Source organism: Cyrtonyx montezumae, unplaced genomic scaffold, assembly GCF_038088225.1.
Source record: "Cyrtonyx montezumae isolate F1298 unplaced genomic scaffold, pur_monq_1.0 scaffold_4, whole genome shotgun sequence".
Taxonomy (NCBI): domain Eukaryota; kingdom Metazoa; phylum Chordata; class Aves; order Galliformes; family Odontophoridae; genus Cyrtonyx; species Cyrtonyx montezumae.
The window spans coordinates 29718961-29863139 of NW_027072045.1; the positions used below are offsets into that span (position 1 = coordinate 29718961).

Genomic DNA, 144179 nt, shown 5'->3' on the forward strand with positions numbered 1-144179 from the left:
CTACCTGTGTTCACAGGTCGCTTCATTCTTCAGAAAATGACTTGAGGAAACAACTCTGCTATGAAGTAACAGAAAAAGGCAGCATCATAGGAACAGAAACAAGGATGAACCACACCATGCTGCTAACCAGTACTTCTCAGAAGTGAGCACACCACCAGTAACAAATCAAGAACTTTGAAGTTTCATGTATGCCTAATGCTGGCACTTCCTAGGACCACTGAATTTTACCTCAGTGCAGCCTCACTATTTTGCATTTCTTGGCAATTTTCTATTTATTTTTTTTTTTTTTACTTTTAAAACTTACACAAAGGAACCTTTTAAAAAAAGGGTGTTAGCAGATAAAATTTTATATGTATGGAAATATTAACCAACAACCATCCACTTTCACAGGAAGGAGAAGAAAATACCTGCAGTAAATGATTCAGTTTACACAATAGCTTCATCTCTGGTTCCCAACGTCTCCAGTTGACAAAACATGGGTAAGCACGGAGGTGAAATGAACCTGGTCCAGTGTACTCCAGCTTTCAGCAGAAAATGGAAGCCACTCAGAGAGGCTGCACACCCTCCAGTCTTTTACCTAGGTACTAGGACTTGTCAAAGTTCCTCAATGGTGGTAAACTTTCATTGCAAACACAGAATTGCAGAATCGGTTGGGTTGGAAGGGATCCTTCAAGGCCATCTAGGTTCATAGGTTCATAAGGTTGGAAAGGACCTACAAGATCATCTAGTCCAACCATCCTCCTATCACTATCCCTACCCAACTACTAAATCAAATCCCTTAGCACCTCATCTAAACTAATGGAACCTCAACTAAATCTAGTCCAACTCCCCTGCAATAAACAGGGACATCTACAGCTCAATTGGGTTGCTTAAAACCCGGTAGAGCCTGACCTTGAACGGCTGCAAGGACATGGCATCCATCACCTCTCTGGACAATCTGTTCCAGTGCCTCACCGCTATTATCATAAAATAAAATTCCTAAATCTCTCCTCTTTTAGTTTGAAGCCACTTCCCATTGTCCTATCACAAACAGACTCTGCTAAAGACCTTCACAGATGTCACAGCTTGTCTTCTAGTGGGAGAAGCACAACCCCTAGCAAATCAGCTGATGACATTTCCATATCTTGGCCTAGCAGCAGGAGTTACATAATATTTAAAAGCCCTCAAATAAGGACTTTCCAGGAATGCTTGTGATCTAACCAGTTATCAACACCAGATTCCTAATTGCTCCCCTTTTATACATTCATATATCATCTTCTGCATGGACTGTACTAGAATTCAACGTGCAGAGTTTTTACACTTAACTACAGTACATCACTGTAATTCAACTGCTGTATTTTTGTACAGTTGATTGAATGACTACTATAACCAGATTATATGATAACTGAAGGAAAATAACTCAGTTAAATCATCACTCAGTCATTAGGTGATTACTAATAATGAGTAATAACTATCAGTTGTCACAGTCTGATCTCGGTAAAAATGATAATTCTTATTCTGAGAAATGCACGCTCTTTTTCTACCATTTCCATTGCTTCACTAGGACTGCTTCTAGAGATTACTAACATTTATGCACCACTTCACCTAGTTGGCATGTCTCTCCCAAAACTGACACGAACTTCCACTCTATTTTTATACTCGTTATTTTTGCATTCTGCCTTCCACTTTTCTTCCTTCTATGCTCCACAAACAGAAAAACAACCCTATTCCCATGCTAGGTCAATTACACATACCATCATTTCTCCTAAAAGCAAAAGCAAATACTCCAATCTTGCAGGCTTAGAAGACAGACTCTATGGATTAAGAAACATCTTCAAGCATTTGATGAATTCAGAGGCTTTATATTAGGCCTGTTCCGAAAGAAATACCTCCTAATTATGTTGGCCTGTGATGTCAGAGATGGATACTGGTGGTATGACAGTAGAGGTTGAACCTTCCCAACAATCTTCTGTTGTATTTTGCTGACAGATGGCAGCAGTGGGCAGTCTGACTTAACAGTGCCTGATATGAAAGTACAGGATAAGCAAAGGTGTGGAACGGAATTCCTCCACGTGGAAAAAATGGCACCCATTGACATAAATTTACCCTTTCTGAATGTTTCTGTAGCCCAAGCAGTGGATGTCAGCACAGTGAGGAGGTAGGTGGTGGAATGGTGATGCCAAAATGAAAGACAAAGGCCATGCACAGCTGTCACACCACAAAATGCAAAGCATTTCAATCAGCTCATCTGCACACAATGGCTAATGCTGGTGAAGCCACCCTTCACATGGTTTGCTGTTTTCAGTTTTGAGTACACCAGATCACCTGTTTCATATTATCTTCAGCCTTAGACATTAGTAAATTGCATTTCTCAGCATTGCCTTCAAGCATTATTAATCGAGCTTTGCTTTGGAGCCCCGCAGCAGCTGCAGAATGCAAGGTGATACCCAATGAGCTGCCAGAACTCCATGCTTAGAGAAGCTCTTGGAGCTATTATTTAAACATTCACTATAGAGAACAAATGTAGACTGTAACCATCAATTATTTCTTGAGCAAGATGGGCAAAAGATAAGCAAGTCTTTAACAAATCATGAAAAAAAAGCATCAGGACTGTTTTCTCTCTCCTCTACTTTTCTTCCTCATTTACCAATTTTGACAGGCTACCTTCATTCTCACAGCTGTATTTTAACTCCAACATTGAAAAAAACCAAACAAACCTTTCTTAATAAAAAATAAAGAATTGCAATTCACATCTCTGTTTTCCAAAACCAGTATGGAATACGATCTAGCCACACTTGACAGAATGCTTTTCAAGTTTTCACTTCATTAGCTACAGGAAACCTTAACTTTCACAAGCACTAGCATACCGAAGTAGCGGGGCTGGTTGGTTTTATTTTGTTCTTTCAGATTGTCCTGTGAGATTTGGATCTTTATTCAAATAACAGTCAAGATAAGTTGGCTCTGCAATTACATCAATGTTGTAACCACATTTAAGTGACCCATAAAGTATTTGTGCATTAAAGCATTAATATATTTGTTCTAATTCGAACTCTTTTCATTTTTCTGCTCTTAGGGAATAGAAAATCCTACGCAAATTTTTATTTCATTATTTCTTCCCACTCAGCTTTTTGATCACAGATTTTTCCAGGTCTAAATGCATAATTTTAGCTAATCCTTTCAAAAGGATGCCTGTTCCAATGGCTCTTTGAGCCACTGTTTCTCTTCCTTTGAGAAGGGCACTGCATAGATCCCAAACTGCCATCACTTCAGAAGTACAACAGTAGTACATTAAACCCTCACTGATGCCTCCTCCCAGCTACCAGAAACTTCTATTTAGGAAAACTCAGTAATTGTCAGCTGTCTTAACTAAGCAGATGGGGGAGAGAGAGAGGGTCAGGTCACACATAAATCAATTATGCACAAATTATAATGCATCAATAAACAAACACAAGGTTTACATTATAATCTCTGCCTCTTTTCATTGTCATACTAAAGGCAATGATAACAGATGTAATTTACTGAATTACTGAATACTTAAGGCATACAAAAGAGTAAAGCCACCATTTCAATATCTGCATTTGACCATATTTACAGAAGAAAACTAGGTGGTCACTCATACCAATGCAAACCTCACACAATTAAAACTGCAGAAGAATCTTCAAAAAGTACTCATAAAAATGCCAAGCTCTTTGATTACAGTTTCACATGACAAAGTGAAGTACTTACCCACAGGAAAGCTTTACTGTCTTGCTCTACATTCAGCCCCTACCTGTGTTATACTTGCATCTTTAAAAAGAAATAGGTAGACTTCTATACAGACAAATTGTTAAATGGCAATCTCGCAGAGATCATAAAGAAAATCTTAATTTATTCCAAATTCTTTAACTGTTAAAAGAGAGAGACAGCAAAATACATACGGCTTTCATTGCAGGTACCAAATGCATTACATTCCAGATCCTAACCCTGCCAAAATCTAGACAGAATACCCCAGTACTACATAAAAAAAATACAAAAACATCTGAGAATGAACAGCAACACTGAATTTTCTATTGGGTCTTCTCTGCACAGTACATAAATTAAAGAAAAAAAAAGAACCTAATAACAACAGAACCCTCAATTTAAAACAACAGTTTTTACATTCTGGTTAAGTAGCACTACACTTTTCTTTTGGTTGCCACGTAAAGACAAACTGCAGCACAAACTCATTTTTAAATGCTGGGTTATTTGGCCACCTCCTCTTATTTTATGAGTATACACCTTCAGTTTCTCTCTCTACTTTACTCTTCTTGATTGATGTTATGTGTACACGTCATATCCAAGTACTGCTGACAAGAACCAAGACTATTTCCCTCCACAGCACTAAAGTAAGTTTAAACATGCTACACTGAAATAATCTACAGTGTCTACTCACTCTGAAAACTAGACTAATAGGCTAAAGATTAAAACACTTTCATCAAATTATTTCATGTCCATGCATGGAAACAGCTTCCTTTCTTTTTCTGCTTTATGCATCTAAATGGAATTAAGTCGTTCAGATGACCCTGCTTGCTTATGAAACTCCCAAAAGATGGCTGTAAGTTACAGATTCCAGCAGTGTAACAAGTGCTATATTATGAAAATGTATAGTTCTTCACGTTCTAATAATCACCTTCTCATAAATTAGTAACTGTTTTACAATCTGCCACTTCTTGTAACTATGTCCTAAAGGATAATCCTGGGGAAGAAAACCATTTCCTGGATAATAACTTTGGACAAATGAAAAATATTGAAAAAAAGCAAACTAAGAACAAATATTTCAGATGCTTTAGATAGCCCTCCTGAAGTTAACACAGGAGGGATGAAATCAGGAACCTGGTTCTATTTTTCTTCAAGTTCCACTTCTTAGGAGATAAGGACCTCAGCTGCTTCTGTTAGAATGTCATTTCCAAACGTACAGCGTGCAAGCTTACAGAATACTTCAGAAGGAATTTTGTCAAGTCTGAATATACCTGTCTAATATAGAATTAAGAACTTTCACACATTTACAGCAATGAAAATACCTAAAAACTAAGCAAGCTATCAGGCTGCATAAATTTCACCAAACACAAATTACAGAAATATATTGTTTTATGACTCATGTTTACTCTTCACTCCTATCTGTAGCCAGTATTACAGTTTCATAAAGTATACTACTTTCATAGCCATCAGTTGCTCAGTTTCCTTCAGCCTCTGGAATAGCCTAGTTCTCAGGAAATAATGAGCAAGTTGTGGAGTTATTTGTAGAGTTACTTTCCCAAAACATTTGTAGCTTTACTATGAGGTTTTAGCAATACTATTCACTTACAAGAAGTTTGCACTGCCTACAGAACCACAAAGCATGGCAACAGTAGCTTTGACACTTGAGATCCACCCACATAGAGCACATACTTCCAAATGCAGCACTTCCTTTCCTACAACACCATGTTTCGACATGCTTTTCAATGTTTGTTCAGCCCTGCCACAAGAGTACCCAAAGCAGAATTATTTCTCATCAGTTTCAGTAATCTAGATATAAATCACTTCTAAAAAAATCTGAACAACAACAAAAAAAACCCTCTCTCTGATGTTGTAACATGTATGTTATACTCTGAAGACTTTTTTTACTTCATAGGCAGCAGGAATTGCATGCCAAAAATTCAGAACTTTGCTTGCAATGGTGAAGAAACAAACTCAGTTCCTATATGAACTAGCATCAACTAGCCTGGGAGGCAATTCCCAGAAGGTAACAACAACTTCAAGTCATTCCAAAGCATGTTTCTATTTTTATTATTTGTACCACAGAAAATTCTTGCACACAAAGAGAACCATCAGCTGAAATACACTTTATGTTTATTCCTACTCTCTGGTACAGAGAAATCTCTCCTTTAAGAAGTCTGTACAAGCAACAGATGGTAAATAATTAGGCAATTCTTTCGCTACTATTTCACTTTTCAATTCAGTTATTGAGGCACACAGAACGGATAATACACATTCCTTATGCCATTTCTTGTTTTTCTACCTTGTATTATGCCCAAATGTTATGTTACAAGGGGGATATGAAACTCATTATTATCAAATATCAGAGGCCTCCTAGGAGGGGTTGATTCTTTGTCTGCTTTGTGTAAAAGCTTAAAAAGTCCTGTTCCAATATTCATTGGGATTCCCATGATGATGCACTCAGAAACACCTAGAGGGGAAAAAAAAATAACACACTGAACACCTGAAGAATAAAGATATAGATAGAATGGACAAGTTTAAGCAATTACATTTTGAACATATCACCTACCAAATCTCCTTGAACCTTACATATAAAAAAACATTTCTCTTTACTACATTAAGTTAAATGTTATAGTTATCAGAATGTTAGATCACTAGCTCATTCAACAGGTGTTACTTAAGTTCTAGATAGGTAAAAATTCAGCCTAACTTAAACACTATCTCTACCAATGACATCACCAGAAGCTTTGTTTTTGAGAAGATGCATTCCACTTGGTGCCAGCACCAGTAGTTGCACAGCAAAGTAACTTTACACTCATTTTCTCAGTCAGAGCAAATAATTCAGTCAAACGTGGCCGAGTTCTCTTCAAACATCTACAATTCCACAGATGCTGCAAAAGGAGATGGGGAGAAAGGGCTCCTGGTTGTTTAAATTCAGGTATTGCTAGGTGAGAATGATTCCCAAAATGTAAATGCTGTTTCCATGGTTTAGGAGTTGGATTTGCTTGAAAGGTTATTATGCAAAACCAGGAAAGCTTTATTTCATTAGGTTTTAGAAAGGTATTTCCTTTATACATTCTAACATGTATGCTGTAAGGGCTGTTCAAAGAAGCAGGCCTAAATGTACAGTAAGTAACACCTAAGATTTCTGTTATGCATCAGATTTAAGTGCATAATGCTGGAAACTACATAGTAAAAATTATGTGTGTCCATCTTAATATATAGCATATATGCTCTACCCACTCAAAGGGCATCAGTTACACCCAGAAAAAAAGTGCTTGTCTTTTTTTCATGTAAAGCATCAAATCAGCTGTTCCTCATTTTCTCGGTTGAAAAAAGGCAAGAGTTCCAGGAGCCACATGGCCCAAAAGTATGTTCACGCATCCTGTAGAGCACTGATTTGAAATGCCATTCAGTTCAGCAGCTATAGTTGATACTGGGCACATACTCATTTTTCTTCTCAGTTTAATTTTTCCTGCTCTGGAGATGTTAAAACGTGAGTGTTTTCAAAGCAATTCAAAGAGGTAACTAGTGATAACTAAGTCAGGCAGTTGTACAGCAGTTTTTCTTACAAGCAATCCAGCCAGATCACTTCAGTTTGGGGAAACAGGCAACAATTTTCTGTTTTGTCCATTCCATTTACATATTGGAACCAAAATATTTATGTAAAAGGCAACATGAAAAGGTCTTCAGTTTCCACATCATTGAAAACAAGATTTTACTATTTCACAGGGAATTCTGAGAAAATACTTCCTTTTCACTGCTGTCCAGTGTGGAATCAGCATAAAGGTTTCTAATAGATATCTTTGACTCTGAAAAGATTCTGTCTACAAATCACTGAGTAAAACTGACTACGCCTTTTAAGACCATCTCAAAATACACACAAAGCAGTAAATCCTGATGTACCATGCTTGTCTTATTATACTTCATGAGCACTCTAATGAGGTACAGCTCCTGGATGCTATATAGGCCTTAAAGACATGATGAAGAGGGTAAAACCTGAGGCCCCTCCTTTTCTCATTTTAATAGAAAATCCACATAAGTAAATGTCCTTCTTGAGAAAAGTTAGGCAAATATTCCACTGACTGCAATAAGAAGTCCAGAAACATCTACCATGCTTCTAGAATCACAAAGCTTGGATCGTGTCAGACCTGAAGCTTCTGACACCTAAGCTGAGCTTAAAAACACCAAAAAAAATCTAATATACTTTTAAGAGGTTTACAGCTGTGGGATGAGGACCACAAACTACAACAGGATTTGCAATACCTACCGCAAACAGAATCCTTCTGTCCAAAGTAGGCAGCATCAAAGAGATGGTCTGCAGTCTTTTCAAAAGAAGCCAGCATCAACACACTTTCCTTCATTTTTGCCAGTCCAAACCTAGTAATGCCCAGTACTTCACCCTTGAAGGATGGAGAAACCCAAAGAAAGCAGCTCAACATCAGTTAGACACAGTAAAGAAGAAAATCAAGTAAACAACAAAAAAATAATTCTTTTATGGAACAAGTACATGAAGACAAGTAGTACATAAAGTATTATCTACTACATAGCATTTTCATAACACACTGCTTCACAGCTAAGCATCTTAAAGTTCAGCAGTTTTATAGTAACAAGTACTTAAACCAAAAGATATTAATCATGCACTACAGAAACAGACAAACTCTTAAGATACTTCGTGACACAAGAATATTGAAACAAGAACAAAAGAAACAGACATGAGAAAAAAATACACAAATAAGCTTATTGCAGAGCTACAAACTTTTGTGGTGTCTCAGAGTGCTATAAAAGCACTATACTGAAACTACTGCCTATTGTCTAGAGATAAATCTGACTTCAGCTGCCAGAAAGCAACAGAGCATGTTAAATATTGAAAAAATGAATCTCCAGTTTAAAAAGTCAAGTGTTTTCTTTCCTGTCTTGGTGTATTTCTGCCTCTGTTTCTAGCAAACAACCCAATTATAACAGACTGTGTGGTTCTGTGGTAAAAGAATACACTTTTTGGGCTCCAAGCATGCAACGTGCTGCACTTCTATGCCCTTTTTCCCCATTGTGCGTCAGCTCTGCAAAGCCAGCCCTGGGGATTGCCTTAGCTCACTACAACAAAGCCCTACAGTTTGGGGGAGAAGCCTGAACTCCTTCATCCATTTTCCCCAGATCAAACCCCTAGCACTCTGGCAGGCAACAGTGGAAAAAATCTGACTTCATTAAGTGGACCCAAATACATCTGAAAAAACTTTTTGGATGTGAAGGCAAAAAAAAAGTTAAACCAATAATGAACAGAGATAATTTTTTTTTAATAAAAGTTATGGAAGCTTCTTTATACTCTAAATGTAATCTGATTCTATTTGTAATGTTTATTCTTTTACTCCTATACATAGTGCAGCTGCTATGAACCACACCCTAAGTAGTTTACTGCACAGCAACCTTTAAGTTGCATGCATGATTACCCAAACAGTTGGTTTTTGTTCTGCTATTTTTAAGCTTTTGATTTCCAGTAGGAAATTATGATTCTCTATTCACAGTATCAATGCCTTCAATCAAAACAGAACTTTCACCCACTCCCAATGATGCAGCCATTTTTGTTTGACACACAGTCAGTCAATAATATTTAGTCTGTACAAGTAACAATTCTTTAAACTTAAAACTGATTTCTATCTCCCTAGAGCTGACTCGCAGTTACCAACGATGGTAAAATTTGTATAAGCAGCCCAATGTTAAGACAAAAAAATTAAAAAGCATTGTACAAACCTTGTAAGTCATAAGATCAGACAGCAACATAACATGCCTCCTGTCAATGCTCATACCATGGTTCACCATTGTATACTGAATCTCATTGATAATGGTGGTTCGAGCAGCTTCAATTCCTAGTGTTTTCTCTACCTACAAGAAAGAGAATGTAGAATTAATGAATAACCTTAAGATATCTTTTTGGAAAAAATACCAACCAATGTCAGGTAATACTGACATTAACAACATTTTGTACACCTCTATTTTAAAAATACTAGAAAAAGCTTTAAAGTGAACTGTGATGCCAATCAAATTATCCTTGTGTTAATATAACCTGATAACTATTAGTGAAATCAGGCTTGATTATAAATAAATTGCAGCATCTGAAGATAAAAAAACCACAAACAATATAGATGCTACTATAAAAACAAAACCAAAGCACTACCATACCCACTTGCACATTACCTCATAAGTGTTGTTAGAGGATGTTTTTGTTCCTTTCACTCCATGAGTAGCCATAACAGCTCGCAGGTTATCACCTTCAACTAGAAGTTTGTATTTTTCCTTGCCACTTTGTTCATCAATATGGATGACAGCTCGGGAAACCTCTGGTATACCCTGCACTACAACCTGCACAAAACAAAAACATGAATGATTTAGAATGTCTGCAGAAACGCAGTATAAAAGAGAAACCCTAATTAGAACTTAAACCTATTTCCAAACTTCAGCCTTTGCAGCAGACAATAAATTTAAACATATACAAAATGAGATTTTGTGCTCTTGTATACATCAGTGCTATATGACATTCACACTGAACCAGTAACCTTACTCACTATCTGTATGTTCTATTTTATCATCATTACATATTCTCACATTCAGACCTGTCTCTCTGAATGGTAGATCTATATAACTGAAAGAGCATCCTGCCAATATAAAACTTTTCTTATCAGTATTTTTAACAGTCAAAATAGCCAGTCTCCTTACAAAGCTGCAAACATCAGTGGTAATGAAAATATCAAGGCTACAATTTTCTTTATAAAGATAACTAACAGAATCCTAGTTTTAGCAGTATGGCAGTAGCATCAAAATCAAAAGTTCCGTACTCAGATTACCTTCAACTGTGTCAATATCAAAAAGAACTATTTCACATTCCCCCCCAAATATCCATATTATTATTATGGAATATCTCCCACAAAAACACAAAACAGAGCCTTAGTTTTAACCTTTGGCAGTTCTTCTTTCAGGGACTGCAATACGTAATACATTGAACTCTTGCTATTTTCACGAGGTGTCACACATACAACTGCTTCTCCATGGACTGCAACATCACCAGGCTTCACTCTGAGTTTAGATATGCAAATGGAGTAGCGCACAGTCTCTGCATTCACCTGTGACAAGAGTCAGCCAGCAAACATCTGAGTATCTCAACATACGTAAATCTGCTCAGACATGCAGCAGCCAAGATCCCTGTTCGACCAACAGAAATCAAAAAGTGAAATGCAAAAAAAGCAAAACAAAAAAGCCCCTAAGATTACTCTTTCCAGTTACATGATACACCAACCTATGCTGAAGATACACACAGGTCTAATGCTCCTAATGATGGAAAAAAAAAATAATATTCATGCACTGAGAATGACATCAAGAAAGGAATTTACATTCCCGTTTCCAAACAACAAAAAATATCCACTTCACTAGTAAAAATGGCAAAAGATATAGATACTCTGTGGCTGTATTACATCTTTTGTTCACTTGGTATTTCCCCTTGCATAGACTTTTCATTCTTCCTTTCATTTTTATTTCTGTGAAAGAATTAGAAAGGTTCCAGAGAGTGTCCTATGTTCCTTCATGTTTTGAATTAAGAACTGAAAAACCCACCTCTAACCTCAGTAGTCTAATGCGCTCCAAAGACAGTTTCACTAGGATGAAACAATCATCTGGAAGAAACACTTCTTCAATGTATTCTGATATCTGGAAGAGATGAAGGTGAAACAGTTAGCAAATAAGAATGGTTGAAATACTTTAAATATAAATGTTAGCCAATTACTATAAGACACTACCAATAATACAATTTTTCCTACCTCTCCTAACAAAGTTTTCTCAATTCTTCCTTTAACCAGACGGGCAAAATCAGGATCATCATCTTTGTCCAACTGTGCTGTTATAATAGGTGTGCTACAAAGAATAAACACAGAAGAAAACAGAGACAAATTTGCTAAACTAGCTTAGAGATGGCAATGTAAATTATAGCTCAGAAACCCTACTTAACATTTAAGAACATACGTAATGTTTAAGAACATAGAAAGACCTTGATTTTCCTCAGACACATTTAAGAATATTTACATAATTTATGTTGGTAAAAATTAAGCAAGCACAAAAGAGACTATAATAACATAACAGTTACTATTTTGATGGCCTACACTAGTAGTGCTTAAGAATAATGTCAAAGATATACAGGTAGCTTTAGCTATCACTACACACTAGAAAGTTTCACAATATGATAGATGCCAACAGAATATTAAACTTGAGGAAAAAGTATGTCTCATTTAATTTTCAAAACAAAATCATAAAACTATTTTCTGCCTTTAAATCATCACTTAGTTGCACAGATATTAGATTCTTCATGTTTGGATATTCTATTCAGTATTGCCTAGTATATTACTGACAACAGGGAAATGCTAATACTACATATTTTTCCATCAGATTTCATTTAGAGAGGGGATTAAAAATAAATGTTAGCACCTAATTGCTTTTGAAGCATTAATAATTTCCTTGATTCTTGGCACACCCAATGTAATGTTCATTGAAGCAACTCCAGCAAAATGGAAAGTCTTCAGAGTCATCTGCGTGCCAGGCTCACCAATACTTTGTGCACAAAGAGCTCCTACTGCAGAGCCAGGCTCCATCTGTGCCCTGAGAAAGAAAAAAAAGCTGTCTCAAACACAGGGAGAAACACAGATTCAGTGAAGCAGTGAGGCTATCCTATGCAAGTAAACTGTTCTGATAGATTTAATAGGAGCTTATTACTTAGGGAATTTTTTTTTTGGTTGCTTGTTTTGTTTTAACAAAAAAAAAAAAAAAGCAAAAAGAGAGGTTAAAAGGTAACCAATGCACAAAGACAGTAGATCTAATCCAAGGTAAGAAGATGCATTACCACACGTACATTTCACATTCCTAATGCTAACATCCCTAACAGAAAACAACATGCTCTTCCTCTCATCCCCAAAACTATCCAGCAGTACATTCTAGATTCCCCATTTGAGGAACACCCCTACCAATATTTTCAAAAATCCCCTTAATATTTTTGAGCAGAAGAGATCTTTAATAAGTATTTAAGTTACTAGGCATACTACTTCTAATCAGAGCAAAATCCAGCCATTAATGCCTCTTTGTTTTCAACTTTATAAAACTCATACTGATGACTTGCTTCCCCATCAAGTACTGCATTTAATGAGAGTATTTCATATTTGTCCCCTTCTAAAACATACGTACTTGAAGTAATGGTTGTCATAACATGACAGAAAACGAAGCTGACTGCAGCACACCATGCAATCTCAAAATTGTAGGGGAGAATTAACAGTTTTATTTCGATTCTGCAGTTAATATTCTTAAGTTCATGAAGCATGATGTTACTAAATCTTCATGTTTAAGAACACAAGACATATCTTAAGATTGTGAGTAAACAAATTACAACAACAAAAAAATCAAACAAAATGGATGCCACCAACTACTGCATTACAGTGAGCAAATCTCAGGAGACTGGAGATCTTTAAGCAAATGAGATAATTCGTAATGGATAGTGTGGACATTTGCATCTCTTACTACTACTTTATTGTAACAAAGAACAACAGCAACAAAAATCTTCCAAACAGTCCGTAACAGATTCAAGAATATGTTAGTACAAAAAGTGACACAGCTCTCCATGGACATCTTAGATCAATATAAACCATCAACACCATTATCATCTGAAAGTGACTTATTCATCTATTATTTCTCACAGACCCTTTGGAGGCAACCATCTCTTGCAATGAGGAAGAAGGGAACATGTCTATCAGCAGATGTAAAATTGTTAGTGTTTAAATAATATCCTCTCCCACTCAGAACAAATTGGTGAGAATCTGCTATCAAAGCAGGATCTGCGGACACATCTGGTAATTAGCAACAGAAGAAAACTGTGCCTTCAGATATCCCAGAATTGTAGTGATTGGAAGGGATCTCTGGAAAGCTGAAGTCCAAATCCCCTGTTAAAGCTCAGAAAGTTGCACAGGAAAGCATCCCAGCAGTTTTGATTATGCCCAGAGAAGAAGGATCCCACAACCTCTCTGGGCAGGCTGTTCCAGTGCTCTATCACCCTCAAAATAAGTTTTATTCTCATATTCAGATGAAACTTCCTATGTTCCTGTTTGTGGCTCAGTGTTCCTTGTCGTGTCACTGGGCAACACTGAAAAAATGCTAACCCCATGCAGTTGACACCCATCATTTAGATATTTAAAACTGTTGACAAGATCCCGTCTCTATCTTTCTTCTCCAGGCTGAACAGCCCCAGGTCTCTAAGTCTTTCCTCATAAGGGAGATGCTTCAGGCCCCCAGTCATCTTTGCAGCCTTCCTGCTACAGTAGAATGACTCCTCTTATTTCAGAAGAAATTTGCATGAATACAAGCAGCTAGATTTAATTCTCACATCAGGAGATTTGACCACATAAAGAATATAAAATATGAAGTATTTTTCTGCAGTGTAAGAGGAAACCAAATGAGTCTTGTAACAAAAGAATCTGATTAGGCTTCAAGACAAAGATGAAAACTGTCTCTGTCAAATCTCAGGAACTATCACAAAAGGCTCAACTCTGTCATTCTTCAACAACAAACCCACTTGTAGGTACTAATACTTTTATTTACACCCTGCCTTCTTCTTGCAATTTTTATTGAGGTCAGAGAGGCCAATTACTTATTTGTGTTGCAGTCACAATAGAATCCATAGAGTAAAATAGCAAAATGTTGCACTTGGCATTTGAGTTACTCCTAGATGTCAAAAGATGAAAATAATACTACATTGGTTAAATAAATGAGAGAAAATAACAAGCCAAACATTTACCTCATGTATTTGTCCCTACAGGTCTCTAGAAACTTCTCTAGTTGTGTTGGAGTAATCCTATCCAACTGATATAAAACCCGTGGCTGAAAAGAGAATAAGACAGTTGAAAAGGAAATAGCTTATAAAGACTTAAAATAACAACATAATTAACCCACTGAAACTATTTACCTCTGTTGTGCCATTGTCATTGATACCGTACTTGTCCCTAGTTTTTTTTATCTTCTCAGAAAGACCTTTGATGAATTTTTTGATTTCCTGAAATTACATGGAAACTACAATGAGCAAAGACACATTCCTCATATTGAAACCTTCAGCCATTTGTTTAGGGATCCAAATGAAATGTTTACAACAATAAATTAACTACACAGTATGAAGAGAGAAACATTAAAACTAAACACAATAAAACTTAACAAATCAAATTCACTTTTGTGAATTAGTGGCAGCACATGGAGGAATATGGTCCACACTGAATAAAAGCATCCTTCCTGAGCACACACTGGAAACAAGATACCTGACAGTGGTTGATTCTTCCTTCCTACTCACCACTCACTGAAACCCTTCTTCTCCAGTCAACATGGCACATGAAAAAAAGAAACCCCCTCAAAAACATTATTTTCTTACTATACTGACAAAAAAACCATTCTCACTCATTTCTCTGTATTCAAAATAAATAAAAAGCAAAAGACTTCAGCAAGAGAGGTATGAAAAGGATTCTGATAAAAATTGTTCAGAGTTTCAAAGGCATACTTTATCTGGGGTGGGGGGGTGAATCAGAAAAAAAAAAATCAAATACAAAAAAAAAAAACAAGCCCTCAAAACTGATAGAAATATGTCAGTCTGTTGCACAGTTCATATTGTTTCTTTATGCTGTGGAGAGGTCTTGCAAACAAGAGCATAATATGCAAGAGCAAAATACATTAAAACATAAGTCACTTTCTGATTACGTTTACCCAGAGGTAGTTGTAATAGTCTTCACTGGAACATCAACTGAATTAATACTGTTAGAAAAAAATCCAGTACGTCTATGGAACATCATCCAGGTATTATGCTTTGGATGTATGTAGGAAACATGAGGTCCACAATTGAACTTCTCCATCAAAGTGGACTTGGGACAACTCATTACTGTAACAGCTCATCAAAACCAAAATGTATACAAAAAATAAAAATAAAAACCAAGAGGGAATCCTTTCTGTTCACTTTAACAATGATTTAAGCAAGCCTCTACACAACAGCAAAAAAATGATTTTTACAATCCATTTAAACCCCTTTGCCCTAACTATCCTGCCTGCCAACCAGAATGATTATGTAGCATCACTACTGGACTCCTTCCAATAACGACACAGTACTGAAAATTACCTGCAAAGTATAGTAAATATTTTAATAACTGCCCCTTTTTTTTTTAATGACTCAATTCATAGATCACTATCAAAACACTTCTATTACATCCTAACAGAATCCTCAGATTCTCAAATTAGTAACATTCTCACTGACATTCCAAGTGCTTGCAGACAGTTAGGTTCTGTGACTATTAGAACAAAGATCAAGCGAAGCAACTGACAATAGAAGTGTGCTGCTGAAACGGATGCTTTATATTGTTTTCCATTTGGATGACACAGGTTGCATTCATTTCTGCCTCTTTTGCCCTGCAATAAATCATCATAATTCACAAATGAAATACTGTGCCATTTCGAATAATTTTGATCACTAAATCTTCAGATAAAATTGATAAATTGAATTTTCTAAATAAGTTTAAAGTAATAATGCAGTATTGGAAAGATTAATCTTTTTATTGAGTGGATTAAAAAGAAACAATACTGTAGGACTTGGAAAAGATGACTCAAAACATCAGATTTGGAGAAAAAACACTAAAGAGCTACTTTAAAAGTAACTCAACTTTGAAATACGCTTCATTTGTGGAAGGGTGAAAAGGGAATAAGAAAATATATCAACTTCTGCCCCTACAACACCACAGGATAAGCTCTTTTTTTATTTACTCCCCTATAACCAGGAGATAGGAATAGTAACAACCACAAGAACTCAAGAGAGGCTGTCATACTGACTGAAGAATCAGTCACATGGCCATATGGAGAAAGTCTGCAATAACACCAAAGCAGCACAGGGCAGCAAATAGCATTGTGGCCAATTTCATTGCCAACTTTTACTCTTTGACAGTCTCGAAGTAGTAAAATACATATATATTTAGTTACTTTTAATCATCTAACATTATAAACCATTGTTACATATACAGTTCTGCGTTTTAAATAACATAGCATTTGAGTACCTTTTACCTTCCACATACTAGCACAAAAAAAGAATGATGAGAAATTTAAGATAAACCTCTGAAGAGTTTTTTTGTCATTATCAAAATTTTTTTCCATGCAGAATTAGAGAAAAGTGTTATTTTATTACTCTCCTATTACTCTCAGCTTTCCATGATCTTTTAGCAGTTTATCTAAACTACAAATTAGTTCAGGCTACAAATAGAATGAAAAGGTAGTGACTCTTCCCAAGTTTGTCCCTGTTTATAGAATTATCATCTTGAATGTGATACTCCATAAGCACACACATGCAGCTCCCGAGAGCATGCTCAAGAAGTCATTTTTTTTATGCAGTCCAAACCTATTAAGTCTTTTAGTCAGGACACATTTAACAGAAACACACTAAAACAATTCAGTAAATTTCTATAATAGCCAACACTTTGTTAAAATAGTCTACAAAGCCTGGTCACTCAGGTATTTAAATCATTTTTCTCAACACTTACGTGAGGAGAAGTATTTATGTATGTTAAGCATAGCTAATATAGGAATTCTCACAGTTGGGAAGCCCACTAAAATACGAAGTGATTCAGCAGGAAACCACTCAAAGACAGTCACACCCATTAGGTAAGCTCTGCATGTTCCAATGACTGTCTAAGCCTTTTCTGTAATTGTACCACACCTCCTAGTGTTTATCTTTCATCATCTTCACAAAAAAATAAAATTTTCTTGACGAAAAAAGAAAGATTTGGAAGATATCCCGCTTTCTAGACTAGAGTAGATAAGCTCATTATGATAACCACCTTGTAAAATAACAGAAGTAAGAAAAAGAGAGGAAGAGATAAGAAATGATCAAAAAACCCTTGTTACTATTAACACCAATGGAAAGAACAAATTCTAGAAAGTTATGTACCAAAAGAAAACCACAGACTACTAAAAAAATCATACTGCAGTGATGAACTCATATGTCATGGTTTTCATCATTAAAAAATACTTGGTTAAATTATTGCAGTGGACATCTAGATTAGACTTGAACAAGCAGTAATGTGTATATGCTACTCTGTTCCTTTAGCACTTTATACACATCTTCAGCTAAAAGCACTAACATTAATGCCCACACAGTGCACACACATGCTACAATTACCTCGTTATATTTTTCATAACCTGTTTCAGTTAATGTCTTCAAGGATGAACAGAAAAGGAAAAGAAATAAGAAAAAGGAACAGTATTTGAAACTCAAAATCAAAAGTGAAGCTCATCATTGTCAAGGTTATGCAAATATAACATTTCAAATGGACAAATACAGTTAACTTTTACCAATATGATTAAAAATGAATCACACCTCAAAAGAACAGCTTCATCTATGAATATTGGCATACTTCATGTTCTCCTCTTACAGGTGCAGTTGAGATTTAGTGTATTTCAACCACAGATACAAATGATTTTTCTGCTCTGCTCTAGCAATGCACACCATGTTGCTTACCAGTTTTGTTACCTCTTAGAGCTCTATCAGAAAGAAAAACCCTTCAAAACTAGGTTAATGAATTCATATTTAGTGTCATCACTGCCAGATATCAGAAGGTTCATCAAGGTTTTACATACACACAGTCAGCTTATTTCTACAGTTTTTATCGCTGTTTCCTAAAGGAGTCTCAAGTAGGACGCTCTCAAGTTTTCAAATACTCAATGCTCTTTAAAACAAATAGCTTACATTTACTCATCCTTGAAAGATATGCAAGTATTTCCCAGATAAAGTCATATTGAGCAAAGTGCTTCATACTGCTGAAGTTTTCTAGCTGGGTTAGTATTTAAGGAGAGCAAAATGAAAAGGCATAAGGATACAATTTATTGAAAGAAAACAAGCAGATACCTAAAAGCAGTTCTTCAGAAGGTCAATAATATAAAAATGAATGCATGAAACAGATTAAATAGTTCTTTCTAATATGGAATAGGTGAGAATTATTTGATTTCTTACATCCCAGAGATAGCACATTACTGTACCATTGTGCTATAAGCAGAAATTCCAGCGACGTACCTCAAATCAGATAAATTATAACTTATACTCAATAATCACTAACTAATGTTACTGTAACATGAACATCTACCACATTAAGAACTATTTGTCCTACCTCCCCACCTCTAAAATTCATGTATTACTGAGCAAACTACTATCCCTATTTCTAATGCATAAAATTCAGCCGTTGCTCCTATAGACTGATACAAGTATTTTATTTAGTTTCTTTGAATTATAAGGTAAAGGTCAATAAGGTAAAGGTCAGTAACAGTGCAATAAGAAACCAACATAATGATGTTACCTGTAGAAAACTGTCTTGGCAGCAAAGAAATTCATTCTTCTTCATGATAGATTCAGATGTTAACACCAATTCATTTTTACTAAGTGCTGGTTCACTTCTGCATGGATATACAGCCTTAAGAGAAAAAACAACAAAAAAATCTTCACACAAAAGTAAAAGAAATTTCATTGTAGAGTCATAGCTTGTCTCTACATATGCCTGCACATACAACAGATTAACAGTATCCTTTAGTATTCTTTAAATTCAGTAATGTTGGACTATTGTGAAAAGGCAGTCCATACATATTTGTGCTGAAGTAAATCTGAAAGTGTACACATCCAGATTCCTAATTCTGTCATTTTATTACACTCAGATTACAGAAACCTGGACAATTATTTCAGCAAAAGGTTTTATGTATGTTGTGGAAAAAAAACAAAACCAAAGATAAACAATACTGTTCTCAAACATCACAATTCCAAAGTTACTCAACAAAATCTTAGGATGATCTAAGAAGTAATCCAACACAACAAAGAGTCTTGATTTAATTAAGAATTACTAGGTGTAATTCAAATCCAACATAGTACCTGACTGAATTAGTAGTAACTTCACTACCATTTGGTATTATAAATACACCCATGTACATATGAATACTGCTTTTCACTGCTCAAACACTTTAGTTCCAGTTGCCCTGTTCTAATGTGAAACATGTATAGCTCTTAGCATACATACTGAAAAATGCTGATTAAGGCTACCAAAAAGGAGATTTAAATTCTTTAATTGAAACAATGCTCTGAGTAATTTCTTTCTTCCCACAGCTTAATACCCTTTCCACTTGGAACAAAATGTCAGTAATCCTTACTCTGATATTGTCTAGAACTCGCTTGAATTCCAGTGGTTCATCCTTCCCTTCCATTGCTGCAGGATCCAAGCCATCTCCTCCATAAATAAACTGAATAATGTCACCAGTAGAACTTCTGACTGTCAAATCATACTGTGAACAAAGATCTTCAAGGGATTTTACCAGCCGTCTCTGAGGAAAATAGATGCATTGAAGATAAAATTGGATTGTACTATTGGTGGGGACTATAAAAATCACAGAAAATGGAGTCAGGAAGAACATTTAAAATTGGTTCTCATGCCTGCTCTATTAAGCCACACATTCACCGAGACCTTCCCCATAGCATGAGATGGCAGTAACAAAATTCAAAGCCACAACACAATTTTGTCATTGTTTCCTATATTACAGACTTCTTAAATGCCAGGCTGCAATAACCTATTAAAGACTGAAGACTAAGGTTATTGTGATTGTGAAAGATTAAAAAAAATTCAAAGTCTTATATTCTTCTAGTCAGGTTTCTTTCTCAAGCAATATTAATTGTGCATACAGCAATGAAAACAGTCAACAGTTACTTCCTCTAATTAAAACAAAAACAATTAGCTCATCCAACCATCAAAGCCAGTAGTTGCCATCCTTCCATCACTGTTAGCTAGCTATTGTCTCTTACACAGATTCATTTTCTGGGAAGTTCAAGTCTCTACAGCCTGCCACCTAAAGAGGACAGATACTAAAAGAAAGGTTTAGACACATTTTATATCACCCAGACATTTTATAGATGCATTTTCTGTTTCTCATTATAAAAAAAAATAAAATCTGAAAAAACATCCAATAACAAAAAACATAAAACCATGACAAGCTCAAAGTTACATTAAGATATCTGGGCAAAACTTATAGCACCTGGAAAGCAGTCCTCAATAAATTACCTAGAATAAGGGCTTTTATCACCTATATTCAAAAGAAAACAGTTTAACACAAGCACATTACTATGGGATTGCTTGAGGTCTCTCACACACTTCACACCTACCAGAGAGCAGAGCAAAATCTAATTCCCAATATAAACTATTATTACATTAAACACATAAAACAATAAATACAACTACATAAAATGTGCACTGCCCCCTGCCCCAATAGTTATTAAAGAACTAGTTCCCTCTGGAAAAATTGAGGAGGTTCCCACTCCACTGACAGTTACCTGCATATATCCAGTTTCGGCTGTTTTTACAGCAGTATCAACCAGACCTTCTCGACCAGCCATAGTGTGAAAAAAAAATTCAGTGGGAGTCAACCCAGAATAGAAGCTGTTTGCAACAAAGCCTTTTGCTGCTGGAAGCTACAGGAAAGAACAGAAAGAAGTTGAAATACAATAATCTTCACATATGTAACAGAAAACGATAGTTGATATATAAGCATAGAACAATCTGTCTCAGTTATACTTAGCTCTGAAATTTAACCCCCACTTAGTTTTTCCAAACTACTAAGCCAGATTTTGGTTCTCTTTTTAAGTCCTGCCATGCCTCTAGCCACTCTTGTTAGAAGTTGTAGTAGTGTTCACAAGTCAACTTCACTTAAAGTAAAATTGAAAGGATGATATGAACATTCATGCTAAAGACCAAAGAATACAGAAAAAAAATATGGAGATAATACATAATGAATTCCTTTGAATGTTTTACTAAGATTACCAAAAAGATCTAGACAATGAACTTCATGCAGGGCAGGCATCACAAAGTCGAATAACACCAAGCTGTCTCCATGACATAGAACCACATATAAGCTACAAAAAAGATCCTGTTTGAATACTATCATATGCCACTACGTAATAGTAAGTGCTTTCTAAAAGATTAAAAAGCTGGAATTAAAATTTGAATTTTTCATCCTTATATAACCCAGTAAGTTTTTTTTACTCCTTGAATTTATTCAGGAAATAGAAGATGTTATGTTGCAGAATTCAGAAATTGAAATTTGGACTTGAACGACAAATTTAAGTGTTATGTTTATCATCTGACTCTTGAGTTAAATCCATTAACAAGACTCATGATTGGTATAAGGAACTTTCTCTATTGATCATTAAATTTCAGATAAGCAGTTATGGAAAAATAAACCAACAAACCATGAATCTCATTATTTGCATTAACAAGTGCACGATCCCTCACTGCCCCGTGTACAAAGCATCCAATGATATACAACTACAAAAAGATATACTATTACAGAAAAAAAAACAAAAAAAAACCCAAGACTCCAGAATGTTTTTTCTGGTATGTTTCACTGATTGATAATGCACCCAAAAGCTGTACTGAAAACTCCAAGTCAGTGAAACAGATAGCAAGACAAATAAGACAAAATCATTTTCAAACTCTAAGAACTAAAAAAAATGCATCAGACAGCTTAAGTTACTAAATTAGAGGTTTATCGTGGAAAACAGCAAGGCCTACCTGTAAATATTCAGGGTAATTAGATGTCCCACAGCAATTCACAATACTAAGTCCCATATTACATTCAAAAAAACTCTTTTTATTTCTTTACTATGCACCTTTCTTAAGAAGTTTTAAGTTAACTACTTTTTCTTTTCTTAACAGTGCATTGCAAACATTCAGAATTTACCTTAGAATGCTTCTCAAAATGAGGCAAAGATCTGTTTTCAAATCCATCAGGAACTCGAGACCCACTAATAGCCTGCTGACCTACACATGCAATCATCTGGGATATATTAATGAAGGAACCTGAAAAGGAAAAAAAAAATCTCACCTGCAAATGAGTAATAGCAACACTCTGACAGAGCTACCTTCATTTCTATGAAGACAGCTAACAATTCTGTATTTTCTTTGAGTCATGAACATTCATGATACCTTATACTATATCCTGTTTTGTATTATAGATTCTGATTTATAAAATCCACGATTCTAGCCTAAGTATTTTGATTCCCAATTTCTCCAAAAAGCATATTTCAGTATATATTTTAAATGAAGGGTTAAGACTTTACCATGGTTTCAACAAATTAAAACTCAGAACGAATAAACTTTATTCGCCGTGAAAGTGACTTTCTATCATTTCTGATTTTCAAGAAATCATTTCTGGCTGATTTTTCCATGTGATAGAGATACTTGAAGTGGAAGGTACAACAAAAATCTTTGTATGAATGAATTCTAGTCTTAAGAACAAGTTCCAGTAGGATGCTTTTCAACTAAAAAAAAAAAAAAAAAAGATACAGTAAATAGTTCACAAGATCACTTTCAGTTAACAAGAGCTGACAAGCAATTACTGAGAGGAGTCACTCCAAATTTGTAAGATGTGAATTTAGTACTTGCATAACTGTTTGGATAAAATATGCCATTATGATGAAACAAATAATTTTGAGAACAGATGGAATTAGCAAACTAATTCTGGAAGTCAGCTATCCCTACCTTTAGAACCACAGAGAGCCATGATAAGGGGACTGTTGCTCTTGTCCAGCTCTCTGAGACAGGCACTGCCAGCATGATCTCGGATAACAGAGAGTTCTTTAAGAATTAAGGCCTAAAATCCAAGAAAATAGAGATTCAGTATTAGTAAAAAAAAAAAAAAAAAAAAAAAGCCATACACAAACAATATACTGCCACTTAGCAGCAATACCTTCAGCAGTAAACAGGGAACTGAAAACCAGAATTAAGAGAAATAAGCTTGGAAATTGTTTTTGGTAAAGATTAAGTTGCAACTTTTAACTTGCATAATTTTCAAAGTCACTGCAAAATAGTTCTTTACTGGGTTAAAATAAGGGTAGCTGGGGACATTACAACCTCTTTTGTTAGCAGCACCAGCTTAAACTAGTTAAACCAAACACTGAACTAACCTGTTCACTGTACTATGGGAATAGTATTATTATATATTATAGTATTATTATATATTACCCCCAAAACAGTAATTTTGGAACGCTCTCACACTGTACATTGTTAATATCTCTGATTTTTATGAACTACACATTAACAAAAACCAAGGTCTTTCTTTTAAAAGAAAAAAAGTATGGCAAGACTTCTTTCAGACAAAGTGTAACTAGACAAATGTAGAAGTACTTCACAAGGTGGGTTTTTCTGTTTTTGTTTTTTCTCTTACACTTCCTCCCTTACACTACTTTCTACTTTGAAAAAGGTAAAAACAAACACAACAATAAAATGATCACTAAGAAAACAGATGTATAAAACCATTAAAGGTGATAACAGAGTATTCTTCAGCCCATGTTATTAAGATTCTGTTTCTTAGTATTTGGACAATGTTAACTGATCTTGATTTTTAAACAAAAAAAAAGTAAAAAGAAAATAGCGTAACTAAAGTCCAGTAACAGCTGATCTAATAAGGGACAAGATAAAATACTGCTTGTAGACAGAATTCTAATTAAAAACATTTTATTTCTTAGAATAAGACTACACAGATAATAAGAACAGGATTAATTGCAATTTGCCAATATTGACTGAATTAATAAACAGGCTAGATTAGTTGTTGTTACTATGTTACCTCAATACTGCAACTGGGGTGGGAGGATCCTGGTTATTAAGTATTCAGCTAACATTTTAACATTTAGGTGCTTGTATGCATCTAACAGATTACATGTTCTGACTTCTGAAGATGCACAGACCCTACTTGCTTATATTTTTAAGCTTCGGGAGACAACATTTAGCTTCACAAATTATATATTGAATAGAAATTTCATGCTTATATTCACATATACTGGTTTAATTTAACATGCTTACCTCTAGCGTCTCTTCTGCAGTACAACCAGGCTGCTGCTGTAGCTTGCCAGTGTTCAGTGCTTCTATGTATTCATCACATTTCTTATAGCCAGCATGCAGGAGCTCATACTTAGCTTTTAACAGGCCTTGACCAGGGGTAACATCACCAATACCAATTGAAAAGCCACGATTCGCTGTCATTAAATGAGAAGATTACAATGCTAGCTCAACCTCATTAAAAAAGTAAAAATCCAGAAATTTTGTCACTTGGAACTTGGTTAATTCCTCCCACCACATCACAAGCACCTTGTAAACATGCCAGTTGTTTCAGAACTGCCTTTTTTTTTTCTTTGTCTTTAAGAGACTACATTTGAAGCAAAAATTGTGCTTGATCACTCTGCAATTTTGCTTTTGGATACTATTTTAAAAGGAAACTTACAAAGATAGACAGGAGCAAGTCTGGCTAGCCTTGACATGGCATCTGCAGCTTCCACCTGGCCCCAGTCTCTCAGCAAAATGTAGAAGATATTATTCTTCGATCCAGAACCCAGGGTTCCTTTGTCCATACTGCCACTCATTAACTCACTGTTCTGAATTGTGACATCTAGAAATAGAAAAAAAAAAAATCATGATTTCTCTAAAGCATGACTCAAACTCTTAAGTAGTTACAGAGTGGTTTTTCAAATAAAAGCTCTGTTCAAGGAAAGAACAAATTAGGGTAGAACGTTTACTGAATCCAAGTGTATGAATGAGTATTTAAAAGGGAACGGTCTACAAAGTGCCCTTACCTACAGACATGAACATTTATGCATTTTCCTTCCACCTCAGAATAGCAAGTGTATCTATTTTACTCACAATGTTTCTCAAAAGTCTTAATTATTTTCTGTTTAAAAATTTGAAATAAAAGCACTAAATACTTAGTTATTTAAGCAAAATAAAGCTTTTCATCTTATCTGTCCAGAAATAAAGTCCTCAATCATGGACAGCAAACAGTCAGTTTATTCTAATTACAGCAAAAAAAAATCTCAGAAACCACGCTACAGTTCTCTTTATTCAAACATTCTCACACTCAGTCCATCTCTGAAACACTTTCAGAAGCAGTTTGAACTTAACATCTACTATGCTACTGAAGGCATCCAAAACACAGCTTTAGAAGTATCACTCACAAGAATCATTGTAACACAGATCTTCCCCTTTGCCACAGTACTGCTTGCCCTTGGTTCGCAGATTGGCTTTTACAGGACAGTCATCACTGGGTTTGAGAATGAGGCTGAAAACCTGCTTTCCTGTCCAGAGTGTTACAGGCTTTGGAAAACAAAATAACAGGATTAGGGTTACAGAGTTTATGATACAGCTACTAGAAGCAACAAGTAAGAGTTTAACTGTAAAATTCCATTTTTAATATGCAATCTTTTCCATGCTGTGAATAGAAAGGTACTTAACAGCATTCCTTTGAATAGAGAAATAATATGCACTTCTGCATATATAAAAACACTGATTCCCAATTGGTTGGTTACTCTTTACATAAGGGTACGTACATGCACTCCAATGCTCCCTCTTACTATCAACATTTACCTGATCAGAGAAGGAAAAAATATAATGCTACATAATTTTCATTCCCCAAGCTAGGCATCACATCTATATTTACTTCTGTATGTAATGCCTCCTATATAAAGTTACAGGAGCTTAAAAACTTATGTAATTATGTACATCACTCGATTGCAGTTAAACATAAATGTCACTGCAAAAACGCTATGTTTTCTCATTTTGAATGGCAAAAGCAGTCAAAGAAATGCTGTACCTTGTTATAAAGGTTGATATAAATTCACAAAATTCACATTAGAAACTGCCCATTAATGCTCCAACATTGCTTTACACTGTAGTTGTTCGTGCCTTTTTGGTTACTCTTTGTGAATAATTATGGAAGTTTCCCTAAATACTACGTGTGTAACAAATTTAACACTGAGTAAAAGGTTGAAAAGGCAAACACAAATACTTTGTGTACTTAGTAAGATAGAGTCTGGTGCATTTTCTCTCTATGCAAATACTTGCCTCAAAATACAAAGTAAGCAAATACAGGTTCACATGAATGAAAGCTTAAAGACACTAACCTAATCTAATCAATCATTTTATAGCTCTCTTCCAAGTTTCTGACTCCTATGCAAACACTCTGCCGTTAGCAGTCATTTTCTTATTGTATATACTGCATAACAAAGAATCACAAAGCACAGATGGTCTTTAATATTTAACACACTGACAGGTTAACAGCCAAAACGTAATATTACCAGGTTTGTACTTTGTATTTTCGTAGGGATACTGAAATCTAGAACTCATGATTATTTCAACACATTATTACTAAAGAACAGCAGCTTCTCTGCTTAGCTCCGTGCTAGACCCACAACTGTAACACTAACATTGCTCAAAATGATATGCATTTTCCACTGACCATCAGTAGCTAAAGTGGTTTGTCTGATAACAGTGAAACTGCTTAAATCCCTAAGGAATCCGACATCTGGATTTGCACACATCTGTAAATTTTTTCTATGAAAGAATGGTTAGGCACTGGAATGCCAAGGAGATGGCAGAGTTACTATCCCTGGAGGTGTTGTTAAGGGAACATTTCAATGTTGTGCTAAGGAATGTGGTTTAGTGGGGAAATACTGGTAGTAGGTGGACAGTTGGACTCAATGACCTTGTCAGTCTTCCCCAACTTTGGTGGTTCTATGGTTCTATAGACTGCATAATCCAAGATTTACTCTGCTCTGTTGCAGGAACCATCAAAGAACATGGTATCTGATCCTTGCATTTTATGTTTTGTGTTAGATACCATATAGCAAACAGCAGAAAACATAAGAATAGTCTCTTTGATGAGAACATAACCATAGGTCAAGAATATATAGAGAAAGTGTTTATAATATTAAATAACAGTGTGACATACCTTCAGAATTGCTGGGGGAGGAAGACGAATTTTAATTCTTTCATCCTTGCCAACTAGAATAGAAGCAATGATTTGACAGGCTTTTGCTCGATCAAAAAAGGTATCTTTTAGGGTAAGAAGATAGGCACCTGAAACATAACAAGTGATTAAATTTAAGAGCTAATACTTATTCAACATTAGTGATCTCATTGTGATACTAAGTAACTATGTACTGTGCAAAATAACAATAGTTTACACAGCTTACCAGATGCATTTAATTCTATCACATTCAGATTCCAAGAAATAGAAGCCAGTGCATTGCTATAAACTATTCTTTTCATACGCTGCCCCTTAAGTAAAAGGAAATAAAGCTTTGGCACTGACTTTGTACACTTTCTCCCTTATATTCATTAATTCCCTTTAAGAAAGAAGGCAATTTGTAGATACTTACTGTAGGTTAAAACTCATTTTAGGCTAATAAGTTCAACTCCACCATAATCATGGTTAGTATACATTACATAACCCATATGAAGATGCCAAATGCTTACTTTTGACACCAAGAAGACCACAAAACATACGAAAAGCTAGTAAAAATGACACCAACAAATGTTGACATTATCAGACAGTATCTGAAGAACATCATATTTCAGACTATAAAAATGGGCTTACTCTCATACTGTCACTTTTACTTGTAAAAGAGAAAACTTGAAATTGATATAGAAAAATTCTGGAAGAATTCTTATATCACACAGGTCTAAAATAAGATTATGTACACACCGGTTAGGAAATCTTGAATAGCAGCAATGAGAGGTTCTCCGTTCCTTGGTGTTACCAAGTTTGCTTTAGTCTATATGATATACAAACAAAAGTTACAGTGCAAAACGCTGATATCCCACTTCTTATTCAGCAGAAAATCTATCATTTAAGACTGATTTGTTAGCAGTAATGCTAGCTACAGTAAGAATAAGTTTTAAAGCCCAGCTACAGGAGATCTTGCATCTATTTGATTTCTCTGGAGGCTTAACTAGCAATCAAGACAAAAAGGTCACAGTTCAGAGTCTCTTGCATAATACTGCCAGGTTTTGTCAGGATCAGCAATTAGACCTGACTCAGAAGTCAAACAGATTTATGTACCCACTTCACTCTTGAATACTTTTAAAATATATCCTTTCTACACATTAAACATTCAAAACAGTACAAATTCAACATGTATCACATACATAAACTGAAAAACTGCTTTTCCTCAGACAACATTCTACAGCAAAGAAAGAGAGCTTTGGGTAAGGAGCTCCTCATGCTACTTACTACTCCAGTTACTCAGCCATACCCCCATCCATACAGTATCTGGCTGTCTCTGTTTTGCCTGAACAATTCACAGGACAACAGAAACCTAGATCACTGACAATTTTTTTCTGTTTTTACTTTTTTAATTTGGGAAGCTTCCTTTTTAAGCTCTCAAATCACCTCAGTAAATTAGTACGTGCTGCAAACAACAGCTACGTTCACACAACAGAAGGAGTAGCTGCCCTGAAGGGCCAATGCACTGCAAAATCCTCGGATTACTGCTACTGACTCTACTTTCATGCTACAGTAAATGACTGCAACCACCATCCTTTTTCCATATTTTCCCCCTCCTAAATAAAAATCTACTCATCTGTCTTCTCTAGTAATTATTAGTTCAGCATAAACACTATCCTGATAGAAACTGATAATGGAAGTCTAGTAGAAACATACTGATGACGTGCACTTATTTACAAATCTAGAATTTGCCAGGAAAGCTAAATGCATGTGTATTAGACTACATCCCAGTCTACTGTCAGACTAACAGCCCTGGTTTACTCTCAATTCCCTTTTGCATTTTGCTTTTATAGAGTTTCACAGCTGCATTACTATCCATACCCACAGAACCTGATGACTTCAGATTCCACATGCAAGATAAGTATTACACAGCATGGCAGAACTGTCATTATGAAAGCCCAAGTACCAACATTATCTGCATACATACCCCCATTAAAACAAGTGCTTCTGCTTTTGCTTCTTCTGTCTGAGGAAGATGAAGGTTCATCTCATCTCCATCGAAGTCTGCATTGTATGGTGTACAGACACACTCATTAAACCTGAATGTCCTATGGGGTTTCACTCTAGCCTGCAAACAGAGAAAATAAAAGTGATGTGCATGCAGTGAAGCATGTTGAGAGATTAAAAACTAAGCTTAAGTGCTTCTCTGTAGGCATAGGTTCATAGGTACATTAGGTTGGAAAGGACCTACAAGATCATCTAGTCCAACCATCCTCCTGTCATCATCCCTACCCACTGAACTACTAAATCAAATCTCTTAACACCTCATCTAAATGCTTCTTGAACAGCGCTAGGGATGGTGCCTCAACCACCTCCCTAGGCAGGCCATTCCAGTGCCTGACCACTCTTGCAGAGAAAAAATGTTTCCTCAAATCTAATCTAACTCTTCCCTGGCACAACTTGTGGCCATTCCCTCTTCTCCTGTCATTATTTATCAGGGAGAAGAGGCCCACCCCCTCCTCACCACAACCCCCCTTCAGGAAGTGGTAGAGTGCAATAAGGTCTCCTCTGAGCCTCCTCTTCTCCAGACTAAACAATCCCAGCTCCCTCAGCCGCTCCTCAGAAGACTTGTGCTCCAGACCCCTCACCAGTTTTGTTGCCCTTCTCTGAACACGCTCCAGGGCCTCAATGTCCTTCTTGTAGTGAGGGGCCCAAAACTGAACACAGCACTCGAGGAATTATACATTCTGTACATTAAGATGTGATCAAAATGTCTGACTGTAGGATTCAGCTTAGCCACGAAACAACAGAAACTGAACATATTATAGGTTACATTACACATGTCTAACTTCCATTATGAAGTATTTACTCAAAGCACAGTACACAGAATGTTTGTAGAGGCCACAATACTGCTACACATGAAATGCTTACTCAAGAACAGATTCTGAAGTCAAATGAGGCTAATGAAAGAACAGTCTGGCAGCATACTGTCCAGTTACACATCAATTCCCATACAGAAAACACCACTGCACAGATAGAAGCTATTTATTTCTGTACATGTAAGAGAGAGAGCTGCAAATGAAGGCCTCTGAACAATCATGTGATGTACAGGTAGTAACCTGACTGCTAGACTATGCACTTACAATGTGAGCCATAATGCTCAGCTTATGAAGAGAGGGCTGTCGGTTGAACAGGACTATATCACCATCTATAAGATGCCGTTCCACAATATCACCAAACTTGAGCTCCTGGGCCATCTTGTCTCGGTTCCCGTATTTCAAAAATCTTATAACAGCACAGGACAATGAGCCATAAAAAAAAAAAGAAAGTCAAAGAAATAAAGAAAACATTTAATAAAATCTGTGTTGTCAATGCAAGTTTCCGCATTCCATGTTGGAGTGTTTGTACTGCAGTGACTAGAAGACAAAACACCAGGACTTTATCATTCAACATTAAATCTGTTGCTATTTCAAGTAAAAGAAAAAAATCACAGTTATTACTACAAAAACTAAGAAAGCTTACCAACAAAGACAAAATAATTAATTTAGTCATATCAGGAAGAATAGGGAGTTTCACTGTCATACAATTACTTTCTAGTATCTGTAAACCGATAGCCCTTGCATGAAAACAGCACAAAGTGACCAATATCATCTCCTTCCATTCAACACCTCTCAGTAAGACCCAAAACATTAATCTCATTCAAGTTTCAACCTTGATACTACCCTGGCTACCTATAATATCTTAGCCTTGATCCCAAATAAAGACTCTGTCCTAAAGCACCTATTAATGATAGTGAACGGCTATTAGATTGCATTTCAAATATACATTCACCATACAACCTCTTCAGGTTTAGTATGTAAGTCCTTTTCACATAATTATTTCTTTTTTGTTACTCTCCTTTATGAAAGATGCTAGAAATAAAAAATAATGCCAACCCCCTTAGACATAATTGATTTTACACAGCAGTAAGAACAACAGGCTGATAAGGAGAGAAAAAGTGAGTAATGATAGATAAATACAGTACCTTTTCATCTGTGTGTGCCTTTGCTGAATGAAATTGGCTCCAGGATGAATATCAGGACCGTTTCGGACAAGTTTCCTCATAAAATTAATATTTGCTTTGTTCACCTATTGCAAAGATTTCAAACAGGAACAAACAGGTCTAAAATTAGAAAATGTTTCAACTGATAATTCCCCTCAGAGCCTACATGTGCTGAAGGAATCAGGTAAGAAGAAGAAAATTTAGAGCATGGTAATGATGAAAATACATGAAAAACCTGGGCAAGAAATTCAGAAATAAAACACCCAATCACTCCTTAAGAAGATAAATCAATGAAAATATGAAGCTATATTTGAGTCTGAAAACATCAAGCTCAACTGGTCTATCCTAGTCTGTCCACCAATCCTTACCCATAACATGTTTCCACACTACTTATATAAATCTGAGAGTGCCAGCTTTGTTCACTAGCAGCAACAGAACTGCTGAAGGATCACCAAATCAAACGCTGAACATACAAACAACACAATTCATTTACTTTTTGAACAAGACAGTAACTAATGACTGCATTCATATATGGTTAAAAAATAAAAAAGCCAACAATGAAACAACCCCTCCCCTCCCCAGAAAAGGCAAAGAACAGGTTTTGGTTCTGTACTACCTACCTTTTCAGGAAAAGTTAGTATTTTAGCAACATGAATAGGCACTGCTACTTCATCTATTCTTAAGTTAGGATCAGGGGAAATGACCGTTCTGCCAGAGAAATCCACTCGCTTTCCAGACAGATTGCCTCTAAACCGACCTAACAACAAACAAGAACTCGTCTCAGAGAAAGTCAGCTTCAAAATGCTTCCTTTTAAGGTAACACATTAGAACATCTTTCAAGGTACATCACAGTAGCACAACAAAACAGTAACAAAGAAATGCTTTGAAACAGAAAATAGTTTAAACTTCATTAGAATCAAAATTCTAGACAAACCTTGCTTCCCCTTAAGTCTCTGGACAAAGCCTCTGGTCCATTTTTTAGGTGCCATGTTCAGAGGAATTCCAGAAAGCTCACTGTTGATGTAAAGGGCACACTGCAATTGAAGAAAGTCCCAGTCTTCCATGATCATCTGTGTTTTGGCTCCAGATATCCTGTGCTAAAAAATAAATAAAGAAAGAAAACTCACCCATTTCAGAAAATAAGCACAGCAACAAATTACACCAGTCAAAAGTTTCAATTCTGACAAGCACAACTCTTTTTTGTAAAATAATGTCAAAAAATCTTCACACTCATTTGAATGAAACAGGCAAGGTAACTTTCTATTGCTACAGTATAAGACCATCCACAAGAAAACAGAGAAATATAATTTATTTTGATGAGCACCAGCTTTTGACAAATGCTCACTGAACGATGCATTCCTTTAAACAGTAAATTTTTCCAGTCCTCTGAATTTGAGATAAAATGATTTCACAGCCAGAAAAACAATCATTCTTCAGCCATGGGAGTCTGCTAACTTGATTTTATTTTTCTAACAAAAGACCAGTTTTAAAAACCCTGAAAAAAAAAATTAGTCTGGTAGAACAGTTCCTCTAAACAAATGGTAAACTGTCATATATTTCTAATCAGCTTGATAATCAAGCTAACCAAAAACTGATTTATTGAAAACAGATGGTTATTTTCTTTTGTGTAGACTTTCCTAGTTTTTGACCTTTTTTCTTTTCTACCAAGTATATTTTCACTGTAAGCAACCACTCAACAAATGTTACAATGATGAGGAGGGGGCAGGAAAAGAAAACCCACAACCAAATATAAAATAATAATTCACAGACCAGAACTAAAATGAAAAATCTTGTCCCAGGTCTCCAGTAGCTTTCCAGTAGGTTTTATGTTGCAAACAGACAGAGAGCCATCGCTATTTGAAGCAAGCGTATTTCTCCCAGTAAAATTCAAACACCACAGTGGTACAGTACAGGCTGTTTGCTAGACTGGGATCAGCAATACATATAAAACCAACTGCTACAGTCAATGCTAAACATATCTTTCTGAAGGTAACAATCTTAGAGAGCTTGAAGGATGACTCACCTTTTTTATTACATCATTGAGGAAAATGATCTCTGTCAGTTTCATTGTCAAGTCATCCTCATTGGTGCCAGACTTCAAGTCACTCACTACAGAGGGTCTGATACACAGTGGAGGCACTAGAAGTCGTGTGAGGATCAAATCTGAAGGCTTACCTGCTTCTGGGTTCATTAGAAGCAGAGGGATATCTTCTGCTTGGATTCTTTTAAAGAGATTCAATACTACTAGTGGATTCAAGTTTTCCTACAAAATCCAACAGAGAATGATGAAATCAAGCCATCATGTAACAACTTGCAATCCTTCATGTGCTCGATTGTTGAACAATCAGTATTTAAAATAAGAAAACATCCATCAACGCGCACAAAAACAAGTTTTGGTTTATTAATTCTTAATGAACCTTTATAGCATTTCTTATACTTGCTATGTTTTCTTTTCCTTTTTTTCATCAGTGTTAACTTACTGCCATTTTTTGCAGTATTTCATAGTTCTTAAAGTAACGTAACAGATACATTACAATAATCTTAGAATGTACTTCTCTTACTTAATTATTATAAAATGACATGAATAACAGGACGCTCTAGTTTTTCTTAAAAAGAAAAAAAATCAGATAAAAAACAGCTTTGTTTCTCTTCTAGTACATGTACTACAGCAGTATGAGAAACTCTAGATGCTCACTGTGCATATATCTACCCTGAGATTTTCCCAGCTTGCCAAGAACAGAAAGAAAGAACTGTACATGATGCAAAGCTGTACGAAACAGAAGCTGATTAAGCCTCCTCACCCCTCTTAATGCTACATTTTTCTGAAGAAAGCAATTCCTAAGTATTACGATCAACTCAGAGTTACAGTAAATCCACAGGTACATGTGGTACATATATGGGTATACACTTCCTGCTTTTTTTTTTTTAGCCTCTTGAATTTCCACAAACCAAGAACACCCCCCATACTTATGAGGGAAAGCTACATATCAGAAGACACTAAAAACAAAGTAACATTCACAATATGGTAAACAGTCTTCACATGTCTTAATATTTAAAAAATACTGGTCCACAATAAGCTTCTACGTAAAATAAAAACCAACCTTCAAAGGCTTTTATTTCACATGCAAAAAAATAGCAGAAAAACTGAAAACCAACAAAGCTCACCTGAGCTCTTCCCAGCAAAGACTCTATTTCCTTGTTATGCTCTATGGCAGTTTCAAAGGACTGCAGAAAAGTAGACACTACTGGATCTACAACTTTCTTATTAGTTTTGTACTTTTCATGTATTATTTTCAGCAAGCCACACTTCTTCACAGTTCCTGCAAGAAAATGTTTTGCTGTTTGTACTTTTAAAGAAAAAATTAACGACAACAAAAAACCATCAGAAACTGCTCCAAAACCAAACTACCCTCCCAGAAAACTTCAAGCATATCTAATGTTATGAAGACCAGTTTAACAAACTATGAAAAACGAGGATGAGAACTACAGTCTACAAATACTTTCAAGTTAAGGTACAGATTGCCAACAACAGACTGCTATATTTAAAACTAATGGCTAAACAGGGCTTTATTTATTTAATGCTCTTGTAACATGATGGAAAGCGTAGCAATGACAGCAGAGTAGCAAAGTCCCAGGCTGCAGTAAGCAAGGACTTTGTCAAAAGCACAAAAACAAGGAAAAAGCACTGCTCATATCCAGCAGACCTCAAACACACAGGAATGCTTGCCTCTACTGCCTTAAATGAGGTCTGGGAAGGGGTGGATCCTGGCTCCACTCCTTCCAGTCATGCAGTTGTACTGCATGCACCAGAGCTCACCTGGGTTTGCCCTGCCTTCCCACCACGTGCTCAATTACTGCTTCAGGCCCTGACTTAGCATTTCAACTACAGCCCTTACTCAAGTATTAAGTACTGGTCATTGCCATGAACAGATGCATAAAAGAAGTAAGTTACTAGGTCAGTGTCTACTTCTATATACATGAGATGTCAATAAGACTTCACTTGGCATAAAGAATGCAATAACCAGTTTCTTAAGAGTGGACAGAGAACGTATCTACTAAGTGTGGAAAGAACAAGGATATTTCTGATTTTGATGGCTATCGCAGTCAATAGGTTAAAAGCCATCACAGTAAAGAACTACCAATAGCTGCTAATGCCAATGCTCACCATTAAAGGCACCGCAGTAAGGACAAGTGTTTTTCTTCCGGCACTTTTCAGACACTTTCTTTTTTAGCCCTCTCTTCTGAAGATACGTAAGGCCTGGCCGCTTCAAGTAATCCAAAAACTGTTTTTTTTCTTCTACTGACAGCATGATACGGCAACAGGTTTTGCAGATCATCTTCAATGCAAACACATAAACACAGTTGTTTAACACAAACATGCAGAGTTGTAACTCCTACCACAACCTACTCTTCATTAGCATGCACGATTTTTTTAACAAAATACTGCAGGCTTGGATGAAAAATGAATTTATATATCATAACAAAAACAAGTACATGGGAAAAAAATGCAGAAAAAGAAATCACTAAGTTCTGTGGGACCTTAAAAATCGATACAAAGCAAATAGAGCTGAGATTCACTGGAACATCCTGAAAGGCAAATTATATTGTATGCATTTACTTCAAACAGCCACATAAAGATACCAGATTAATGACTCTACAATTTGATTCTAATCAGTTTGAGAGCACAAGGAATAACACTGATGCACTTACATTACTGGAATTGATAATTGAACAAACATACTTACAAAACACAAGATGCAAAAAAATTACAACACAATCTTACATTTGTCTTCAGAACTACTGTTTTTCAATCAGTATCTCTTGTATAATCTCTTTTTCTCATCTCTCTGATCATTTCCTTATTCTGGCCTAGATATTGATGGCAAATGAGAATTAAGCTTACCTGCAAGATGCCAATCACTGCTTTGAAGTAACCAACATGAAAACATGGCAGTTCCAAGTCAATGTACCCATAGTGTCCCAAACAATCAGCCAGGTTTTTTCCACAGGTTTCGCAGGGACGGTCTTTTTCACTTGTTCCCTTTGAGGGGAAAGGAAGGCATGCACAGAATAAAGCTTTAGCTGTATATCAGCCAAATATGTAAAAGACAGAACACACCATAGGCTAGGCATCTTAATGGCAGACCCACCCTCACTCTTTTTTTCCCAGCAATAGGAGCATATCAGTAGCATTATATGACATACATATCACAAAATCACAGGGGTTGGAAAAGACCTCTGGAGATCAAGTCCAACTCCCTCTTAAAGCAGGTTCTCTACAGCAAATATCATAGGCAGTTGCCCAGACAGATCTTGAATATCTCCAGAAAAGGAGACTCCGTAGCCTAAGCAACTTGTTTCAGGGCACTGTCACTCTTCCAGTAGAGAATTTCTTTTACATACTTGTATGGAACTTCCTGTTTGTGCCCATTGCCCCTTATCCTACTGCTGCATCTTGTTGAGATCCCCTCTCAGTCTTCTCTTCCAGACCGAACAATCCCATGTCTCTCAGCATTTCCTCAGGATGGAGCTGATCCAGGATCCTCAATGTCTCTGTGACCTCCTATTGGACTCTTTCTAGAAGTTCCCTATCTTTCTTGAACTGGGAGGCCCAGAACTGGACAGAGTACTCCAGATCTCCCCAGAGCAGAGTAGAGGGGGAAAAATGTTTTTCACACAGCACTTCCTGACAGTAGCGACACTGAGTTATGCAGCTGTGGCAACTGACCTGCAGTGCACGGACCTACAGTCCCATGTATTGTGAATGAATGCCTCTGGGTCTCTTAAGAAACGTCAGAGACATCCTCTCCTAACTCCCAAGAGTACTTTGCTGAGCCATCCAAAAGCATGACCAAAGCAGACGCCACTGCAACTAATGGCCTAAGCTGTTGAAGTAGAGATGCATTTGCAGATATTTTTAACAGTAAACTTCAGTTATCTCACTTGTAACTATTTCAAAGTCTTCCCAAAAGGGATGTTACAGGAAACCGAGGCTCCTCACCATGCGGTGGTCAAGCACGCCGTACTGCAGCGGGGCGTGGTGGTTGTCCTGGCTGTACAGGTTCTTGCTGACCACCTGGATGTGGGCCTGCTGCCGCATCTCCTCTGGGGATTTCATCCCGAAGCAGATGTGGCTTCTGGGAGGCAAGAGTTCACACTGGGTCACTCAGGGGTGACTGCGCACACACGGCCCACCGCCCAAACCACCGCTTTTCCCAATGGCCTCCAGCCCTCCCGGTCTGAGTTTCCCACCCGCGCCACAGTCCCGCTCACATTTTCTTGGCCACATCGCTCTCGCGGAACTGCTCCTTCACCATGGCGGCTGCGGCACCGGCACCGGCACCGGCTACGGCACGATTACCATAGAGCGCTGGGAGCAGGTGGGAGAGATCGGCGCAGCGCCCGCCTGTAGCGCCCCCTGCTGGAGATAGCGCACAGCCTCCCGCAGGCACGGCGCCGGGCCGCTATTCCCCGAGCTCTCTTTCCGAGAGAAGAACAGAGCGGAACAGCAAACGAGCAGAACCGGATCACAGCCTCCTGAAGCACCCTGCTTAGCCACATGATGCGCACGCAAAGCGCCGTCAATACCACAGCACGCTTTCCATCCTCCCGGCACTGGGACAGCCAGCCACGCTTATGGCCCCGCCCCGGCTCGAGGGCCCCCGCGCCGCATTATGATTGGCTGCGCGGCAGCACCACTTCCTTTTCTCGCTCGCTGGCAGGGAGAGTGCTGGCAAGATGGTGAGTGCGGGGTATTGGGGACTGTGCTATCCGTTCTGCTATGCCGCCATCCGCGCTCCGAGAGCTTTCTGCGGGACTGTGCCCCGCCGGGCTGACCCGCCCGTAGAGGGCTGTGCGGGTATGGCGAGGAGCGGGTCGGGGGTAGTGCTGCTTTTAAGGGATTCCTGAGGCCTGGTAGAGCCGCTGGTTGGGCGTGTTGGGCCTGCTGGGCGGCCTCGCTGCTGCTAGGAGAAGTGGTTGTTGTGCTGGTGGTATTGAGGTACCGAAGTACTGCCTCTTTGCGTTCTGAGGAAAACACTGTGAGCCGTACTCGTGTGGTAGTTCTTCGATGCTTTCTGTCTGAGAAACACTGTCAGGCCAAAATGGGTAGCTTTACAGAGAAACCGCCTGTTGTTATGGTGTATGGAGATAAGTAAAGGCTTGGAGTCTGTCTTGTGCAAGGAAAAGCTGAGAGACCTGTGTCTCTCGGGAGAAGAGAAAATGCATCGCTGTTTATAGATACCTACAGGCAGTTTCTTTTCAGTGGTGAGAGGTAATAGAGTAAGAGCTAACAGGCAGAAACTGGAGAGAGAGAAACAGAGAGAATAGCATATTTACAGAAGGAGGATCTTCTTTATTATCAGAGTGGTGAAGCACGGGAACAGGCTGCTCTGAGAGGTGGCATCTCCTCTGCAGATATCAAGACCTGCCTGGAAGCCTAACTGTGACCTGCTGTAGGGAACCTGCTTTAGCACAGTTGGGCTCTATGATATCTTGAGGTCCCTCCTATCCCTGAAAATTCTATGATTCTGTTATAGCCACCTTTTTGTGACTTGTGTTTTAGTAAAATTATTCAAGTGCTTTAAAATGAAGGGGGTATATATGCTGTTGTCCAACTCATGGGCTGAGAGTAATTGTTCTTCAGTGTATTTTAGTTCTTCAAGGTGTTTCCTTTATCATAAAACAAGTGTGTTTAATTTGGAAGTTCAGTTAGCTTCAGCTGGAGTGACTGCAGCGGTGTCATACATTATTTATATATTCACTAGGTTTTGAAATCTATGGTTTTGTCTCACTTAGTGAACTCTGTTTTGCAGAATGACACGGTGACCATAAGAACTAGGAAGTTCATGACAAACAGACTGCTTCAGCGCAAGCAGATGGTAAGAAAAACACTGAATGTTACCTTTACTTGTTTACTAGTTCTTCATTGCGTGCATTTTAAATCTTTATAAGCAAGTGGCCTTTAGGAGTGTTAACATTGTAAGATGTGTAAAGGTTTAAATATATTAATTCATCTGAAGGTAAATCTTCATGATGGGGTAGCAAGCTAACCTGTCATTGTAAACAGGAAGCTGTTAGGAGCATATCTGTATTTGATTAATAATACTTTGTACTGCTAGGGTGGCTTAGTTCAGGTTCTAAGTTCGGGGTGGGATTCTAGTTGCTTTGAGTATTGACTGTCTTTCATTTTTATGACCTAAAAATTTTCTTAGGTGATTGATGTTCTTCATCCTGGGAAGGCCACAGTCCCCAAAACAGAAATCAGGGAGAAGCTGGCGAAAATGTACAAGACAACCCCTGATGTAATATTCGTATTTGGCTTCAGAACTCACTTTGGTGGTGGCAAGACAACAGGCTTTGGCATGATCTACGATTCCTTGGACTATGCAAAGAAAAATGAACCAAAACACAGACTCGCTAGGGTAGGTTATTTGTTCTTCAGTAACTAGAACAATTAGGGTGACTTCAAGTATTTAGCAGTTCATTTTCATGTTAAGAAAAAAAACCACTTGTAGTCTTGTGGGGGTATCCCTGTGTATAGGGAATTTAATGTTATATAGAAAGTTTTAACACAGCATGGGTTAGCTTTGTGTTTGGAAAATAGATTGTTTCTGGTATAAAGTACTATAGGTAGAATTGGGTTGGGAAAACTGATGTTACTTTTGATGTTCTGCAAATGATTCCTTAATCCTTGTTAAAGATCTTGGCGCATAGAAGATGGGGCTGATCCATGCTGGATCTTAGTGTTTGCTGTGGTTTATCATCTGTTACTTAACAAAGCTGACTTGCTTTTTAGCTCTTCTTTCAGATTCAAACAGTATTTGAAAAGTTCAGAAATACTAAAATAATTATTTATAGAATGGAAGCTTCAATTCAGAAATTATGATAATTTAACAGATATGAAATACAACTTTGTTTTTTAATAGCATGGTTTGTATGAGAAGAAAAAAACTTCTAGGAAGCAGCGGAAGGAACGTAAGAACAGAATGAAGAAAGTCAGGGGTACAGCTAAGGCAAATGTTGGTGCTGGCAAGAAGGTATGATTAAACTATATGTAGGCTGGAGTCAGTATGTTATTTTTGAAATGTTGGCAACAAGTTATGCAACAGAGTAATCTTGTTTTTCTTCCATTTCTTATACCTGTTCTACTGGATAACAGAAGGTAATCTGTGTGGTCATGTATAGCTTCCTACTAGCTCAGTAGCTTAGTTTTGCTCCTCACTGCTGCAGCTTAGCTGATAAGACATGAGGCAGTGCTTCTTAAATGATTGTTTCTTACATGTCACTCGAACTAAAGTTAAGCTTTCTTAAACCTAACAGTAACGCTGTAATCTCATAACTTAGTCATGCTGTGTACAAATGAAATACTCAACACTAGTTACTCTGACTACCTAAATATCTAACACTTATTCTACTAAGGTAACGTTCTCCTGAGTTTTAAGGATTTGTAGTGCTTAGGCAGTGAAGACTCTTTAAGTAAGGAAAAAATAGTTGCATTATATTGGTTCCAAGGAACTGGTTAGTAACTGAGTTTTCTTGCTGCTGGGGGCTTTCTATATTGTGAGCTGCAACTTAATACAAATGTAGAAAGCATGTGGCTTGAGGAGAAACTTGTTTCTTTATGATGAAGCAGGACCATCAAAACTGAGGCACAAACTGGGTATGAAGATGGTTATTTTGCTCAGCAGCTTCTTGCACTTTAGAACACTTGAATGGGCTTGTGCTGCTGTGTGGGTTTTGCAACTGCATTTTAGTAAGAGAAGAGAGGGTGTTGGGTTTATTGCTCAGCTCTGTAACTGTTAAATTGCTTTAACATCTTGAACTTCAGTAACCTTCTGCTTTTTTTCCTACTTTCTTGGAATTCTCCATCAGAAATGAAGTAACTAGCAGGTATTGAAAATGAGCACGGATGTGACTGAATCATCACTGAAACACTTTTGTCCCATCAGATTGAAGCACTGCACCCCCTTGCATGCTTGTATGCTTGCTTTAAACTTTTATCCTGTGAGGGTTCAGATGACTACAGACTGAATTTTATTCTGAGCTGGAGAAATGACATGAAAATGTTATTTCCAGTGAGAAGAAAGTAGGACAGCTCATTGTTATTGAGGCATTTGTTTGAAACACTGCAGTTCTGGTTCAAATGAGTGTACTGTAATTGCATGCGTAACTTGACCTTAAGGCAAAAGTACTTGCACATCTTTATAAAAACTTAAGTCACATCATAGCTTAGTGCAGTTGAGACAGTAGCTGTAAGCTGCATTGTTGTCAGCATGCAACTTCTAACTGTTCTAAGCTGTGATTAAAATTGACAGCAGTTACTCTGAAATTGTTCTTTGCCTGTTACGTAAACTAAGTTTTTTGCAGTTGCAAGGTAAACGAGGATGCTATTAGCTGTGATCTGGAACATTTCATTTTTTCATTTCAATGCTAGCTTAACAGTTAAGTCATACAGTTCTTTGAAGTAGAAAGGTACAAAATTGATTTTACTGTAGACGTAACATTAACATGCATTGTGAATGCTGAGGGGAGTCAGTATTGCACTGATACCCAGTAAGGCTAATTCCTTTTTTGGCACTTGAAGGTGTTAACAGTCATGTATTTACATTGTTAACTGTTATTTGAGTTACAGTTGTCCAGCTCATTTAAAATCTCCAGAAGTCTATGAATAGTTTTGAGAGTAAGAGTAGGGATATGTGCTTGTTGTAATTATGCAGCAAGTGCGGCATATTTATCAAATGCTTGAGTTAGCGTGCATTCTTGCCTTAGAGGTTTTTCAGCATCCTTTAAAATTATCCTTGATTTTGAATATGTGTGTTTTAGATCTTGCTCATCATCTTTGTTGATCCTCTTGTCTGTGTTAATAACTAATGACAAATTAATTAGCATGCTTTCTGGGGAATCTGTTTGGGAAAAGTTGTGTTGTCACCAAAAAAAAATTGCAGAATACACTGCTGCCTTAAAGCTTTGTCTTGTAAAATGCATGCTTAAACATAATTACGTGCCATAACAGCTTTGTTCACAGCCATCTGCATTTTTAATGGGAATCATGAAATGTATTTGTGTCCAACTATGCAGTCTGTGAGGATGTTTATCTCAGAAATATTTAGGCACTTTATTATTAGACCTCTTCAAGAAAGTCTTAAGAGTAAAACTGCATGCCTTCTAGTGTCAAGTCATTTTGACACTTCTGGCATGTGGATATTTTTGAGCAGAAATGTTTTTTTAGACCTGATCAAACAGTCTTATAGATTGATAAGCACTTGAGGCCACTGTAGTCTTTAGCTATAAATGAATATGCAATTGCATCCTGAGAATTACTTAAGCTCTGTATAGCTATTGTTAGATTCCTTTTTAAGCTGAAAGAGATTCATGAAATCCAAGTTCTTAACCTTTACAGTAATAAAAATTCAGAGGTTTTCCTATCACAATTAATTGTGGTAATTGGAAAAAGCAAATTGTGTTTTCAAGTCTTCTGTAGTGCAACATTAAATAAAACAATTCTCATTAAATAATGCTTTATTTTTTTCTAGTAACTGGACGTACTTCAGATGGGAAATGGATAACAGGTATGACTTGAAATGCTTTGTAAGAGTAGACATTAGGTAGCCTGTAGTTACCCTGTGATGTAGATTCAGTGTTGGTTTATGCCAAGACAGGTATTTGCAAGATGTTCTATATCAACATAAGGAAGACTAAGAAAGACTAAAGTACTTGCAGATCACTGTTCTGCTTATTGAGATGATCATTTGTTTCTTGACGTGCATGAAATACCTGGTTAATAACTAATCTGAAGTTATATCTTAGACCAAGTTACAATTTTCTGTTAATAGAACTTGTTGTTTGCAGTAAAACTAAATAATCTTCAGATACCTATGGTAGGGATAGGTTAGCTTTGTATTTTCCAGAAGTGATCTGGATTTGTGTAATTAATTTGAATTTTGGGAACAGATCAGTTTTCTTACTGGTACATTAAGTAAATGCTTGATGTCACTTCAGACAAGTGCTAGTTTTTGTTTTTGTATCTTTGCTGCAGGAGCAAGTAAAATAGATGTGCTGTGGGTGGTAACATAAAGCCACACTTATGAGCCATCTATATGTCTGTAATATTTTAAGTAACTGTCTGGGAGCTGATACTGTGAATATGATGTCTTGAGCAGGAGGGTGGCAAAGCAATTCTAGATTGCTGAACTCCTCTATAGAGAAATGCTGTTATCTGCATTCATTCCTATGACTATACTGTGAAACCTTGAACCTTATGTTTTTCTAAGGAGAGCAGTATTTGGAAATAAGTTATTCAGCCCTATAAAAGTGAGTACAAAATCTGTTGTAGTCTTCTGGAACTGATCTTTCTCTTCCTTTACAGACATCATTCTGTCAAGAAGTATGGGAAGAACTGTTCTGGAAGGAAGCTGTTCATCTGGCTTTAACCATTAAATAAACTATGTCGGTCAAATTCTGGTTTGCTCTTCAGTTTTGATTTAATAGTTATAATTTTGTAAAGCTTGAACTTCAACATTGGTGTGCACTTGCACTGTTATGGTTTTATGATTTCTGTTGTATTATTGATATTCCACATCATAACATTATGTGGTATATTTATATACAAGAGGATACTAATGTCTCAGTAAAAAAAACCATAACACACTGTATTAAAGTCTTTTCATAATTAAGCATCTTTTGTTTTGAATATCAATCTTAAGTATCAGTCAAAGGTTTCTATGGTAAATAGTTTTAACTAAGTTTCAAGCAGGTTGTATTTATGCAGTAAAGGTAGGTATACTTTGTCTTGGGCTCTTGAAACCAGACTGAACACCACTTTTAAAATATGCTTGTTTGGCCTATGTTTATGCTACCTGTAGAGTAGTCATAGGAAGAACAAACTATCAAATATCAAACTAACTAACAAATATCAGCAGAGATTCAGAGCTGGATACTTTACAGTTGGGTTTATAACTAATACCAGAGGGCTAGTACAACTTGCTTCTTGTTCCTGGGTTTTCAGGGCAGTCTCTGTTCTGTGGACTGTGAAATGCACCTTTAATTTCATCTGGTAGTGTTAAAGGAGTTAAGATTGGATTTTGAGTTTTCTTAGTCTAAATGCAGATTTTTAAATTATACCATATGTGCTGAGGTGGAATAGTGGAATGTATCCAAGATGTATCTCATTTGGAGTCCAAGAAGGAGGGGAAGCAGTCCTTGAGTCAGACTGACTGGAAGAGGATACTAATGTCTCAGTAAATCCCATATGAGATCTGGTAGGTATGGGTGAATCAATCTATTCTATTGCCTTTAGTTGAACTAGTAGGATTGTTTTTAGAAGTTCTTTCAAGATATATACGCAGATTAAAGCCTGAAGAGTTGTTGGAGGCTTATTGGAAATGAGATTTGTGTTAAATAAGGGTGTGTGTGTGTATATATATATGAACTATGTAGCCCATTGGAAGTGTTTCTTGGGTAAGTTTCTGACTTGCAAATGAATTGTCAAGGATGTGCAGCAAGTATTATTCACATAAGGGGTAGAGTTAAATATCTTTCAAAGGCATTAACTGAAACAGCATCTTTAGTTAGCTGTTTGAAGCTGGAGAAGCTATGTTAAATGTAATTGATTACTTGCTAAGGTGTGGTGTGAACACAGTGATAGGAATATAAGGAAGACACAGTAATTTTTCAATTCAAGAAAAAACTGGAAGGAAGCAGAATTGTCCTGCCTAAGAGGTCAGCTCCTTTGAAACTAAGCATTTAAAATAGTTGTTGATGTGAGTATTATATTAGTTCTACTGTTTCATTTTAATTGAATGGAAATCTATCAAGACCATGCAATTTTCAGAAATGTTGACTGCTTTTAAGCTGTATAGTAGTTGTCACTCTTCTCAGAATCTTCCTTACCTTAGTTTTAAGCCATCAACAATCTAAATAAATACTTTCACAGTTTTTTTTGTGAAGTCTTGATGCTTTAAAAAGACTTTTAAAGGACATATACTTCCTGGAGCACAATTTAGTTTTGGAATTGAGGATTTCCTCTTCAATACTATAATACTTGCATTATGGGTTCACTTGATACAGTAGGATTTCAAAGCAAATGGTTTAAAGCAGGCTATGTAATTGCCTGGTACTACGCTTGTTATTTGGTGCTCTGTTATGATAATTTAAGATTGACAACAGAAAATATTTTCCTAGTGGTTCAGCCAAACAATAGACTTCCCTGGTTATGCAGGTAGTTCATAACCACTTAAAAATACAACTTTTTGGTAAGTTGTACTCTTGTCATGCAGTAGGTGGCATTAAGAAAAAATAGGGAAGGTGGAGGAAATGACTGAATGATTTGAAAGTAATTGTTCAAGTCAGGTCATTCTACTTGAGTTTTTCCACAGTTCTGTCCTGTCTGGATGCTTATCTGTGCAACCTGGTCTAGGGAGCCTGCTTTGGCAGGAGGGGTTGTACTAGATATTTAGAGGTTCCTTCCAACCCCTATGATTCGTAGTTCTGTGATTGTGATTTTCAATGTGGATATGCTATCATTCAACTTGAAAAATGGCAGACAACTGAAGAGTAGTGTCGTCAGAACTTCTGTGCCTCTATAGTCTGGAGAGAGAAGTGGCACTTCATGCAAGTTGCTATTCTGATGACTTTTTGCCTTTGTATGCTACAGTCTTAGCAATATGTAGCAGATGTTCTGTAATTCAGAAGTTAAATGCACGTATCACGCTGTGGAGAGACTCTAGGTTAATCCCCTTTCCTGTGGGAGGTAAAACAATTAAGTGGAAAGCATTGATGAGTAGGAATCTTCATTTCTTTCCCTACTGTGTGCTGGAGGTACCCTTCTATTTCCTGCTGATCTCAGCACATCCCATCATCTGTAAGTGATAGTTTTTGTCACAGTTAGCTCCTTTAGGACATCGGCCTGGCCTTAATATTAAATATCAATTTGTTAAAAATGTAGATTTCAAAGACTGTTTTATGTATTGAATTTGTTTAATGAGCAGTCTGGAGACTAAATTAGGCAACAGGATTTTTGGAGAAGGTTCTTTGAACTAATCACAAGTTGATCTGCATGGAAAGACTTTTATTAACCACCATATTCGTGGATAGCACTTGTTTGAATTTTTTTCTATTTTTAGAAGATACATAGTTGTCTCAGAAATCATGGAGGGATTTTTCTTGTGGCTGTAAGGACACAATCCTATTTCTTGACTAGTGAGATAAGATGAACTCTGATATATGTTAAAAATGACATGGCAGCCTTAGGGTGTGGCTTAATATAAGCCAAATCAAGTAGCTCCACTTGTTAGTGAGGTTCCACCTCTAGGTTCTCTGAGATATATGCTATGCCTTATCTGAGTGAGAGAGTGCAGTCTAGAAGGCATAAGAGAAAGCTACAGCGTGTGAAATTCAGCTTCTCACAAAATCTTAGAAGAGATAAGTGTCATGAGGTCAGCTAAAGATAACCTTCATACAAATAAAAGATGATAAAATTTGGATTTAGCTGAGCAGAGAAGTTGTCTTGGGAGCAGCGTGGAGTAGGCACGAGAACAAATGCTGAGGTGGGAGAAAACCCCAACTGATAGTGGGTTAAAATATGTGAGACATACTCTGAGAAGAATGCTGTACCAGTATGAAGAGGGGTAAAGGGCAGTGTAGGTTTTTGCTCTGGAGAATAAAATAAATGTAGTAAGATATGTTGTTCAACCAAACTGAGAATCAGAGAAAATTAACTTGCCCCTTTACTGGTTTGTTCTACAAAATTCATTTAAAAGTCTTTAGTTTTTGTGCATGGAAGAGAGAGAATGTGGTCCGGTAGCAGCTATTGGTGTTTGATTCATAAAATAAGTAAGGTAGTCTTGTTCTGAGTGTTCCCTGCTAATGTCTGAATTTGAGCAGAACTTCACAGATTCTGTTGTGGATATTTTTGTGCTGCTTAAAGATAGGTTCAAAGTCTACCAGTAACAGGGGGAAAAAAAAACTTCTAAGTTTCCAGTATGGGTGCAGATATTTTTGTTCATTGATATGTTCATTTATTCATTCAAACTTAAACATAATAAACATAACAGGCTTACTGCTATTATGAATGCGTTGGTTGCAGTGCCTCTGATAGGTAGAAAGAAAGGCTTAAGCTTTGACAAGTCAGCACCAGAACTAGGTATGTTCTAGTACTGTTTTTTTCTTTGCTTTAAAGAGATTACATGGAAATATAGTCCTAAATTGTATGCTGCAATTTGTTAACTCTACAGTGTTCTATTTTAAAAACCCGGACAGTGATGATAAAAAAACACCTGTGGAGTTGTATTCATCTGGAATTCAGTAAGCTGCTTCTTGATTATCTTGGTTCTCTGTAAAAGGCTGTGGTTAATGAAACAGTTGTAAAAGTGTCTAAAAAGCATCCTGTGCACTAGAAGAGAATTCTTTTTTTTTGTTTGGCCAGTGCTGCAAATAACGATGAGAGAAACCTCCATTGTCTTTTGTCAGTTACTGCTATTCATTCACAGTGATCCTATGTAAGTAGTGAATTGAGACAGAGGTACATTCAGAGCACCTGTCTTCTTATCACACTGCAGATGGCTTATGCTCAGCAAAGAAGTACCAGTGCAATACTTTTATTAACAATATGTGATGGTTTGTAGTTGTGTTCCTTGGATTAAAATCCTCCTTGTTATGTAATGAACTGGCCAGACTGGAAATACTTCAGAGAAATGCACTTCACTGCCTTTAGTGATGATTTGATTTGATTGTTCTGAGTTACTACCCTGCTATCACTTTATGTCAGTTTTTAGTAGGCTGTTTGCTAAGTCAGGCATCATTTGTGTTGATTTGATAATGGGTTTCAATCACTGGTAATAAAACTGCTGCAGCAAATGACCTGTACCTTCTGCGCAGTATTAGCTGTGAGTAGAAAGTTGGGTCTGATGCTTTCCTTTTCTAATTCCTCTCTTTGCCTTCACTACCAACTTGTAAGTAATAATGTAAGTAGCTTTGTGTTGTTAAATTTAAAGGGGGAACATGTTGATTTCAAAACGATGGTAGCTCTTAACATAGTTCATTTCCTGTATTGTTTGATGGATCCTGTTGCATGGTGGAAGTAAGATGAAGGTTTTTTTTCTAATGGTGGAAAGAGCATTATCATACAATCTGGGAGCTGTCTGAACTCAGGCTGTAAGTATTTAACTGATCAGATCTGCTTATTGAAGAAAAGTTGGCTAAAGACCCTGCTTCTTAATTTTGTGGAATAACAACTGAAAATGTAAGAACATAGGATTGGGGGAAGCTGCTTCATACCCAATTTTTTTTTTTAGTATATTTTGTTAAGCACTCAACTCTATAGTGCTAGTGCTTAAACTGGAGGAAGTTTGTGAAATTGAGTTGCTTAGTCTTGAATGCTAAAAACAAAACATGTAGCATTAAGTTTAAAGTAAATCTCTGCCTTTTTTTCCCAATTGCTAAGGGGTGTGAATATCTATTAGCTGTCTTTCCTGTTTGGTTTAGAGGAAATCTTAGGTAAACAGATTTTCTTGTCTACTGGCAATGTTTTATTTAGATGTGGATAAGCCATGTAATGTTTCAAATATCTTCAGAGGAGACTTCCTGTGTTGCAGTTTTTGCCAGTTGCCTGTAGCTCTGCTGCTGTGAACCACTGGAAAGAGCTTAGCTCCATCCATTTGACACCTTTGTTTTCAGCATTTATAAACATCAGTAAGAATTGTTCTACCCTTCAGCGTTATTCTCTAGGCTGAACCGCCCCAGGTGGTCTCTCAGCCTTTCCTCATGAGCAAGATGCTCCAGGACCCTCAACATCTCTGTGGCTTCCTGTTGGACTCTCTAGAAGTTCCCTGTCTTTCTTGAACTGAGGAGCCCAGAACTGGACAGCACTCCAGCTGTGGCCTCACCAGGGCAGAGGGAGAGGATGGTTGCATTATTTCAATTGCATTCCAGGAGCTGGAAAGTAAAGAATACCTCAGCAGATGCCTTTCACATAAATACTAAATACAAAGTACCTTTTGGGTCTGTTATTCAATTAGTTTTCCTCAGTAACTAATGGGAATTTATAGTAATGATACAGAGAACAGAACCTCCAATCTTGGAAGCTGCTATGCTTCCCTTAATTTTTAGCTCAGTACTCATAGGTCTCTTATGTCTTATCCCTTAGATAACTGCCTTGGATTGTACAGTGCAGGACCAAATGTAAGATCATTTTTTATTATTATGCAAATTCTATGAAAGATGTTTTGATATTTGCACCACCTGTAAATAACTAGATAAAAGTACACCCTGCTTGCTTTTCAGTGGAGGTGCATGAAGGGAAGTACTTAGATTCACAAGGACTTGTGCAAAGTAGTCATTCAGCCAGCAGAGGACTGTAGAACCACATATCATACAGTTATTGATGCAAACATGTTCAATCAAAGAATAAAGGGAAAACCCACATAGCAAGCTCCATAGAAAAGATAGTCTCTTAAATGTGGTAAAACGCTGAAGAGTGAGGGCTCAGTTCTTTATTTGTTTCTCACTGGAGAATTCAGTTTGCCCCTGCTTCCCTTTGTTGTTGTTCTATGGGTATTTTGTTTATATTTGGAGGCTCATTGCCAAAAAGAGTACTTCCTACACACTTCCTGAACCTTTTTGGGGAATCACAGTGCAGTGCTGATACAGAAATGGTGGCACGTTCCCTAAAGGAGAACATACTTCATTTGTAATGAACATTATGTCTGCAGAAGCTAATGGCACAACCTCCTATTCAGTTTATGTAAAATAAAATAGGCCCATATGTTGCTGCTTTAAGAGTTTGGGTGTTTAAATTAAATGTTGTTTAATGAATATTCAAGCCCATTTGCTCAAAAGTTGTGCTCAGCATAGCATCTTTTCCCTCTGTCTTCAATCCTACCTATAATATTAAGCCATTACAAGAAGGTGCTAAAACCAAGACATCTGTTTCTAACTAAAACTTGGATATTAAAATGCTAAAGCAGATGATATGGTAAATAAAGATGTACAGTAGGAAACTACATTTTTTTGTTTTGTAATTAAGACTTAGGCGGGCTTTATATGCATGATGCCCTTTAAGAAACAGGAGCATTCTCTGTGCTACTGTGGCAGATTGGGTGCATTACAGTGGTGCATTCACTCCCTGTCTCCTCTAGGAGATAACTCTGCAATTCTGCTCTTCTAGTACATATGGGCCAGATGCCTTTGTTGGGCTGCTTCTGGAAGCATGTGTACATAGATATCCATTGACATGGGGCCGTAGGTTTTTCCCACTGATTTGGGCAGGAGGGCTGTGAGAGCCCTTTGTCATCAGTTCCTAGCTCAAAATCAAGTAGATATGTTAGCAGGCTGGAAGAAATGCTTTGGAAGCTAGATCTGCCCTATTGAAGGGTCTAGACTATTTAGACCTGAAATATATTATGCAGCCTTCATCAAAGGTCAGTAACTGTGATGAGGTTACTTCAAGTTGGGGGGGGAAAAACACTGCTGTAGACAAATGGTTGGATTTAGACTTACCATGCATCTACTTAAGTATTTTACATCAATCTTTTAATTCATGATAGCACTCCAGTATATGTTTAAATGATAAATTTTCAGCAAACTCTCTCAAAGGCAATACTGAAATGCTTCTGTGAACTTTATCTCCAAGTCCAGAAGTGACAGCATCTTTTTTTTAATACTGTAGAAAAAAATCTCATTAGAAGACAGCTGGGATGTAAACACAAATCACAATAATTGGCTTTTACGTGTTTTCATGAGGGTTCTTCAGATGCTTGTTTTTACTGCACAAGTGCAATATTGTAGATATACAGTGAAGCACTCTTCAGAGAATAATTGATACATGGATAAAATACTTAAAAGCATTCCCTAATGCTGTAAATCCAATTGGAGGCCAAGCTTTATACATGAGAAAAGCAAATATGCAAGTTCTTCAAATTCTTAAAAATTCTGTTGTTTGCTGAAGTTTCCCTTGCCCCACTAATTCCACTGTCTCTCCTGAGCTAGTTTAAGCTCCTGTTAGTGTAAGAACAGGGCAAAAAATCTGCCTGCTCAACCAGTTGTCACCTGTGAGTGGTTAACCTGTCCTGGGCACTTCTGTGGCCATAAAAATTTGCCCTTTATCTCTTTTAGAACATGTTATCTCCAGTTAGGAAAAGAGATATGTGTAGATTAAATAGAAATGAAGTTTATAATATCATGGTGATGGTATTGCTTATACGTATTATACATAATGTATATATAATATGTATATATATATACATGCAATGTAAGTTTCTGGAATAAACCAAACTTGAAGTTCTCCTTGTATATCAGAGAGAAGTGGCCTTGTTCTGGCTTCCATACAGCGAGCAGTGAGAGACAGTTCCATGCTGAAGGACTGAATTTTATTTGCATCTCCATTTTTATCTCATAAAACTTGTTACACATCAGAATTTTTTTATTTTTTTCATTATTGAAGAAAATTAAAAAAGTAAAGAAAATTAAAAGTAAAGTAATAATAGAATTATGTACAAAAATGTGACTTTCTTTAGGTCTATTTTCTATGCAGTCTTCCATGTATGATCATGTACATTCAGTGAGTTTATCCGCTCAGTGTAGCGAGGCAGTTCTTCCTGATTTTAGCATTCATTATTTATAAGGAGGCATCCCAGACAAGAAGAGAGAATGGCCTGTCCTTTGCTGTTTGTCATCAGTGGGAGATCTCAGTGGTTTCCACCATCCACAGTTTTTTAAACCATCTGTGTGCACAGGAGTGACTGCATTAAAAAAATAAATTCTTGGAACAAATTATTTTGGAACAAAACTGTACTTCAAGTGAAAGAATGTGCTGGTGCTGTATTAGCAGGTAATCACCTCCCCTGTGCTATAGGTTAAATGCAGTCTGAGCAACTTACAGATTTCTTGAATTCACTTTTTAATGTGTTGGAAACACTAGGTAATGCATTATGTGATGTGGTAGGGGCAAATCACTAGTTAGTTAATCTACCCTTCTGAATGCTAAAAGGTGCTATCCTCCCTTTCTACAGTCATGTATGTTAAAACATTGAAATGTTTTTGCATCTTCCTTAATACTCTATAGTAAAGATGAAAGAGGCTGTGGAGAACAATTGTACATTATGGATCTAGCCCTCAGGATAGAAGTGATACCGATGGCAACCTGTGGAAGCACTGAGCTCTTGTTGTTTCAATTATAGGGAGAATGCAAATGAGGGATAAGAAAAACAAAAGCTTCAGGATGAGCAAGGGGGATTTTCTTGCAACATAATAGGAAACCTTGTCAGAGCACTTGTGACTACGAGTCATACATTTCTTCACTGTGGGAGTCAGAAACATCTCTCTATCATTTAGACTCCTTTCCAAGGACGTTATAATGCCTGAAAGAAAATAAATCCAGGCAGATTCCAAAAAGTACAGAAGGAAGATTTACTTCATGAATCTTAGAAAAGCCTCTTGGACTCTGCTTGCTTACTGCCTTCTGGGAGTTATCTTTGTATGTGTTGTGAATGTTAGTGCAGTTCAGTGACATTCTGGTTTCATATATATGGAAAATTAACATCGTTAATATTTGATAAAACAGTTGAGGTACAATCCCTTCATGTAGCTCTCTTCACTCAGTTTTGGATGATCTTCTAGTGAATTTTCTTAGGTTGCTTAGACAGTTGAACCAGTGCTCTTTATCAGTGAAACTTATGACAATACCTAAATACTAAAGTTAGCATTAAGGCTGCAGCTGACAACTTTGAGGGAATATGAGGTGCAACGCCTCCATTTGGGATGTATTCCTGCAATTTATTGTAGACAAAGAACTAATATGCTGCAAGATGTAGATTTTTCTAGAAGTCAGCCAGTAATTTCCCTATGTGAGAAGAAATCAAATCCCAGAGTTGACACAGATGTTTCTGGACAGGGAAGAATTCTGTTTTCAGCCCAGCTTTTTTAGGCAGCACAGTGCAAACAATCAAAACAGAAAAGTAGGCAGCAATGGGTAGACTCATTGTGAGTGGGAAAGCTGATTCTATCCAGTCCCATCTGTTTCTTGGCTACTCCCTCTCCGTTACTTCCCCCACTGCATTGCAGGTGGGACATTAAAGGAAGTTGTATATGAGGAACTGAAAGTAATCAGAGCACAGCAGTCTTTTTTTGATTTATTACTTCATTCATTAATCCATATATAAAGTCCAATTTAGAACAAGGCTCAGAAATCCTTACTTTGACACGTTCTCACGTATTTGATAAATGATTCCACTGGAAGAGGCTTGAAGGGCATCTGCAGTAAATTCTGCTGAGATCTATATCTCAAAACATTTTTACACCTTCATATCAAATTAGAGGATAGCTCTTAGGTAAGGGTAAGTGATGAGATTTCTATCACTTGGGTGAATGTCTCATAATTCACATGGATGTAAGAGGACAAGCAGACAGCATCATAAGAAAGACACATCTTTAGGATAGTTCCTGTGGAAATAATTCTCAGAATTGCTTTCTCTTCAGCCTGAAGTCTTTAATAATCACTGAGATGTTTGAAGACATTTCTACAAATATTATTTTATCTAACTACCCAGAGGAAGAAGCGCTGTGATATATGGATTCCATTTGAGTTATTCCAGGCGGAACATGGATTCTTAGTACTGGTTTGAGTGAGCTGAACAAAATTTAAATATGACAGTCAAATAGTCTCCAGGATGGCTGTGTAAACTTGGAAACTGTATTCTATTGATTGGGTTAGAGAGCGGCAGTGAAGAGTTTCAGGTTTGGAGAACTTTTCTGTCTCTCCAGACTAACCCCAGAACCCATCACTGCTCTGTTCTTAGGCTTTCCTAAGTCCCTCTGCTCTGTTTTAGTACAGTTCTTATTTCTATGCATAAGACGCCTTCCTCCTAGCTTTCTTCACTCTTACTAGGGCTATCCATCTGGTTAACGCTATTGTAAAGCAAGCAAAGGCGGTGACAGAGCCTTTATTTGAGGTAGAGGCGCTACAGAAAGAGATATCAGAGATAAGGGGAATGAACTCAGCCCTCCCGGCTGCCGTTTAGTTAAGGAACGTTGCCGCCTCTCGTTCGAACACTGGCGCGCCGGCGGGAAGGGAGCCGGGGACGGGGGGGGGGCAACCCGCGCAGGCTCTGAGCGTATCTGTGCTCCGGGAAGCACCGCCGAGAGGGAGAGGGGGAGGATGGGTGGACCTGGGCTCCTCCACTCAGGTCACTCAGATGCTCATTCACTGGTTCAGGCTGTGACCAGGCAATTCCACTACAGCTATGTAGGAAGCACTCAAGGAAAGGCATGTCATCGGGAAGAATCTGGGGAAAGAATGAAGTAGGAACACATTTACATCTCATGTGTCTGCATATAAGTGCATACATCCAGTTGAGGTAACAACAGCCATCTTCAGTCATGCTGTATGAAACAAGGATATGACTTTGGGGGGAAAACAACTCATTTTTGGATCTTGTTTTTTTTCCTTGAGGCTTATTATGACTTGTGTATTGATTATATCATAATATGCACATTTAAAAAGAGACAAGTACACAAGCACATTCCCATGTTTCTGCTTTTCAAATGGCAAGGAAAAATTGCATATTTTCCAAACTGCTACGACCATAGTAGAAAAAAAGGACATACAGTGGGATGCCCCTGCTGCATTGTGCTCTGAACCACTGAAGAACAAAGATCAGTTTAGGGAACAAAACTGTACTCAGAAGCCTGTTCATTTACAGCCATTTTCAAAAGCAATTGACAGCAGTATTCCTTTCTGTCAGTGTGAACGAAGTGCTTTATTTTTCAATGACAATAAATAATTAAATAAATCTAAAAAAAGCAAGATAAACAAACAATTTCAGTTCAGAACTAATAAACTGATTTGATATCTGTTTAAAAATCTCAGGTTTTAAAAACAGAAGTACACTGAACCAAAAATGAGACCTAGAAGCTTCAATTTTCGTCTTTGGATTATGTTTTGTTGGGAAGATAGCAATTAGACTAAATTCTACTGGCTGCTTCTTTCTTTCATTGATACCACCCTTTCAGTTCAGGAGCCTTTTGTCCAATTCTCCTGAAACTAGGCAGAAAGTTTAATCTCAGAGAAGCTGCTGATTTTGAAACTGGGAAGGTTCTGGCTTGTAACAGAAATCTAGCTGCAGTATTACCTCTGCATTTGCAGTAACCATAGTAAGCTGCTGGATCTCAATCATTTATTCAAATTCTCTGTGAACATATAGATTATTGCTGTTGTGCAAAGGTAATCTTTCTGCTACCCTTGAGTAATATCCTTTAGCCTTGTTCAGACTGAAAGCATTTATCAGAAAGTCATTACAGCTGTTTTGTTTGTATATAGCTTTCACTCCTCCTATTTAAACGTGTGGACAACATTAGCTCAATTAGTCTAGTGGATGAGTAGGTCTTTTAATATTTGCTATCTGATTAGTTCATTGGCCCATACAGAACGTGCTAGGTTGAACTATGTGACGCTTCTAGCCAAAACTGTGGTGAAGAACTCTGTGGTCTATTTTTACGTACAAGAGTTACACTGAATGCTGAGCTACTCACGGCATCAGAGTTGAATGTCGGTAGCATGGCAGTAGATGTTGAACCTTTCCACCAATATTCTGTTATATTTTGTTGCCATGTGACAGATGGCAGCAGAGGGGCACTCTGACAGAATGGCGTCTGACATGGAAGTACAGATGAAGCAAATTCATGTCATTGAATTCCTCCATGTGGAAAAAATTGCACTCAGTGACATTCACTGATGCTTGCTGAATGCTGATGGAGACTGAAGAGGGGATGTGAGCACAAGGCGGTTGCTGATGCATTTCAGCAATGGCGATGTGAAAGACAAACCATCTTCCAGACAGACATGCAGATTTTTATGAGCACAGCATGCAGGCTCTTGTTCTTTGCTGGTGAAAATACATAGCTAATGGTGGCAACTATATTGGATAATAGTATTTTGTAGCAGATAATTCGTTCTATAAAGTAATATTATTGTGCTCTTTGTAACAGTTGTGGCTCCCATGGACATAAATAGAAGGCATTTCTTTTAGAGTGACTTATGTAGATATATTTTGGCCCAATGCTTTCTGAGGCAGAAAGAGCAGGCTGATTTCTGAGCATGCTTTCTGAAAGACTGAGAGAGCAATAAAGCTTCCTGTAAAGGTGATATTCCTGCCCAACTACAATTCTAGCCAGAGAAGTCTGAATCTCTTGTAGAATTGATAGAATTAGAGAAAGAAAATGTTCTATTCTACCCTCTTTTGATTTCTAGTTTACATCTAGCATGCAACAATTAAAAAAAAGTCCTATGAATAAAAATTTATAGCAAGGATCACAAAATGCTTTACTATCTACTTTTCTCTCTCCACAGGGAATAAAGGAATAAACGCATAACAGATGCTAGTCATATTACTTATTAAGCATATTAAAAGTGGTAAGTGAAGAGCTCAGATCGAAACACACAATATAAGTGGAAATAATTAGAACAAACAGTGCTATATATAACTGAAAAGATCTAACTTCTCTTAAAAATTGGATAACCAAATTCAATCATACTTTTTCTCTCTTTATTTATTCTTTTTAAAAGTTTGGACAGATTGAATATTATGAGCTCTGACATGGAGACTCCTGTTCTACCCCAGCTGTAGCTACTAATGGTAATGAAGGCACAGCTGATGGTCATTTTCTGTGGCCCAATCAGAAAGTCAGTGGTGTAACAGTCACTTCTCATTACAGCCAGGTGAGGTAGTTTTTTTTTCTTTTTTTCTTTTTCTTTTTTAGTTGGAAGGCTGTATTGATTACTCAGAAAACTTTGATGAAAGAACATTGAGAGTGAATGGCTGGACATTCAAAGGATTGTTTTCTTTGGATGAGAAGGTAGAAGAATAGTTGCTTAATTGAAGCTTCTCTGAATGTTTGGGGGATCACCAGCTTTAATAGGAATTTGAAGAGAAAACATTCAAGAATACTTCAATTCAGACTCAGGTAGGAAATTTGTGGGATCTCTGTTTAAGACCAATATAGCTTTAGTATTTCTATTCACTAACAGGTAATTTTATAAGAAAGATAAAAATGTTAAATAAATAAGTAAAATTATATCTATTTGAAACTTAGTATTTTCTTTTAAAGTAAAAAATAATCATCCTCTTCTAAACTTAAAGGAGTTTTCTTTCATTGTCAAAAACATCAGGAAGATAATAGAGGAATAAAAAGGTAATACTGAGCGGATGGAGAAAATGCATTAGAAAGAAACATCTCTATTTAGTTTTTCTTACAGCTTTTACTAGTTAACTCCTTACCTTTTGCATCAAAAGGTTGATTTTTGGGAAAGAGGCTCTTGAGTTAATATCAGCATTTGCAGTTAGCCTTTAAACTAAACCCAGAACAAGCAAACAATTTTTTTCTCTTTACTCAGAAACCAGATAGCATGCTACAGACTGAGGGCTCTGTAGCTTTATTTATTTTATGTTGTACCCCTTATAATATCCTTCTACTTAGTCTGAATAATTTACTATGTCATACAGAGCTCTAGGGCATAAAATTAAAACTTATGTAGCCTGTTGTGTTGACTGTGAAGTTATTGCTTGTATCCCTTAGTATGCTTCTAGGAATGCACTGGATTGCAAGGCATTCCTGTAGTTTTCTACAAGATAACCGTATTTCTAAGAGTAAGGAATTAGCCTCAGTGAAAACTTAGGTTGTCTTCTAATCCCTCTTCAATCAAGTAATTAGTTGCTGGAGGCTTCCAAGTATGGATTTTGGATTATCTCTTTTTTATTATTTCAGCTGAGCAAGTGTTAATAACACTCTTGTGTTTTGGTTGATCCTGAGTGGTGAGAATACAGACAGGTCCGTTCTGGGCCTCTCAGCAGGGGAGAGCCGCTACCTTTACAGCACAGCAGTAGTGGGGTGGGATGAATCCAGTATGGATGGTCTCAAATAGTCCAACATTCAGACCAGCATCATGTGGAAGGCAATAAAGCTGTGTGGAGTTGTCTGGTGGGCAGCTGCTGTATCAGTCAGTGAGCAGATATGTCAGTTAGCTAGGCATCAGGCATTGTGGAGATGGGTAGATAAATAGTTTCTAGTTCAATACATAAATTCTATTTTGTTTCCAACTCTGCTCCTCATTCCATCTGAGGAGAGTGAGTGAATGGCTGCGTGGTGCTGTGCTGCTTCCAGGTTAAACCACAGCACTCTTTTAATTGAAGGGGACAAAGTTACTGGGTGCTATTACCAACATTTGCAATTTAGTGATCCACCTTTAAGATGGAAAGGACTCAAGGAGCTATTTTAGACTCAAGGCTCCATCCCATTTCCTGTAGAGCATCATCTCTGCTAACAATGCCAGGTGAGACTTCTGCAGTGAGTTTTGGTAGCTAAAGTCATTTGTGAAGAATCTTATAACTTCTGTGGGTGCTTCTAGCAGATATTTGATTAAGAGCCTTACAGAAGTAAATATGAGAAGAACAGACTCTCACTATTTCTTATTGTTTATTCACACCAAAATCAATTGGTTCATGTAGCATAAATATTACTGTTGTTTGCTGTAGGTGTTCATGTGAAGAAATGCGAAACTGCAAGAAAGAAAGTTGTTCTTTAAGTGTCAATTCTACTTCCTGAATTTCAAGGGGATATTTACATCTGGGCAGGAGATGTGAGATGGACTTGGCCTTTCATGTTACAGGGTTCAAGAAGTCCTGACTGTTACTTTAGGGCAAGTTATTTCTCTGATTCCCTGTCTTGCTAACTACCACTGTATTTGACAGTGGTTGGTAATGTGTGCTGGCTGGCCTGCTGTCATTGGCAGTAATAGAATGTCTACTGGTACTGACATCCAAATAATCATTGCTCTACTTCAGTACTAGCTAAGAGATGATGGTAAATGGCTCAGACCATCTTCCCAACTTGCTAGGGAACTGATTCTATTGTGACTTTATCTGTGGGAAGAAGTAAACTGGATCTTTATACACAGTTTTCTATAAGCCAGAAGGTTTTGTGAAATGACAAAAATTCTGAAGGTGTATGGCATCCTAAAGATTTCTATCTGTACTGTTAAGCACTTTAATACCTTCAAGAGTTTGGCTCCTTAATTAATGGTTGTAGAATTATCAACTGGTATAGTGTACCATTGTGTCAGCACATCAGGAAGCTGTTCCGATTGCTGTACCAGTAATATCAATTGTGATCAATAGCAATGCAGTCAGAAACAACATAAGCACTGCTTGTACTTCAGCTTTGTGTCTGACTTATAGCAAAATGGGAGTATTTTGCATTCTGAAAAAAGCCTTTCTTTTTCATATAATGCTGTTGCTTTCTTCCTCAGTGGTGTTATATCTAATCTACAGTGGTGCACCTCTAAAAGAAGCTTTGAATCCTGCTTTGCAAACATTTATGTATGTTTATAAATTGGTCCCAACATATCCTGTTATCTTATCTCTAGACTCTGAGTGTTGATAGAGTAATTTCTGATCCCTTCTACTTCATCAGTATACATTCACATAAATTCATCTGGCAGTTTAAAGCCAATTAAAATTTATAAGCCACAAGTAGTGAGTGAAATTCTGAGGATTAATTTACTCACTAGAGTATTAATCTGTGTAATGTAGTAGGTTATCCTTCAGTAAACTTGGCTATATGTAGATAGGGAGATGCATTTCCTTGTGTGTTTTACTGTAAATGCAGTAATTAGTCCCACTGGGCTGTGGAGCTTGAATGGTTACAGCCAGCAATACTGCTGCAGCCTTGATCTGAACTCTGGGAGAAAAAGCCCAGTCAGCAGCATGAAACCTAGCTGTGCTTGTCTTGCAGGATCCTTTCCCTCTTTCATTCCCCGCTCTGAGTTGGAGATCAGGAAACTAAATAAAATTAATTTCAATTAATAAATGGGGAACACCCCTTGTGAATATCAGAAAGTAAAATTTATTACTTATTCCATGTCTTCACCCAAACTTCTCTATTAAAGAAAATATTGGGACAGAGTTTGAGAAGGGAGAGGGTAACAAATGACTTTACACTCAACAGAAGGAGCTTGCTGCTTAAGCTTGTGAGTTAGGATCTTGCTACACTGGGAAAACCTAATTGATCGATCCTAGTGAGTCTGACTTTTGTTAATGGATTTTTAACTACCATTTATTCAGCTAATGGTCTCACTGATAGGGAGCAGGGACCGAAAGATGCTGTGGCTTGCAGAGGGCCACTGGAACAGTTGGTGCCTGGTACAACATTATAATTTGATTCCTTTTCTCTTTGCTTTAAGATTGTTCATTTCAACAAGTGGTTTCCTCCCAAGTTATTAACTATGGACTTGTTACAGCAAACCCACAGGAATTCAAGTCGGTTAGAAAAATAAATAAAGCTGGTGGAAAACAGGGCTTAGGGGGCTATGGGAAGATAAATCATTTTCAGAGTTGTTCTGGGAAAAAAAAATAAGAAAACTAAAACAACGCTCAGGATGAGAAATTGAATAAATAAATTGTAGAAACATGTACTGGTAAACAGGAGTTTTGGGATGAAGAGCTGCAGTGAGGCTTGCTGTCCTGAGGAGGCTCAGTCTGTTCATGCTTTTTCTTGTTGCTTGCTGGCCATGAGTGGAAAGCCAGCATCTTGGCTGTTATTTCAAGTTACTGGATTTATCTATCATATTCCATTTGACAGGGATGATGTTGAAAGGCCAAAACCTGCTGAACTGCCTTTCTCTGGAAAACATGACTTATTCCTGTCCAACCCTCTGCTCCTGATTCTTGTTCGTTGATTGATGTGGGGCAGAAATGAGGGTGTAAAAAGGTGGAAACGGCTTTCTGCAGCCAGCTCCTGTTGGCTTGGAGCATTGCTCTGAGAGGAAAGCTCTCCTGCTCTGCCTCCCTTCATGTGAACCTTCTAAAAGTGAGTGCCATCCCCTTGGGCAGCCTCAGTCCCTGTTCAGGTTATGGCTGCAAAGTCTGTAGTCACCACCTGTGTCATGCTGGGTGTAGGACAGAGCTGCCCATGGGCTGGTGACTGGCCAGGTTCTGTGAGACCTATGCTGCAGCTCAGCCTGGAATAGCAGCCTGGGATTCAAGGTTTTTTAGCCAGAAATCATGTCATTGAATGCTCACATATGCAACTATACAAGAAGACAATTACAAATACAAATAGATTTTGTATCTATTTGTATATTGTATCTATCTAGAACAGCGCTTTTCTCAGGTGAAAGGGCAGATAGAAAATTTCCTTCAGAGCACTGGCAGAATAAAGCAGGTTCTGGTTTATTTCGGATCTATACGTGACAAAAAGAATGATAAGACTGCATGCAGGAGAGGTTTAATCAATCAGTTAGACCCATGATAGCAATGTGATGATGATTATAATTTTTTTCTTACTATCAGGTTGTGGCCCTTTATGGGATACACTGGCAAAATTTTGTGTTCAGAACTTTGGACTTTCTTATTTCTTCAGTGACAGTTTATGGATATAAAACTGATTGAATTATCTTTCTGTAGTATATTGTAAATATTTCTTATAACTTTTAGCTTGGAGACCAATGAGAAACAGCAGTACCTCTACCACCCCACTGCAGCTGGCATTCAGCTACCTGCTGCACGCGGTGCTCAGCAATTTCACAGGGAGCTTGTTGAACTGCAGCTTGTCTGCAGGGCCTCTGTCTTTGGTCTGCATGTTTCTGAAGACTCTTATTTGCCAAGCCTTGCATCTTTTGGAAGAGTTTGATGAAGATTGATCGCAGCTTTTGTCCGCTGATGTTTACTTCCCACTTATTTTGTTCATGACTTTTGTTTGTCATGAGTTTTATTGCATGTTTACAGATTACAGCACGGTCTTTCGTGTGTCAAAGAGGTGGTTTATCAGACAATGTTTTTAGGTTATAATTTGTTTGTGCACAAACATAATCTGCTTAAATTTGTGTAGTAAAGAAAAAAGGGAAAAAACCCCAACATATATAAGAAACGGTTATAAGGCAAACCTTACAGTGATGGGTTTGCTTTATATGATGAGATGTAGAAGTGTTTTCATTCTTCTAAGATGAAAAGATTTGTCTGGGTTGTGTACAGCAGTATGCCCCTTCTATCACTTTGTTTTTGACCATAGATGCTCTAGGTCTTGGATGATATCTAGGACCCCTTTACTGATCACCCTGCACTTCAAAGCTTCATAGCTGGGACTGGGGTGGTGAAGGAGGACTACGTAAATGCCTGGAGCCCTGACACTAGATAATTGTGGTGCTGCTGTTGTACTCTTTACTGTGCTGGCAGGCAGAAGGCCCTGTTTAGGGGGACTGGGACTTCTCTGCTGTGCCCTGACTCTGCTTTGCAGGGTTGCTGTGAGGTGTGGGAGGGAAAACCATGGCAGCACTGCCAGGCTCCCTGCCTGCTGCTGCTTCCCTGGAATTTTGCTACTCTAATGTTCTGTGTAGTACCTAGATGGAGAGAATCATACAGACCTCTGCATGTGTTATGATAGCAAATGGTTTCCACTGTTTTGTGTGGTATCATACCATTATTTTGACAAAATATCTTTTTAAAATGTTTTTAATGAAATTTTATAACAATTCTGCATTAGTCAAGCCATAGCCCTCCTCTTGTCCAAACAAACTGCACGCAACACGATTGGATCCCAAATTAGAGAGGAGCAGGAAAGAGAGGTGAGCTTTCTTGTCAGCACACTAGAGCTGCTTCTATCCATATCTGCTCATACTCACAGGCTTAGAGGTGTTTTTTTTTTTTTAGTTTTCTGCAAGCTGGGTCATGAACTGATGTGCTGGATAAACATATAGTTGCTGCTATTGTCAATATTCCCCAGGTCCTTGTTGCATCATAGAAGAGTACAGTTGCATTTGTTTTTACTAATTGTCTACTTGATTTCTAATTACAAAAATCCTGAAGTTTGATTAGGGAAATAAAGGGTCATCAGAAAAGTTGAGCTTCTGAAACTTCTAAAATAAACATACATCTCAATTGTCCTTTAATGTGAATGGATTCACTGCTTTGAGTCTATGTGTGGTGAAGAAAATCAATGTTGCTATGAGACCACAAGGCCCTATATAAGACAGTTTTTTAATAGTTGCTGTTTTGTGTTAGCTTGTAAAATTACTCGCATATATCTAACAAAGAGCAGAATATAAATGATAGGGCTATGTTTGAATGACATGTTGGCTTCTGCAGGAATATGTGTACGCAGACTCTTAGCTTATGTCTTCTTCAGAGGAAAACGATAAAAGAAGTAATGGTATAGCTTGTGATACATTACTGTTGCCTTGCAGGCTGCGTGTTATGGCAAATATTAGCCATGCCACATTTATGATGCTATTGGCTCAAGAGCAATCACGCGTTAGTGAAGAAATATGCATGTGTTCTGTAGAGATACCACAGAAACTCCCAGTTGAGTCTCTGGGATATATGGACCTGGGTTTTTGTTTTTTTTCCAACAGCATTAAGCATTATCAAGCAGAAACTTCCATATCTTTGTGACTATCTAGAAACAGTCTTAAATCATTGCAGCTGATTTGTTCTTAGTTTATGCAGTACTGGTATTCTGAGAAGTTTCTTGGACATGTGTTAGCAGAATGGGGTGAGGTAGGAAGGATGCAGACTTCAGTTTGACTGTGAAGCTAGTTCTCTTGATGTACTTTTCAAATATTTGTATTATTTGGTTAATATGTAAAATTCCATCTTGTTTATTGAGTGTAACAAAGGGACCTTCCAAGAAGTTGTGTGTGTAACACAGCAGCATTTTACTATGTGGAGATTCCAAAGATCTTCATATCTAAACTTGTGGTTGAGAAAGATCAGAAAAGTGCTCCATCATCCAGCTGCTTTTGACATAGTACTCTTGAAACTTCATGTCTTAACTGCTAAATATATCTGTTCCCTGTTTGTTGTGGTTATAGGTGATGTTTCAGTGCCAATCAAACTTGAATGGTGGGATGGAGCTTGTACACTTCTGCCTGCTGTCTGAAAGTGCTACCCATGATTTCTTTGTTAGTTATTCTGTTGTTGGAATCAGAACCTTTGGACTTCAAGCTGCTGCTTCATTTTTACTTGGAGCCCTGTCCCCTGAAGAGTCATTAACAATGCATTTTGTTTCTCTGCTAGAGGCTTAAAATACAAAATTGTCTCTGGCTTCTTCTCAATGTGTTCTGGTGGCCTAAAATGCTGCCTTACTCTGACAAAATAACTGGATGCTCCTGTACAGAATATGGTGAATGCTTCATTTTGTCCTATTCAAGGAAATGGATCCCAAATGATCAGGCTGAGTGCTTGCATTAATTTCTCTTTAAATGCTCTGTTAGTAGGCAACTTGCAATCTTTTAGAGAAATATTTATTTATTTATTTAAACTCTTGGTATACTGCCAAATCCCAGGACTGATATGGTCTCCTTGTTGAACTATCTTTTCCTATAGTATGCAGCACTGATTCTGAAACTGTACAGCATGTTACTTAAGTACATGCACATTAATGTATTGATGCTTAAAAATTTATCAGTTTTAGCAGACAAGGGAATGTCCAGTCTTCATCTGTATGTGTACGTAAAACAAACCTGATCATTTTCAGTGCTCATAATCCTTCAATTTATTATTTGTTTGGCATTATTAAAGAGGGGCTAACTCCTCTTTTTTTTTTTTTTTTGGAACAAACATAGGAAGATGTGGTTTAAATGTTAATTGTTTTTAACTCCACATTATGTGGTACATTAGCATGAATATTTAATTTAAAGCAATTAAAAGATTAATGCATGTTTCTTTTTTTTTAAGAAATATGCTTCAGGACAACTTCTAGCCTTGTGCTTTAGAAAATGTAGCTGATGAAAATATTCATGCAGCAATCATACAAATATCCCTTTCTTTCCCCTCATTTATCCTGAAATCTATCCATTCTTTCATTCCTTATTCCTAAAAATAAGCCATAGGGTTCTAATGGGGACACTGATTAAATATTCTGCTCTGTAATTTATGCAAAAACGAATCCCAACAGGAATCAGAGACTCTGAAAATCTGTTGTGAAATCATTATCCTGAATGACATTGTAGAAATGGTCCATGAGGATGTTGTCAATAATACATTACATAAAATCTGTTAGAAATAAACCTTGAAAATTACATGATATTCACGGGAACCTGAAAGAATTATCAGTAAACAAATTTAATCAGCTTGATGTTATGCATACCACTCAACCTCTTATTATCTGATCATCTAGGTTTTAGAATGCTGTGGGGAATTGAATGACAATTAATGCTAAGATAGAGCTGCAGGAGCTCTTGTGGTGGCTGCAGGACTACCTGATTCTCTTAATTTCTGCTCATCTCTCTTCATTTGCATTCATTTCTTGCAGCCATGGAGTCTTCAGTGACACTGATGGTGACCTGGCTGTTTATTCTAGCAGCCATTCTTTTAACAAGAAGACACTTCCTAAGAAAGAATGAATCTCCATGACAGTGAGATCATTCTAATTCTTCCCACACACTGTGAAATGATTTTACCTATGCCTAGACATTGTTGCGATATGCAAACTCCATTGTGACAAAGTAATGTGCACGTGGGGTCATATACAAACTCATTGATGTTTCTTGCTCTTAATGACAGGGCCCTGCTGAACTCACAGATCAGTTCAGAAGAAATCAATGGAAACATAACATAAAGAAAAAAATGTCTTGATGTGCTGTAGAGGCATAAGATGAAGGGACACCTGCTCATATTAAAATTCTGTGTTCCATTCTAGATAAATAATGCTCAAAACATCTACTTGACTAACCTGGACTTTTCTATTAGAACTTTTCTCTACTTGTGTATATGCTACTCTAAAAGTAATGCCTTCTGTTTGTTTATATTGAAACTACAATAAAGGACATAATAAAACTGATTGATAGAGCAAATTCTCAGCTACAAAACACTAGTTTTCAACGTAGTCAACACCATTAGCTATACATTTTCACCAGTGATTAAAAAGAGCTTGCATGCTGCACTTGTTAAAAATAAAAAAAAAATAAAATAAATCTGCTCCAGTGCAGGTGGGCTGCTCCGAAAGTATGGCCTAGCAAGACTGCTGTCATGGAGCAGCCATGTGTTTTGTTATTATCCAGGTTCAGTGGTTTTACTTTTCTGTTACTTTATCTTATCTATAGAAAAATTAAAATGAAAATTAAGCAGACAGGCAGATTTTCTATTTTTCTCTTCTTATAATAAGAACACTAAAATTAATAGCATTTTATTACTTTTTATTTAAGTTCCTTTAGGCTTGAAATAAATGAAATTATGTGAGATGGGCTATAACTTTTATCACCAAGATAAAATATCTTAACCCTTCTCTGAGGGAAGATGACAGAAGCCAACCAAGTTGTATCAGGAGGAGATGTGATTTACATCTTTTAAGTTGTACATACTTCACGTGATGAATTTAAATACTGTTTCTCTTTGTACTGATCTTAATTAGTTAAGCAATGTAGCCCACTGAAGGACTCACTAATAAGTGGTTCAAGAATGGAAGTGGGGACAGAGAGACAGGGCCACAAGAATTTAGGAATAGTCTACTTAAATAACCGTTATCAGAGCAACTTGTTAGGTTTTAATGGGTTGCTTGGACTAGCAAGTGAAAACATTTAGAATTGAGTGCTGTATTCTACAGTATCAGGAAAAAACTGAATTTGCATAAGGCATCCTCTTTCAGATTTTGAGGTTTTATTTATTTAATATTAATCTGTACTTCGCTTGAGCAGCAGAGTAGTGCTTGATGTTTTTAATTCCTAGTTATAGATGGTATGTGTGCATTGAGTTAAGCACCTTTCCTGGCATGTCCTATCACCTCTAAGTTGCTACAGGAATGTACATATTAAGAAGTTACACAAGACTTGCTTGTGCTTAGTGTAAAAACTGCATTGTCAAAGCTATACAGCATGGAGAGCCCCTGTGAACACCCTCAATTCAAAGGTTTACTGAAACACCTCTCTAATGCATCTGGAACTTACTTGGAGGCGAGTACCTGCACAGATGCTGTTGTTTAGGTCAAGATGGCTAGTGAAATCTAGCACACACAGTGTTTCTCTTCATAATTTTGTATCTTGTAGAAGGATTGTATTCTGTTAATGAAAACTGTCTTACATGAAGTAGTGGAATAAGTAGCATGAAACATGCATGAGAAAGGATAACTGATTTGAATACATGTAATTCCTCCAAGAGTATCTGTAATACACAATTTGGTTGAGAATAGTTAACCTGGTCAATTAGTTGTTTGAACATAAATCGACTATGCTACTTAATTCCATAACAAATTCAAAGAATACTACCATGACAGAGAAAAGATGGATGAGGTTTCTTACTTGCTCTAATGAAAAGTTCAAACTGCACTTAAAAACCCAAATGAGAGCTGAGAAGGGCTATTTAACTATGCCTATTCATGCTAAGTGCTCAAAAGTGAAAACCACCCGGTAGATACTGTGTAGCTGTATAATTTTTTTGTCTCAGCTGGGATTGTTAACCCACTGGTTTTAGACTAAACGTTCTGACTTCCTTCTCTGATACAACTGCACTTGTCATAGATGCTTTTTTATTGCTTTAATACTTCATGGAGATAATGAAACTTGACAGTTCTGACACAATGTTAGATCAGCAGAACTTAATTTGCAAGGTCATGGCTCACACTGCATGGACCTTGAAAACATGACATCTTACTGCAGCACGTTAGAATGCTGTGGAAATTTGTTTTGGTATTACAAGTATGTGGAAATATAAGGACAGAATGTTGTCTTCCTTCAGTTTTAGAAACTATATATTTTTTTTCCTGAATCTCTTTTTCATTTGTTTCCTTGCATTAGGAATACCATCTTCTTCCTCCATTTTTCTCTAGGCATGATTTCTGCATGTGCATTTTTATATACTTTGAGAAGGCAGCAGACCAAATCCAGGTATTAACAGGTATTCAGCTGTTTTATTATTCAGTTTTTGTGAGTTTGGCTAAGCCCTTTTGTTTTAGATGCCATTCTCAGTTGGCTTTACTGCTCCATTACCTGCCATTTGACATTTTGAAGCTTCTTCCCCCCCTTTGAACTGTCATTAGTTTTTACTGTACTTTCACTCTGACCATCTCTTATGGGAAATAACTGAATCCAGCAATATGTCTTCTGAGTAAATATGTCAAGTTTTCGAGGCATATGTCACTACTCTCAGTACATCAAAGTACAATATCTTTGGTCACCTTGGACTTCTATTTCTCTTTTCTCTGACTTTTCTAATCATCATTGTCAGGAGTCGACTCAGCAAAACAACTTGTAACTAACTTTTGGGAGTCCCAGACTGCCCTAGCCTGAAAAGGACCATTAGCTTGCTGTGCTCTGCTCCATGTTGATTAGCCTGCACCACTCTTCCCAGATGCTAACTGCTCACTTCCAGATCTAGGAGCTCACTGGCACTGTGTACAAGATTCTGTTCCGTGGGCTTTTGAAGGCAAACTTCTGAGATGTTTGTGGTTGGGATTGCAAGCCCAGACTGTGAGAAGTAGATGAATCTACCTTTTAAAAAATCAAGCTTGCAGGCTGTGAGGTGATGCTAAGACTTGGAGACACAATTGGTACTCATCTAGTGACAGAGGCTTGCTGCTTAACCAGTCCGATGTGTTCGTCCAGATGTGTTAATCCTGGTTTCAATATTCTAAGAGATTATTTAGAACTGCAAGTGTCTTAATCTTTTACACTCTTATCAGATCTGTTTTATAACAGTCTTTCAGAGACAAACTGAAATCTGTTGCTTTTGCCAATAGATAGCAAGGGAAAACACTGTCTTCCTCAGGTTATCTACTTGAGAGCCAAAAAAAAGAAGTATCACGGTAATCACAATTTGTCTGTTCCAGGAAAGCTGAGGCGATCCTGTTTATTTGTGTAGCCCTAAACTATTCAGCAAATTCTTCTTATTAGCAGACCTTGGAATATGCTGACAAGCCACATGAGTCTATGTTCAATAACTGTTTACAATTACTTGATCGCTTCTGCTGCGTACTGTAATTGTTCTCTATCAGTTGTACACTGTTTAATCTTCTTTCTGATTTGGATTGCTTAAGTGATGGTGTTTTCTGCACTCCATAAAGCAACTACTGTAGTTCAGCCGTAAGAGGACTACATCTGAGTGGTAGGTTATAAATCCATATATATCTTTATACAGGCCCTTGCATGTTCCCATGCTGAATATTTGCAGTATATTTGAATGTTAGCATACATACTGCACACATTTAGGCAATAAACACCTGTATAAATGTCAGCACATCTGGACACGGTTAAATAGAACTTAACATTTAAACTTATCAGTCAAAATAATGTTTTTTTGTTTTATTATTTGTTGTCCCTTCAAACTGAGGTTGTTAAAATCAGTCCATGAATTTGTGGGAAATGCTTGAGAATTTTTAGGATGCAGAACAATGGGAAGTCAGCTGTAGTCATTGGTATAATAGCAGGTTATAGTGTCTGGAATATTTGGAATAAGGTTTTTACCCTTAATATCTGTGTATCTCTACCTAAAAGCAGTCATGAGAAGAATGTGCAGTAGTCCTGACTGCTTCACCTCAGATTATGATTGTTGCCTCTGCTGATTCAGAAGCAGATGCTGTAACTGTTTAAGTCTTCTGAATTTGTTGACTTGAGACAATCAATGTAGCAAAGCTTGCATGTTTTACTGGTGGCTCAGAAGGCTTTAAAAAACATTTACTGTGTCAGTTGTGCCATTTTGCAGTCTAGTAAGAGAAGTCTGAAACAAGTGCTGGAATGAAATAAACAAAATCTAGCACATTTATACCAGTGCTGTCAATAAGTGTGAGAGCTCTTTGGGGAGGCGAGTTTGGTTTTCATTCAAAATGGAACTACTGAACATGGATTTATAGTCCTGATTCTAAATGGAATGGATAAAATGTTTTGCTCTGGGAGAATAGAATTTATTAGTGGATTCAAGTGTAACTTTAGCAACATATAATTGTATTGGATGTGACAATATCACAGTATTGTTTTATTGGCAGTTAGATTCCAAACTGGCAAGGATGTATGAATGTAAGACTCAGTTATAGGACTGTAGTGTTTTAATGCCATCTGCCAACAGTTTGCTCCTTATGCTGCAGCATGTGTACCTTTGGAATGGAGGAAAAAAAAAAAGATTTAATAAAATGAGAGAAGAGGTAAAGCACATTAAATTGTATTCCAGGTCTTTTAACAAATGTTATCACTTAGAGATTTCGTAGTACAAACGGGTTTACACTTAAAAAGCAACACAAGCTGCATGGTCTCATGGTTCATGTGAAATAGTTAGGTTCATGTGAATAATTACTTAATATTATTATTATTATTATATATGCTGCTTGAGTTTTTTGTTATCTAAAAATGCTTGCAAGACCGGATACAGTACCTGTGTAACATGTCTTAGCTGATGTCTGAATTATTGTTTGCTTTAAATAGCATTTTGTAAACAAAGTGATGATACCTGCAAAGGGATTTTACAGATTACTATCAAATACTTTGCAAGGGCTTGGCCAGATACCAGGTATAGTAATAGTATTATGGTTATTTATGATCATTTTATTATGTTCCTCATCAGTATTTTAAGTGCTTCAGAAATTTGTTACCAAATAAAATTTGGTAATTATTTTTTTTCCAGTAATAAAATGAGTCATTAGAGGTTTTTGAGCTACTGACTATGAAAATACAACAGTGACTTTATTCAGATGAAACAAAAAAGTCTAAGCAGTTTGGAAGAAGATGTAATATTTAAGAAGGTGTATAATGGGCGCATTGATATTCTGTTTTTAATTCCAAATGACAGCACTGACATGAAATCTCCAATGCCCTAGACTGTAAATTCAAATCTTTTGCAAATAACGTTTAAGTTGTATTTTAGAATGACACAAAGACAATGAAAATAATATCTTCCTAATGATTATGGCTCTGCTTAGAAGTAAAATATGTTAGAAGAAGAAGAACCTGCTGTAGTAATTAAACTATACCAATCTGGCTTTGATCTGCAATTACCAGTGAATGCATTTAACTTAATTTTTTGAGTAGTGCCATTGAAATATCAAAGATATTTCAATGGCACAGATATCACAGATGTGATTGATATGTATGTAAGAACATATTTAAGTGCCCTAAATTTGTATTTGCATACAAAGAGTGGTATTATGAATTTTACCCGGAGAATCAGACTCCGGTGATATCTGCTTATGTTTTAGATAGTTTCAACTTGCTTCCAAACCCTCTTTCTTGCCTCGTTTTGCTTCTACAGACATGACAGCAGTGTGAAATTTTGATTGAACTGCAAAAGAGAAGGTTCCAACATCTGCCAGTGCAGATGTTTTTTTACTAATCCATGTTCTAATTCTTGTTACTTAAGAATGAAAAAGGAGAAAATAAGTTGTTTATCTGGAAAAAAAAAGTATTATAATGAAGTAATCAGTAACTAGGATTGGTTTGGATACTAAGAAAAACTTCTTTCACAGAGAGAGTGGTAATGCATTGGAATGGGATGCTCCGGCAGGTGGTGGGGTTACCATCCCTCGAAGGCGTTCAAGACCTGCGTAGATATGGCACTGAGGGGGTTAGTGGGCATGTTGAGGTTGGGCTGATGGTTGCACAAAATGATTTTAGTGGTCTTTTCCAGGCAATGATTCTAGGGTTCTAAACTTCCCAACAGGAAGAGGTAATGCTATAGCTTCAGATACAAGCCTTGTAGGAAAATAAATTCACCATCCATTCATAGAGTCTGAGACAGGCTGCCAAGTGCAGGGTTTTACAGCTGGATTGTGGCAAACTCCACTATAAGTACATCTGGAGAAAGAAGGGATAGAACACAGCCTTTCTGGAAAAGACTTGGGAGTACTGGTGGATGGCATGCTGAACATATGCCAGAAGTGTGCCTTTGCAGCCCAGAAAGTCAACTGTACCTGGGCTGCAAAAAAAAGAAGAGTGGCCAGCAGGTTGAGGGAGGTGATCCTGCTGGTCTACAGTGGGCTAGTGAGACTTCACCTGGAGTACCACATCCAGGTGTGGAGACCTCAGTACTGGAGAGATGTGAACCAATGAGAGTATGCCCAGAGGAGGGACATAGAAATCATCCAAGGGATTAAACACCTTCCCTACAAGGGCAGGTTGAGAGAGCTGGGGCCATTCTCCCTGGAGAAGAGAAAGTTCTGGGGTGACTTGAAAGCAGCTTTTCAGTATCTAAAGAGGGTTATAAGAAAGAAGTTTTTTACAATGAGGGTGGTGGTGCACTGGAACTTTTTGTCCAGAGAGGTGGTGGATGCCCTGTTCCTGGAGACAATCTGTTGTAGGTGTACCTGTTCATTTCAGGGGAGTTGTGTTAGGTGACCTTTATGCATCCCTTCCACCTCAAAAGATTTTACAATTGTAAGCTCTGAAATGAGTATAATGTCAGACTTTTTTTCCCACAGTGTGTTGACTTCCTGGGTAGTGTCATTGTCTGCCGCTAAAAGTTTTTGAAGATTTCCTCTATTTCCTACTAGATGTAAGAGTTGATTGTTTTTAATTTTCATAACTGTTTGGGAACATTTGCTCTGTAATAACGATGTTCCTCCTTTTTCATGATTAGCTCTAGAGAAAAACTGTCTGCATCTAGTCGTGCTTTGGAAATCCTGTGTAGGTCCCAGTGTAGATCATGAACATCTCTACAGGCTTGAATGGTCTCACTGTATTTTATGAAGCACTCTTTGGATGCTTAAAACCGTGTGCTTGAGTATTTTGTTAAAAAAACCAGCTAACTTGGTGTCTCAATATATTCTAATTAATTGTTCTGGGGTTAGTGAACAAATAAAATAATAGGGTGAATAGCAGGGCAAAGTACATAGTTATCTCGTATTCTGGGAGTAGCCTTTGTATGATATTGCTATGAGAGGATTAAATTTGTTATGAAAAGAATATTAGCATTGATAAAGGGACAATAATCTAATACATGAGAAGAAATGGTTAAATCAAAGTGACAAAATGGCTGAATTTCACTTGCTTGTGAAAGGTCAGATTTGATGCTTATTTATACCAACTGTTCTGTCTTTGTTATGGTAAAAATGATGCTTGGGTGTTTTTTCTTCAACTTGGAGTCAAAAAGCTGAGTGTCTAATCTTTTTAGACCGGTGTAGGCTTTCCAGTTTTAATGCTTAAGTATAAAACCTCAAAAATGTGGATCCTAAAATAATAAGAGCTGGTGAATAGAACTGCAATGCACTGTTTTTACAATCTTTCAGAAATGTTTATTTTGATCTGGATTTATAGTTTTGAACTATGAACTATCCAATTAAAACTGTCAGGGAAAACTTTTTATGCATCTGTTGTTCACTGACCAAATCAGAATCTTTTTAGGGAACTGGTTTTATTGATGCATTGTCAGAGTTGTTTACTGGTAGAATCTAAACTAGATTCTGAGTGAGACAGTAACTAAGTGGTCCCCCTTGATGCTCTCACCATATACGTGCCTGCTTGAGGCACTCCTCCTTAACCTCTGCTTTGTTTATAAATCCAAATATTGATAGTTTCAGGAAGGATCCCCTGTGTTAAGAACAGCATTAATCAATTGTGTTCAAGAAAAGCTGGCAGACTGTAGTCCTATGGTTAATATCTGGACTGCCATAGAGGAAGAAAAACTCAAATTTGACTTCAGAATTGGTATGTGTACTGTATCTGATGGAAAATTCTGTAGCCACTTCTCTAGCTTTGTCCAACCCTACTTCTGTTCCACTTGTATGAAAACTTCAAAAGCTTCTGGATTTGACTAAAGAATCTGCAAACAAAGTAGGAGACACAGAATTTCTGGCAAAACACAACTGCTGTTTTTCCAGCCAACCCTTCTAGCAATACAGGATTTCATGGTTCAGAAGCACTGAACTTGCTGTCCCCATCACTCCTGATAAATACATTGTTCCTTAGGACTGGTAACTTGTGATCTCTCATGATCATTACTTTCTCTCGGGAATTTTCAGGGATGACTTAGAAATGGCATGTAAATGTTAATAAATGATAAACTTACATTTGCGTTCTATGTAACCTAATGGTTGTCTAATACAAACCTGTACTATGAAGATGAGAAGGTCTTATTGCTTGTTTGTTGAACTTGCTACATCTCAGTAAATTACTTTGACAAATCAGATGACATATGGATTTAAATAGAATGGGAAAAGGTTTCAAAACTCAGTTTAGAGATTCCTTTTTTCCATTCAGCAACTGGATGCGTGGAGGCTGAGCTGATGTTGCTGTTCCACAGGTTGATCTAGGAAGGATGGTAGCTCAATTTCCAGTCTCACCAGACCTTCAGGGCAAATCTTGGAGTTATTTGTTTTTTCTTTCCTTTCTTGAAACTTGCACTGTAGCAGCACTGAAAGAAAGCTGTAAATCTATCATTGTAGACAAATGTCTCCAGCAACCATGCCTATTGGAGTTGACTCACTGTGGTTTACTCATTCTTGAGGTAACATTTTGCTGCTCAAGCCACTGAAATGGTGGGATGATAAAACCTGGGGAGGGAGTGAATACAGGGAAAGAAAAAGCTCCGAGTAGATCTTGACAGATGGTGTTTGAAAATGAGTATCTCTTTGGCACTGTGAATGCTCCCTGAGGGGTTCTTCATTCTCCGACTCTTTTTCTTCTTCCCTCCACTTGCTCCATGACACTTCCCTTCATTTGCTGCAATTTAAATGAAAGCACAGAAAAGGCATATTTGGTTTTAATATGTAAAGAGTTACTCTTGGGTTTGTAGCAGCCGTTTAACATGCAGGCTGAGTGAGGAGAGAGATGGAGGCTGGGGCTGCTGGCTGTCAGTTCCTGCCGCAGCAGTTGCTGCCATTGCTTGGCTGCTATCAAAGATTCATCAGGGGGGAAGTCACTGCTTTGCAGACAAAAATAACAGATGGTCGTTCATGTTTGCCTTACTCCGGGGGCCTTGCCACCATATATGAGGTCCAAGAGAATTTGCATTATTGGGGGTGGTAGCTTTTTGCGTGTGTTCATGCATATTTGAACAGAATTTTTGTTTTTCAGTTTTATAAACTTGCTAATGAGTTTAATGATGAATGTATAGATTTCCTGAGAGGCTTACAGGATATATTGGTTTTATAGTGACTTTTAATTAAATTTTCTAGTATTCATCCACAATTCAATGCTGTTCTGTTACAAAACAAGCTCCTTACCACAGGTGGCAGGGCATGGATGTAACTAACAAAAAAATCTCTCCCTGCTGCCAACCTAAATAAACACAGTCCATTTTGAAAAATACTGATCGCACTATTTTTTTGTCTTCAGTAAACTAGATACTATGTAGACAAAATAAATGCCTGTTTCAGTTGAAGGCAAATGGAGCAGAATAAATAACTCACAAGATTAAAAAAGTTTTAAAAAATAATAACATTTTTAGATAGAAGTTGTGTTGTTTAAAACTTAACATCAAAATTCTTAAAAACAGATACCTCTCAATTACTCTGTGTGTCCAAGATATGTGACCTTTAGTCTTTTTATCTTCATTTTGTTATTTGTTATGTGCTATTCAGACTTCCTGTAAATGAATGAACATTTGAAGATCTGGCACTGCAAGGAAGCAAAGCTGCTGATTACTTTTCCCAGTATATTAGTAGTTTTCTTAGTTTGAATGTTGTATGCTTTCTGATAAGAAAAGAAATCCAAGGTATCTAAAAATCTGCATTTTTAATTTTTGCATAAAGAATATTACTGCTTCCTGGAATGTACTATTGCTTTTAGAGTACAACAGCCCGACCTTCTCCATGCTGGTAATTAAGTCCTTTCCATAGGCTGATCCCAGTAGCTTGGCCCTAACTCTGTAAAGCAATTTTGTTCTTTAATCATTAGGCTTCTTGTTTTATAAGTGGAAATGTAAGACTAGAGTTGATCTTTGTGTATGTTATACTTGCATTCTATTGATATTGCTTCTGTGGTTCAGAAAAGTATTTTATTTCTCTAATGTGTAATTTGTTTTCTAGTGTTTTTGCTGCTCTTCATATAGACTGTAATTGGTCACAGCTTGGGGACATGCTGTTAAGTTACTCATTATTAGATAATGTTGGAATGATTAACTTGACAGAGCAGCCAGCTAACCTGACTGTCCAAGTTGGGACAAGAATAAAATACTTCAAAAGGGAAAAAGCCACTCATTCAGTGTTGCTGGTTGTGTATGATATTTGAGGCTGTTTCCTACTCTTAAATAGATGCAAAGGATTTTGCAGAGCTCTCCACTTATATTTTCTTCATGTACCTTTTTATACTACAGAACTTATTTCGGTTACAAAAATAATGATTTGTGTCTTTTGGCATATGGAGTTCTCATGGAGTATTCCACACTAGTGCTGAAGTTTGTAATTCTAAGCTCTTGTGCTCAGTGACTTACCTGGTTTAGCTTCAGTTTTTCTTCACATCTGCCTACTGGTAACTCAAGGAGAGTAAGGAACCTTAAAATGTGAAAGAAAACATAACACATGAAAACTGTAGTACTTAATTTCTTGACAGACTGGAACAGGACACAAGCATACTATATGCACATATATAAGCATACTATATTTTTGTTTGCTTGTTTGTTAATTTGCTTGTTTTTCAACTGGTAAAACTATACCAGGTCCTGGAAAACAAGTCCTTCTACTTCTTCCTCACCCCTTAGGCAGCAGAACCTGTTGTCTGGAAAGCTGGAGTTACGAAAGGCTGGGTGGTAAAGTCACAGGGTCTCACAAGTCGAAAAGGCTGGTCAAACCATAACAAGAGCAAGACTTTTTTTGCTCAGGAATGAACTACCGCCTCCCTGTGATGAGTGGTTGAAACTGCATTGAATAAAATGCGTGCTGCTATAAGGCTATGTGGATGCTATTGGAAAGTCAGAATTTCATAGAGAAATCTATGAAACGAAGCTAATCTCTGTACAAACGCTGGAGATCACACCCACTTGTCCTTATAAATCAAGACTGAAGCAACAAGTCATCAACTTTTTGTCAAGCTATGCTGATGAAATGGTTTAATCAAATCTTTTAATATTTACGGTTGAACCCTTCAATAAAGGTTCCAGAATGGAACTTGTCATCTATATTACTTCTTGGTTGTGCCACAAAACTTCTTGTTCCTGGGAGAGTTCCTTAGTAGAACCCTCTCTGTTCTCTGGTAGTGAAAAGATGACTATATTTTTTCTTCTGTTCTGCATTTTTGTCTGTTTTGATTGCAGCTTCTCCAGAATCCACTTTGCATAATCCTACAATGGATTTCTCATTGCATCTGCAGTTGAAAGAGCATGAAACTATGTCACATAGTTTCTGTCACTGTGGTCCCATGGAGCAGTCTCAGTTTATTCAATCCTTTTAAACCAAAGAGATGTGTAATTCTTTTTGCTTTATCAAAAGTGCTACAGCTACCAGACCATAGGATTTTATGCGTAGGTTGTAGAGAATGTGAATAAATGAATCTATCCCAAAAATTTACAATAGGAGATCCAAACATTCGTGTTCAGGGAAAGCCTTTCATCTCCCTGCGTTTTCTTTTTCCAGCTCTAAAATCTGGACAGTGTAATTTCTTTGCCCTCTTAAGGATCAGATGGTCACGTGTTTATTATAGAGTGCTCCAGGTTCAGATACCACTCAACACTCTTCACTTGGTATGTACGATTGAGATGACACTTGAGATGTTATTCTGAGCAGTTCTTTTCGGTTTGTTAATGTTATGACCTGAATACCTAGTAGAGAGTGGATCTGGCAGGCATAGAGTTAAAGGTTTTAACTTCCTCTGTCTCTTCAGTGTGTTAACAAGGATGGGTGAATTAGCAGGTGCCTCATGCAGAAAGGCTAATGAGGTTTGATGGCAACTGGGGATATGAAACAGTAGAAGAGATTGGGATCTGGAAGAACGGTTGGGATTTCTGACTGAATAAGACTGTTCAATCTCTACTGAAGCTGCCTGTTCTTGTTATCTAACTAAAAGAAACATTTTTATATGTATTTCATTTGTGTGCTATCTGTGACAAATAGTGTGGAATTCTTTCTCGTGCTCGTAAATACTAGTGGTTGGATTAGTTGCTTTGTCATCCCTTGACTGCGATTCTTACTGTTTGATTGCAGCTGTTTGTAATTGTACTGCTGGTGCTTATTCTGTGTGCACACTTGGTTAGTAGCTTTGTCCTAAGAGACAGTGCCTTAAACTGCAAATGCCTCACCTTAATGAGGTGGACCACAGATGGTGGAAGCTTTCTTTCCAAAGTTTCTCTGCTTCAGCTGGAATGTCAGTGTGTATTAACTAGATGAATTTGGTCAGCGCAGCTAAATCAATTATGATGGTACAAACACTGGTAGAAAGCACCACAAAGCTGCCAAATCCCAAACTATTTAGAATCTACAACTCCTCTGTCTCAAGAAATAAAAGCTTTTTAACTTATAACTTTCTGAAGTTGTTTTGTTATCTGGAGTCAAATACAATTCTTTTTCACTTTATTTCGCATGTGTTAAATCGGTTCTTGTAAAACCCCATGTAAATGCAGGAGTTTTACTTACGTGAAAGTAGAAAATTTAAATAATGGTTAGCTTTCTATTCGAGGCATTTACAACTGAGCAAATATTGAGTGGCCAACTGACACGTCAATAATCTTCATGACTTTCTAGTTTGCGATACATAAAATAACTTATTTTAGATTCTATAGAGAGTTAAGACTGGGGTGGGGATGGAGAAAATGATGTAGATTACTTTTGTGCTTTACTTCAAGTGGTTCATTAGGTGTAGGGGTGAAATGGCTTATAGGGGTTCATTATTACTCTGAGTAAACTAGTTAGTTTTTAGATTATTCTTTTCCAATTACAGAGTTGAGGTGGACAGTTACTTAGGCTAGGCCTCTAGTATAGGTAGTTTCTTCTGGACTAGAGTATCTTAGGAGTTTGTACAGCCTGAGATGATGCAAAAGATTGGAGTGTCCAACGTGAAGAGCATAAAGATGGTATTTTTGACTCAACTGGTTTGTCTAATTTCTGTACTATATGACAGGAAATGCTTGAATATTAAAAACTAGGTCATAAAGGTAAAGAATTGACACTAATGAACACCATCATCTCCAGTGCTAAGTACATAGCTGAACAATTCAGTCCCTTGTATAGCACTTTTCACTTAAATTTTGTTTGGAAAGATATTTGTTCTGTTCACAGCATGGCCATAGACATTTGATAAGGTGTATTTAAGAGCAGAAAAGAGATTTCTAGGAGATAAAAGGTACACTGTGATCCATCTGTTGCAGATTTCTATAATCTCCCTAGGAGGACCTCAGATGTTCAGCTGAGAAGGGAAAAAGTGAATTATTGCTGTTTCCTTCCCCTACTCCCAGACCAGCACCTTGCACAATTCTTTCTAAAATATTTACTCAGAAAATACATTCTGGTAAGGAGAAGTTTTTAGGCAGTTATTGGATAATTCTCCATTATCAGGAGCCTTTTCCTGGGTGATTTGTATTGCTGTAAACCTAAAATTGCACACCACTTTTTCTCTCCTTGTATTATTATTATTTTTTTTCCAGTAGATTTTGGGCAATTAATGTGAGAAGACCTGAATGCAAATAAAATAGTCTAATTGTTGTGTTTGAAGCATAGTTCATGCTTTAAACTTAGTCTGTTCAAATTCGGTGGGACAAAAAGAGTAATAGCTTTCACATTGGACAGGATTCTTATTCAAGAACTCCAAGACCTATCAAGTCCTTCCAGATGCTGAGCATTTGCTAAAAGTACATGTTTTTTGTATGCAGGCAGCTAAGTAAGATGCACTAACATTGGAGAAGACAGGACTTGCATTTTTGTTCATGATTTGAGTCACTCTGCTAATTCTGCTATGGACTCTTAGATGTGCAGCAAATCATGTAGCCCTTCCAGTCCAGTTATCAACTTGACAAAGGAACTGTATTACAGAAATACAGCCTGTTTCTTTAGATCATGTTGGTGTGTTGCTCTTCTGCAAAGTGAACTCAAGTTACAGTAGAAAGTGAATGAAATCTGTTCACAAACACCTTGGACTGCTTCTTTGACCATACTACTATAATAGTTTTAATATTTCTGTGGTTTTACAAAAGTTTATTCAAGTAATTTTTATGTCTTGATGTGTCAGCATTTGACAACATAGGAGCAGTGGTCTTTGTTCCTCATTGTGCAGCTCTGTTGACTGATGCTTGTGAAAACCTTTGAGAGATGCTGAATAATTAGTATATATGCCTACTTGCTGGTGTATCTCAACAATAAGTAGTACCCATAACCTGTTTCCTTGCAGCTTTTTTTTTTGTTTTTGTTAGAATACTTCAGTTTCCCACTGAAGAAAATAAAAGCATTCTCAGGATAAGGGTGTAAGCCTAGGTTGTAGGGAGCTGCTGTTCCCTTAGAAAGGGGGATGTGGGTAGGGATGACTCCACAATGATGGTAGCCTTAATCTTGAGGAATTGAATGATAGGCTTGATAAGATAAAAGGTTGCACCTGGGAATATATCCGTACTACTTACAACATTGAAGCCTTGCAGATCTCTTATAGAACGGGATAAGAAGTGGATGAATTTGCACCCCAGGTAACAGCACCCTCTAGGCTTGTGCAGCTTTGTGGGTAACTCAAGAGGAACTCATGTTTCAGTGCTGAGCTAACTGGGTTGCTAGGGCTTCAATGGTGTTTGTCAATAGAGATTGGCTGTCACATGTGTGATATAGTTTGACGTTCTACCAATTGGAGTATTTTATACATTTTTAAATTACCTTGTTTAACTATAACAGTGCTAGTATGTCCTCCAGCAGTTTTTTCTTATTTCTGGCTTTTCAGTTGGCTCCATCTGTCCCACTTAGTGTGTCCCTTTCTGACTTTGTTCAGTAAACAAGTGAGGAGATGAAATTGAGTTACCTAGAGGTTACATTCAGCCATCTGTTCAAGTGGATCCCTGGCTCACTGTGTTACCCTTCATTTGTGTTTTCCCACTTAAAAAAAAAAAAAAAAAAAGTATATATATTTATTTACATATAACCCAATATTCTATTATTTATTTAGTTCTTTCCCATAAAATTTTTTTGTCTGATAACAGGGAGATTTTGGAAATACTTTCTCAAATCTTTCCATATTCTTATAGAACTCAGAGGGAACTGTATGTTAACAAATTAAAGGGAGTTGAGGCAGCACATGAAGCAGCTGTAGGAGTTTAAAATACACAAAAGTGTGCGAAAAGCTGACAGGATTTCCCCACAGGCAGGTGGAAAATGGCTGGGGTAAGGGGAAGAGAGTTACATTCCTCAGCTGTAATCCTCAGATGGACTCCTTAGTGCCAAGATCAGTGGTACTCCTTACGCAGGAAAGCACTTCAGTTTAAGCCTCATTATATTCAATTGCTGCTGGCTGCAGAGAACAGAGCAGAGGTAACCTGCCAGCTTTGAATAAGATAGTTCAGGTGTTAGAAGCAATTGAGTTATAGAAGTACAGAGCATCATCTGACCCGCTGAGACTAACCTTGTTTCTGGAAATAAACTGGTGCATAGCATTTTAAATATGAGATCAGGTATCTCCACCCTATAGGCAGTCAGTAGCTTGGACTAATCCTCAAATACATGTTTAAGTACGTGAGGGCAAGCAGCATGATAAGCAGTGTGGAAGAAAAGACAGGACTTTAGAGCAATTTACATCACTTGGTGACCTGTGTCTATTCAAATAAATATTTTTTTACACGACCCAAAGCATGATTAGACATCTGGGACAAACAAGCCCATGGTTTTCTAATTAGCACTGTATCTTAGACATCAGTGTCTCCTGGTCACTCTAGCAGTTTAGTGACTTTATGTGTGCTCCAAGTGCACTGCAGTGGCAAAAAGGCAGAATTGAATGACAGAGTCGAACAAAGGGATGACATTATGCTTTTGCATACAACTTGGTGCAGAAATTCCAGGCTGGTATTGGGAAGCTCTTTGCTTGTTCCACACTTCCAACAAGATACTGGAATAAAAAGGGAATGTAGAAAAGAGCTACAAAGCATTTGAGATCTGTTCATCAACGATGGGTTTAAGAATAGCTTATTTAACTCATCAGCAGGATTAATCAGCATCTTGGTGGTTTGTTGGTATCTTTACTTGGATGAAGTGCTAGAATATTAAGTTACCTGTTTCTTCTGATGGGGAAAACAAAATAAACACAGCTGCCTGCAAGTTGAAGCTTTTATATTCAAGTTAAATATGAAACAAAGTTTAGATAGGTGAAGTTGATTATCTGTTGGACCAAAGTGTCAAGATAACTGTGGAGTATGTTTCTGTCCATTCCTTCAGATAATGCCTACAAAACATAATTTGATCGCAAGAAATTTTGGCCTTAAACATCAGGTAATTAGTTAAGATTTTGTGTTATCTTGAGCAGGAAATTATATTACCGTGTAATGGCATTCTTTAGTTTTAATATGTCTGATCAATCTTGTGCGAGAAAAAAGATAATAAAAAAGAACAATTTTGTGTCTATGAAAAATTATATTTCATTAGAGATTGGCCTAGAGATGAAAAATGCCAGTTTATTTTTTAAATTTTTCTTAAAGAAAACTGAATATGTCTATACAAAGACATTCCTATTAATCGAAAATTAATGTCAATACAAAGTGTATTCTGTGTGAACATAATGTTTATCTTGAAAATGCATTTCAAGAAGCTGTGCAGTGGTGGTGAATTGTTGCATATTTGATAGCTCGAGATCAGGAAGAGAGGACTGGAGATCCTTAGAGAAAGGTGTATGGTGTTTGTTTACCATCTACTGCTGTTCTTTTGAAACACATCTGTGAGCAGAATATTCTCAAGGGATGCTTATAAAATAAGCCAGAATCCTGTCAGCCACTCAGCATTTTCACTGCATTCTGGTAAATTATATTTCCTCTGTGTCTTCATATCCCTTGTAAGACAAAAATAATCTGAAATCCACAGCAATGCAGACAATTATCTGGCAGCAGGGGGGCTGGCAGCTCAAGTATCCTTTTAAGAAGAGAATTAGTCCTGTCAGTATCTTCACAGGCTGGGGAGCTCTGTTCATGCTGTCTGGCTGGAGTAGGACTAGTCTGTACTAGGAGTTTGTTTCATGCTTTCATCATTCAACTCCTAGATAACATTTGCTCATTATTAGAGTCTGCATCCTTAAGCCCTCACTTTAGTGCAGTTTTGTAAATACAACTTGCACTTGCATGTGATATGTTCTGTGCCAGTGCTGCTTTCAGGAACGTTTTTGTTTTGCTTCCAACTATACTCCCTATTCTAATGACAGTGGCATTTCTTCAGCAGAAGTGGAAAAAGAACCTTCTTCCTTTTAAAAAATAAAAATAAAGATTTAAAAAGCAAACAAACCCAAAACAGACCAAAACAAACAAATAGAAAATCAACAGAAGCTCCCTAACAATCTGATAGCCATAGCCAACTTTCATAGCATCTGCCTGAAAAAAAACAGCCACCATTAATATCTGGAGCTGCATTAGAACTTCACCATAAGAGTTTGAATGTCTCCTTTCAACTCTGTGCTTAGTTAGAAACATGTTGTGTACCAGATTTAAGTTAAACTTCATTCCGTTAGTCAAATTCTACTTGAAATTTTTACCACCAAAAAGATTCTTATGTAAGATGCTACGCTTACACAAAAACAGAACTTATTTTATTTTCCAGTGCAGTTCAGTTAGTGGTTTTAATCAACTAAAATTGAGACTATACATAGAAGTAATATTTTCAATGAAAACTTGATTCAAGTTTCTTGGCTTTTCTTTTAAAATCTTGTTTTGAAAATCTGCAGTGAATTGTATCCAACTATGGTAATTTGAGGATGCTAGTACTTCTTTCAGAAGGAATTGGGAAATACCAGATCACTGGATACTTTCTGAATGTTGCGCTGGGATTCAAGGTTGTTAAAACTTGATCTAAAATTGTGGAATAGTTGAAACAGGGGTGGTGGGGACTTGGCTGTGGGTGAAATGAAATCCAAAACAAGAGCATAATTTCAGTTTCTCCAAGTCTGACTAAACTGGATTTGAAGTCAGTTGGAGGTCTGCTTCTGGAAATGTTGCGTGCTCTATAAAATTCTGACAGCTGTTAATGGCTGATCTTTAAAAAATGGAGACAGCAAATGAAAAGCAGCAACAAAAACACCCCTTAGAAACCTAAAAGAAACTCCTCAGACTCACTGAATTCTGTAGTAGTGTCAGATCAGTAGTATACTGATCTGCATAAAATAAAGTGCAAGTGTGCATGTTCCTTGTGCATGGGGGCATTTGCTGGTAACTCCCTTGGATGTACTTTGCTACAGCCATGGTAAAGGGTGAAACCATGGCTGTGAAGGGCAGCTCATCCTTATAGCAGGGAGCTGCATGTGCCCTTCCCCCAGCAGCTCAGACCCCCATGCCCTGAGCCCAACAGGCATATCTGGGTGCTGGTGATAGTATTCATTGGCAGACTCAGACCAGTTGAGCCAGCTACAGGGTGAGGAGGGAGTATGCCAGAGCTGGGTTTGAAATGAGCTACAGAGGGTGGATGAAGGGCTGTTCAGTGAACTATCTGGAGGATGTTGCCGTGCAGGTTGACTTGGTCAGGGAAGGAAAGCCCAGACCTGGCCTGAAATTGGCCCTGGAGCCATAATGAGCCCTTTATGAGGTGGGTCAGATCTGACGAGGGCTGTTGGTGCTCTGGGAGCCTGATGGTTGGTGTCCAGGGTAGAACAAGATTTTCCAAAGGATTCTCTATCTAAATGGAAATTTGTTAATGATTATCTGTACTGCCTGAAGGGAAGAATTGATGCATCTCTCTGCTTCTCCCCTCAGGGCAGGATGTTTTCTGTCCCGGGGTGAAGCAGCAGGTGGGCTGCTGTCCAGCTAGGGCTTTGGAGAGGCTGCTCTGTTTTCCAGTGTGAGAACTATTCCTGGCCTCACCTTCTTCCTTCTGAAACTGTCTGCACTGATCCCCAGATTTCCACTGATCTCACAGTGAGGTTGAAGAGCAGGCTTTCTAAGGGCTTGTAACACATATTGGGTTTGGTGGTATGCAGCCAGTGGCCTGTGGCTTCACTGTGTTACTTCTCTCTCACTTTGTCACCTGGGATCTTGACTTGTTGTATATCTAATATATGTTTTGACTGCCCCTTTACTGAGAGAATAATGTATAATTTTACGAAGATTTGCTCAAAAGGGAGCAATGTTAGCCTCAGGTTAGCCAGGCTCTGATGTTGCTTCGCAGACATTAGCTTTAGTAATTTCCTGTAGTGAGTCCTTAGTGGAGTGGGTAACTAAGTTTCTGGAACCTTGAAAAGGTTTAGGAAAAACGAACTTCTATTCCAGATGTGGAATAGTGAGCCTAGCTGATTTATGGCCTATGTATGTACCTGCTTTAAAGCTCTGCTTGTACACAAAGAAGCTCCAAACAGAGTAATTGCATATGTTTGTACAGATGGTGATTCATGAGAGAACTTATGATCACAGACATTTTCCAGGAGAAAATTTGGTACACGGGTTGCTAAATTAATTTAGCTTCAAGAGCTTTCTCATGTGTAGGATTGCCAGTGGTTTATGGACTGGTTCGGCCCAGTGCTGTGACTAATTGGGTAGGGGACCCATGTATCCATGCCCCAGGAAAGGGGAAGGGGGAAAAAGGGAAAGGGTAGGGAGATGGGCCCAAAAACAAAACAGCGGCAATTGTAGGAAAAACAATAGGACAATAGAGCCTCATGCCCCAGTAACTGGTCACTATAAGATGATTCAGTAACCAAGCATTGCCTTAGTCTCATGGGAAGATAACAATTACCATTGTACATAAGATGATTTAACTATATCCTTTGATCTGTGTTCCTTAGCATGTGTATTCTTTGTTCCTTTGATCTCTGTAGTGTCATGTACCCTCTATCCTCTAGATACGATTGATGAACTTGTTCGTATCTTACTAGTTAAAATTAGACTATTGCATAGCATATATAAACCTGTAAGTCACTTGAATAAACTCGAAGCTGCTTCACTCACATTGAGCGGTTGTGCTTCCCTACACTTATGTCACGGTGTAATCCGTGACAGTGACCCAAGGGAAACCGAGATGGGAGAGAGGAGAGAAAAAGAAACAAAAAACTGCAGTGGCCACGAGGCAGAGCAGAGCCGCGCTCGGGGGGGAGGGGGAAACAGCGGGAAGAGATGGGTCTGCAAAAAACAACAGCACGATCTGAGAAGGAACGGTAACTTTACTAAATATAATGAAATTAAACAATTGAGAGAGAAATGAAGTTTCCAAACCAAAAGCTGTGAGCTTACGTTAAGGAGGAATGGCAGGGGAAGCACACGTGCTGAAGCCCCACCACAGCCCAGAGGAACGCGCCCAGGCGGAGCTCCGCCCCTCTGCTGCTCCCAACAGCATTAACTCCTTCACTGCTGCATGATGCTCTGATGTGGAAAACCAATAACAAAAAATCATAAAACCAGGACAAGGATTGGGATTTTGCATTCTATATGCATAAGAACATACATTGTTCTTACCTAAAGATGCTACCTGAACTGATGAATCAAATCTGAGTTGCAGTGTCTGTTTATCACGCTTTTAACTGGAAAGGTACTAAAGATACTACACAGTCTCACATCCTAGGTAACAATCAGTTTTAATATGTAGTTGTAGTCTATTGTGTTGCTTCAGTTGAAGAAATTGCTTTACATGTCACTTACAGTTTCATCTGGTTGTCAGCAAGTTATTTCATTTAGTTGGAACTGTGTTCATGCCTGAGGCCCAGATGGAGGGCTGAGTGGCAGAAAATACAGGTGTGTGCAGTTGGTGTCAGTTTGGATGGGGTAAATTTAGATAATCCTGGTTTAAGAGGGTTCCAGCTGGTCACTTGTAAATACAAGCTCTAGGAATCCTGGGAGTACAAATATCAAGTATTTTGACATAGCAGTGATGATGGTGTGGAACAGAGTGGACAGTGCTAATACTAGAAGGTTCTTGAAACAAAGGCTTTTGTACTGCTGAGCTATTTTGATAGCTGGATTAATTCAAGGGAGTGTGAAACAGTCTTTAACCTCTCTCTGTTTGGAGGAGTATTTCTATTAAGTATGGCTGAGATTGGAGAAGATTTCAGGAGGTGGAAGCAGGAGGGTAAGGCCATTCTCTGTACCATAAGCTTTGATATAAAGCCATGTTTCTGCACTTGTGAATCATGGCATCTTCTGAGATATTTCACTCCTTTTTCATTTATTTATTTATTTATTACTTGGCAGCATTTTTCAGTGGTTTGGATATAATATGCAGGAGAGTCTGTGTGTGGGGAAATTAAAAACCAAAAACTAAAAAGCAGCATTTGATGAACTACTACTGCTTTTCTCCTAATATGCTGCTAAGTACTATATGATTCTTGATTAAATCCTTAAAATTGTGGAATGTAAAATTGTATTTTCTTTACAGATGGACAAGCCAAACCAGAAAGCATACGGGTTTCAAACATCTGCTAAGATATAAAGGCTTAGCTCCCAATTTTAAACAATAATTTAGTAACATGACTCCTGCTGTATCAAAATTGTGAAGACTTAAGCTTGAAAGAAATTTGGATGAGTAATTTAACCTGTTCATTGCTGTATAGTAGTTCAGTGCCTACTACCCAGAGTAATATGAAGTTTGTAAACTCATGCCTGCCTCACTGAATCCTTTAGGAGGTGATCTCTGACTTCTGATTCTCAATTCCATTTTCTAAGTGCCCTGTGGTAATGTAATGAGCTAAGTGTGTTATTTCATATTATCAGAGCATGGAGACTATTCTAATTAGCTGGTTTTGTGCCTCATCTGACTTGTTTCATTTTTTCACATAGCTAAGAACAGTACTTTTATGTGCACCAGTGCTTTTGGGTGAGAGATGAGAGATTTGTTACTGTAACACTTAAATGCAGTTTTGCTGATATTTATTTTTCATTTTGATGCAACTCTATCACTGCTGCTTTTGTTCCCATTTAATCCTCAAAAGCATCAAACAAAACTTGTCTTTGAATGTAGGTTATGAATTGCCTTCTAACAGCAGAGGTTTCATTACTGGCACCAGTTTACTTAATGTAATTGGACAATGTAAGCAGAAGGTTTTCAAGCAGTTTAATCCCCCAGTGCATTTGGAAAACAGGAAGCCTACTCATTCTGGATCTATCTTTCACCTGTTACCAATATATATAAATCATGTCGAATTGTTGAAGAGAGAAATCTGAGCAAAAATAAAGTGCTTAAGGAAATTAATTACTTTCTTCTACTTTGTATCTGCAGTTAAGTGCAGTTTGACAATACCTTCGGTTGCTGCTACTTCAATTTGTCATTTGTTCTGCAAGGCTGTATAGGAGGTATACATCACTTGAGGATTGTTCTGTTGGATGATTTGGCATTAAAACTGTTGCAGAGGTATCAGGACAATAACTGGAGTGCAGAAAATCAAACATAAGCTTAGTAACTTTAATGTATTTGCAAGTTACATATTTATACATAGAACCTCCATAAAATCATGCAGTAAGAAAGAGATGAACAGGTGAAAATGTATCTGCTCAACATTATAAAAAGTTACCTCTTTGATCAGTAGTCACTTCAACAGCGTTTGACTAATCTTTTCCTTACATTCTATGCATCAAGAATACTAGACGAGTTTCTACCCAGTGCCAAAGGTGATCGGAGAACGTATCACTTGCAGTAAGAAATAGTGCCAGAGTGCTGAAAAGACAGTGGCTGTTTTCTGATTAAATTACATTTGTCTCCCCAACCTCCACTACACAGCAGCTGATTTTTTTATATGTTTCCCAATGCTGTTTTTCAGCCAAAGGCTCAGAGGGAATGTAGGTACACTGCATACCTGTAAGAGAAACAAGAGACTAGAATGTTCCATCTCAAAAATAGCATCTGTATTGTAAAGACAAGATCCTACATCTTCTGGCCCCAGTGTCCTTGTTATTTGCATCAAGGCACCAGCATGAATCAGTTCACTGCGGCAGCAGTCCAGCTGCTGTGACTTGCATTATTATCAGATACCTGATTGCAGTCTCTGGATAGATGGAGGGCTGGATGTGACTAGCATACCAGTGTGCACTGCTGCTGTCTGACAGTCATCTGCGATGAGAGCAGAAGCCCACACAGCCCTGCAGAAAAGTTCTTCAAGGATACAAAGAAACCATTTAGTGAAATCTGATCAGTCAGTGTGATTTTGTGCTGTTTTTGATATATTTCCCATTTGTTTATAAGATGCTTTGACAAACGTGTTTGGTCTGTGTAGAACAAAGATGATACAAGGCTTCAGTCCTGAAGCTACAGAAGTTTTCTTCTGACAAAATTACTTTGGAAGCTGAGATAAATTTGTGTGGTTCCAAAGCTACAGTGGTTCAAGTGATGGATTCTAGCACGATATATCATGATTTTCCTTTCTGATGTTTTGTTGTGTTTCACTGTTTCCTGACAATGTGGCTATGTCACTTAATAAAATTTTGGGATCATGCTTATGACTTTTTAGATGCTTTGTGAAGCAGTTGAAACACAGGGTCTTGATTTGTCACAGGTTTATGTAGTGTAACTACTTCTGGTTGCCTTCAACAGAGCAATTATTCACCTGAACTACTTTCAGGCTTTTTAAATAGCACATTGTAAAGTATCATTCTTATCTGAATATGATTACCAAAGCTATGTATATATATATAATGTATGTATGTATTTTTGAGGAGTTAGCAAGAGAAAACCCCAACATAAATTCTTTTCCTTGACATTTTTTTTTTCCTGAAAATAAAGACTACTTGATAACAGAAAGAAACAAACATGCAAAAGCGATGGAAAAATAGTTTGTGCTGTGAATGTTATGACAAGAGGGACATGAATAGGATCTTTGTTGCTTAGTGGCTAACACACCTAGAATTTAAAGGTCACAAACTACTTCTGCTTAGGTTTCCACAGATATTTCCATGATTCTCACTTGCATTCTTTGTCCTGACTTTCTTAGCTGCATGCTCTCAACTATGAATGCTGTGTTTAGAACTGAGCATTGTGTCACCTAATGTGAGCAGTTAGCACTATCCAGCATGATGCGAAGCAGACCCCTGAAATCTGGACTCAGTGTTTTTTGTTTTTTGTTTTTTTAATTTGATACTACTGCATCTATTGCATTGTTTGTTTGTTTGTTTTAGAGCTTGCACAGAAGTGAGCATACTCAAAGGCTTTTGGAAAGAGACCTTGTAAGACTCACAGCATGTTTTGTAGAACTGGATAGTATATGGATTTGCACATGAACAAAAAATATGCATTCCGAATTCCACATAAGACTGGAAGTATTCAGATTCAGATTGGACTTTGAGTACAGTATCTGTAAGACAGCACTGGTTATATTCTTTTTAACTTTTCTGATTATTATTCATACAATATTTTGAATAGTTTGGAGAAAATATAAAATTTTTAATGCTCTTTTGAACAGAAGTAGAACTATTGCTGCACCTTTTGCACTGGTGAAAGTGCAGTGTATTGCAGTGAGCTCTCAGTTTCTGTGAACTATTCCTTGTTAACTATCTTCTGATTCCTTGATGAGTCATGTCTTTCTTTCAGCATCCCCCAAGATGAGGTACTGGGAATTCCAGGACTTCTTCTATCAAATTCTTAGTAAAAAAGTGCAGGATAAGATGCAGTAAAGCTTTTGGAGTAAAATGCTAATTTACAGTGCAGCAGGAAAAAGACAAATTAATAACCATCAGAGTAATGGAAGGGAAAGTCACATTCAGGTGGAAGGAGATGCTTTTAATTTCTGCATGTTAAACAGGATCTTACTGCATCTTTGAAAGTATTTAGTTTCTGAATATGAGGAATTTGTTTCAGTAGAGAATGTCCTACTCAAAAGTGGACTTAGGCAGCTGGACATGGAAGTTATTTATGCTTGCTCTTTACCTTATTAGTTTTCACCTGGTATGCTATTTATGATGACTATCTATGGTTTCTTCTAGTCTCGTAAGACAGTGTTGTTGATGTTAAAACAAAACAAAACCAACCAAACAAACAAACCAACTAAGCTATTAAGTTCCATGAAAATATGACCAAGCCCAGTGAAATTTTTGAATGCTCTGGTCCAAAGCTTAGGCATAGACTTAATATTGAATCCATATTAAAATGGTAAATAAGCTAAGAAAGACAAAAGTAGATTGCTATCATTCAATAGTAAAAGTATTAAATTGCATTAAGGCATCTGAGTCCCCATACCTCTATCAAGGTACAGTGGTAACAAACTGACCTGGAAATATTGGAAATTAATAGTTTAATTTAATGTCAGAACAAATATAATAATGCTTGCTTGGTCCAGGAAGATAATGCTGAGAAATCCAAGGTGTACTGGGGAAGTAGCAGAAGTATCTCGAAGTAGGGAGACATGTAACAGTGAGAAATGATAGAGCTTCTGAAGAATCTCAGTAGGAAGGTTTACTAACAAGTAACACTGTAACTGTCTGCACTGCAGGAAAAGATAGGATGCTGAACTTGCAGAAAGACTTCAATTCTTTGTAGTGAGACAAGTCCAGGAAGTCCAAATCACGGATTAGACATAAATTTTTAACCATGGGGTATAAATAATTTGAACAGACTTTCACGGGCAATGTAAACTGTATATTACCTGGAGTAAGTATATAAATCAAAATGTTGTTCCGCAATAAGAGAGAGCCCCATTTGACGTATCTCATAGTATTAACTTCTCAAAACTGTAGGAAGTGGAATTTTGTGTAAGAGACTATGATTGTCCCTTCAACTTGATTTCAGCCATTTATAAGTGTATATATATATGTATTCACAAATCTAATGCATGTGAAATATTAATCACACAGAATAATATAGTAAAAAGGGGCCAACAAATATTGAATTCAGCTGCCTGGCCATGTTGGAGGAAAAAAAAAACCCACACAAGTAGGGGTATTATCAAAATGCCTCTTGAATATTTTAGGTATTGGGCATTAGCCATCTATATAGAAAATCTGCTTGACTGCCCTCACAGGAAAGAAATCTTTCCAAATGTCCAGTCTGAAACTCCCTAAGTGCAACTTCATATTCAGTATTAATGATATTTCCCTTTCAGGTCTCATGAGATGGGCCTAGATTTGTATTGACTGGAAAATGCAAATCCATGTTAGTATTTTCTGAATTCAAGAAGGAGACAAATATGTTGCTGGAGTACCCTGGCATCATGTTAGGTGCTATTGGTAGAGTTGTTATCAGTAGACTTAATGTGCAGACAACTGATGAGAAATCAGGAGTAGTTGTTGTCTTTGTCTGCAAGCGTGTGTACACTTACGGCATCATTCATATAATTAAAGATACTGCATGTAAAGGGAATTCCTGTTATAGTAAGAAAAACCCTTCATGTTCTGACTACCCAGATATCTAAGTAAGAACAAACCACTGTTTTTTCAGGAATCTGCACTGTAGCAGACTAGTGTTGGAGACACAATTTTGAACACAGTATTCCTCATATTACGATGTGGTACTATTATTTGCAAAATTTGTGTGTATGTTAGTATGTTGCCTTCTTATGTTCTATTAAAGATCACTGAAAATTATAGTTACTGGAAGTTATATAACTAGACAATGCATTAAAGGTGTATATGACTAACAGTAAAATTAACATTAATTATCCCTTTTTGGTTGACAGGCAAAGAGCAAAAATTCAAAAAGTAACAACAATGTACATGTCCAGTTGAAAAAACACATTTAGTGATGTACAATTTGTCAGTTAGGAAGAGGAGGAAGGAGAAATGAGTCTCAAAACACAAAACTGTCCCAGTTCCCAGTATTTGATAACGTGAAATGTCTGCAAAACTAATTTTGTCCAAGGGGAAAGAATTGCATGCATAGAGAATGCAAATGGATGAAATGCAAAGCAAATGAAGTCAACTGAGTATTTTAGTTAACGTTTGCTAAAAGATTCTGTACTTTAGAATTAGAAATAACAATAATCTTGTTGTGTGCTTAAAGAGGGCCCCATGTTCCCTTTGGGAAAGCAAAAGGTAGAACAGCTTCTCCTCAGTTTTCTATGGGTTATCAGTGTGCAAATTGGGTGTTTCTTGTTTATACAGTGAAGCAACAGATAAGAACTGAAGGATTTGCTAGATAAATCCTAGAGTAGCTTGGAGAAAAATTACTAAAGGGTGAAGGTGAATCTGCAGAAACTCCTCTAGTGTTGCTTGCTTTGGGGTTCCAGCCTGCAATGAATATATACCAGCCAGTGCTGCTCCTCTCAAGCTTCACAGTACATTTCTCTGCTGGAAGCTACTGCTGGGCACAGTGTCCACCTATTTTAAGCACTGAGACAGCTTAAACCAGGGCAAATGTTGACTGTGGACCAAACGTTAACATTGAAAGATTAAGGTTTTCCTTTAGACTGACAGTGGTTTATCAAATAACGTGTGCCTGTCACTACTGACCAGTGACTTACAAGTCTGATACAGAACATTACTGGTTCCACAGCTTTGAGCAACACGTACTGTTTCACACCCCTTTGCTTTGAGCATGCTTTGCTCTTTCTGCTAAATCATATGAGAATCCCTCATGATACTCAGGTGTACAGTCCCACTACTCAAAAAACAAAACAATTCATACTGAAGAAATGAGTAAACAGAACAATGAGGGATATGGTGTAAAATTTTTTCTAGAAGTTTTTTTTTTTTTCAGTTAACACAACAAGACTTTTGAATAGATGCTTAGCAGAAGCTCCTGCTCAGGCAAGTAAGTTTCCTATGTTGTAGTTAACGAGCTACATATTTGTGCATCACTGATAAATTTGTTAGTTTTCCTTTATATCCTTATTCCAATTACTACAGAAAATTCATAATGCTTAGTGCCAAGGCTGCTATGCTAGTAAAATTTATTTAACCCACTCGTCTGTGTTCAACTACTGAAGTGAGACAAAGGCCCCATTCACTCAGATTCCAACATTATTTCAGGGAGCCCAGCTGGTCAGTGACAAAGCCAGGATGAAACTTGGCTGGCCCAACCATACAACAGACACTGACTGATCTCCTGTTCCTGGTTCTCAGGGATGTTTTGTTAAGAGGGTGAGCATAGCAGTTGTTTTCTGGGGGAACAAAAGTGATAGTCTCAAACTATTAATGGCAGAAAAATGGTTTACCTCCTATGTGCTATTTTACAGTAAGGCTCCCTAGATATAAAAAAGCAGAGTGTAGTGTAAAAATTATTAAAATGTTCTTGCTCTTGCAATTTATTTCCAAGAATAAAGGTTCAGGATAGAGGTGAGGATAATCTTTAATGACAAATGGATAGAAGTGACATCAAGGTCTTCTCATCATTAAAAAATATCTATTCAGCATTTAACCATAAATCTTCAGTGCTCCTAGGCGCTTTTTAGGAATTCAGCTCCTAATGCTATCTAAGCATTAGTATTTTGCAATTCAGAAATGTAGAACTTTGGTTTAGAAATAAAGGCATCAAATGATTCTCAGTGGGGAAAAAAAAAAAAGTATTTGGTCACTGAGAAATCATTAATGAACCATAGCAATACCAGATTGATAGTTTAGTTCTGGTGAGTTTTTTATTTGATTAATGCAAGAAATGCGGACTTTAAGTGCTCCACTAAAATGAATGCACAATGGAAGACTTATAACTTGCTGTCTAATTGAATATGATTTGAACAGGTGATTCTGTTTTTACTTGTGTGTATGTATCAAAAAGATTCATACCTTGAGGTCAAGACAATTTTGAAAATATTAAGAATATCTGTTGCAATTGCACTAGCTTTGTTGGTGATCAAATCAGGATGACAACTTGAACAGAGCAGAAGCTTCTGACTTTTTGCTTCGCTTACTTATGGTATTGTGTTTCAGAGATTTATCTTCAGGTTTTGATGTGACACTGGAATTGCCTTTGCTAATGTGCATTTCATAATTGCTAGTACTGGAGAATTCATAAAATTACTACGGCCACAGGAAGTTTTTTGTTGAAAAAGGCAGAGATTGAGCATGTGTGGTTTCATATGGGTTGATGTTTTTTATAAGCTTTTCCTGTAGGGGAATTCACTGTTGTTACTGTGATTAATACTAATCTCATTAATATAGAAGATACTTGGATGCTTCTTGGAACAAACCACTTAAAGGAAACTAAAGCATCTTCCATGTATCATCCTTGCAAACAGTTGGTATTAGAGAATTTTTGAAAATCTGTATGGACTGAAAAATTCTTCCTTACATATTCAGTAGCCCATTGCTCTAAATGCTTGTATATTCTTTGAAACAATATTGTATATTTCTTAACTACTTGCTAATTACTAGTAGTATAAGCCAACCCTAGAATAGGTGCAACCATATGCTACTCTGAAAATCAATCATATCAATAAAACTCTGAAGTTGCCTGGAATAACTAACAACTTAAATCCATCAACTGTCTGAGTTAGTGATACCTGTGCTCTGGAGAACCATCAAAATGAATATGTAGATGATGTCCGTACGCTGAATTATTCTGTATTTAAAAATTAAATAAAAAATCCTCTTTTCTTGGTGTTGATTGCAAACACTTGATAGTAAATGACTTCAAATGTCAGAACAGGGTCTGGATCAGTAAGAAATTTCTGAATTCCAGAGCCCTCTGAATAAGGTGTCTGGAATAGTGAAGCGTCTGGATAGGACAACTGGAAAACAGGGTGAAGTGGAAGAACTAGAGATGAAACGTTGTATGCTTTCAAGTGCCTGTGGTCACTAGTTTGTATCTAGTCCTAAATTTGTTTCATTCCAGTAACTGTTAAAGTAAATATCTTTGTCAAAACTATTTTAGTTACTTCTGTGTCATTGTAAATTCAGATCCCAAATCAAATCAGGACAAGACTTAAAGGGAAGCCCTGATGTAGACAGCTGGAGAGGTGATATTAAGTAGTTTTGTTGTTGTTGTTGCTCTGTGTTGTTTGGAAGAGGTTTGCTCTCCTGATACTCTTACAGTGGAAGTGTATAGCTGGAACATGAATTACTTCAAGAACACATTTGTAATGCATGGGCTGAACTGCTGAGTACCTGATAAACTTAATTGAGTTAGATCATCTTTAAGAGTGCACAATAAGGATACTACAAAAAGTGTATTGTCCACGTTGATGAGCTCTCTTGAAAAGCTGCAGAAATATTATTGGATAAGTTGATCGCTGATAAAACTAATTCTTAAAATCTGCTGCATGTTCTAGGTAGCAAAAAACAGCTGTTGCAATACCACCATGCCTAGTGTAGGAAAGTACACAATCAAATTTGCATTAGGGTCACATTCTTTCTTTTTTAAAGTCCTTAATGCTTTTCCTGATCTCATGAAAGCTAATGAAATAAACTTAAAGACTGGAAAAGCACAGAATTCCCCCAAGGATGCAGAGCGGAAAAGAAAATAAAGGGTTGAGGGGAGACACCTTGGAACACAATGTAGAAAGAGATTTGCTAGGAGAAGAGAATAGCAAGTTTTGGTCACAAGGAAGGTATGAACTAGGGAAAAAAAAAATAAAATCACATCTTAAGTGATCCCAGAGGGAAAGACTGGCTTTAGTACAGAGGTACAGAATAGAAGAGGTTTGCCTGTAATAAGCAGATAGTTTATTGTCAGGGTAGCTTGGCTATACCTTATTTCAATCATATCATTTGCTGTTCCCCCGAATAAATCAAACTAATGGTGATTTGGCTGACATAAGCCTTGCAGCGATAAAACTTGAGATCCACCCTTAATAGGCAGATGAGGGACTTGCAGGTAGGATGCAGCTCATCTCCATTTGTGACCTTGTGCCTAAACAGAGATCTGCTAAAAGGAGGAGGGGGTAGGCACTCTGGGACACTAATTCACCTTAATGCTTGAGCATGATTGAAGCTGCCTCTATAGAAGTAAAGTATGCACTACATAAGGTCTAGGAATAATGACATGATGTAAATTCATTTAATTTTAATTTTAAAAGCTTGCTCAAAGGTGGAATAACTAGAAGCACTTCAGCTTTAGTGTAGTTCTTGGATTTGGTTTGTTTTTTTTTTTTTTTAACCTCTTACCTCTGCAGGCATCAGTTACTTAATTACAGATTTGGCTTTAAACATTTTATAAACATTTATACAGATTGTGGGATCACTCATAGCAGAAACCGTGTGAGTCACTCTACTGGTTTGTCTTTCTGCATTGTTAGAAGCATGGTTTTAAAAAAATATAACCAGTGCTGTGTGCCTGCATCTATACATCATGTAGACTAAATTTTGCCCATACAGTGGGTGAACATGACAGCAAAAGATAAATGAAATGTGACCCGTTGTCATAGCAGGCATGTGCTTGCAGCCCATGTAATTACCTGTCTCCAACCAGGCTGAAAAACCTTTAACCTCAGAGTGAACTCCAGCCCCAGACTACCACACAACAAGCAGAGAAATGGTGTGCTCCAGTAACAACTTAAAAAAGCAACATGATGTCACAGTATACTCACAGGCTGATTTCATCCTGAAGGGAGGGATATTGTTTCTTAGCTCTACTGAAGCTACAGTTTTCTTCAGATAATCTAAAAAGTTTCCTCTAGGCATTACATGACATTATTGCGCTATTTTAAAATATCACATTACTGTTTGCTATCAAAGGCAATAAAGATCTTTGCTGCTTGGAAACAGCCATTCTTAGAACCTAGTAGTGCTATAATTATTGTGAATAATGCTGCATATGCCACTAGAAGAATTCTTCCCTTGCTCTGCTGTTTGTTTGTTCTCAGCTTATGAGTCCCTCTTCTACAGTGTTTTTATCGAGATGCATTAAAATCTTTGTTACTAACTTGTTTTTTGGGGAAGACTTGTATGCATCTTCTTTGTCTACTGCACTGCAGTTGTCATTAACCTTGACTAGTAGCAAAAATAATAATAATTAAAAAAAAATCCCTAATCATTTTTACTTTATGGACGATTAAACCTTTTTAGGTATCTGGCTTTGAAAGTGATTCCTCTTATTTATTTCCATGGAAACTACAACTGATACAAAGAGCACAATAATGCTATTTGACAGAGCAAGTGGTGTGGAGCTGTGGGGATTTGATAGCTCAGTACCTGTATGTTGAAGTTCATCTCTGTTCTGGAAACTAACTCATGTACTTCTGTTTTTTAAACATCCAAAGTAGTTTTTTAATATTTAAATATAAACCTTTTTCTTAAGGAAAGACCAGTAGGCAGCTGCCTTTTAAATTCAGGAGTCTCTGCAGTAAGAAATTGTATCTGAATGTAATTCAGTAGTTCTTTTGCTTACACCACCAAGCCCAGATACAAATGCACTGCAGTGAGGTAAGAGGGTACTTTTAAAATTGAATTAGTTAATCAAAATGCTGCTTTACACCAGGATATTGATGATGCAATAATAGGTCTTTGTTTAATGTATTCGAAATGTAAGATAATTTTGCTTGCAATAGTAGACATAAAATATAAAAGCTGGTTTAGAGTAACAGCTGTTAATCTTCTAAACAAAAACACTGCATTTCCAGTAGGTTGGAAGGTGTTCAGCCCAATCTTGCATTTAAATGCTATCTATGTTAAACTCTGAATGATTACTCTGCCCCCTGCCAGGAAATATCAGTATATTTGCTGCTTCCTGGGAAGGCAGTCCTCACCTCTGGAGATGGAGAAGCAGTAATAAATAGTTGGGATGGGTGGTGCTGCATGTGTCGCTCTGTGACTGCCAAGAACTAGCTGGGTTTTTTTTTTTTGTTTTTTTTTCATTAAAAGGTATTTGGAGATCTGCAAGTATCTGTATTCCAACTTTCATGCACACAAAAATCCTATTCTGTTTTGTAAGATAAGGTTAACTGAGTAATAAGCAACATATCTTTATCTGCTTTATCCTAAATTTCTTTATTAATCCTGTGGATATTTTTGAAAAGACCTTTGAATACAGTTTGTTTCTCATAAAAGCAGGGACTACTTGTTTGCTTATTCAGAAATGAATATTTGTTCCCATTATGGAGGCCTACCAAGAATCAATATTGAGCAAGCCTTTTATTCTACTGCCCCATTCTTTTTTTCCTGTCCTGCCTCAGTAGCTGTGAAGAGCAAGTACACCTACACCATTCCACAGCATACCTTTCATACAAGTGACTCAGCAGGGGATGTTCAATTTTCTCTGACCTCTGACAATCCCTTAAACTTGTATGAAGGCAGAAAATCTCTTCATACGGATGATCTTGTATTGGGTTTTTATAGCTGCTACTCTACATGTTTCAAAATGATAAGTTTAGTCCTTAATTCTAAGGAGAGGATCAAGTGACAAGAGAAGTGAACTCTGTACTTAACTCATAGCTACTTTCTGGAATAGTTTTTCAACAGCTTGACATTTCCCTGCCTGTAAAGTATATCACTCCTCGTGCATTAGGCTCTTTTAATTTCAGAACCCTGTCGGGATTGATATTTCATAAATCCATCCAAATGTGGAATCGTGTTCCATTACTTAAATAAATATTTCTACTCTTCTGCTCTAAACCAGAGAACTTCTATGGATAAGAAAAAAATCTTCGTATCTACATATCTCATAATCTCTTTATAATCTTTGAAAACCATGGGACTAGTATGCATTTTTTTTCTTTTTTTGAATGGGGAAATTATTGTAAAGTGAAAAACCTACGTAGTCATGACCAGAGTATTTTTGCTCCAATATTAGGTCTGTAGTGTAATTTTAACAAGTGGGCACTATTTTAGCCATCATGCTGTTACTATAGGATGTTGCAATTGTTAACCTAAAAGCTTAGGCATTCACACATACCTGGGCTGTTAAATTGAAAGTCTTGGTGTCTTTGGGGTAGCTTGGTATATTCAACAGCAAACTGATGCACTGTAGCTGTGTGGTAAGCCAAGTCCTTCCTGCCAGTGCATACTGATGTTCTTATGTATTAAGAAGTGGAAGATAGTCCAACAGTGAGTTAGAGCATCTCTGAAATGTTTTTGTTTACCTATGCTTTATGCTTTGTATAAATGTTGTAGTAAAAAAAATTAGTAGTAATCATGCTATATTATCTTCTAATAATTCGTTTCTCAGTGCTGATGTGGGGACTATGAAGGTACTATATCTTCTTCTATTTTACCCGTTTGCTGTTCTATATGAACATACAATTCTGAAAAGATATCTTTGCTAGATGCCTGTTTTTACCTCTGTTAACATTTTATGAAATAAAATAAAAATGTTATTAGTGAGGTGGTAATTTTTGTGCTAGAAGATGAAACAGTCAATTTTTTTCTGAGGAGATGTTATAAACCAAAGAAAACATGAGATAAAAGTAGATGTAATTTTATATTTACAGTGCACAAGGCTCTTGCCAAAAGGTTCCACTTCTTTAGTCAATGTTCTATGCCTATGAAGGACAGAAACTCTTTTTACTTTGATGTTTTGGGACAAATATTAAAGATTTGATCACACTAGAATGCTGAATATACCTCTTGATTAAACTGTGTATTTTGATTGCATAGTTTCAGGTTGTTGTTGGTTTCTGGTTGTTGTGGGTGTGGATGTTGTCTTTAGGTCTGTTAAACGTCACACTTGGGTTTGAGTTTTCACAGTTTTGCTGGCTTAATGGCTACTCCCTGCACAGTAATGCCATCCCTTTTGATCTCTTCTTCTACCTCTTTTTATCAAACTGATTATGATTTGCATGTAACTCTGCTATGGTGTTTCTAACTTCCTAGTAAATTTGGAAATGAACCAAGGGACCCATCTAATATCAGTCAGATGTGGTCACAAAAAGAAACTCATTATGATGTTTATTGTAACACCAGTCCAGGAGTTCCATCCAAAACATGGTTGTTGGAAAGTGTTTATGTTTTGTTAAGTAAGGTGTATGTTTCTGTGATGTTTCTGTGTATGTTTCTCTAATGCTTTAAATTATGGGATATCCTAAACACACTATCCCATGAAAGTGCTATAGATTATAATAATACTTGAACTTGCCAAACTAGAATATATCTCTCTCAGCATTTCAATCGCTTTTGAGATGCTTAAATGGCAATTCTGTTCATATTTAACCTTGAAGCAACAGGCTGTGTTGTAGCATGGTGAAGTTACATTTTCACACAGCCTGTTGGGCAAGTTTGTTCTGCCTATGGTCCTGGCAAAATGCAAGGTCATCTTCGGGAGCATTGCCTGGCAAGTCCACGTGTTGTTGAATTGGACTTGATATGCTTTCTGAGAATTGAAGTTGCAAGTGCTGGTGGTGGCATTGTGAAGCCAGTTGGTACTTGGTGTGTTGTCGAGGAGTGAGTTGTTTGTGTCAAGTTGAATGGCTCTGGTTGTTGTCTGAAGATTGATGGTAACGGTAAAGTTGTGTTTAACAATTGCTCAGTGTATACAGAAAATTGCCCATGTTCCTGTCCAAACTTGGAAAGGCCTGGACTCTGATCTATTTATTTTTCCCTGTCCTCCGGGTGGCCCATGGGTGAAATGTATTCTATTTTAACTATTGTAACCCTTCTGTTTATTCCTTACACGATTCTCTGTTTTATTCAACTTATTCAACATGTTATATCTTCATACAAATTGTAACTGCTTCAACTGATGATGGACAAATCCAACAGATCAGAGCAACATTTGTAACTAAGCTCAAGAAATCTGTTATAGCAATTCTGTAACTTTTATCTCCTCCTTACCTCCCCCCTTCTTTTCCCTTACACTTGGGTTTTTTTTTTTTTTTTTGTTTATTTTCCCCCTCCTTCACCACCTTGGACAGTTGTTCGCACATCAGTTTCAAGCAATCTTTGAGCCACCGGGTAGTGTGAAGGACAGAAACTATTTTTACTTTTGTCTCAAAGCTTGCTTCATGAGGCCTTTCTGGCTATAAGACTCTAATTGACAACTGCAAATCATCTAGATAGTTGTTGCGGCGCCTCAGTGTCTCTGTTTATGGTTGTAAAGATAAGCAGAAATAGGAGCAGGTTGTCTTTTTCGGGGTATGGTTTGGAGAAGCTGATCACCGCAAAGGACGATAATACTTGTACGTGGCACCGAAGGTGCTACTCCCTGCTGATTTATCTGTTGTGTTACACAAACAGAGAACAAAACCTAGAAATGGGAGTGAGCATTAATCGAACTGGTGCCAGAACGTGGAGGCAGCTAAACTTGTCGATAAGAAAGCAGGACAGACATCCCGTTGTCCCAACAAGTTAACCAAACAGATGTCTGTCTCTTCAGGAATAATGAGGAGTTCTCCCCCTTCAAGGTTTGAAAATTTACAGCAAAATTGACCCTTAGGTTTAATCCCCTCGAATGTGATGAATATGCATGTGCTATACCTTTAAACATGAATTCGTTACTCTCTTTGGTGTGTATGGAGCGATCCCCCATGTGCCCAGCGCTGTAATGGGGGGAATATCTGCTTGACATCTCATTGGTGTGTCGAGTTGCTCGGTTGGCTTTCTTCGCCCCACTAAACCAAAGACTTTGAAGAGACTTCCCTGAGGGAAAAACCTCTTTGGAAGAACCCATCCGCATGGTGCCTGCTTGCTGTGAAGCTTCCTGGCTTTCTCCCATCCTCCGCGGTGACCAGACGAGTTTCTGAGATCAACAGACTTAGCTGGATCCACGGTGGTGATGCTCTCTCTCACCCTCTTGCATTCTGCCAAGTCTCCTTGCTTTTTCATCTCTTTTCTATCGCCCACCTTCCCTTCCCCATCTTCCTAAGCAACTAGTGTTTGTAATAAACTGGTTGGGCTAACATTTGACCCGCTGTGTCTTAATCTCACCATCGGGTATACATATACATATAAAGAACCTCATCTGACTCCTTTACATTGGAGCATGACAGTGCCTCAAACTGACAGTAATTTGGATTACTGTAATAAAGGGCACCCTGAAGGATGTTGAAATGAAGTCTGTGTTAGATGCCTAAGCTTTATTGGATCGGACCTAGCGCTTAAATATCCGTATGGAATGAGGAGAGTCCTGTAGTATCTAAAACATCACTTAAAGAAATAGCCTCTGGGACAGTAATATGCCTAGATATTGTGATTTTGATTTCTATAAGGCAAAATGTTATGGGCGAAGAAATCTGAACTGCTGCTCTGGGAGGTGGAACTGTGCTGTATTGTCAAGAACTTTCTGCTTTTCTTTTTCCTGCAATTGCTTTGTGTAAGATACTGGTCTGCTGAAGCTACTAGTTGAATGGTATGTGAGGGTTTCACAGTCGAGATGTAGCTCTATCAGCAATGAATTATTGAATGCATTATTTCACATGTAAGAGATTTAAACCTCACACTAAGTTTGGTTGTGAATTTGGGTACCGCAGCTCACTGGGAATTCATCTGGTGAGCTCAGCAATGCGAGCTGTGTGAGAGGTTTGGAGCAGCCTAGCTGATGGATGACTTTCTTCTGAAGAAGGCACACTGCACTGGTGCCAGATACACCAGAGGAGGTGTGGCAGCTGTAATGCTCTCAATAAGGGACTTGAAACACCTGAAATGTCTGACTGAAAAAGGAGGAAATGCCAGTTGTCATGTTGTGCCATTTCTAGTGCGAGTCCCCTGACAGCCACGTCTTTCTTGAACAGAAGTTTATATATTGTATGCTTATTGTTTTAATCACTACCCGACTTTTTTCTGAAGTTCTTCTAATGTCTAGAGCCATTAATTTCTCTGTGAACTTAATTTGCCACTAGCATTATTCAGTTGGATTGCTTAGTCACAGAAGAGGGAGGAAGACAGAACAAAACAAGGAAAGAGTAGCCAGACTAGTTGTATCTTGAATCCACTGCATTCCTCTTCTAGGAATGAATCTATCTTACATATATGATAGATGGCATCCAAAGAAATGAAAATGCTTTCTGAATATTCATTTATTTCTTAGAAGTTGAAAAAAAAATTTCCTTGGATTTTGGTGGGAATTTTTTTTGCAAGTATAATTTCTTAGATGCTGTTTCTTAGATGCACATTAAAAAAGAAAGAAAGAAAAAAAAGCCTACATCTCTCAAAACCAAGCAAACAACCCCAACACTTTCTCCTCATTTGATAATTTAGGCTTATTTATACAGTATGTCTTCTGTGGTAGTAGCTACTGACATCCTACTGTCAGTAATACTGACAGCAACTACTGTCAATATTTCCAGAAGAGAAGAGTAAAATTAAAAATGTCTCCTAGCTTTACTGCAGTCTCAGTTTAGTATCTGTGTAGTGAAAATAAACTTACATGGAACTATGATTGTGTCTGAGACACAGCTGGTGATCAAATGGTGTGCAGCAATTTCCTGGTAGTGAAATTTCTGTCCCTGGCAGAGGAATCCATGGAGTAAAATAGTGCTGAGTTTTCTCTTGTTGTGGACAGGATCTCAGCCTGTGGGAGTTAAGAATTTGAGGAAATTCCATTCAGATGGGAGATCAATGCGTAATTCCAATATGTTTAGCTAATTTCAGTTATGTCATTATGACAGAATGGATTATATCAATTGGGAGTGAAGAAACACTCCTTTGTTTTTGGGTTGGTGTGTGACCAAAAAAATTACTCTGGCTCACATTTTGACGAGTAGATTTTTGTTTTGTTGCAATATAAATGAAACAAGTATTACCATATGAAATATGAAATACCTGAAAGAGTTTTAAAAATCTTTTGGAATTGCAGCTGCAACGAAAATATCTTTCTATCTTTCATCTGAGTTGTGGTTGCTCAAAATAGGTAGGTGTTGAAGTTGGATGCACTGTGTAGGTATCTTAAAATGCTTTAACTAATTCCTTGTCTTCCTCATCACCACAAAGTGCGAGCACTCAAGTCAAAGCTCCCTATCACCCTGCCTAGTTTAGAGTTTTCTGTGGTCTTTTACCTTACAAGTTTTGGAATCCTGAATAAGCATCCTGAGAGTTTGTTTTGAGGGTTGTGGCAGAGCAATTTGTTCCTATCCTTCAAAAGGAAAGCATTTAATTTGGATACAGCAAAGGTTCTTGCTAGAGACCAAATATTAATGTTTCACCTTTGTTGGCGAGTTGGTCATAAATGGCATTTATAACGACATTCACACCAGCATGCATGCCCCAGTATTTGTATTTGATTTTTCCATGCAGACTCTCTGTTTCCAGATCATGGAGGCATTGAGAGCAGACACACTCGAGCAATGTGCTGTTTATATCCCCAGAGTTCCTACAGGGGTGCATGATGTTTGTTCTTTTGTTCCTTTCTTCTCTGTATAGCTCTAACCTGAGTGATGGGGTTGGCTGTGTAATATTTTATTCCTTGAAAGGCAGGTAATGCAGAGCGGGGAATGGCGGTTGGCTGGCAGTTCTAAACAGTGCGCACCAGGTGGCACTATTTGGTGACTTTTGCTTAAGGCGGCATTATCTCATTACACATGAATATATTGATATATGATCGTTATTCTTCCGGCTTTTTATGGAAACATTAAATAAGGTATACAAGCTGTAGCGATATATACATATGCGTCCTCTCTCCTAATAACTACACTGTACTTTGTGAAGCTGTTTATGTCGTGCTATTAGTTTAAACAAAACAAAACAAAACAAAAAAAACCACATAGATCTATCTTGCTAATTGTTTTTGAGTGGGGCTTGTAATAGGTATGAACGACTCCTATGGAATAGGAATATGGAAGAGTAATAGTGTTTAAGTGCCACATAGCACCAAATATGTATTTTCAAGTGACTTAGAGATGTCTGTACCAAGAAGGTTGTTTTTAAATATACAGCTTTCTTTTAATGCCCCCTTTACTTCTGTTCCCATGTCACAAAAGGCAAAGCCAGACCTGGGCTTCCTTAGATGATGTCTCTGCTTATGATTTGTCACGTTGCTTTTTCAGCGTACTAACTCAAACACTGAACACATTCATTAAAACAATGATGAGTAAACATGTCTGAAAGCATGCACAGAAGTATATGTGCTCTGATGTTGTATTATGTTCTCATAGTTCTTCTGTAGCGGGGAGAATTCTCAGAGCCAGTCCAGATTAATATAGATTAATATGGTTGGCAATTAAAACTTACACAAGAAAAATACATATATAACTCACAGCTAATTTCATGCTTGCTATGACTGTTCAACAGGTGTAGTAAACCTAAAAAAAAAAAAAAAAAAAAGTGTCTGAAATACTATGGATGAATGGTATCTTTTTTTTCTTTAAAGGAAAAAGGGAAGAAAATAAGCAGTGATGTGGAGAGGGAAAGTGGTTAGCACTGGTTTCTGCCACTGCTCCTTTTTTAAAGTAACAGTTATTTTTAGCACTAGAAAGTGCAAAACATGTTTAAGAGAAATAGACTGGAAAATGTGACATGCATAACCCATCTTTGTGGGTGGATGAGGTTTCTCTGTCAGGGTTGCTCTGCGTGGTCTCATTTGCCTCCTCTTGCTGAGTACTCTGCTCTTTTGAATTACAGATGTCTTTTGTGGCTTAGAAACCCTATACAAGCATATCACTACATGACTGGAAAGTATATTTAAATGATCGAACACATTCTTGTGTTGTTGTTATAATCAATTTTGAGAAGAAATAATTCCTAATGTTTTGATTCAGTATTTGTACTCTCTGTTTATCAACTTTACAGTAAAGGCAGACTGAGAAGGAAACACTTAACATGGTCCTAATGTAACTATCCGTTTTGCAGGAGCTAGGATTAAACAAGTCCTTCATAGTTATTTTGAAGGATGAGTAGTATGCTTCCAGATAGGACTGGGGAGGGGGACCTCAAATTTGTATTTTTCAGCTTCCCCCTATGCTTAGTTATGCCACTGGCCATGTCAGACAAGTATTTTGATTTATGTATTGCTTCTCTTAGAATCACTGTGCTTATTTCAAAGGCTGAATTTCTTGTTCAAGCTATCTTTCACCTGTTACCAATATATATAAATCATGTCGAATTGTTGAAGAGAGAAATCTGAGCAAAAATAAAGTGCTTAAGGAAATTAATTACTTTCTTCTACTTTGTATCTGCAGTTAAGTGCAGTTTGACAATACCTTCGGTTGCTGCTACTTCAATTTGTCATTTGTTCTGCAAGGCTGTATAGGAGGTATACATCACTTGAGGATTGTTCTGTTGGATGATTTGGCATTAAAACTGTTGCAGAGGTATCAGGACAATAACTGGAGTGCAGAAAATCAAACATAAGCTTAGTAACTTTAATGTATTTGCAAGTTACATATTTATACATAGAACCTCCATAAAATCATGCAGTAAGAAAGAGATGAACAGGTGAAAATGTATCTGCTCAACATTATAAAAAGTTACCTCTTTGATCAGTAGTCACTTCAACAGCGTTTGACTAATCTTTTCCTTACATTCTATGCATCAAGAATACTAGACGAGTTTCTACCCAGTGCCAAAGGTGATCGGAGAACGTATCACTTGCAGTAAGAAATAGTGCCAGAGTGCTGAAAAGACAGTGGCTGTTTTCTGATTAAATTACATTTGTCTCCCCAACCTCCACTACACAGCAGCTGATTTTTTTATATGTTTCCCAATGCTGTTTTTCAGCCAAAGGCTCAGAGGGAATGTAGGTACACTGCATACCTGTAAGAGAAACAAGAGACTAGAATGTTCCATCTCAAAAATAGCATCTGTATTGTAAAGACAAGATCCTACATCTTCTGGCCCCAGTGTCCTTGTTATTTGCATCAAGGCACCAGCATGAATCAGTTCACTGCGGCAGCAGTCCAGCTGCTGTGACTTGCATTATTATCAGATACCTGATTGCAGTCTCTGGATAGATGGAGGGCTGGATGTGACTAGCATACCAGTGTGCACTGCTGCTGTCTGACAGTCATCTGCGATGAGAGCAGAAGCCCACACAGCCCTGCAGAAAAGTTCTTCAAGGATACAAAGAAACCATTTAGTGAAATCTGATCAGTCAGTGTGATTTTGTGCTGTTTTTGATATATTTCCCATTTGTTTATAAGATGCTTTGACAAACGTGTTTGGTCTGTGTAGAACAAAGATGATACAAGGCTTCAGTCCTGAAGCTACAGAAGTTTTCTTCTGACAAAATTACTTTGGAAGCTGAGATAAATTTGTGTGGTTCCAAAGCTACAGTGGTTCAAGTGATGGATTCTAGCACGATATATCATGATTTTCCTTTCTGATGTTTTGTTGTGTTTCACTGTTTCCTGACAATGTGGCTATGTCACTTAATAAAATTTTGGGATCATGCTTATGACTTTTTAGATGCTTTGTGAAGCAGTTGAAACACAGGGTCTTGATTTGTCACAGGTTTATGTAGTGTAACTACTTCTGGTTGCCTTCAACAGAGCAATTATTCACCTGAACTACTTTCAGGCTTTTTAAATAGCACATTGTAAAGTATCATTCTTATCTGAATATGATTACCAAAGCTATGTATATATATATAATGTATGTATGTATTTTTGAGGAGTTAGCAAGAGAAAACCCCAACATAAATTCTTTTCCTTGACATTTTTTTTTTCCTGAAAATAAAGACTACTTGATAACAGAAAGAAACAAACATGCAAAAGCGATGGAAAAATAGTTTGTGCTGTGAATGTTATGACAAGAGGGACATGAATAGGATCTTTGTTGCTTAGTGGCTAACACACCTAGAATTTAAAGGTCACAAACTACTTCTGCTTAGGTTTCCACAGATATTTCCATGATTCTCACTTGCATTCTTTGTCCTGACTTTCTTAGCTGCATGCTCTCAACTATGAATGCTGTGTTTAGAACTGAGCATTGTGTCACCTAATGTGAGCAGTTAGCACTATCCAGCATGATGCGAAGCAGACCCCTGAAATCTGGACTCAGTGTTTTTTGTTTTTTGTTTTTTTAATTTGATACTACTGCATCTATTGCATTGTTTGTTTGTTTGTTTTAGAGCTTGCACAGAAGTGAGCATACTCAAAGGCTTTTGGAAAGAGACCTTGTAAGACTCACAGCATGTTTTGTAGAACTGGATAGTATATGGATTTGCACATGAACAAAAAATATGCATTCCGAATTCCACATAAGACTGGAAGTATTCAGATTCAGATTGGACTTTGAGTACAGTATCTGTAAGACAGCACTGGTTATATTCTTTTTAACTTTTCTGATTATTATTCATACAATATTTTGAATAGTTTGGAGAAAATATAAAATTTTTAATGCTCTTTTGAACAGAAGTAGAACTATTGCTGCACCTTTTGCACTGGTGAAAGTGCAGTGTATTGCAGTGAGCTCTCAGTTTCTGTGAACTATTCCTTGTTAACTATCTTCTGATTCCTTGATGAGTCATGTCTTTCTTTCAGCATCCCCCAAGATGAGGTACTGGGAATTCCAGGACTTCTTCTATCAAATTCTTAGTAAAAAAGTGCAGGATAAGATGCAGTAAAGCTTTTGGAGTAAAATGCTAATTTACAGTGCAGCAGGAAAAAGACAAATTAATAACCATCAGAGTAATGGAAGGGAAAGTCACATTCAGGTGGAAGGAGATGCTTTTAATTTCTGCATGTTAAACAGGATCTTACTGCATCTTTGAAAGTATTTAGTTTCTGAATATGAGGAATTTGTTTCAGTAGAGAATGTCCTACTCAAAAGTGGACTTAGGCAGCTGGACATGGAAGTTATTTATGCTTGCTCTTTACCTTATTAGTTTTCACCTGGTATGCTATTTATGATGACTATCTATGGTTTCTTCTAGTCTCGTAAGACAGTGTTGTTGATGTTAAAACAAAACAAAACCAACCAAACAAACAAACCAACTAAGCTATTAAGTTCCATGAAAATATGACCAAGCCCAGTGAAATTTTTGAATGCTCTGGTCCAAAGCTTAGGCATAGACTTAATATTGAATCCATATTAAAATGGTAAATAAGCTAAGAAAGACAAAAGTAGATTGCTATCATTCAATAGTAAAAGTATTAAATTGCATTAAGGCATCTGAGTCCCCATACCTCTATCAAGGTACAGTGGTAACAAACTGACCTGGAAATATTGGAAATTAATAGTTTAATTTAATGTCAGAACAAATATAATAATGCTTGCTTGGTCCAGGAAGATAATGCTGAGAAATCCAAGGTGTACTGGGGAAGTAGCAGAAGTATCTCGAAGTAGGGAGACATGTAACAGTGAGAAATGATAGAGCTTCTGAAGAATCTCAGTAGGAAGGTTTACTAACAAGTAACACTGTAACTGTCTGCACTGCAGGAAAAGATAGGATGCTGAACTTGCAGAAAGACTTCAATTCTTTGTAGTGAGACAAGTCCAGGAAGTCCAAATCACGGATTAGACATAAATTTTTAACCATGGGGTATAAATAATTTGAACAGACTTTCACGGGCAATGTAAACTGTATATTACCTGGAGTAAGTATATAAATCAAAATGTTGTTCCGCAATAAGAGAGAGCCCCATTTGACGTATCTCATAGTATTAACTTCTCAAAACTGTAGGAAGTGGAATTTTGTGTAAGAGACTATGATTGTCCCTTCAACTTGATTTCAGCCATTTATAAGTGTATATATATATGTATTCACAAATCTAATGCATGTGAAATATTAATCACACAGAATAATATAGTAAAAAGGGGCCAACAAATATTGAATTCAGCTGCCTGGCCATGTTGGAGGAAAAAAAAAACCCACACAAGTAGGGGTATTATCAAAATGCCTCTTGAATATTTTAGGTATTGGGCATTAGCCATCTATATAGAAAATCTGCTTGACTGCCCTCACAGGAAAGAAATCTTTCCAAATGTCCAGTCTGAAACTCCCTAAGTGCAACTTCATATTCAGTATTAATGATATTTCCCTTTCAGGTCTCATGAGATGGGCCTAGATTTGTATTGACTGGAAAATGCAAATCCATGTTAGTATTTTCTGAATTCAAGAAGGAGACAAATATGTTGCTGGAGTACCCTGGCATCATGTTAGGTGCTATTGGTAGAGTTGTTATCAGTAGACTTAATGTGCAGACAACTGATGAGAAATCAGGAGTAGTTGTTGTCTTTGTCTGCAAGCGTGTGTACACTTACGGCATCATTCATATAATTAAAGATACTGCATGTAAAGGGAATTCCTGTTATAGTAAGAAAAACCCTTCATGTTCTGACTACCCAGATATCTAAGTAAGAACAAACCACTGTTTTTTCAGGAATCTGCACTGTAGCAGACTAGTGTTGGAGACACAATTTTGAACACAGTATTCCTCATATTACGATGTGGTACTATTATTTGCAAAATTTGTGTGTATGTTAGTATGTTGCCTTCTTATGTTCTATTAAAGATCACTGAAAATTATAGTTACTGGAAGTTATATAACTAGACAATGCATTAAAGGTGTATATGACTAACAGTAAAATTAACATTAATTATCCCTTTTTGGTTGACAGGCAAAGAGCAAAAATTCAAAAAGTAACAACAATGTACATGTCCAGTTGAAAAAACACATTTAGTGATGTACAATTTGTCAGTTAGGAAGAGGAGGAAGGAGAAATGAGTCTCAAAACACAAAACTGTCCCAGTTCCCAGTATTTGATAACGTGAAATGTCTGCAAAACTAATTTTGTCCAAGGGGAAAGAATTGCATGCATAGAGAATGCAAATGGATGAAATGCAAAGCAAATGAAGTCAACTGAGTATTTTAGTTAACGTTTGCTAAAAGATTCTGTACTTTAGAATTAGAAATAACAATAATCTTGTTGTGTGCTTAAAGAGGGCCCCATGTTCCCTTTGGGAAAGCAAAAGGTAGAACAGCTTCTCCTCAGTTTTCTATGGGTTATCAGTGTGCAAATTGGGTGTTTCTTGTTTATACAGTGAAGCAACAGATAAGAACTGAAGGATTTGCTAGATAAATCCTAGAGTAGCTTGGAGAAAAATTACTAAAGGGTGAAGGTGAATCTGCAGAAACTCCTCTAGTGTTGCTTGCTTTGGGGTTCCAGCCTGCAATGAATATATACCAGCCAGTGCTGCTCCTCTCAAGCTTCACAGTACATTTCTCTGCTGGAAGCTACTGCTGGGCACAGTGTCCACCTATTTTAAGCACTGAGACAGCTTAAACCAGGGCAAATGTTGACTGTGGACCAAACGTTAACATTGAAAGATTAAGGTTTTCCTTTAGACTGACAGTGGTTTATCAAATAACGTGTGCCTGTCACTACTGACCAGTGACTTACAAGTCTGATACAGAACATTACTGGTTCCACAGCTTTGAGCAACACGTACTGTTTCACACCCCTTTGCTTTGAGCATGCTTTGCTCTTTCTGCTAAATCATATGAGAATCCCTCATGATACTCAGGTGTACAGTCCCACTACTCAAAAAACAAAACAATTCATACTGAAGAAATGAGTAAACAGAACAATGAGGGATATGGTGTAAAATTTTTTCTAGAAGTTTTTTTTTTTTTCAGTTAACACAACAAGACTTTTGAATAGATGCTTAGCAGAAGCTCCTGCTCAGGCAAGTAAGTTTCCTATGTTGTAGTTAACGAGCTACATATTTGTGCATCACTGATAAATTTGTTAGTTTTCCTTTATATCCTTATTCCAATTACTACAGAAAATTCATAATGCTTAGTGCCAAGGCTGCTATGCTAGTAAAATTTATTTAACCCACTCGTCTGTGTTCAACTACTGAAGTGAGACAAAGGCCCCATTCACTCAGATTCCAACATTATTTCAGGGAGCCCAGCTGGTCAGTGACAAAGCCAGGATGAAACTTGGCTGGCCCAACCATACAACAGACACTGACTGATCTCCTGTTCCTGGTTCTCAGGGATGTTTTGTTAAGAGGGTGAGCATAGCAGTTGTTTTCTGGGGGAACAAAAGTGATAGTCTCAAACTATTAATGGCAGAAAAATGGTTTACCTCCTATGTGCTATTTTACAGTAAGGCTCCCTAGATATAAAAAAGCAGAGTGTAGTGTAAAAATTATTAAAATGTTCTTGCTCTTGCAATTTATTTCCAAGAATAAAGGTTCAGGATAGAGGTGAGGATAATCTTTAATGACAAATGGATAGAAGTGACATCAAGGTCTTCTCATCATTAAAAAATATCTATTCAGCATTTAACCATAAATCTTCAGTGCTCCTAGGCGCTTTTTAGGAATTCAGCTCCTAATGCTATCTAAGCATTAGTATTTTGCAATTCAGAAATGTAGAACTTTGGTTTAGAAATAAAGGCATCAAATGATTCTCAGTGGGGAAAAAAAAAAAAGTATTTGGTCACTGAGAAATCATTAATGAACCATAGCAATACCAGATTGATAGTTTAGTTCTGGTGAGTTTTTTATTTGATTAATGCAAGAAATGCGGACTTTAAGTGCTCCACTAAAATGAATGCACAATGGAAGACTTATAACTTGCTGTCTAATTGAATATGATTTGAACAGGTGATTCTGTTTTTACTTGTGTGTATGTATCAAAAAGATTCATACCTTGAGGTCAAGACAATTTTGAAAATATTAAGAATATCTGTTGCAATTGCACTAGCTTTGTTGGTGATCAAATCAGGATGACAACTTGAACAGAGCAGAAGCTTCTGACTTTTTGCTTCGCTTACTTATGGTATTGTGTTTCAGAGATTTATCTTCAGGTTTTGATGTGACACTGGAATTGCCTTTGCTAATGTGCATTTCATAATTGCTAGTACTGGAGAATTCATAAAATTACTACGGCCACAGGAAGTTTTTTGTTGAAAAAGGCAGAGATTGAGCATGTGTGGTTTCATATGGGTTGATGTTTTTTATAAGCTTTTCCTGTAGGGGAATTCACTGTTGTTACTGTGATTAATACTAATCTCATTAATATAGAAGATACTTGGATGCTTCTTGGAACAAACCACTTAAAGGAAACTAAAGCATCTTCCATGTATCATCCTTGCAAACAGTTGGTATTAGAGAATTTTTGAAAATCTGTATGGACTGAAAAATTCTTCCTTACATATTCAGTAGCCCATTGCTCTAAATGCTTGTATATTCTTTGAAACAATATTGTATATTTCTTAACTACTTGCTAATTACTAGTAGTATAAGCCAACCCTAGAATAGGTGCAACCATATGCTACTCTGAAAATCAATCATATCAATAAAACTCTGAAGTTGCCTGGAATAACTAACAACTTAAATCCATCAACTGTCTGAGTTAGTGATACCTGTGCTCTGGAGAACCATCAAAATGAATATGTAGATGATGTCCGTACGCTGAATTATTCTGTATTTAAAAATTAAATAAAAAATCCTCTTTTCTTGGTGTTGATTGCAAACACTTGATAGTAAATGACTTCAAATGTCAGAACAGGGTCTGGATCAGTAAGAAATTTCTGAATTCCAGAGCCCTCTGAATAAGGTGTCTGGAATAGTGAAGCGTCTGGATAGGACAACTGGAAAACAGGGTGAAGTGGAAGAACTAGAGATGAAACGTTGTATGCTTTCAAGTGCCTGTGGTCACTAGTTTGTATCTAGTCCTAAATTTGTTTCATTCCAGTAACTGTTAAAGTAAATATCTTTGTCAAAACTATTTTAGTTACTTCTGTGTCATTGTAAATTCAGATCCCAAATCAAATCAGGACAAGACTTAAAGGGAAGCCCTGATGTAGACAGCTGGAGAGGTGATATTAAGTAGTTTTGTTGTTGTTGTTGCTCTGTGTTGTTTGGAAGAGGTTTGCTCTCCTGATACTCTTACAGTGGAAGTGTATAGCTGGAACATGAATTACTTCAAGAACACATTTGTAATGCATGGGCTGAACTGCTGAGTACCTGATAAACTTAATTGAGTTAGATCATCTTTAAGAGTGCACAATAAGGATACTACAAAAAGTGTATTGTCCACGTTGATGAGCTCTCTTGAAAAGCTGCAGAAATATTATTGGATAAGTTGATCGCTGATAAAACTAATTCTTAAAATCTGCTGCATGTTCTAGGTAGCAAAAAACAGCTGTTGCAATACCACCATGCCTAGTGTAGGAAAGTACACAATCAAATTTGCATTAGGGTCACATTCTTTCTTTTTTAAAGTCCTTAATGCTTTTCCTGATCTCATGAAAGCTAATGAAATAAACTTAAAGACTGGAAAAGCACAGAATTCCCCCAAGGATGCAGAGCGGAAAAGAAAATAAAGGGTTGAGGGGAGACACCTTGGAACACAATGTAGAAAGAGATTTGCTAGGAGAAGAGAATAGCAAGTTTTGGTCACAAGGAAGGTATGAACTAGGGAAAAAAAAAATAAAATCACATCTTAAGTGATCCCAGAGGGAAAGACTGGCTTTAGTACAGAGGTACAGAATAGAAGAGGTTTGCCTGTAATAAGCAGATAGTTTATTGTCAGGGTAGCTTGGCTATACCTTATTTCAATCATATCATTTGCTGTTCCCCCGAATAAATCAAACTAATGGTGATTTGGCTGACATAAGCCTTGCAGCGATAAAACTTGAGATCCACCCTTAATAGGCAGATGAGGGACTTGCAGGTAGGATGCAGCTCATCTCCATTTGTGACCTTGTGCCTAAACAGAGATCTGCTAAAAGGAGGAGGGGGTAGGCACTCTGGGACACTAATTCACCTTAATGCTTGAGCATGATTGAAGCTGCCTCTATAGAAGTAAAGTATGCACTACATAAGGTCTAGGAATAATGACATGATGTAAATTCATTTAATTTTAATTTTAAAAGCTTGCTCAAAGGTGGAATAACTAGAAGCACTTCAGCTTTAGTGTAGTTCTTGGATTTGGTTTGTTTTTTTTTTTTTTTAACCTCTTACCTCTGCAGGCATCAGTTACTTAATTACAGATTTGGCTTTAAACATTTTATAAACATTTATACAGATTGTGGGATCACTCATAGCAGAAACCGTGTGAGTCACTCTACTGGTTTGTCTTTCTGCATTGTTAGAAGCATGGTTTTAAAAAAATATAACCAGTGCTGTGTGCCTGCATCTATACATCATGTAGACTAAATTTTGCCCATACAGTGGGTGAACATGACAGCAAAAGATAAATGAAATGTGACCCGTTGTCATAGCAGGCATGTGCTTGCAGCCCATGTAATTACCTGTCTCCAACCAGGCTGAAAAACCTTTAACCTCAGAGTGAACTCCAGCCCCAGACTACCACACAACAAGCAGAGAAATGGTGTGCTCCAGTAACAACTTAAAAAAGCAACATGATGTCACAGTATACTCACAGGCTGATTTCATCCTGAAGGGAGGGATATTGTTTCTTAGCTCTACTGAAGCTACAGTTTTCTTCAGATAATCTAAAAAGTTTCCTCTAGGCATTACATGACATTATTGCGCTATTTTAAAATATCACATTACTGTTTGCTATCAAAGGCAATAAAGATCTTTGCTGCTTGGAAACAGCCATTCTTAGAACCTAGTAGTGCTATAATTATTGTGAATAATGCTGCATATGCCACTAGAAGAATTCTTCCCTTGCTCTGCTGTTTGTTTGTTCTCAGCTTATGAGTCCCTCTTCTACAGTGTTTTTATCGAGATGCATTAAAATCTTTGTTACTAACTTGTTTTTTGGGGAAGACTTGTATGCATCTTCTTTGTCTACTGCACTGCAGTTGTCATTAACCTTGACTAGTAGCAAAAATAATAATAATTAAAAAAAAATCCCTAATCATTTTTACTTTATGGACGATTAAACCTTTTTAGGTATCTGGCTTTGAAAGTGATTCCTCTTATTTATTTCCATGGAAACTACAACTGATACAAAGAGCACAATAATGCTATTTGACAGAGCAAGTGGTGTGGAGCTGTGGGGATTTGATAGCTCAGTACCTGTATGTTGAAGTTCATCTCTGTTCTGGAAACTAACTCATGTACTTCTGTTTTTTAAACATCCAAAGTAGTTTTTTAATATTTAAATATAAACCTTTTTCTTAAGGAAAGACCAGTAGGCAGCTGCCTTTTAAATTCAGGAGTCTCTGCAGTAAGAAATTGTATCTGAATGTAATTCAGTAGTTCTTTTGCTTACACCACCAAGCCCAGATACAAATGCACTGCAGTGAGGTAAGAGGGTACTTTTAAAATTGAATTAGTTAATCAAAATGCTGCTTTACACCAGGATATTGATGATGCAATAATAGGTCTTTGTTTAATGTATTCGAAATGTAAGATAATTTTGCTTGCAATAGTAGACATAAAATATAAAAGCTGGTTTAGAGTAACAGCTGTTAATCTTCTAAACAAAAACACTGCATTTCCAGTAGGTTGGAAGGTGTTCAGCCCAATCTTGCATTTAAATGCTATCTATGTTAAACTCTGAATGATTACTCTGCCCCCTGCCAGGAAATATCAGTATATTTGCTGCTTCCTGGGAAGGCAGTCCTCACCTCTGGAGATGGAGAAGCAGTAATAAATAGTTGGGATGGGTGGTGCTGCATGTGTCGCTCTGTGACTGCCAAGAACTAGCTGGGTTTTTTTTTTTTGTTTTTTTTTCATTAAAAGGTATTTGGAGATCTGCAAGTATCTGTATTCCAACTTTCATGCACACAAAAATCCTATTCTGTTTTGTAAGATAAGGTTAACTGAGTAATAAGCAACATATCTTTATCTGCTTTATCCTAAATTTCTTTATTAATCCTGTGGATATTTTTGAAAAGACCTTTGAATACAGTTTGTTTCTCATAAAAGCAGGGACTACTTGTTTGCTTATTCAGAAATGAATATTTGTTCCCATTATGGAGGCCTACCAAGAATCAATATTGAGCAAGCCTTTTATTCTACTGCCCCATTCTTTTTTTCCTGTCCTGCCTCAGTAGCTGTGAAGAGCAAGTACACCTACACCATTCCACAGCATACCTTTCATACAAGTGACTCAGCAGGGGATGTTCAATTTTCTCTGACCTCTGACAATCCCTTAAACTTGTATGAAGGCAGAAAATCTCTTCATACGGATGATCTTGTATTGGGTTTTTATAGCTGCTACTCTACATGTTTCAAAATGATAAGTTTAGTCCTTAATTCTAAGGAGAGGATCAAGTGACAAGAGAAGTGAACTCTGTACTTAACTCATAGCTACTTTCTGGAATAGTTTTTCAACAGCTTGACATTTCCCTGCCTGTAAAGTATATCACTCCTCGTGCATTAGGCTCTTTTAATTTCAGAACCCTGTCGGGATTGATATTTCATAAATCCATCCAAATGTGGAATCGTGTTCCATTACTTAAATAAATATTTCTACTCTTCTGCTCTAAACCAGAGAACTTCTATGGATAAGAAAAAAATCTTCGTATCTACATATCTCATAATCTCTTTATAATCTTTGAAAACCATGGGACTAGTATGCATTTTTTTTCTTTTTTTGAATGGGGAAATTATTGTAAAGTGAAAAACCTACGTAGTCATGACCAGAGTATTTTTGCTCCAATATTAGGTCTGTAGTGTAATTTTAACAAGTGGGCACTATTTTAGCCATCATGCTGTTACTATAGGATGTTGCAATTGTTAACCTAAAAGCTTAGGCATTCACACATACCTGGGCTGTTAAATTGAAAGTCTTGGTGTCTTTGGGGTAGCTTGGTATATTCAACAGCAAACTGATGCACTGTAGCTGTGTGGTAAGCCAAGTCCTTCCTGCCAGTGCATACTGATGTTCTTATGTATTAAGAAGTGGAAGATAGTCCAACAGTGAGTTAGAGCATCTCTGAAATGTTTTTGTTTACCTATGCTTTATGCTTTGTATAAATGTTGTAGTAAAAAAAATTAGTAGTAATCATGCTATATTATCTTCTAATAATTCGTTTCTCAGTGCTGATGTGGGGACTATGAAGGTACTATATCTTCTTCTATTTTACCCGTTTGCTGTTCTATATGAACATACAATTCTGAAAAGATATCTTTGCTAGATGCCTGTTTTTACCTCTGTTAACATTTTATGAAATAAAATAAAAATGTTATTAGTGAGGTGGTAATTTTTGTGCTAGAAGATGAAACAGTCAATTTTTTTCTGAGGAGATGTTATAAACCAAAGAAAACATGAGATAAAAGTAGATGTAATTTTATATTTACAGTGCACAAGGCTCTTGCCAAAAGGTTCCACTTCTTTAGTCAATGTTCTATGCCTATGAAGGACAGAAACTCTTTTTACTTTGATGTTTTGGGACAAATATTAAAGATTTGATCACACTAGAATGCTGAATATACCTCTTGATTAAACTGTGTATTTTGATTGCATAGTTTCAGGTTGTTGTTGGTTTCTGGTTGTTGTGGGTGTGGATGTTGTCTTTAGGTCTGTTAAACGTCACACTTGGGTTTGAGTTTTCACAGTTTTGCTGGCTTAATGGCTACTCCCTGCACAGTAATGCCATCCCTTTTGATCTCTTCTTCTACCTCTTTTTATCAAACTGATTATGATTTGCATGTAACTCTGCTATGGTGTTTCTAACTTCCTAGTAAATTTGGAAATGAACCAAGGGACCCATCTAATATCAGTCAGATGTGGTCACAAAAAGAAACTCATTATGATGTTTATTGTAACACCAGTCCAGGAGTTCCATCCAAAACATGGTTGTTGGAAAGTGTTTATGTTTTGTTAAGTAAGGTGTATGTTTCTGTGATGTTTCTGTGTATGTTTCTCTAATGCTTTAAATTATGGGATATCCTAAACACACTATCCCATGAAAGTGCTATAGATTATAATAATACTTGAACTTGCCAAACTAGAATATATCTCTCTCAGCATTTCAATCGCTTTTGAGATGCTTAAATGGCAATTCTGTTCATATTTAACCTTGAAGCAACAGGCTGTGTTGTAGCATGGTGAAGTTACATTTTCACACAGCCTGTTGGGCAAGTTTGTTCTGCCTATGGTCCTGGCAAAATGCAAGGTCATCTTCGGGAGCATTGCCTGGCAAGTCCACGTGTTGTTGAATTGGACTTGATATGCTTTCTGAGAATTGAAGTTGCAAGTGCTGGTGGTGGCATTGTGAAGCCAGTTGGTACTTGGTGTGTTGTCGAGGAGTGAGTTGTTTGTGTCAAGTTGAATGGCTCTGGTTGTTGTCTGAAGATTGATGGTAACGGTAAAGTTGTGTTTAACAATTGCTCAGTGTATACAGAAAATTGCCCATGTTCCTGTCCAAACTTGGAAAGGCCTGGACTCTGATCTATTTATTTTTCCCTGTCCTCCGGGTGGCCCATGGGTGAAATGTATTCTATTTTAACTATTGTAACCCTTCTGTTTATTCCTTACACGATTCTCTGTTTTATTCAACTTATTCAACATGTTATATCTTCATACAAATTGTAACTGCTTCAACTGATGATGGACAAATCCAACAGATCAGAGCAACATTTGTAACTAAGCTCAAGAAATCTGTTATAGCAATTCTGTAACTTTTATCTCCTCCTTACCTCCCCCCTTCTTTTCCCTTACACTTGGGTTTTTTTTTTTTTTTTTGTTTATTTTCCCCCTCCTTCACCACCTTGGACAGTTGTTCGCACATCAGTTTCAAGCAATCTTTGAGCCACCGGGTAGTGTGAAGGACAGAAACTATTTTTACTTTTGTCTCAAAGCTTGCTTCATGAGGCCTTTCTGGCTATAAGACTCTAATTGACAACTGCAAATCATCTAGATAGTTGTTGCGGCGCCTCAGTGTCTCTGTTTATGGTTGTAAAGATAAGCAGAAATAGGAGCAGGTTGTCTTTTTCGGGGTATGGTTTGGAGAAGCTGATCACCGCAAAGGACGATAATACTTGTACGTGGCACCGAAGGTGCTACTCCCTGCTGATTTATCTGTTGTGTTACACAAACAGAGAACAAAACCTAGAAATGGGAGTGAGCATTAATCGAACTGGTGCCAGAACGTGGAGGCAGCTAAACTTGTCGATAAGAAAGCAGGACAGACATCCCGTTGTCCCAACAAGTTAACCAAACAGATGTCTGTCTCTTCAGGAATAATGAGGAGTTCTCCCCCTTCAAGGTTTGAAAATTTACAGCAAAATTGACCCTTAGGTTTAATCCCCTCGAATGTGATGAATATGCATGTGCTATACCTTTAAACATGAATTCGTTACTCTCTTTGGTGTGTATGGAGCGATCCCCCATGTGCCCAGCGCTGTAATGGGGGGAATATCTGCTTGACATCTCATTGGTGTGTCGAGTTGCTCGGTTGGCTTTCTTCGCCCCACTAAACCAAAGACTTTGAAGAGACTTCCCTGAGGGAAAAACCTCTTTGGAAGAACCCATCCGCATGGTGCCTGCTTGCTGTGAAGCTTCCTGGCTTTCTCCCATCCTCCGCGGTGACCAGACGAGTTTCTGAGATCAACAGACTTAGCTGGATCCACGGTGGTGATGCTCTCTCTCACCCTCTTGCATTCTGCCAAGTCTCCTTGCTTTTTCATCTCTTTTCTATCGCCCACCTTCCCTTCCCCATCTTCCTAAGCAACTAGTGTTTGTAATAAACTGGTTGGGCTAACATTTGACCCGCTGTGTCTTAATCTCACCATCGGGTATACATATACATATAAAGAACCTCATCTGACTCCTTTACATTGGAGCATGACAGTGCCTCAAACTGACAGTAATTTGGATTACTGTAATAAAGGGCACCCTGAAGGATGTTGAAATGAAGTCTGTGTTAGATGCCTAAGCTTTATTGGATCGGACCTAGCGCTTAAATATCCGTATGGAATGAGGAGAGTCCTGTAGTATCTAAAACATCACTTAAAGAAATAGCCTCTGGGACAGTAATATGCCTAGATATTGTGATTTTGATTTCTATAAGGCAAAATGTTATGGGCGAAGAAATCTGAACTGCTGCTCTGGGAGGTGGAACTGTGCTGTATTGTCAAGAACTTTCTGCTTTTCTTTTTCCTGCAATTGCTTTGTGTAAGATACTGGTCTGCTGAAGCTACTAGTTGAATGGTATGTGAGGGTTTCACAGTCGAGATGTAGCTCTATCAGCAATGAATTATTGAATGCATTATTTCACATGTAAGAGATTTAAACCTCACACTAAGTTTGGTTGTGAATTTGGGTACCGCAGCTCACTGGGAATTCATCTGGTGAGCTCAGCAATGCGAGCTGTGTGAGAGGTTTGGAGCAGCCTAGCTGATGGATGACTTTCTTCTGAAGAAGGCACACTGCACTGGTGCCAGATACACCAGAGGAGGTGTGGCAGCTGTAATGCTCTCAATAAGGGACTTGAAACACCTGAAATGTCTGACTGAAAAAGGAGGAAATGCCAGTTGTCATGTTGTGCCATTTCTAGTGCGAGTCCCCTGACAGCCACGTCTTTCTTGAACAGAAGTTTATATATTGTATGCTTATTGTTTTAATCACTACCCGACTTTTTTCTGAAGTTCTTCTAATGTCTAGAGCCATTAATTTCTCTGTGAACTTAATTTGCCACTAGCATTATTCAGTTGGATTGCTTAGTCACAGAAGAGGGAGGAAGACAGAACAAAACAAGGAAAGAGTAGCCAGACTAGTTGTATCTTGAATCCACTGCATTCCTCTTCTAGGAATGAATCTATCTTACATATATGATAGATGGCATCCAAAGAAATGAAAATGCTTTCTGAATATTCATTTATTTCTTAGAAGTTGAAAAAAAAATTTCCTTGGATTTTGGTGGGAATTTTTTTTGCAAGTATAATTTCTTAGATGCTGTTTCTTAGATGCACATTAAAAAAGAAAGAAAGAAAAAAAAGCCTACATCTCTCAAAACCAAGCAAACAACCCCAACACTTTCTCCTCATTTGATAATTTAGGCTTATTTATACAGTATGTCTTCTGTGGTAGTAGCTACTGACATCCTACTGTCAGTAATACTGACAGCAACTACTGTCAATATTTCCAGAAGAGAAGAGTAAAATTAAAAATGTCTCCTAGCTTTACTGCAGTCTCAGTTTAGTATCTGTGTAGTGAAAATAAACTTACATGGAACTATGATTGTGTCTGAGACACAGCTGGTGATCAAATGGTGTGCAGCAATTTCCTGGTAGTGAAATTTCTGTCCCTGGCAGAGGAATCCATGGAGTAAAATAGTGCTGAGTTTTCTCTTGTTGTGGACAGGATCTCAGCCTGTGGGAGTTAAGAATTTGAGGAAATTCCATTCAGATGGGAGATCAATGCGTAATTCCAATATGTTTAGCTAATTTCAGTTATGTCATTATGACAGAATGGATTATATCAATTGGGAGTGAAGAAACACTCCTTTGTTTTTGGGTTGGTGTGTGACCAAAAAAATTACTCTGGCTCACATTTTGACGAGTAGATTTTTGTTTTGTTGCAATATAAATGAAACAAGTATTACCATATGAAATATGAAATACCTGAAAGAGTTTTAAAAATCTTTTGGAATTGCAGCTGCAACGAAAATATCTTTCTATCTTTCATCTGAGTTGTGGTTGCTCAAAATAGGTAGGTGTTGAAGTTGGATGCACTGTGTAGGTATCTTAAAATGCTTTAACTAATTCCTTGTCTTCCTCATCACCACAAAGTGCGAGCACTCAAGTCAAAGCTCCCTATCACCCTGCCTAGTTTAGAGTTTTCTGTGGTCTTTTACCTTACAAGTTTTGGAATCCTGAATAAGCATCCTGAGAGTTTGTTTTGAGGGTTGTGGCAGAGCAATTTGTTCCTATCCTTCAAAAGGAAAGCATTTAATTTGGATACAGCAAAGGTTCTTGCTAGAGACCAAATATTAATGTTTCACCTTTGTTGGCGAGTTGGTCATAAATGGCATTTATAACGACATTCACACCAGCATGCATGCCCCAGTATTTGTATTTGATTTTTCCATGCAGACTCTCTGTTTCCAGATCATGGAGGCATTGAGAGCAGACACACTCGAGCAATGTGCTGTTTATATCCCCAGAGTTCCTACAGGGGTGCATGATGTTTGTTCTTTTGTTCCTTTCTTCTCTGTATAGCTCTAACCTGAGTGATGGGGTTGGCTGTGTAATATTTTATTCCTTGAAAGGCAGGTAATGCAGAGCGGGGAATGGCGGTTGGCTGGCAGTTCTAAACAGTGCGCACCAGGTGGCACTATTTGGTGACTTTTGCTTAAGGCGGCATTATCTCATTACACATGAATATATTGATATATGATCGTTATTCTTCCGGCTTTTTATGGAAACATTAAATAAGGTATACAAGCTGTAGCGATATATACATATGCGTCCTCTCTCCTAATAACTACACTGTACTTTGTGAAGCTGTTTATGTCGTGCTATTAGTTTAAACAAAACAAAACAAAACAAAAAAAACCACATAGATCTATCTTGCTAATTGTTTTTGAGTGGGGCTTGTAATAGGTATGAACGACTCCTATGGAATAGGAATATGGAAGAGTAATAGTGTTTAAGTGCCACATAGCACCAAATATGTATTTTCAAGTGACTTAGAGATGTCTGTACCAAGAAGGTTGTTTTTAAATATACAGCTTTCTTTTAATGCCCCCTTTACTTCTGTTCCCATGTCACAAAAGGCAAAGCCAGACCTGGGCTTCCTTAGATGATGTCTCTGCTTATGATTTGTCACGTTGCTTTTTCAGCGTACTAACTCAAACACTGAACACATTCATTAAAACAATGATGAGTAAACATGTCTGAAAGCATGCACAGAAGTATATGTGCTCTGATGTTGTATTATGTTCTCATAGTTCTTCTGTAGCGGGGAGAATTCTCAGAGCCAGTCCAGATTAATATAGATTAATATGGTTGGCAATTAAAACTTACACAAGAAAAATACATATATAACTCACAGCTAATTTCATGCTTGCTATGACTGTTCAACAGGTGTAGTAAACCTAAAAAAAAAAAAAAAAAAAAGTGTCTGAAATACTATGGATGAATGGTATCTTTTTTTTCTTTAAAGGAAAAAGGGAAGAAAATAAGCAGTGATGTGGAGAGGGAAAGTGGTTAGCACTGGTTTCTGCCACTGCTCCTTTTTTAAAGTAACAGTTATTTTTAGCACTAGAAAGTGCAAAACATGTTTAAGAGAAATAGACTGGAAAATGTGACATGCATAACCCATCTTTGTGGGTGGATGAGGTTTCTCTGTCAGGGTTGCTCTGCGTGGTCTCATTTGCCTCCTCTTGCTGAGTACTCTGCTCTTTTGAATTACAGATGTCTTTTGTGGCTTAGAAACCCTATACAAGCATATCACTACATGACTGGAAAGTATATTTAAATGATCGAACACATTCTTGTGTTGTTGTTATAATCAATTTTGAGAAGAAATAATTCCTAATGTTTTGATTCAGTATTTGTACTCTCTGTTTATCAACTTTACAGTAAAGGCAGACTGAGAAGGAAACACTTAACATGGTCCTAATGTAACTATCCGTTTTGCAGGAGCTAGGATTAAACAAGTCCTTCATAGTTATTTTGAAGGATGAGTAGTATGCTTCCAGATAGGACTGGGGAGGGGGACCTCAAATTTGTATTTTTCAGCTTCCCCCTATGCTTAGTTATGCCACTGGCCATGTCAGACAAGTATTTTGATTTATGTATTGCTTCTCTTAGAATCACTGTGCTTATTTCAAAGGCTGAATTTCTTGTTCAAGCACTTAAACATCTTTGGATGAAAAGCATTTCCTAATGGTGTAGTAAATCTCACGTTTTGCTTCTGCCATCTGCCTGTTTACTGGCCTACTTACTCTAAGGGAAGGAATTGTGCTATACCCTGAAGTGTTTTCCTTTTCTCTTTTGTAGGCTCAAAATAGTGTGTGTGATGCCCAAATAATTTGTGTTTGGGTACTCTGGTTTTTAAGCAAGTAGTGGCTTTGAGGAGTACACATCACTTAATTTTTAAGATGGGAGATCACAAGGAACACTGTGTTCCCCCAGTCATGTGATGGAGATATTTGAGAAGAAAAATTCTATATGCATATAGCAATCTGCAGGTCCTCTGCTCTTTTGATCCAAAATGGATAACTTGACATTGTCACATGTAACATCTTTCTCTCTACATTGGAAAAGCATAGATTTGATGAGTAGACCACTCAATAGATGAAAAACTGGTTGCAAGATCATATGCTTAAGGTGGTGGTCAACAGCTCAGTGTCTGGATAGAGGTCAGTATCACTGGTGCCCCCTCGAGGGTCTGTACTGAGATTATTGCTCTTTAATATCTGGATCCCCTCTCAAGTCTTCTTTTCTCAAGGCTAAAGAGACCCAGTTCACTTAGTCTTTCTTCATAGGGGAGATCCTCCAGGCCCTTCACCACCTTTGTGGCCCTGCGCTGGACTCTTTTCAAGAGATCCCTGTCTTTTTTATACTGGGGAGCCCAGAACTGTACACAGTACTCGGGATGAGGCCTCACCAGGGCAGAGTAGAGAGGGAGGATCACCTCCCTGGGCCTGCTGGCCACGGTCTTTTTAGTGCATCCCAGAATGCCATTGGCCCTCTTGGCCATGAGAGCACACTACTGGCTCATAGTCAACCTGTTCTCCACCAGGATGCCCAGGTCCCTCTCTACAGAGCTCCTCTCCAGCAGGTCATCCCCCAGTCTGTACTGGTGCATGCATATTATTATATTTATTTATTAATATTCCCAGCTGTGAGTAAAAAATCATCCTATTAGAAAGAGTGACATAAGAAACGAACACAAGCTCACAGAGACGTGGCATATGTTTGATATCTTCCCATTACCAGAACAACATTTAAAGTACCCAGGTTTTGCACAAGCTGGATTTTTGTCAGTTGTATGTTAGGAACCACCACTCATGTGAAAGATATATTATAAACAGTTCCTTCCCTTCAGAAGGGGTCAAGAATAAATATCTGCTTTATTGGCTTTTTGGAGCCTGGTTTGCTAAGTCCTAACATTAAAAGGAGTGTATTCTACTACATAAAAAGTCTCAAGCAGTTACATAAACTCTATTATATACCTGAAAATACAACTTATAGTATAGAATTGCTAATAGCTTTAGAGATTCATTTCAGTAATAGCACAAGGGCTGTGGAGAAAAGTGAAATAATTTAAACTTTTTGTGTACCGTACAATTCAGATTATTTGAGCCTTCATTATCTTGAACCTCATAGTCAAATGAAGTTCAACAAACCTATTAGCAAAGTTGAAACCATCCGTGATTACCAGAAATCCTGATTATCTAAGTATGTTCATTGATCCTAATGACTTCCAGTAAATCAAGTTTATAATGCTCATGGAAATTGGACATCTAGTATTTGGACTAATTCCTTGTGACATCTTCAGGTCTTTATCGTAGGAAGTGTTTAAGGTGTTGATAGGAACAATGACAATGAGCATATATAGTACTTGTGAGCAAGACTGATTTCAAATGTGGAGATGACAAGGCTATCTCAAAGTCTGAAGACTTTGGGATGGCACTTTGAAGGCTGACCTTGAGCCATTATCAGCTGTCAACATTCATAGATGAGCAATGTTTTTGTTGTTTTTACATTTACTAGTCCTAACCAGATCCTACCTTACCCTTAGCACAGGTAAGCAACTGAAAAACGGAAGAGAAACATCTGTGAAGAAGGACAAAAATCTCCAAAACATTTAAATCACATTTTAGTTAATATACAGAATATGGTTTATCATACGCTTGTATGGATCTAGGTTTTTTTCCCCAGCATTTTATTTTATCAGCTTTAGAACTCTTTGAATACCTTTTTCTATATCTTGTGGGGAGCTATTTAGGACTTTTCACAGAGCTAGTGTTCATAAGCCCTCTTAAAAGTGCAGTCTATATAATTTTGGTATAATACTTCATTGCTCACTGTCCAGTGTCCTGTTTTCTATTCACACTTCTTTCATGAGAATAAGTATGATAAATGCTCAGAAGGATAGGCACAAGGCAAATGAAATGAGAGATTCTTTTTCTTAGAGTCATTTGTAAAATAACCACTTTGAGATGATTTACAGTTTACACAGTGTTGCGAATACTGGTATGAATTTCTCTCTGCTTCTGCAGGTGCTGGTTTACAGAGACAAATATAACCTCTAATTCCCAGCACACTGATCTGTCTACACACAATTTGACATGCGTTGCTATTAGCTTAGCACCTTATCAAATAATGTGCCCTGATAGAGATAAAAGGTTTTACAACCTTGCAGCCTTTGTTTCTGTGTGTGTTCACCCACAGAGACAGCTCTGTAGCAGCTAATAATTAACACAAAAGACAAAGACAAATCTATATGGCTCAGTGTTGGAGGCACCAGTGTGCATGTTAAGCAGTTGGGGAAGTGAAATCTACAGAAAGTGTCTGGAATGGGATCTTGAAATGAGTCTTTAAAATGAATTGACCATCTTCATAAAGTCTCGTTTTTATGTGATGGAGCAGATGTCAAATTGTTATCTGGAAATCATCACAGTTCTGTGTGTTGGAGCATTTACTCAAATCTTCAGAGAAGCTCTTGCTTCTCTGTTAGAAGTAACCTTGTGTTGCTTTGCATGCCAACTGTAAGAAAAGTACCTGAGAATGGGATTAAGTGTGCTGAAGAAATCAGCCAGTGAGATAATTTAAAGTATTCTCTGAACTGGAGAATTCTTCCTTACTTAAGTTTTGTGTCTTTGTAAGCATATGTGTAAAAAGTTTGGTAGCATGGGGTGGGGGGACAAAGCCCAAGGCCATAGTGATTTTCTCTGTCTTATCTCCATTATCACTTCAGAGGCTGGTGAAGCCTCTCACTGATTTTCTGGATTCATTTAGATTCTTAATCCTACCTAGCATTTAAAGCATGGTCTTAGCGAGCTGGATACAGAAAATGGGAGTCCTGCTCTGTATGGATAGGTGACCTACCATTATGCAGGACTTCAAAGCCATTTAGTCACCCTCACCTTCCCTCATAAACTAGAAAAGATCTTCAAAAGAAGAATCTTAAATCTTAGTTTCCACTCCTATGGCCATATTTTATTATCTGAAAAAGTCTGCAATCCTAGTTAATTGAGAGAAGCGAGCTGCTTAGTAGTTCAACAGATTGGGTCAAATTCCAAATTACATATATATGCTTTCTGTTTTTTAATGTGAATCCATGACGTTTATCTTTTTGTGATAAATAAAATAAATAGGAGATACTTCAGTACAATATTATTTGCATCACTGTCATGCGTGACTTTGAATCCATCACACTATCAAAACAATAAAATGAAGCTGGACGATCCAAACGAATTAAAGCTCCAAGCATCAATGGAGACAAGTACTATAAGAGGAAACCAGCAAAACATTACAGGCATAAGCATATCCATAGAATGGATAAGCTTATGCCTCAATTTCACCTCAGTGAAATATTTCACTGCAGTGCTGATCTCAACATTCAAGGCAAACGTATATAATTTCAATTTTACTGCGATTATTTAAAAGGATGCTACGGAATCTTGATACCCATTACCCATTGAGTTTCAATAGGACTTGAAGTCCTTTGGAAATGTTATTGGTCGTTTTTCTCTTGAAATTTATTTTTTAATGAAGCTTTAACAATCTTGGTGAGGTAAATGTACATGCTGTCACTTTGGTCCCTGACACAGTTTTCCAAGGGGATACTTTCTGCTTTGCATTTAGTATCTGCTACTTAGCTAATTAGAGATATGTTATGTTCTAAACTCACTGGTAGTAGTGTCAATTAGTTTTAATTCCATGGACCAGCAAGTACTGTTTCATTGGGTTACATGTGCTGTGTAGAAGCGAAATGGCACAGCATAAAGCTATTATCCTCTGTGGAACTGCTAAACGTGTGATGAAAACAGGTTGTGTTAATGCTTACTTCTTGATTATCCTTTCCCTGAAGACACTCAAGGTCAGACTGGACTAGGGTCAGAGTAACCTATCTAGCTACATGTCCCTGTTCATTGCGGGTGTGTTGAATCAGATGACCTTTAAGGGTCTCTTCCAGCTTGAACAATTCTATGATTATAGCTTTGATTTTATTTGTTGTGGGTGTGTTATGTGACTTGGTGATACAGCAGAGTTTGTAAGCCTTGGAAGTTCACTGTATCAATGGCAGTAGTCTATACTTATCAGCAGATTTAGACATATTGGTGGAAAATACTTGATTCTTAACAAGTCCTGTGTATCCTTCAGATATAAAAACTTGCTCTTTGCATTCTAAACCACAGAATAAGACTCAAAAAAAATCCAAATACTCAAACCTACATATTAACATTGCCTGTATTGGAAAGAAAAGTGACAGAAAAATGTGTAGTCATGTGTAGCTGCTTTCCTTTGTGACTTCTGTCTTTACCAACAGTTTTCTCCTGTACTACACTTAATTAAGTAGCCTCTTCTAGTAGTGAGGTTTTTTGTTTGTTTGGAGATAAACCTGAATTTTCAGCCTCCTAGGCACTCTGCAGGTTTTGTTCCCATCTCTCACTTATGGTCAACTTTCTTCTTCTGGTCTCACAGTTTCTTAAAATGATGCGTTCATAAACAGCTCCTCACTTGCATATTCTGCTTCATGAAAATCTCTTTCCTATTTTCTACTAGTAATACCTTCTTTCAGCTTTGCAATACAATAACTTTATTTATGTTGATTTGTTAGTAGAACATTATGCAGTGAAATCCAAAACAAAAGATGCATACAAGGAGATGATGTCTAACAGAAAGTTTTCTTATAGTTCCATGATACAGTGAAAAGAAAACATGAAGATTTTTCTCTAAGAAATCTCACAAGTGCAGGATCCCTGGGGACAGATTTGGGGCAAGGTATTTCATAATGCCTTTCAGTGGGGCTGAAGTGGGAGCTCATTGCAAAAGATGTGGTTACAAAATGATCTTAATAGGGAAAGCTGTAAGGAAAGCAGTGGTGAAATCACAAAGCATTCCAGACTCTACAACTTTCTGTAAGCTGATGTCTTTCCTGCAGATTCTACAGAGTTTGTATGCCTTCACAGAAATCTGCAGCTCGCTGTTGTCTTTAGGTGAAAACTGTGAAGGGAACAGCATGAGTAAGAAAAGTACTGCGATACTGAAAGTTTTAATGTTCTAATGAGATAGTGAAGTTAGATGGCTACGAAGTTCCCTGAAATACTGCCCTCAGTGTTGATCTTTGGATCATTTCAAACCAGAGTTGGTTTGGTGGTATCTGATATGTTGCAAGTGAATTGAGGTATCAAACTGTATTGCATGAAGATGGATCCTACATCTATATTCCCGACCTTGTAAGCTTGTACCTAAGAAAATAACCAGCTAAGCTGCTGTCATTGAAGAATCTGTTTTTGGTACATGCGGGTAAAGGGGCTGGGTAAGTTATAAGAACTTGATTCTGCATACAACGAAGTTAGTGATAAAATATTCTCCCTGATGTTTTGGTTGAGACTTGATGAAGGTATATTGTTGTACTTCTTAATTTTGACAAAAAATGTCACTGTCCAGTGCAACAATGAGAAGGAAGGATCTTCTCAACATAAGACAAAAGCACAAGCAAGTCTGTGCTACTCTCCTTACTCTATTGCAACATTCTTGAAGGGAGAAAGATAGAGAACAGGAAGGGTCCTGATGAGGAAACAGAAGATAGTAAGAGGCACCTTGCAAGGTTGTGACAAAATTTACTTCCTTCCAAAGACTAGTTAGTGAATCTGTCCCAGGTATGTACACAGGGAAAACAATAGCATGCTGCTTTTATTATGTTGAAGGTGTTTTGTTTTTTTTTGTCCATAGTGTTTTCTATTGTCAATTAATACAACATTACTGAAACAGTTGTAGATATAAATCTGTACCTATATGGGTCCTACTGACAGAAAGAGGCAGAAGAATAAGACAGCAGAGGTCTAATAGGTCTGATCCTGAATCCCATGAGAGGACTGGAATGTTGACAAGCTACTGCTCTGTGACTTCTCTATGTAGTTGGTAGTTTCACTTGAATGTCTACAATTTTCTAAATTTTACAATCAATATAGACAGTTTCTGAAACCTGAACTGATATATTCAGGTATTTCTAAAAAAGTGTAAAAGTGTATAATATCCATTTTAATTAATGTCATTAGTATTCATTATAAAGTACATTAAACATCTACTTATTATTTATAGACTTGTTTTAATATTTTCTTTTCTATTAGTTGATGAAAAACTGAGATTTACCATTTGTGCTATGACCAACCTGAGAAACTGCTCTTCTCTCTTCTTGATTATCACCTTAACTGAAAGGACACTGATCTGTGTTTTATCCAGTTAGTGACTCTACTCTAGCAACTTAGCTTTGTTTCAAGGCTGTTTTGTTTTGTGAGTGGTGCTTTTGAGAAGGCTCTTTGACAAGATGCAGCATCACTTTCTTATAACTCAAGTGGTTTTCTCACGTGGTTTTGTACTGTGTGGCAAGCAGTGCACTGGAAACACTTGGATCCTAGATGATTAGTAATATTAACTGACCTTTTGATTTACTTTGTAATGACTTCTGTGCATGTATTGGAACACTGTTGTGCTAGGCTCTATGCATCTTTACAAAAAGAACTACTCTGGCATTTGATTACGCACTGAGACCATAGGTGAATGTGAGACAGAAGAAAAATGCAAGATATTGCAGATATGGTAATGGCTAGTGTAATAAAATGTTTAGAGAAAGCTCATTGCCTTGAGGTTAGCAAGTAATAAAATTAAAGCCAGAGCCTAATTACCCTGGAAGCAATTTAAAAAAGAAAAAGAAAGCTGAAACAATAGTAGTATCTCTTCCCTGTAATCTTTCATGGGAAGTAGAAATGAGAACTGATGCAGAGGAATGCCATGAGGAAATGAAATGTGTCTGTGCCAACAGCCAGTGCAAATGCAGAAAGGACTGTGCTCTACAGTCTTCAGGTTTTTCAGAGACTTTGAAAACGTAGTCTTGGAGAATTATATGATTTCCTAACTTAGGTAAAGAAAGAAGAACAGGATCTGTGTTGCAGCTTTCCTCAACCTTGGTCACACTTTTATTTTCCTGTGACTAGCTGTTACAGCTTTTATTGAGTGAGCTTTCTGGCAAATGCCCTGGTGATGGTCAGAATATTTATCTTTTTACTATGTTAAAGCTAACTGTGATAATCTAGTATGCAAGCAGAGGTAAAATACTGATGGCAAAATTCTGGCTAAGTTATGAATACTATTATGTTCAGAAAGGAAGCTTTTGATTAAATTATGGGAGACATGGTCTTCTGTATAAATTTTATATATATAATTTATATATATATATAATATATATATTTATTTCACATCAAACTAATTCATTCCTATGAATTTCTCTCCCTCTAGTGTCTTGAAGTTTCGCAGATTTAGTTTTGTGACCATTTACATAATTACCTAAACGGGCAACTCTTTGTCATCCATCATACTTTCCCCTCAGGACCTCTTGATTCTGTCTGCAATCTTTTGAAGTCCAGCCCATGAATGTGGGTGTAGGTATTGGCTTGATTAACTTCAAAGAGACACACTACTGACTATTACATTAGCCTGTCAGTTGGCCTCCAGCAGACATGGTGATTGTGAGTAGAATTGAGTAGCTATAATATAAATCTATTTCTCTCCTTTTTCTTCTTCTTATTTTTCCTGAGCAATTACAAAATAATTAAAGATGAAGGTGAAACAATGTCATTCAAATAAACCACCCACTCCCTGTGCCGTTTGGAAAGGTGGTAGAGACAGGAGTGAAGAGCCAGGAGCAAAGTGGAGCCTGGGAAAAATAGGTAGGGTGAGGGGAAAGTAGTTTCTTTTTGTGTGTTTACTTTTGTCATTCTTTGTCAGTATGCATCTCTTACAATTGGTAGTAAGTGAATAAGTTTTCCATAAGCCATCTGTTTTGCCCATTATACTAATTGATGCATGATCTTTCTGTCTTTGATTCCATAACTATATGTTTATTTGCAAGCGCGTAGTATCACCTATGTCTTTATATGGAGAACTGTAGAGAGCTATGGCATGTAAGAATATTTTTTATTCCTTGTTTTGAATCTCAAAAAGTATGTAGAGTTGAGACAGAATTGTAACTGTAGGATTTCTGTAGTTGGAAATAGCAAGAGATGTGCAACTGTATTATCTCATCTGCTAAATTAAAACTTTACTGAGACTTTACAAGCAACATTTTGTTTTTCCATTCAATATTGTAGACCCAGAGGCCATAGCAACTTTTTATTAAACTGTAAATTATCCTGTATATGTAACTTGTATAAGATTCATACTACTAATGTCAGTTGTGATTATATTTACATTTTTTGCTGCATTGATCTTACTCTCTTGTTTTTTAATTAGCTTTAAAGATACAAAATGTAAAGATATGTACTTAAACATGAAGAAATACATGTGGAAACATATTTCTTTATATTTTTTAGGATGAGAAATAGTGGTCTTAATTTGAGCCAAGGTTGCATATTAGGAAATATTTCTTCTCAGCGATGGTAGTAATGAATTGGACCAGGCTGCCCGGGGAGATGGAGGTGTTCAAGAAACATAAAGATGTGGCACTGAAGGACAAAGGTTTGTGGGTATGATAGGAATGGATTGACAGTCAAACTAGGTTATGAGAGTGATTTTTCAACTTTAAATATTTCATGATCCTGTGATTCTGATAAAGATGACTGAGGAGGAAAAAGTTTCTTGGTAGAGACTTCCACAGTATGGTTTCCGGGATGATGCTTTGATTGCATCTTATTTTCCCTAATAATCATTTCTGTTTTTAATTTTCACATACAAATCATAGATACACAGATGTGAGCTCCTTTAAACATGAGGTTGAACACAATATGAGCAAATTGCTGTAAAGTTTGTTTTGAGATGCAAAGAAGAGTTGCTAGTGGGAAGCATGAGATTTTGGAGCTGTTCGTGTTTGACAGTACATAGAGAAACATTAAGAGGGGCTATGCATTAGATACTGAGATAAATAGGTAAAGAGGAGCAACGTGTAGAAAATGGTCATAGTGGCTGACATATGAATATGCATAGGTATTGTCAGAAATTTTTCTTAACAATTACAAATGAATACAATCCAAATTATTTAGTTACCTTAACTGTAAATGGAGGTTACCAAGGCACTCAGATTATTAGCTAACCTGAAAAGACTTTAGTTTGCAGATTATCTATTGACACGAACAGTTAGATCAATGAAGTTTAGAGAAGACTATTGTAAATACGTTGATGAAAGACTATGACTGAATATCTATCTTCTACTATTCATTTAATATATCTCCATTTGAAGAAAAAGGGTGGATGAGATCAGGAAAGCCGAGGAGCAGACAGAACAGAACTTGGCGAGGGATTTGAAAGGGGTTCTACAGTTGTGTTGTGCAGAAGAGACAGGTAAAGGAGAGTGTACTCCTGACAGAGGGAAATGGGGAGAAATCCTGACAGATGAAAGGGAGAGCTGGCCTCCTCAGTCACAGAGAAGGCTGAAATATTTCAGATCTTTGCCTCAGTCTTTATAGCCAGTCAGGCATATGATGCTTCTTGTGTCCCTGAACTTCTAAGCCAGGATCAGGTGAGCAAAGTCACTCTCTGTGTAAAAGCAGAGAGTATGAGACCATCTCATGAGACTAAACATGTGCAAGTCTATGGAGCCAGATGATACTTATGCTAGGGTTCTGAAGAAGCTGGGTGTTGTGTTTGCCAAACATCATTTTTGAAAATTCAAGACTACCAGGTGAGGTCCCTAGTGACTGGAAAAAGGGAAATATCGCTCCTATATTCAAGAAAGGGAGAAAAGAAGAGCCAGGGAACTACAAGTGAGCCTCAGGTCTGTGTCTGGGAAAATTATGGAGCAGATCCTCCTGGAAGAGATGTTAAAGCACATGCGAGATGAGGTGATCAGAGATAGCCTGCATGCCTTCACCAAGTGTGGATCATGCCTGAACAATCCAGTGGCCTTCAAATTGGAGTGATGGCGTCAGTGGTAAAAGGAAGGGTAAATGATGTCATTTGTGCACGGCCTTTGACTTGGTTCTACACCACATGCTTACCTTTTGGATTTGATATCTGGGCTACTAAGTAGATAAAGAACTGGTTGGATGGTTCTAGCAAGAAGGTTTTTGTCAATGGCTCTACATCCAGATGGAGGCAGGTCTCAAGTGGTGGACCCCAGAGGGTCCATCTTGGGACCAATGCTTTTTGACATCTTTATCAGTAACACAGACAGTGGATTGGGATAGTGTACCCTCAGGAAGTTTGCTGGTGACACTGAGTGGTGCAGTTTACACAGTAGAAGGGAGAGATGCTATCCAGGAGGACCTGGACATGCTTGAAAAGTGGACACACAAGAAGATTAATGAGATTTAACAAGGCCAAGTACCAGATGTCATACTTGGGCTGAGGCAACACCAGGTACAAGTAGAGACTGGGAGAGCTCATTAAGAGCAGCCCTGCAGAGAAGAGCTTAGGGGTCCCGATGAATGAAAAGCTGGACATCAGCCAACAGTGTGCTCTTGCAGACTGGAAGGTCAACAGTATCAAAAGAGGTGGCAGTAGGGATTGTGAGGGAATTCACCTCCTCAACTCTACCCTTGCAAAGTCCTATATGGAACACTGTGTCCAAGCCTGAAACTTACAGTACAAGAAGGATGCAGAGCTGTTGAAGTAAATCCAGAGGAGGGTCATGAAAGATGCTCAGAGGGCTAGTGTGAAGAAAGGTTGAGGGAGTTTGGCTTGTCTAAACCTGGAGAAAAGAAGGCTCTGGGGAGACCTCATTGGGGCCTTCCAGTACTTGAAGGGTGTCTAAAAGCAGGAAGTAGACTGACCTTTTACGAGCTCTGATACTAATGGGACAAGGGGGAATGGCATTCAATAGAAAGAGTGGAGATTTTGGTTAGATGTTAGCAAGACAGTTTTAAACTCGGTGATGTGTCACTGAAACAGACTGTCTGGAGAGATTATGAATACCTATTCCTGGAGACACTGAAGGGCAGATTAGATAGGGCCTCGGGCAACCTGATTTTGGTGGGTGTCAACCCCAGTTATAGCAGGGTGATTGGAACTAGATGACCTTTAAGTTTCTCCCAACTTGAGCCTTTTTATGATTCTATGAAATCATAAAATTTCTTTTACCTTGCAGTTTATTAGATTGCCATCTCATGCCGAGTCTTCTGCATAAATGAGTTATGCAATAAAGTTCTGTAACTGACAAATAAAACTAGAAGAGAAATAAGAAATTTAGAATTCAGACTCATTGAAACCCCTGTGTGTCTCATTTCAGATACCAGGCCTAACCATAAAACACTTCAATTAATACTGAGTACTGTGTGTGTTGTGGTGACCTCAGGGGGATTAACCACAGCCACATCAGAACGATCTTCTTAAGATGCCGATGCAAGGACTCAGAGAGACATCAATATGCTTATGCAGCTGAGCCAACTTTATTGTGCAGGTTACATACTTTTATACCCCTTGAACCCATGCTATTTTTAGAATAATTGTTAAGCAGTGGTTCTTGCTCTGTCCAATTAGTTCTTCTTTTCCCACACATACCAGGGCCATCTGGTTCCACCACAAACTTACTCCCTCATTGTTGCCCGGTCAACGGTGCACCACTTCTCAAAACCCAGTGATCTGAACATGCTGTTTTGTTCTCACTGCTACAAAGATAAGCACACACAACCTCCTTCCCTAAGCCAGTTCTCCACAGTCTATTATTTGATTACAATTCAGACAACTATTTTTAGTAGCTCACAGCTGGATGGCTTGATTTATATCACCAATTTTAATCATGATTTAAGTCAGCAGGCAGGAAACCTATATTTAAATAATTAATTTTAATTTATACTTAATTATTCTCCTAAAGAAAGTTTTATTTCTGTTGTTGAGTGTAAACAATGCTGCTCTGCAATCAGATATGTTCTTCCAATTATGTTTGGTAGTATAGTGTCCTAAGGAGGGAATATTAGAAACATATTTGAGTATACGTTTACTCATACTAAGTTTTATGAGTTTTATACTAAGTTTTATACTTTTTATGAGTAATAAATGACAACTATATCTGCTTAAGGATGTGGGCTTTTTTGTTGTTTCTTTGTTTTTGTTTAACCAGATTTTTTTTTTAAGAATGTCTTGTTTCTTTAAATTAGAATGAAGAATTTTTAGTGAATTTAAATTAGAATGAAGAAACTCATTCAGGAAAATCTCCTTTTCTGTGATGCGTTTTTAATTTTTAGAAGCACAAGGTCACATTCACAAGAAGTTTCACTTGAATTTTTAACTGCAAAAAAACAGAAAAGGAAGTAGCTGTAGGGAGTTATCTAAGCTCAGCATGCACTGAAATTTTGAAAGAGTTCAGATTGATGTTACAGTATTTTAATACAGTTGAGCATTGTCTACTCACTTGGACAGTGAAATTGGTCACTCAGATCCACCTGTCGATGCCCAAACAACTTTGAATGACTTTCGCCTATGTCTTGAAAGTTTTAGAATTACCAGAGTATAATGTTATAATGTGCATTATTTATTTATTTTTCCTTGCATAGCAGAAGAAAAATATCACTCTGCTTTCAGCACTGAGTATTATTTATAATGGAAACAATAAATAAAATCAAAATGTTGCATAAATACAACTTTATTAAAACTGAATTATGAAAGAAATAGAATCAGGAACACCAAGAAAGAAGGTTTTCAGAAGGACAAAGCCAGGCAAAACAGTGATTCCTTCAACAAATCACCTCTTCCGTGCAGCTCTGTTTCTCATAGCAGTGGCTGAATGGATAGACTAAAAGAGCCTTTAAGGATTAATTACACTGTATTAGACCAATGACCTAGGAAATAAATACTCCTGTAAGTAAGCTTCAACACAAATGCATCTAAAAAGTCTGGTTAAAATAAATATTTTGTGGTATATATAATGATTACATTTTAATGAGAAAAGAATACACTCTCAACAAAATCTGTAATTAGGTATTTATCTCATCTGTAATTAGAGATTTCAAAATATGCATCACTTCAGAAAAAATTGAGATAAAATTTGCTATGCTCATTCAGTAGTCAATTCTGGATTAGCATTCACCAAAACAAGGAAATAGAATTTTAAATCATGTCTTACTGTAGCTTAAGCAAATGTATATATTTTAGTAACAGAAGAGGGTGGAACCTGCAATGGACAGATAAACTGTATTAGCTTGTAGGTTGAGCTGTGATATCCATGGTGAAATATTTCATTTTATGCTTTTTAGATGGTATTGCAAAAAACACTTCAATACTGAGTTTGGCTTGCTAACTGAATAAGAGCTGAGTTTCTTCTAGAGGCTGGGATGTGCTGGGGAGCACTCTGTTGGACTGGTGTCCAGTTTGCATTACTGTGCCATTTCCTTACAGTAATGCACACAGGTGAAGTTCTCCCTCCCAGGAGGGAGTGATGGCAAACAGCTCTGTATCCACAGGAACATTCTTCCATCTTTTTTTCTCTAACACTTTTACTGACTGAAACAATTAAAACGATCCCTTCCTAACTCAGTCTTATTCTGGTATTAGTTGCTGAGGAGGGCTGCCTGAAGTTCTTGTGCTAAGCTGTGCAGCTTGACAGAGAGGAGTCTCTCATCAGGTTACTGGTATTTACCATCACAACAGGGAATGCTTTCGCTGTAACAGTGCAGTGGAAAATAAAAAATTCATTCTCAGCTTGTTTATGTGCAGCTTTGTGAGACACCAGATCAACTGGTGCTGATTTCAATAGCCTTGTGATGCAGGAAGAATGGGAAATCTGCGTTTTATGCAGTAACACCGTGGAAGTGATCTTGACTGTCATTTTGGATGAAATTCATGAGTCTGTGCTGTCACCATGTGAGGCAGCATAATAGAATATGGTCTCATTCATATAAATTTCTGTTTTCCTCCCCTGCCACTTGTCTTTTTAGCTATTAAACAGGGTTAAGGGCTTCTTCTCACTGTTATTTAATAGGAGGAATCTACATCAAGGAGGCCTTTGCCCTTCTATTCCTTGGAAAGTTTTTCTCAGTGCTCAAATTAGAAGTGAAGATGAAAGCTGAAAAAAAAATAGTAACAGAGGAAAGGGTAGGTACTCAGCAGCTCTTCAGAAAAGAAGACTTGAGGGAGGTTAGATGTGTAGTCAGATAGCAAGGGGAAGAAGGGTCTCTAACACACATTATAAAGGGAAACTAGATTTAAACGTATGGGTGGACTTACTGTGGAGCATATTAAAATAAGTTACAGCGTGAGTCCTCCTTTAATGAACTTCTGGTGTTTGCTATCAATACCAACAACTAAATGATTCCTATTACTGTAGGGATTCACTCTTTAGGCTTCCCATCTCAGGGAACTGAACTTCTACATCAGGAGGATTACTGCTAGCTTCTGTAGACCTAATCAACATAAACCTTCAGCCCAGCAGGCAGGTGTCACAGTAGCAGTTCATTTACAAGGATGTACAAGCATGTACAAGACGTGAGAAGTTCAGAATTAGTAATGCAAGCCTTCTGTCATTTTTATCATTGGAACCTGCAGGGAGGATCTGATTATATGGATATTCAAGTCTCCGCATTAATGTGCACCCAATTTTAATTTGCATATAATTAACAGCACAAAAAGTATAATTTTATTATTTGCTGTTGGAAAGCAGATCTCTGGTAACAAGCTGCACAAGATTGCTTAAGTGTGACTGTTTGCTGTCTCCTCCTTGTTTATTCTGCTTCCTCAAGCATATTAATTTCAACAACTTATTTTTTTTGTTTGTTTTGCATAAAATACAACATCCAGGTCACCTCTTGTATTAAGTTGCTTCATATATTGCTTAGTCTTGTAGGTCCTTTATCTAAGAATAATGTAGGTTCAAACACTCTAAGTGTGTAGGTTGCTCTAAAAATAATGCCTTCTATTTATTTCCATGAAAATTACAACAGACAAAAAGAGCATAGCAACGCCAGTTGATACAGCAAATTCTCAGCTACAAAACAATGTTTTTCAACAGTCACCACTGTTAGCTATGCATTTTCACATGCAGTGAACAACAGCCTGTATGCTGTGCTCATAAAAATCTGTACCAGTGGAGGTGAGCCACTATCAATGCTACTGAAACACACCACCCACCACCTCATTGTGCTGGCATCTACTGTTTGCTTGCTGAATATTTTTGGAGACCATGGATAAATGTCAGTGGGTGCTATTTTTTATGCACAAGGGAATTCAGTTCTACATGTTTGCTTTGTATGTACTTTCATATCATATGCCATTTTGTCAGACTGATCCTCTGCTGCCATCCATCACACGGCAGCAACATGGAATGGATTATTGGTGGGAAAGTTCAGCCTCTTGCCATACTGCTATCAACTGCTTCTGACATCGCAAGCCACCATCATGAAACAATTATTTCTGGAGCAGCCTTTGTAGTTTCACTGAGACATGTAGAGGCAATGTCGAGGTGCATAATGTGAATTTCAGTTTCAGTATAGGCATCTCATTCAGAACTGTAGTGTTCAATTTACATCTTCTGGCATTGTTCTGGGATGTGTCTTGGAGAAAATCTGTTTATATCTCTGGACCTTTTTGTTCCTTCTCATTGCTTACTTGCTGGTCAGTTTAGACACTGTACCATGGTAGAATAAGAGAAGGAGAATGATTCCACTGAAGTACTTAGTGGGTTTATGGCTTTTGTTGGGAATAAACTGACTTTGTAATCATAAGAAATAAAAGTTTCTTACTGAGATTTTTTTAGTAAGTTCTATTTGAATCTACGTGTTAAGTATATGTTGCTCTAAACAAGAGTTAGGATAGCTTAGATATCTTGAATTAGAGTATTCCATTTACATCCTTTATCACTGTCACAGTGAGACTGCTGTTTGTGGAGCTATCTGTCTTTAACTTTCACAATGTTTTGGCTTCTTGTTGCTGAAAGATTGGTGGAAGCATCCAGAAGATTGTCCTGTTTTTGTCTTGTTTCTTTTACACGTTTTCTCTAATATACCCAGTAGAGACACAGTAGCATAAAATTGACCTTTCTTTCAATTTTGTATGGCAGTTTCCATAATCTCATAATACCAGGTGTGGTGCCAGCTCCCCAGCAGCTCTTGAGTATGACATTTCTGCTCAGAAGTAATGTCTGAGAAATATCAACACTTCTTAAATGGACAGCTACAGCATTGCATATTCATCCAGCAGTCTGCTAATGGGTCTATTGTCTTGTCTGCATGAGCAACTGTAACTGTTACAATACCCCTCAATGACGTTTTCTCCTCTTCGAATTTCTTAGGTCCTTGTAAGGACAAAAAGATGGACAAAATATCAGTTTCTAATTTACATAGCATTAAGGTAAAGTTAATTGTTTTCATTAATTTGAATAATGGTTGTAGAGTTACAGTACCCTGTCGTATGCAAGATATAAGAAAGGGAAAAGAACTGAGTACAGTAATTAACAGATACAAAAACAATTACAGTCTGGCATCAGGTGTTCCAGTATTGGACTCTAGATCAGAATATAGATATATATTATCTCTTTATTTTGTGATCATTTCCTTGTTATGATAATACACATAAATTCACCTTATTAAAACATCATGCTCTGTGATGGGACTGAATGTTCAGTTTGCAAAACTACAGTTTTGCATTCTTAATGGAGGAAGAAATGCATCATCACTTCTAGCTATCCAGCAGAGGTAGAACTGAAGAAGCTCATTGAACTCAAAGCTCAAAGTGTAGCTCAGCAGCTGTTGCTTTTGTAATTGTACAAGGAGGCTGGAACTAATTATGGTACTGTGGCATGAAACCCTGTTCTAGTCTGGTTGCACTTACTGTTTTAAGAAACATCTGTAAGACCATTAGGAAATTTGCTCACCTATTGAGACCATTGAAACCATAATTTGCAGTATCTCTTCTGCATTTGAATACCTACTCTATCTGCCATTTGCTAGACCTGTACCTCCTTAGTGCAGGCTTCCTGTGTCTGTGTGTGCTGTGTTTTCTGCAGAATATAGCAGCAGGAAGGCTGGAAGGGAATTGCAGTAATTGTCTAGTCTGCTCACAGTTAACTGTGTAGGAGGGGTGGTATGGCTAAATGATGTGATAATGGCATTCCTACTCAAATAAACAATACCAGCATAACAAGATTTATAAGTAGTTTCCAAATGACCAGGAAAAGGAAGTAAACTAGTAAACAAAAAAGGAAGTAAATTAGCAATCTGGCTGCATCGTGTGCTGCCAGTGAGACTTCACTCGTGACTATTGCAGGTAACCTCAGGGAAGCAAGTTTCACGCTTATTGATAACAAATGGCACAACAGCTATAAACCTGTCTTGGGGTTTTCTCTAAGCACTTACACTGAAAACCTTGACAGAAGACAGGAATTTTTCAAGTGCTATCCTTATAATGGAATTGTCTTACCACTGGCAGGAGAGCATCACAGGACTGCAAAACTTTACTAAAGCACAGAGGCCCAGATGGTTTCAAGAATCCAAGCTTTTAATTCTTGTAATTCTTATTTGTCTTCTTAATTTTCTGATGAGAAACCAGGAGGAGGGATACTGGCAGAGCTGAAGCCATACAGTTAGTACTGTTGTTTCTCAGATATTTTCCAGTGCCTCTGCACATCAAGGAGGACAGTGCTGACTGTGTGCATTGCAGTGTGATGAACTGCAGGCACTGTCTGCTGCTGCTGTTCCCAGTGAGCTCCTTCCATGGAAAGGAATAGAGCATGACTGAAAGACACTTTCCCCAGTTATGGGTAGTATAGTTTTTGGTTTAAACAATAACAAGTACCTCTGGAAAATGAACTGATTTCTAGTCTTGTCTAATTGGTATGCCCACATTGCTGTTTTGCATAGAATTGGAAGCAGTATCAGCAGTGATTTTATTTGTTATTGTCCTTGAGGTCACCTGCTCTCCTTCTATCACTCATTAGCTGTGACTTTCTGTCTTTTGTTATAGATCATTAACTTGCTACATACTTAATAGCTGGTGTATGTTCTCTTAAGCTGTCTGGAATGCAGAACTTTCAGCAACAGCTAAGTGATTTGGGAGCATGGAATTCCTT

The 144179-nt window shown here is 37.4% G+C and overlaps 2 protein-coding genes across 5 annotated transcripts; one reads left to right on the forward strand and one right to left on the reverse strand.

The window, feature by feature from the left end:
- Positions 1 to 5528: 5528 nt before the first annotated feature.
- On the reverse strand, positions 5529 to 37914 carry POLR3A (RNA polymerase III subunit A). 2 transcript variants are annotated; one of them, XM_065746921.1, is made up of 32 exons: positions 37844 to 37914; positions 37572 to 37707; positions 36474 to 36611; positions 35736 to 35907; positions 34736 to 34890; positions 33594 to 33833; positions 32505 to 32667; positions 32191 to 32327; positions 31553 to 31656; positions 30672 to 30813; positions 29516 to 29656; positions 28288 to 28357; positions 27532 to 27659; positions 25760 to 25898; positions 25033 to 25197; positions 24615 to 24787; positions 23295 to 23406; positions 22495 to 22613; positions 21089 to 21226; positions 19918 to 20088; positions 19080 to 19193; positions 17909 to 17944; positions 14678 to 14764; positions 14510 to 14592; positions 12160 to 12330; positions 11499 to 11592; positions 11296 to 11388; positions 10644 to 10808; positions 9886 to 10050; positions 9442 to 9573; positions 7964 to 8096; positions 5529 to 6163 (listed from the first exon to the last, which is right to left on the reverse strand). In XM_065746921.1, the coding sequence occupies exons 1-32, from the start codon at positions 37885 to 37887 to the stop codon at positions 6015 to 6017; spliced, it is 4209 nt and encodes a 1402-aa protein (XP_065602993.1). In that variant the 5' UTR covers positions 37888 to 37914; the 3' UTR covers positions 5529 to 6014. The 2 variants fall into 2 exon arrangements, with proteins under 2 accessions (XP_065602993.1, XP_065602992.1); XM_065746920.1 differs by lacking the exon at positions 17909 to 17944 and having other exon boundaries at positions 37844 to 37907.
- Positions 37915 to 38256: 342 nt separating this feature from the next.
- RPS24 (ribosomal protein S24) lies at positions 38257 to 64716 on the forward strand. 3 transcript variants are annotated; one of them, XM_065747016.1, is made up of 6 exons: positions 38257 to 38311; positions 39385 to 39450; positions 39784 to 39993; positions 40498 to 40630; positions 43109 to 43140; positions 43938 to 44032. In XM_065747016.1, exons 1-4 carry the CDS (start codon positions 38309 to 38311, stop codon positions 40612 to 40614), a joined length of 396 nt encoding a protein of 131 aa, XP_065603088.1. In that variant the 5' UTR covers positions 38257 to 38308; the 3' UTR covers positions 40615 to 40630; positions 43109 to 43140; positions 43938 to 44032. The 3 variants fall into 3 exon arrangements, with proteins under 3 accessions (XP_065603088.1, XP_065603090.1, XP_065603089.1); XM_065747017.1 differs by having other exon boundaries at positions 38262 to 38311; positions 40498 to 40608; positions 43105 to 43140; XM_065747018.1 differs by lacking the exons at positions 43109 to 43140; positions 43938 to 44032 and adding an exon at positions 64706 to 64716 and having other exon boundaries at positions 38259 to 38311; positions 40498 to 40608.
- The last annotated feature ends 79463 nt before the right edge of the window (positions 64717 to 144179 follow it).

Coding starts and splice junctions, on each gene's coding strand:
- RPS24 (XM_065747016.1), top strand. Junction 39,451..39,783: donor TGCTTCAGCGCAAGCAGATG/GTAAGAAAAACA, acceptor AAATTTTCTTAG/GTGATTGATGTTCTTCATCC. Junction 39,994..40,497: donor CAAAACACAGACTCGCTAGG/GTAGGTTATTTG, acceptor GTTTTTTAATAG/CATGGTTTGTATGAGAAGAA.
- POLR3A (XM_065746921.1), bottom strand. CDS start 37,887: ATGGTGAAGGAGCAGTTCCGCGAGAGCGATGTGGCCAAGAAAAT. Junction 22,614..23,294: donor GGCTCTCTGTGGTTCTAAAG/GTAGGGATAGCT, acceptor TTTCCTTTTCAG/GTTCCTTCATTAATATATCC. Junction 21,227..22,494: donor ATTTTGAGAAGCATTCTAAG/GTAAATTCTGAA, acceptor TCTTTCCTGTAG/CTTCCAGCAGCAAAAGGCTT.